General features: G+C 46.7%; 1 protein-coding gene across 1 annotated transcript; it reads left to right on the top strand.

Moving 5' to 3' along the window:
- Positions 1-68,948: 68,948 nt before the first annotated feature.
- On the top strand, positions 68,949-133,526 carry LOC308611284 (uncharacterized protein; the record flags this gene model as incomplete). The annotated part of the gene is made up of 6 exons (XM_081260127.1): positions 68,949-68,957; positions 119,472-120,065; positions 120,850-121,020; positions 124,159-124,752; positions 125,537-125,707; positions 133,509-133,526. 6 exons carry the CDS (start codon positions 68,949-68,951, stop codon positions 133,524-133,526), a joined length of 1,557 nt encoding a protein of 518 aa, XP_081116253.1.
- Positions 133,527-144,179: the final 10,653 nt, after the last annotated feature.

Below are 144,179 nucleotides of genomic sequence, written 5' to 3'. Positions count from 1 at the left end.
CACATCCTCTTCTTTACAGGTGGCAGCCTGGCAACTCCTGCCGAAAGTCCAGCAGAGCCCCACTCACACCGGGCCCCCCACAAAGCGGTGGACCCACACACCCTCCCACCAGCACAGCCCCGAGACTGCTGACGGGGCAGAGAATATGGAGTCAGGCACAGCTGCAGGGGCTATTGCTGCCTGGAGTGCTGTTTATATTGACCTCAACCCAGGCACACCTTGGGAGGGCTTGCCGGCAGGGTCAGGCTGCCCAGGTCAGCTAATCCTCAGCCCTCGGGGAATCACATTGCAGAAAATGGACCTCGCTAAGACAGAATATTCGCCAAGGAAAAAAAGGACACAATGCCATTTGCAGCACCGTAGATGAGTCTCGAGGTAATCACGTGACTTGGAGTAAGTCAGAAAGTGAAAGACGCATATCATATCATATCACTTATAGGTGTTACCTATAAATTGATACCAGGGCAGATATTTCCACGGAGAAGGGCAATCACAGATTCATTAAACAAACTTATGGTTCACCAAAGGAAAGGTGTGAGGATTGAATTCATTACGATATTGGGGTTAACAGACATATACAAACACAGTAGACGTATAGAATCACCAAAGACCTACGGAGTACCAAGAGAAGACTACTCAACATTCTGTCATAACGTACATGGGAAAAGGATCCCAGGAAGAACAGACATATGTATATGTGTAAAAGAACCACCTCTTGCACACCTACAACAAGCTAAACGTTGTACTCAAACTTGCTGTAATAAAAAATAAAAAATTAAATTAAAAACACGAACAAGAAGTAGTGAGACAAACTTGAGGGGCTTTCTCCTGGCACATTCCGTTCTACATTCCAATGTAGAACGCGACTTCCATTGAGGCTCTGCTGCCCTAGTAACCAGATTTGGTAAGGGAGAACTGCTGCCACCTTGTGGCCGTTTCACACAACAGCAGCTTTAATCCCAGCGCTAATGGTCAGTGGATATTCCAAATCATTACAGGCCTGTAAATGACACCTGCCCTGAAAACATATCCTGGGGTCATATATCGACCAAAAAATTCAAAAGACGTCCATATTTCAAAACGACAGTTTCAAGAGGCATATTTCACGCACATTAGTGTTCTGCTTCTTTTGCTTGCTTTCTTTCTTTGTTAAAATAACGGGAATGGAAAAAGGCAACCCTCAGAATGGGCGAAAACGTTCACAAACGAATCAATGGACAAAGGTTTAATCTCCAATATATATAAACAACACATGCAGCTTAATATTAATAAAACAAACAACCCAATACAAAAATGGGCAGAAGATCTAAATAGACGTTTCTTCAAAGAAGACACAGAGATGGCCAAGACGCACATGAAAAGCTGCTCAACATCACTAATAATTAGAAAAATGCAAATCAAAACTACAATGAGGTAAGACCTCACACCTGTGAGAATCGGCATCATCAGATAATCTACAAACAACAAATTCTGGGGAGGGTGTGGACAAAAGGAACCCTCTTCCACTATTGGTGGGAATGTAAATTGATACAGTCACTATGGAGAACAGTATGGAGGTTCCTTTCAAAAACTAAAAAGAGAATTACCATAGGATCCAGCAATCCCACTTCTGGGCATATACCCAGAGAAAACCATAAATCACAAAGACACATTCACCACAATGTTCATTGCAGCACTATTTACAATAGCCAGGTAATGGAAGCAACCTAAATGCCCACAGACAGACAAATGGATAAAGATGTGGTACATATATAAAATGGAATATTACTCAGCCAAAAAAAGGAATGAAACTGGGTCATTTGTAGAGAAGTTGATGGATCTAGAGACTGTCATACAGAGTGAAGTAAGTCAGAAAGAGAAAAACAAATATTGTATATTAATGCCTATATGTGGAACCTAGAAAAATGGTACAGATGAACTGGTTTGCAGGGCAGAAATAGAGACACAGAGGTAGAGAACAAACGTATGGACATGGACACAAAGTGGGGGAAGCCATGGGGTGGTGGTGGTGGGATGAGTTGGGAGATTAGGATTGACCTGTATACATGTATATGCATAAAATAGATAACTAATAATAACCTACTGTATAAAAAAATAAATAAAATTAAATTTCAAAATTTTTAAAAATAAAATGTAAAAATAAAACAGAAAAAAAGTTCTTCCATTCACACTGATGTATTTATAAAAATGAATTATTTCCTTGCTTGTATCTATAAATACATAAAAGGGGAATAAAATCTAACTTGAACCAAAAAAGAAAAAAAAACTGAACCTAACATTTATACAGAGGAAAACACTACCAAGGCACTTTCTCCGGTGGTAAACAATTCTGAAATTGGTCAGAGGTGGGGAATCATCAACCATACAGCCAGCAGCCCCATCCGCCCACGCAAAGAGCGTCCTTATTGCATAGCTGGTAGACTGTTCAGAGGCCTCTATGAGTAAACGTGAGCTGAGCACCAGGCCAGATGCTGCTGAACTGTTCCCAACCTTCCCAGGTGAAACACCGGAATATGTACAAGGACTTGAAAGCCTAGAGGAAGGGCCGTGGAGCCACACCAGCGACAGCACGCAGGCCAACTTGGTGCCTGCAGGTCAGCCAGGATGGTCCTGGCCACGGGCGCTCTTCTGGAAGCTTTCCATTGCCCTGCCTGAGATACCCCTCCTATCCCGGCCCCCACTCCTTTTTTTCCTTCCTCACCTCAGCCCGGAGAGATATTCCAGTGGAAGTTATGGGTGACACATCCTCTTCTTTACAGGTGGCAGCCTGGCAACTCCTGCAGAAAGTCCAGCAGAGCCCCACTCACACCGGGCCACCCACAAAGCCGTGGACGCTCACACCCTCCCACCAGCACAGCCCCGAGACTGCTGACGGGGCAGAGAATATGGAGTCAGGCACAGCTGCAGGGGCTATTGCTGCCTGGAGTGCTGTTTATATTGACCTCAACCCAGGCACACCTGGGGAGGGCTTGCCGGCAGGGTCAGGCTGCCCACGTCAGCTAATCCTCAGCCCTCGGTGAATCACATTGCAGAAAATGGACCTCGCTAAGACAGAATATTCGCCAAGGAAAAAAGGACACATTGCAATTTGCAGCACCGTAGATGAGTCTAGAGGTAATCACGTGACTTGGAGTAAGTCAGAAAGTGAAAGACACATATCATATCATATCACTTATAGGTGTTACCTATAAATTGATACCAGGGCAGATATTTCCACGGAGAAGGGCAATCACAGATTCATTAAACAAACTTATGGTTCACCAAAGGAAAGGTGTGAGGATTGAATTCATTACGATATTGGGGTTAACAGACATATACAAACACAGTAGACGTATATAATCACCAAAGACCTACGGAGTACCAAGAGAAGACTACTCAACATTCTGTCATAACGTACATGGGAAAAGGATCCCAGGAAGAACAGACATATGTATATGTGAAAAAGAACCACCTCTTGCACACCTACAACAAGCTAAACGTTGTACTCAAACTTGCTGTAATAAAAAATAAAAAATTAAATTAAAATCACGAACAAGAAGTAGTGAGACAAAGTTGAGGAGCTTTCTCCTGGCACATTCCTTTCTACATTCCAATCTAGAACGCGACTTCCATTGAGGCTCTGCTGCCCTAGTAACCAGATTTGGTAAGGGAGAACTGCTGCCACCTTGTGGCCGTTTCACACAACAGCAGCTTTAATCCCAGCGCTAATGGTCAGTGGATATTCCAAATCATTACAGGCCTGTAATTGACACCTGCCCTGAAAACAAATCCTGGGGTCATATATCGACCAAAAAATTCAAAAGACGTCCATATTTCAAAACGACACTTTCAAGAGGCATATTTAACGCACATTAGTGTTCTGCTACTTTTGCTTTCTTTCTTTCTTTGTTAATAAAAGGGAACGGAAAAAGGCAACCCTCAGAATGGGCGAAAACGTTCACAAACGAATCAATGAACAAAGGTTTAAGCTCCAATATATATAAACAGCTCATGCAGCTTAATAGTAATAAAACAAACAACCCAATACAAAAATGGGCAGAAGATCTAAAGAGACGTTTCTTCAAAGAAGACACAGAGATGGCCAAGACGCACATGAAAAGCTGCTCAACATCACTAATTATTAGAGAAATGCAAATCAAAACTACAATGAGGTAAGACCTCACACCTGTTAGAATCGGCATCATCAGATAATCTACAAACAACAAATTCTGGGGAGGGTGTGGACAAAAGGAACCCTCTTCCGCTATTGGTGGGAATGTAAATTGATACAGTCACTATGGAGAACAGTATGGAGGTTCCTTTAAAAAACTAAAAAGAGAATTACCATAGGATCCAGCAATTCCAATTCTGGGCATATACCCAGAGAAAACCATAAATCACAAAGACACATTCACCACAATGTTCATTGCAGCACTATTTACAATAGCCAGGTAATGGAAGCAACCTAAATGCCCACAGACAGACGAATGGATAAAGATGTGGTACATATATAAAATGGAATATTACTCAGCCATAAAAAGGAATGAAACTGAGTCATTTGTAGAGAAGTTGATGGATCTAGAGACTGTCATACAGAGTGAAGTAAGTCAGAAAGAGGAAAACAAATGTTTTATATTAATGCCTATATGTGGAACCTAGAAAAATGGTACAAATGAACTGGTTTGCAGGGCAGAAATAGAGACACAGAGGTAGAGAACAAACGTATCGACACAAAGTGGGGGAAGCCATGCAGTGGTGGTGGTGGAATGAGTTGGGAGATTGGGATTGACCTGTATACATGTCTATGCATAAAATAGATAACTAATAATAACCTAGTGTATAAAAAATAAATAAAATTAAATTTCAAAATTTTTAAAAATAAAATGTAAAAATAAAACAGAAAAAAAGTTCTTCCATTCACACTGATGTATTTATAAGAATGAATTATTTCCATGCTTATATCTATAAATACATAAAAGAGGAATAAAATCTAACTTGAACCAAAAAAGAAAAAAAAAAAAACTGAACCTAACAGTTATACAGAGGAAAACACTACCAAGGCACTTGCTCCAGTGGTAAACAATTCTGAAATTGGTCAGAGGTGGGGAATCATCTCCCATACAGCCAGCAGCCCCACCCGCCCACGCAAGGAGCGTCCTTATTGCAAAGCTGGGGGTCCGTGCCGAGGCCTCTGTGAGTAAACGTGAGCTGAGCCCCAGGCCAGCTGCTGCTGAACTGTTCCCACCCTTTCCAGGTGAAACACCTGAATATGTACAAGGACTTGAAAGCCTAGAGGAAGGGCCGTGGAGCCACAACAGCGACAGCACGCAGGCCAACTTGGTGCCTGCAGGTCAGCCAGGATGGTCCTGGCCACGGGCGCTCTTCTGGAAGCTTTCCATTGCCCTGCCCGAGATACCCCTCCTGTCCCGTCCCCCACTCCTTTTTTTCCTTCCTCACCTCAGCCCGGAGAGATATTCCAGTGGAAGTTACGCGTGACACATCCTCTTCTTTACAGGTGGCAGCCTGGCAACTCCTGCAGAAAGTCCAGCAGAGCCCCACTCACACCGGGCCACCCACAAAGCCGTGGACCCTCACACCCTCCCACCAGCACAGCCTCGAGACTGCTGACGGGGCAGAGAATATGGAGTCAGGCACAGCTGCAGGGGCTATTGCTGCCTGGAGTGCTGTTTATATTGACCTCAACCCAGGCACACCTGGGGAGGGCTTGCCGGCAGGGTCAGGCTGCCCAGGTCAGCTAATCCTCAGCCCTCAGGGAATCACATTGCAGAAAATGGACATCGCTAAGACAGAATATTCGCCAAGGAAAAAAAGCACACAATGCCATTTGCAGCACCGTAGATGAGTCTAGAGGTAATCACGTGACTTGGAGTAAGTCAGAAAGTGAAAGACACATATCATATCATATCACTTTTAGGTGTTACCTATAAATTGATACCAGGGCAGATATTTCCACGGAGAAGGGCAATCACAGATTCATTAAACAAACTTATGGTTCACCAAAGGAAAGGTGTGAGGATTGAATTCATTACGATATTGGGGTTAACAGACATATACAAACACAGTAGACGTATATAATCACCAAAGACCTACGGAGTACCAAGAGAAGACTACTCAACATTCTGTCATAACGAACATGGGAAAAGGATCCCAGGAAGAACAGACATATGTATATGTGTAAAAGAACCACCTCTTGCACACCTACAACAAGCTAAACGTTGTACTCAAACTTGCTGTAATAAAAAATAAAAAATTAAATTAAAAACACGAACAAGAAGTAGTGAGACAAACTTGAGGGGCTTTCTCCTGGCGCATTCCGTTCTACATTCCAATCTAGAACACGACTTCCATTGAGGCTCTGCTGCCCTAGTAACCAGATTTGGTAAGGGAGAACTGCTGCCACCTTGTGGCCGTTTCACACAACAGCAGCTTTAATCCCAGCGCTAATGGTCAGTGGACATTCGAAATCATTACAGGCCTGTAAATGACACCTGCCCTGAAAACAAATCCTGGGGTCATATATCGACCAAAAAATTCAAAAGACGTCCATATTTCAAAACGACAGTTTCAAGAGGCATATTTCACGCACATTAGTGTTCTGATTCTTTTGCTTTCTTTCTTTCTTTGTTAAAAAAACGGGAATGGAAAAAGGTAACCCTCAGAAGGGGCGAAAACGTTCACAAACGAATCAATGGACAAAGGTTTAATCTCCAATATATATATACAGCTCATGCAGCTTAATTGTAATACAACAAACAACCCAATACAAAAATGGGCAGAAGATCTAAATAGACGTTTCTTCAAAGAAGACACAGAGATGGCCAAGACGCACATGAAAAGCTGCTCAACATCACTAATTATTAGAGAAATGCAAATCAAAACTACAATGAGGTAAGACCTCACACCTGTTAGAATCGGCATCATCAGATAATCTACAAACAACAAATTCTGGGGAGGGTGTGGACAAAAGGAACCCTCTTCCGCTATTGGTGGGAATGTAAATTGATACAGTCACTATGGAGAACAGTATGGAGGTTCTTTTAAAAAACTAAAAAGAGAATTACCATAGGATCCAGCAATCCCACTTCTGGGCATATACCCAGAGAAAACCATAAATCACAGAGACACATTCACCACAATGTTCATTGCAGCACTATTTACAATAGCCAGGTAATGGAAGCAACCTAAATGCCCACAGACAGACGAATGGATAAAGATGTGGTACATATATAAAATGGAATATTACTCAGCCATAAAAAGGAATGAAACTGAGTCATTTGTAGAGAAGTTGATGGATCTAGAGACTGTCATACAGAGTGAAGTAAGTCAGGAAGAGAAAAACAAATATTGTATATTAATGCCTATATGTGGAACCTAGAAAAATGCTACAGATGAACTGGTTTTCAGGGCAGAAATAGAGACACAGAGGTAGAGAACAAACGTATCGACACAAAGTGGGGGAAGCCATGGGTTGGTGGTTGTGGGATGAGTTGGGAGATTGGGATTGACCTGTATACATGTCTATGCATAAAATAGATAACTAATAATAACCTAGTGTATAAAAAAATAAATAAAATTAAATTTCAAAATTTTTAAAAATAAAATGTAAAAATAAAACAGAAAAAAAGTTCTTCCATTCACACTGATGTATTTATAAGAATGAATTATTTCCATGCTTATATCTATAAATACATAAAAGAAGAATAAAATCAAACTTGAACCAAAAAAGAAAAAAAAAAAACGGAACCTAACAGTTATACAGAGGAAAACACTACCAAGGCACTTGCTCCAGTGGTAAACAATTCTGAAATTGGTCATAGGTGGGGAATCATCTCCCATACAGCCAGCAGCCCCACCCGCCCACGCAAGGAGCGTCCTTATTGCAAAGCTGGGGGACCGTGCCGAGGCCTCTGTGAGTAAACGTGAGCTGAGCCCCAGGCCAGCTGCTGCTGAACAGTTCCCACCCTTCCCAGGTGAAACACCTGAATATGTACAAGGGCTTGAAAGCCTAGAGGAAGGGCCGTGGAGCCACACCAGCGACAGCACGCAGGCCACCTTGGTGCCTGCAGGTCAGCCAGGATGGTCCTGGCCATGGGCGCTCTTCTGGAAGCTTTCCATTGCCCTGCCTGAGATACCCCTCCTGTCCCGGCCCCCACTCCTTTTTTTCCTTCCTCACCTCAGCCCGGAGAGATACTCCAGTGGAAGTTATGGGTGACACATCCTCTTCTTTACAGGTGGCATCCTGGCAACTCCTGCAGAAAGTCCAGCAGAACCCCACTCACACCGGGCCACCCACAAAGCCGTGGACCCTCACACCCTCCCACCAGCACAGCCCCGAGACTGCTGACGGGGCAGAGAATATGGAGTCAGGCACAGCTGCAGGGGCTATTACTGCCTGGAGTGCTGTTTATATTGACCTCAACCCAGGCACACCTGGGGAGGGCTTGCCGGCAGGGTCAGGCTGCCCAGGTCAGCTAATCCTCAGCCCTCAGGGAATCACATTGCAGAAAATGGACCTCGCTAAGACAGAATATTCGCCAAGGAAAAAAAGCACACAATGCCATTTGCAGCACCATAGTTGAGTCTAGAGGTAATCACGTGACTTGGAGTAAGTCAGAAAGTGAAAGACACATATCATATCATATCACTTATAGGTGTTACCTATAAATTGATACCAGGGCAGATATTTCCACGGAGAAGGGCAATCACAGATTCATTAAACAAACTTATGGTTCACCAAAGGAAAGGTGTGAGGATTGAATTCATTATGATATTGGGGTTAACAGACATATACAAACACAGTAGACGTATATAATCACCAAAGACCTACAGAGTACCAAGAGAAGACTACTCAACATTCTGTCATAACGAACATGGGAAAAGGATCCCAGGAAGAACAGACATATGTACATGTGTAAAAGAACCACCTCTTGCACACCTACAACCAGCTAAACGTTGTACTCAAACTTGCTGTAATAAAAAATAAAAAATTAAATTAAAAACACGAACAAGAATTAGTGAGAAAAACTTGAGGGGCTTTCTCCTGGTACATTCCGTTCTACATTCCAATCTAGAACGCGACTTCCATTGAGGCTCTGCTGCCCTAGTAACCAGATTTGGTAAGGGAGAACTGCTGCCACCTTGTGGCCGTTTCACACAACAGCAGCTTTAATCCCAGCGCTAATGGTCAGTGGATATTCCAAATCATTACAGGCCTGTAAATGACACCTGCCCTGAAAACAAATCCTGGGGTCATATATCGACCAAAAAATTCAAAAGACGTCCATATTTCAAAACGACAGTTTCAAGAGGCATATTTCACGCACATTAGTGTTCTGCTTCTTTTGCTTTCTTTCTTTCTTTGTTAAAAAAACGGGAATGGAAAAAGGCAACCCTCAGAATGGGCGAAAACGTTCACAAACGAATCAATGGACAAAGGTTTAATCTCCAATATATATAAACAGCTCATGCAGCTTAATATTAATAAAACAAACAACCCAATACAAAAATGGGCAGAAGATCTAAATAGACGTTTCTTCAAAGAAGACACAGGGATGGCCAAGACGCACATGAAAAGCTGCTCAACATCATTAATTATTAGAGAAATGCAAATCAAAACTACAATGAGGTAAGACCTCACACCTGTTAGAATCGGCATCATCAGATAATCTACAAACAACAAATTCTGGGGAGGGTGTGGACAAAAGGAACCCTCTTCCGCTATTGGTGGGAATGTAAATTGATACAGTCACTATGGAGAACAGTATGGAGGTTCCTTTAAAAAACTAAAAAGAGAATTACCATAGGATCCAGCAATCCCACTTCTGGGCATATACCCAGAGAAAACCATAAATCACAGAGACACATTCACCACAATGTTCATTGCAGCACTATTTACAATAGCCAGGTAATGGAAGCAACCTAAATGCCCACAGACAGACGAATGGATAAAGATGTGGTACATATATAAAATGGAATATTACTCAGCCATAAAAAGGAATGAAACGGAGTCATTTGTAGAGAAGTTGATGGATCTAGAGACTGTCATACAGAGTGAAGTAAGTCAGAAAGAGAAAAACAAATATTGTATATTAATGCCTATATGTGGAACCTAGAAAAATGCTACAGATGAACTGGTTTGCAGGGCAGAAATAGAGACACAGAGGTAGAGAACAAACGTATGGACACAAAGTGGGGGAAGCCATGGGGTGGTGGTGGTGGGATGAGTTGGGAGATTGGGATTGACTGTATACATGTCTATGCATAAAATAGATAACTAATAATAAACTACTGTATAAAAAAATCCATAAAATTAAATTTCAAAATTTTTAAAAATAAAATGTAAAAATAAAACAGAAAAAATGTTCTTCCATTCACACTGATGTATTTATAAGAATGAATTATTTCCATGCTTATATCTATAAATACATAAAAGAGGAATAAAATCTAACTTGAACCAAAAAAGAAAAAAAAAAAAACTGAACCTAACAGTTATACAGAGGAAAACACTACCAAGGCACTTGCTCCAGTGGTAAACAAATCTGAAATTGGTCAGAGGTGGGGAATCATCTCCCATACAGCCAGCAGCCCCACCCGCCCACGCAAGGAGCGTCCTTATTGCAAAGCTGGGGGACCGTGCCGAGGCATCTGTGAGTAAACGTGAGCTGAGCCCCAGGCCAGCTGCTGCTGAACTGTTCCCACCCATCCCAGGTGAAACACCTGAATATGTACAAGGGCTTGAAAGCCTAGAGGAAGGGCCGTGGAGCCACACCAGCGACAGCACGCAGGCCACCTTGGTGCCTGCAGGTCAGCCAGGATGGTCCTGGCCACGGGCGCTCTTCTGGAAGCTTTCCATTGCCCTGCCTGAGATACCCCTCCTGTCCCGGCCCCCACTCCTTTTTTTCTTTCCTCACCTCAGCCCGGAGAGATACTCCAGTGGAAGTTATGGGTGACACATCCTCTTCTTTACAGGTGGCAGCCTGGCAACTCCTGCAGAAAGTCCAGCAGAGCCCCACTCACACCGGGCCACCCACAAAGCCGTGGACCCTCACACCCTCCCACCAGCACAGCCCCGAGACTGCTGACGGGGCAGAGAATATGGAGTCAGGCAAAGCTGCAGGGGCTACTGCTGCCTGGAGTGCTGTTTATATTGCCCTCAACCCAGGCACACCTGGGGAGGGCTTGCCGGCAGGGTCAGGCTGCCCAGGTCAGCTAATCCTCAGCCCTCAGGGAATCACATTGCAGAAAATGGACCTCGCTAAGACAGAATATTCGCCAAGGGAAAAAAGCACACAATGCCATTTGCAGCACCGTAGATGTGTCTAGAGGTAATCACGTGACTTGGAGTAAGTCAGAAAGTGAAAGACACATATCATATCATATCACTTATAGGTGTTACCTATAAATTGATACCAGGGCAGATATTTCCACGGAGAAGGGCAATCACAGATTCATTAAACAAACTTATGGTTCACCAAAGGAAAGGTGTGAGGATTGAATTCATTATGATATTGGGGTTAACAGACATATACAAACACAGTAGACGTATATAATCACCAAAGACCTACGGAGTACCAAGAGAAGACTACTCAACATTCTGTCATAACGAACATGGGAAAAGGATCCCAGGAAGAACAGACATATGTATATGTGTAAAAGAACCACCTCTTGCACACCTACAACAAGCTAAACGTTGTACTCAAACTTGCTGTAATAAAAAATAAAAAATTAAATTAAAAACACGAACAAGAATTAGTGAGAAAAACATGAGGGGCTTTCTCCTGGCACATTCCGTTCTACATTCCAATCTAGAACGCGACTTCCATTGAGGCTCTGCTGCCCTAGTAACCAGATTTGGTAAGGGAGAACTGCTGCCACCTTGTGGCCGTTTCACACAACAGCAGCTTTAATCCAGCGCTAATGGTCAGTGGATATTCCAAATCATTACAGGCCTGTAAATGACACCTGCCCTGAAAACAAATCCTGGGGTCATATATCGACCAAAAAATTGAAAAGACGTCCATATTTCAAAACGACAGTTTCAAGAGGCATATTTCACGCACATTAGTGTTCTGCTTCTTTTGATTTCTTTCTTTCTTTGTTAAAAAAACGGGAATGGAAAAAGGCAACACTCAGAATGGGCGAAAACGTTCACAAACGAATCAATGGACAAAGGTTTAATCTCCAATATATATAAACAGCTCATGCAGCTTAATATTAATAAAACAAACAACCCAATACAAAAATGGGCAGAAGATCTAAATAGACGTTTCTTCAAAGAAGACACAGACATGGCCAAGACGCACATGAAAAGCTGCTCAACATCACTAATTATTAGAGAAATGCAAATCAAAACTACAATGAGGTAAGACCTCACACTTGTTAGAATCGGCATCATCAGATAATCTACAAACAACAAATTCTGGGGAGGGTGTGGAGAAAAAGAACCCTCTTCCGCTATTGGTGGGAATGTAAATTGATACAGTCACTATGGAGAACAGTATGGAGGTTCCTTTAAAAAACTAAAAAGAGAATTACCATAGGATCCAGCAATCCCACTTCTGGGCATATACCCAGAGAAAACCATAAATCACAGAGACACATTCACCACAATGTTCATTGCAGCACTATTTACAATAGCCAGGTAATGGAAGCAACCTAAATGCCCACAGACAGACGAATGGATAAAGATGTGGTACATATATAAAATGGAATATTACTCAGCCATAAAAAGGAATGAAACTGGGTCATTTGTAGAGAAGTTGAAGGATCTAGAGACTGTCATACAGAGTGAAGTCAGTCAGAAAGAGAAAAACGAATATTGTATATTAATGCCTATATGTGGAACCTAGAAAAATGGTACAGATGAACTGGTTTGCAGGGCAGAAATAGAGACACAGAGGTAGAGAACAAACGTATGGACACAAAGTGGGGGAAGCCATGGGGTGGTGGTGGTGGGATGTGTTGGGAGATTGGGATTGACCTGTATAAATGTCTATGCATAAAATAGATAACTAATAGTAACCTAGTGTATAAAAAAATAAATAAAATTAAATTTCAAAATTTTTAAAAATAAAATGTAAAAATAAAACAGAAAAAAAGTTCTTCCATTCACACTGATGTATTTATAAGAATGATTTATTTCCATGCTTATATCTATAAATACATAAAAGAGGAATAAAATCTAACTTGAACCAAAAAAGAAAAAAAAAAACTGAACCTAACAGTTATACAGAGGAAAACACTACCAAGGCACTTGCTCCAGTGGTAAACAATTCTGAAATTGGTCATAGGTGGAGAATCATCTCCCATACAGCCAGCAGCCCCACCCGCCCACGCAAGGAGCGTCCTTATTGCAAAGCTGGGGGACCGTGCCGAGGCCTCTGTGAGTAAACCTGAGCTGAGCCCCAGGCCAGCTGCTTCTGAACTGTTCCCACCCTTCCCAGGTGAAACACCTGAATATGTACAAGGGCTTGAAAGCGTAGAGGAAGGGCCCTGGAGCCACACCCGCGAAAGCACGCAGGCCAACTTGGTGCCTGCAGGTCAGACAGGATGGTCCTGGCCACGGGCGCTCTTCTGCAAGCTTTCCATTGCCCTGCCTGAGATACCCCTCCTGTCCCGGCCCCCACTCCTTTTTTTCCTTACTCACCTCAGCCCGGAGAGATACTCCAGTGGAAGTTACGGGTGACACATCCTCTTCTTTACATGTGGCAGCCTGGCAACTCCTGCAGAAAGTCCAGCAGAGCCCCACTCACACCGGGCCACCCACAAAGCCGTGGACCCTCACACCCTCCCACCAGCACAGCCCCGAGACTGCTGACGGGGCAGAGAATATGGAGTCAGGCACAGCTGCAGGGGCTACTGCTGCCTGGAGTGCTGTTTATATTGCCCTCAACCCAGGCACACCTGGGGAGGGCTTGCCGGCACGGTCAGGCTGCCCAGGTCAGCTAATCCTCAGCCCTCAGGGAATCACATTGCAGAAAATGGACCTCGCTAAGACAGAATATTCGCCAAGGGAAAAAAGCACACAATGCCATTTGCAGCACCGTAGATGAGTCTAGAGGTAATCACGTGACTTGGAGTAAGACAGAAAGTGAAAGACACATATCATATCATATCACTTATAGGTGTTACCTATAAATTGATACCAGGGCAGATATTTCCACGGAGAAGGGCAATCACAGATTCATTAAACAAACTTATGGTTCACCAAAGGAAAGGTGTGAGGATTGAATTCATTATGATATTGGGGTTAACAGACATATACAAACACAGTAGACGTATATAATCACCAAAGACCTACGGAGTACCAAGAGAAGACTACTCAACATTCTGTCATAACGAACATGGGAAAAGGATCCCAGGAAGAACAGACATATGTACATGTGTAAAAGAACCACCTCTTGCACACCTACAACAAGCTAAACGTTGTACTCAAACTTGCTGTAATAAAAAATAAAAAATTAAATTAAAAACACGAACAAGAATTAGTGAGAAAAACTTGAGGGGCTTTCTCCTGGTACATTCCGTTCTACATTCCAATCTAGAACGCGACTTCCATTGAGGCTCTGCTGCCCCAGTAACCAGATTTGGTAAGGGAGAACTGCTGCCACCTTGTGGCCGTTTCACACAACAGCAGCTTTAATCCCAGCGCTAATGGTCAGTGGATATTCCAAATCATTACAGGCCTGTAATTGACACCTGCCCTGAAAACAAATCCTGGGGTCATATATCGACCAAAAAATTCAAAAGACGTCCATATTTCAAAACGACAGTTTCAAGAGGCATATTTCACGCACATTAGTGTTCTGCTTCTTTTGATTTCTTTCTTTCTTTGTTAAAAAAAAGGGAATGGAAAAAGGCAACCCTCAGAATGGGCAAAAACGTTCACAAACGAATCAATGGACAAAGGTTTAATCTCCAATATATATATACAGCTCATGCAGCTTAATATTAATAAAACAAACAACCCAATACAAAAATGGGCAGAAGATCTAAATAGACGTTTCTTCAAAGAAGACACAGAGATGGCCAAGACGCACATGAAAAGCTGCTCAACATCACTAATTATTAGAGAAATGCAAATCAAAACTACAATGAGGTAAGACCTCACACCTGTTAGAATCGGCATCATCAGATAATCTACAAACAACAAATTCTGGGGAGGGTGTGGATAAAAGGAACCCTCTTCCGCTATTGGTGGGAATGTAAATTGATACAGTCACTATGGAGAACAGTATGGAGGTTCCTTTAAAAAACTAAAAAGAGAATTACCATAGGATCCAGCAATCCCACTTCTGGGCATATACCCAGAGAAAACCATAAATCACAGAGACACATTCACCACAATGTTCATTGCAGCACTATTTACAATAGCCAGGTAATGGAAGCAACCTAAATGCCCACAGACAGACGAATGGATAAAGATGTGGTACATATATAAAATGGAATATTACTCAGCCATAAAAAGGAATGAAACTGAGTCATTTGTAGAGAAGTTGATGGATCTAGAGACTGTCATACAGAGTGAAGTAAGTCAGAAAGAGAAAAACAAATATTGTATATTAATGCCTATATGTGGAACCTAGAAAAATGCTACAGATGAACTGGTTTGCAGGGCAGAAATAGAGACACAGAGGTAGAGAACAAACGTATGGACACAAAGTGGGGGAAGCCATGGGGTGGTGGTGGTGGGATGAGTTGGGAGATTGGGATTGACCTGTATACATGTCTATGCATAAAATAGATAACTAATAATAAACTACTGTATAAAAAAATAAATAAAATTAAATTTCAAAATTTTTAAAAATAAAATGTAAAAATAAAACAGAAAAAAAGTTCTTCCATTCACACTGATGTATTTATAAGAATGAATTATTTCCATGCTTATATCTATAAATACATAAAAGAGGAATAAAATCTAACTTGAACCAAAAAAGAAAAAAAAAAACTGAACCTAACAGTTATACAGAGGAAAACACTACCAAGGCACTTGCTCCAGTGGTAAACAAATCTGAAATTGGTCAGAGGTGGGGAATCATCTCCCATACAGCCAGCAGCCCCACCCGCCCACGCAAGGAGCGTCCTTATTGCAAAGCTGGGGGACCGTGCCGAGGCCTCTGTGAGTAAACGTGAGCTGAGCCCCAGGCCAGCTGCTGCTGAACTGTTCCCACCCATCACAGGTGAAACACCTGAATATGTACAAGGGCTTGAAAGCCTAGAGGAAGGGCCGTGGAGCCACACCAGCGACAGCACGCAGGCCACCTTGGTGCCTGCAGGTCAGCCAGGATGGTCCTGGCCACGGGCGCTCTTCTGCAAGCTTTCCATTGCCCTGCCTGAGATACCCCTCCTGTCCCGGCCCCCACTCCTTTTTTTCCTTACTCACCTCAGCCCGGAGAGATACTCCAGTGGAAGTTACGGGTGACACATCCTCTTCTTTACAGGTGGCAGCCTGGCAACTCCTGCAGAAAGTCCAGCAGAGCCCCACTCACACCGGGCCACCCACAAAGCCGTGGACCCTCACACCCTCCCACCAGCACAGCCCCGAGACTGCTGACGGGTCAGAGAATATGGAGTCAGGCACAGCTGCAGGGGCTATTGCTGCCTGGAGTGCTGTTTATATTGACCTCAACCCAGGCACACCTGGGGAGGGCTTGCCGGCAGGGTCAGGCTGCCCAGGTCAGCTAATCCTCAGCCCTCAGGGAATCACATTGCAGAAAATGGACCTCGCTAAGACAGAATATTCACCAAGGAATAAAAGCACACAATGCCATTTGCAGCACCGTAGATGAGTCTAGCGGTAATCACGTGACTTGGAGTAAGTCAGAAAGTGAAAGACTCATATATCATATCACTAATAGGTGTTACCTATAAATTGATACCAGGGCAGATATTTCCACGGAGATGGGCAATCACAGATTCATTAAACAAACTTATGGTTCACCAAAGGAAAGGTGTGAGGATTGAATTCATTATGATATTGGGGTTAACAGACATATACAAACACAGTAGACGTATATAATCACCAAAGACCTACGGAGTACCAAGAGAAGACTACTCAACATTCTGTCATAACGAACATGGGAAAAGGATCCCAGGAAGAACAGACATATGTACATGTGTAAAAGAACCACCTCTTGCACACCTACAACAAGCTAAACGTTGTACTCAAACTTGCTGTAATAAAAAATAAAAAATTAAATTAAAAACACGAACAAGAATTAGTGAGAAAAACTTGAGGGGCTTTCTCCTGGTACATTCCGTTCTACATTCCAATCTAGAATGCGACTTCCATTGAGGCTCTGCTGCCCTAGTAACCAGATTTGGTAAGGGAGAACTGCTGCCACCTTGTGGCCGTTTCACACAACAGCAGCTTTAATCCCAGCGCTAATGGTCAGTGGATATTCCAAATCATTACAGGCCTGTAAATGACACCTGCCCTGAAAACAAATCCTGGGGTCATATATCGACCAAAAAATTCAAAAGACGTCCATATTTCAAAACGACAGTTTCAAGAGTCATATTTCACGCACATTAGTGTTCTGCTTCTTTTGCTTTCTTTCTTTCTTTGTTAAAAAAACGGGAATGGAAAAAGGCAACCCTCAGAATGGGCGAAAACGTTCACAAACGAATCAATGGACAAAGGTTTAATCTCCAATATATATAAACAGCTCATGCAGCTTAATATTAATAAAACAAACAACCCAATACAAAAATGGGCAGAAGATCTAAATAGACGTTTCTTCAAAGAAGACACAGAGATGGCCAAGACGCACATGAAAAGCTGCTCAACATCACTAATTATTAGAGAAATGCAAATCAAAACTACAATGAGGTAAGACCTCACACCTGTTAGAATCGGCATCATCAGATAATCTACAAACAACAAATTCTGGGGAGGGTGTGGACAAAAGGAACCCTCTTCCGCTATTGGTGGGAATGTAAATTGATACAGTCACTATGGAGAACAGTATGGAGGTTCCTTTAAAAAACTAAAAAGAGAATTACCATAGGATCCAGCAATCCCACTTCTGGGCATATACCCAGAGAAAACCATAAATCACAGAGACACATTCACCACAATGTTCATTGCAGCACTATTTACAATAGCCAGGTAATGGAAGCAACCTAAATGCCCACAGACAGACGAATGGATAAAGATGTGGTACATATATAAAATGGAATATTACTCAGCCATAAAAAGGAATGAAACTGAGTCATTTGTAGAGAAGTTGATGGATCTAGAGACTGTCATACAGAGTGAAGTAAGTCAGAAAGAGGAAAACAAATATTGTATATTAATGCCTATATGTGGAACCTAGAAAAATGGTACAGATGAACTGGTTTGAAGGGCAGAAATAGAGACACAGAGGTAGAGAACAAACGTATGGACACAAAGTGGGGGAAGCCATGGGGTGGTGGTGGTGGAATGAGTTGGGAGATTGGGATTGACCTGTATACATGTCTATGCATAAAATAGATAACTAATAGTAACCTAGTGTATAAAAAAATAAATAAAATTAAATTTCAAAATTTTTAAAAATAAAATGTAAAAATAAAACAGAAAAAAAGTTCTTCCATTCACACTGATGTATTTATAAGAATGAATTATTTCCATGCTTATATCTATAAATACATAAAAGAGGCATAAAATCTAACTTGAACCAAAAAAGAAAAAAAAAAAACTGAACCTAACAGTTATACAGAGGAAAACACTACCAAGGCACTTGCTCCAGTGGTAAACAATCCTGAAATTGGTCAGAGGTGGGGAATCATCTCCCATACAGCCAGCAGCCCCACCCGCCCACGCAAGGAGCGTCCTTATTGCAAAGCTGGGGGACCGTGCCGAGGCCTCTGTGAGTAAACGTGAGCTGAGCCCCAGGCCAGCTGCTGCTGAACTGTTCCCACCCTTCCCAGGTGAAACACCTGAATATGTACAAGGGCTTGAAAGCGTAGAGGAAGGGCCCTGGAGCCACACCCGCGAAAGCACGCAGGCCAACTTGGTGCCTGCAGGTCAGCCAGGATGGTCCTGGCCACGGGCGCTCTTCTGCAAGCTTTCCATTGCCCTGCCTGAGATACCCCTCCTGTCCCGGCCCCCACTCCTTTTTTTCCTTACTCACCTCAGCCCGGAGAGATACTCCAGTGGAAGTTATGGGTGACACATCCTCTTCTTTGCAGGTGGCAGCCTGGCAACTCCTGCAGAAAGTCTAGCAGAGCCCGACTCACACCGGGCCACCCACAAAGCCGTGGACCCTCACACCCTCCCACCAGCACAGCCCCGAGACTGCTGACGGGGCAGAGAATATGGAGTCAGGCACAGCTGCAGGGGCTACTGCTGCCTGGAGTGCTGTTTATATTGCCCTCAACCCAGGCACACCTGGGGAGGGCTTGCCGGCACGGTCAGGCTGCCCAGGTCAGCTAATCCTCAGCCCTCAGGGAATCACATTGCAGAAAATGGACCTCGCTAAGACAGAATATTCGCCAAGGGAAAAAAGCACACAATGCCATTTGCAGCACCGTAGATGAGTCTAGAGGTAATCACGTGACTTGGAGTAAGTCAGAAAGTGAAAGACACATATCATATCATATCACTTATAGGTGTTACCTATAAATTGATACCAGGGCAGATATTTCCACGGAGAAGGGCAATCACAGATTCATTAAACAAACTTATGGTTCACCAAAGGAAAGGTGTGAGGATTGAATTCATTATGATATTGGGGTTAACAGACATATACAAACACAGTAGACGTATATAATCACCAAAGACCTACGGAGTACCAAGAGAAGACTACTCAACATTCTGTCTTAACGAACATGGGAAAAGGATCCCAGGAAGAACAGACATATGTACATGTGTAAAAGAACCACCTCTTGCACACCTACAACAAGCTAAACGTTGTACTCAAACTTGCTGTAATAAAAAATAAAAAATTAAATTAAAAACACGAACAAGAATTAGTGAGAAAAACTTGAGGGGCTTTCTCCTGGTACATTCCGTTCTACATTCCAATCTAGAACGCGACTTCCATTGAGGCTCTGCTGCCCTAGTAACCAGATTTGGTAAGGGAGAACTGCTGCCACCTTGTGGCCGTTTCACACAACAGCAGCTTTAATCCCAGCGCTAATGGTCAGTGGATATTCCAAATCATTACAGGCCTGTAATTGACACCTGCCCTGAAAACAAATCCTGGGGTCATATATCGACCAAAAAATTCAAAAGACGTCCATATTTCAAAACGACAGTTTCAAGAGGCATATTTCACGCACATTAGTGTTCTGCTTCTTTTGATTTCTTTCTTTCTTTGTTAAAAAAAAGGGAATGGAAAAAGGCAACCCTCAGAATGGGCAAAAACGTTCACAAACGAATCAATGGACAAAGGTTTAATCTCCAATATATATATACAGCTCATGCAGCTTAATATTAATAAAACAAACAACCCAATACAAAAATGGGCAGAAGATCTAAATAGACGTTTCTTCAAAGAAGACACAGAGATGGCCAAGACGCACATGAAAAGCTGCTCAACATCACTAATTATTAGAGAAATGCAAATCAAAACTACAATGAGGTAAGACCTCACACCTGTTAGAATCGGCATCATCAGATAATCTACAAACAACAAATTCTGGGGAGGGTGTGGATAAAAGGAACCCTCTTCCGCTATTGGTGGGAATGTAAATTGATACAGTCACTATGGAGAACAGTATGGAGGTTCCTTTAAAAAACTAAAAAGAGAATTACCATAGGATCCAGCAATCCCACTTCTGGGCATATACCCAGAGAAAACCATAAATCACAGAGACACATTCACCACAATGTTCATTGCAGCACTATTTACAATAGCCAGGTAATGGAAGCAACCTAAATGCCCACAGACAGACGAATGGATAAAGAAGTGGTACATATATAAAATGGAATATTACTCAGCCATAAAAAGGAATGAAACTGAGTCATTTGTAGAGAAGTTGATGGATCTAGAGACTGTCATACAGAGTGAAGTAAGTCAGAAAGAGAAAAACAAATATTGTATATTAATGCCTATATGTGGAACCTAGAAAAATGCTACAGATGAACTGGTTTGCAGGGCAGAAATAGAGACACAGAGGTAGAGAACAAACGTATGGACACAAAGTGGGGGAAGCCATGGGGTGGTGGTGGTGGGATGAGTTGGGAGATTGGGATTGACCTGTATACATGTCTATGCATAAAATAGATAACTAATAATAAACTACTGTATAAAAAAATAAATAAAATTAAATTTCAAAATTTTTAAAAATAAAATGTAAAAATAAAACAGAAAAAAAGTTCTTCCATTCACACTGATGTATTTATAAGAATGAATTATTTCCATGCTTATATCTATAAATACATAAAAGAGGAATAAAATCTAACTTGAACCAAAAAAGAAAAAAAAAAACTGAACCTAACAGTTATACAGAGGAAAACACTACCAAGGCACTTGCTCCAGTGGTAAACAAATCTGAAATTGGTCAGAGGTGGGGAATCATCTCCCATACAGCCAGCAGCCCCACCCGCCCACGCAAGGAGCGTCCTTATTGCAAAGCTGGGGGACCGTGCCGAGGCCTCTGTGAGTAAACGTGAGCTGAGCCCCAGGCCAGCTGCTGCTGAACTGTTCCCACCCATCCCAGGTGAAACACCTGAATATGTACAAGGGCTTGAAAGCCTAGAGGAAGGGCCGTGGAGCCACACCAGCGACAGCACGCAGGCCACCTTGGTGCCTGCAGGTCAGCCAGGATGGTCCTGGCCACGGGCGCTCTTCTGCAAGCTTTCCATTGCCCTGCCTGAGATACCCCTCCTGTCCCGGCCCCCACTCCTTTTTTTCCTTACTCACCTCAGCCCGGAGAGATACTCCAGTGGAAGTTACGGGTGACACATCCTCTTCTTTACAGGTGGCAGCCTGGCAACTCCTGCAGAAAGTCCAGCAGAGCCCCACTCACACCGGGCCACCCACAAAGCCGTGGACCCTCACACCCTCCCACCAGCACAGCCCCGAGACTGCTGACGGGTCAGAGAATATGGAGTCAGGCACAGCTGCAGGGGCTATTGCTGCCTGGAGTGCTGTTTATATTGACCTCAACCCAGGCACACCTGGGGAGGGCTTGCCGGCAGGGTCAGGCTGCCCAGGTCAGCTAATCCTCAGCCCTCAGGGAATCACATTGCAGAAAATGGACCTCGCTAGACAGAATATTCGCCAAGGAGAAAAAGGACACAATGCCATTTGCAGCACCGTAGATGAGTCTCGAGGTAATGACGTGACTTGGAGTAAGTCAGAAAGTGAAAGACACATATCATATCATATCACTTATAGGTGTTACGTATAAATTGATACCAGGGCAGATATTTCCACGGAGAAGGGCAATCACAGATTCATTAAACAAACTTATGGTTCACCAAAGGAAAGGTGTGAGGATTGAATTCATTACGATATTGGGGTTAACAGACATATACAAACACAGTAGACGTATAGAATCACCAAAGACCTACGGAGTACCAAGAGAAGACTACTCAACATTCTGTCATAACGTACATGGGAAAAGGATCCCAGGAAGAACAGACATATGTATATGTGTAAAAGAACCACCTCTTGCACACCTAAAACATGCTAAACGTTGTACTCAAACTTGCTGTAATAAAAAATAAAAAATTAAATTAAAAACACGAACAAGAAGTAGTGAGACAAACTTGAGGGGCTTTCTCCTTGCACATTCCGTTCTACATTCCAATCTAGAACACGACTTCCTTTGAGGCTCTGCTGCCCTAGTAACCAGATTTGGTAAGGGAGAACTGCTGCCACCTTGTGGCCGATTCACACAACTGCAGATTTAATGCCAGCGCTAATGGTCAGTGGATATTCCAAATCATTACAGGCCTGTAAATGACACCTGCCCTGAAAACAAATCCTGGGGTCATATATCGACCAAAAAATTCAAAAGACGTCCATATTTCAAAACGACAGTTTCAAGAGGCATATTTCACGCACATTAGTGTTCTGCTTCTATTGCTTTCTTTCTTTCTTTGTTAAAAGAACGGGAATGGAAAAAGGCAACCCTCAGAATGGGCAAAAACGTTCACAAACGAATCAATGGACAAAGGTTTAATCTCCAATATATATAAACAGCTCATGCAGCTTAATATTAATAAAACAAACAACCCAATACAAAAATGGGCAGAAGATCTAAAGAGACGTTTCTTCAAAGAAGACACAGAGATGGCCAAGACGCACATGAAAAGCTGCTCAACATCACTAATTATTAGAGAAATGCAAATCAAAACTACAATGAGGTAAGACCTCACACCTGTTAGAATCGGCATCATCAGATAATCTACAAACATCAAATTCTGGGGAGGGTGTGGACAAAAGGAACCCTCTTCCGCTATTGGTGGGAATGTAAATTGATACAGTCACTATGGAGAACAGTATGGAGGTTCCTTTAAAAAACTAAAAAGTGAATTACCATAGGATCCAGCAATCCCACTTCTGGGCATATACCCAGAGAAAATCATAAATCACAAAGACACATTTACCACAATGTTCATTGCAGCACTATTTACAATAGCCAGGTAATGGAAGCAACCTAAATGCCCACAGACAGACGAATGGATAAAGATGTGGTACATATATAAAATGGAATATTACTCAGCCATAAAAAGGAATGAAACTGGGTCATTTGTAGAGAAGTTGATGGATCTAGAGACTGTCATACAGAGTGAAGTAAGTCAGAAAGAGAAAAACAAATATTGTATATTAATGCCTATATGTGGAACCTAGAAAAATGGTAGAGATGAACTGGTTTGCAGGGCAGAAATAGAGACACAGAGGTAGAGAACAAACGTATGGACACAAAGTGGGGTAAGCCATGGGGTGGTGGTGGTGGGATGAGTTGGGAGATTAGGATTGACCTGTATACATGTCTATGCATAAAATAGATAACTAATAATAACCTACTGTATAAAAAAATAACTAAAATTAAATTTCAAAATTTTAAAAAATAAAATGTAAAAGTAAAACAGAAAAAAAGTTCTTCCATTCACACTGATGTATTTATACGAATGAATTATTTCCATGCTTATATCTATAAATACATAAATGAGGAATAAAATCTAACTTGAACCAAAAAAGAAAAAAAAAACTGAACCTAAGAATTATACAGAGGAAAACACTACCAAGGCACTTGCTCCAGTGGTAAACAATTCTGAAATTGGTCAGAGGTGGGGAATCATCTCCCATACAGCCAGCAGCCCCGCCCGCCCACGCAAGCAGCATCGTCATTGCAAACCTGGGAGACCGTGCCGAGGCCTCTGTGAGTAAACGTGAGCTGAGCCCCAGGCCAGATGCTGCTGAACTGTTCCCACCCTTCCCAGGTGAAACACCTGAATATGTACAAGGGCTTGAAAGCCTAGAGGAAGGGCCGTGGAGCCACACCAGCGACAGCACGCAGGCCAACTTGGTGCCTGCAGGTCAGCCAGGATGGTACTGGCCACGGGCGCTCTTCTGGAAGCTTTCTATTGCCCTGCCTGCTATACCCCTCCTGTCCCGGCCCCCACTCCTTTTTTTCCTTCCTCACCTCAGCCCGGAGAGATATTCCAGTGGAAGTTTCGGGTGACACATCCTCTTCTTTACAGGTGGCAGCCTGGCAACTCCTGCCGAAAGTCCAGCAGAGCCCCACTCACACCGGGCCACCCACAAAGCCGTGGACCCTCACACCCTCCCACCAGCACAGCCCCGAGACTGCTGACGGGGCAGAGGATATGGAGTCAGGCACAGCTGCAGGGGCTATTGCTGCCTGGAGTGCTGTTTATAGTGACCTCAACCCAGGCACACCTGGGGAGGGCTTGCCGGCAGGGTCAGGCTGCCCAGGTCAGCTTATCCTCAGCCCTCAGGGAATCACATTGCAGAATATGGACCTCGCTAAGACAGAATATTCGCCAAGGAAAAAAAGGACACAATGCCATTTGCAGCACCGTAGATGAGTCTCGAGGTAATCACGTGACTTGGAGTAAGTCAGAAAGTGAAAGACACATATCATATCATATCACTTATAGGTGTTACCTATAAATTGATACCAGGGCAGATATTTCCACGGAGAAGGGCAATCACAGATTCATTAAACAAACTTATGGTTCACCAAAGGAAAGGTGTGAGGATTGAATTCATTACGATATTGGGGTTAACAGACATATACAAACACAGTAGACGTATAGAATCACCAAAGACCTACGGAGTACCAAGAGAAGACTACTCAACATTCTGTCATAACGTACATGGGAAAAGGATCCCAGGAAGAACAGACATATGTATATGTGTAAAAGAACCACCTTTTGACCACCTACAACAAGCTAAACGTTGTACTCAAACTTGCTGTAATAAAAAATAAAAAATTAAATTAAAAACACGAACAAGAAGTAGTGAGACAAACTTGAGGGGCTTTCTCCTGGCACATTCCGTTCTACATTCCAATCTAGAACACGACTTCCATTGAGGCTCTGCTGCCCTAGTAACCAGATTTGGTAAGGGAGAACTGCTGCCACATTGTGGCCGTTTCACACAACTGCAGGTTTAATGCCAGCGCTAATGGTCAGTGGATATTCCAAATCATTACAGGCCTGTAAATGACACCTGCCCTGAAAACAAATCCTGGGGTCATATATCGACCAAAAAATTCAAAAGACGTCCATATTTCAAAACGACAGTTTCAAGAGGCATATTTCACGCACATTAGTGTTCTGCTTCTTTTGCTTTCTTTCTTTCTTTGTTAAAAAAAACGGGAATGGAGAAAGGCAACCCTCAGAAAGGGCGAAAACGTTCACAAACGAATCAATGGACAAAGGTTTAATCTCCAATATATATAAACAGCTCATGCAGCTTAATATTAATAAAACAAACAACCCAATACAAAAATGGGCAGAATATCTAAAGAGACGTTTCTTCAAAGAAGACACAGAGATGGCCAAGACGCACATGAAAAGCTGCTCAACATCACTAATTATTAGAGAAATGCAAATCAAAACTACAATGAGGTAAGACCTCACACCTGTTAGAATCGGCATCATCAGATAATCTACAATCAACAAATTCTGGGGACGGTGTGGACAAAAGGAACCCTCTTCCGCTATTGGTGGGAATGTAAATTGATACAGTCACTATGGAGAACAGTATGGAGGTTCCTTTAAAAAACTAAAAAGAGAATTACCATAGGATCCAGCAATCCCACTTCTGGGCATATACCCAGAGAAAACCATAAATCACAGAGACACATTCACCACAATGTTCATTGCAGCACTATTTACAATAGCCAGGTAATGGAAGCAACCTAAATGCCCACAGACAGACGAATGGATAAAGAAGTGGTACATATATAAAATGGAATATTACTCAGCCATAAAAAGGAATGAAACTGAGTCATTTGTAGAGAAGTTGATGGATCTAGAGACTGTCATACAGAGTGAAGTAAGTCAGAAAGAGAAAAACAAATATTGTATATTAATGCCTATATGTGGAACCTAGAAAAATGCTACAGATGAACTGGTTTGCAGGGCAGAAATAGAGACACAGAGGTAGAGAACAAACGTATGGACACAAAGTGGGGGAAGCCATGGGGTGGTGGTGGTGGGATGAGTTGGGAGATTGGGATTGACCTGTATACATGTCTATGCATAAAATAGATAACTAATAATAAACTACTGTATAAAAAAATAAATAAAATTAAATTTCAAAATTTTTAAAAATAAAATGTAAAAATAAAACAGAAAAAAAGTTCTTCCATTCACACTGATGTATTTATAAGAATGAATTATTTCCATGCTTATATTTATAAATACATAAAAGAGGAATAAAATCTAACTTGAACCAAAAAAGAAAAAAAAAAAACGGAACCTAACAGTTATACAGAGGAAAACACTACCAAGGCACTTGCTCCAGTGGTAAACAATTCTGAAATTGGTCATAGGTGTGGAATCATCTCCCATACAGCCAGCAGCCCCACCCGCCCACGCAAGGAGCGTCCTTATTGCAAAGCTGGGGGACCGTGCCGAGGCCTCTGTGAGTAAACCTGAGCTGAGCCCCAGGCCAGCTGCTGCTGAACTGTTCCCACCCTTCCCAGGTGAAACACCTGAATATGTACAAGGGCTTGAAAGCGTAGAGGAAGGGCCCTGGTGCCACACCCGCGAAAGCACGCAGGCCAACTTGGTGCCTGCAGGTCAGACAGGATGGTCCTGGCCACGGGCGCTCTTCTGCAAGCTTTCCATTGCCCTGCCTGAGATACCCCTCCTGTCCCGGCCCCCACTCCTTTTTTTCCTTACTCACCTCAGCCCGGAGAGATACTCCAGTGGAAGTTACGGGTGACACATCCTCTTCTTTACAGGTGGCAGCCTGGCAACTCCTGCAGAAAGTCCAGCAGAGCCCCACTCACACCGGGCCACCCACAAAGCCGTGGACCCTCACACCCTCCCACCAGCACAGCCCCGAGACTGCTGACGGGGCAGAGAATATGGAGTCAGGCACAGCTGCAGGGGCTACTGCTGCCTGGAGTGCTGTTTATATTGCCCTCAACCCAGGCACACCTGGGGAGGGCTTGCCGGCACGGTCAGGCTGCCCAGGTCAGCTAATCCTCAGCCCTCAGGGAATCACATTGCAGAAAATGGACCTCGCTAAGACAGAATATTCGCCAAGGGAAAAAAGCACACAATGCCATTTGCAGCACCGTAGATGAGTCTAGAGGTAATCACGTGACTTGGAGTAAGTCAGAAAGTGAAAGACACATATCATATCATATCACTTATAGGTGTTACCTATAAATTGATACCAGGGCAGATATTTCCACGGAGAAGGGCAATCACAGATTCATTAAACAAACTTATGGTTCACCAAAGGAAAGGTGTGAGGATTGAATTCATTATGATATTGGGGTTAACAGACATATACAAACACAGTAGACGTATATAATCACCAAAGACCTACGGAGTACCAAGAGAAGACTACTCAACATTCTGTCATAACGAACATGGGAAAAGGATCCCAGGAAGAACAGACATATGTACATGTGTAAAAGAACCACCTCTTGCACACCTACAACAAGCTAAACGTTGTACTCAAACTTGCTGTAATAAAAAATAAAAAATTAAATTAAAAACACGAACAAGAATTAGTGAGAAAAACTTGAGGGGCTTTCTCCTGGTACATTCCGTTCTACATTCCAATCTAGAACGCGACTTCCATTGAGGCTCTGCTGCCCTAGTAACCAGATTTGGTAAGGGAGAACTGCTGCCACCTTGTGGCCGTTTCACACAACAGCAGCTTTAATCCCAGCGCTAATGGTCAGTGGATATTCCAAATCATTACAGGCCTGTAATTGACACCTGCCCTGAAAACAAATCCTGGGGTCATATATCGACCAAAAAATTCAAAAGACGTCCATATTTCAAAACGACAGTTTCAAGAGGCATATTTCACGCACATTAGTGTTCTGCTTCTTTTGATTTCTTTCTTTCTTTGTTAAAAAAAAGGGAATGGAAAAAGGCAACCCTCAGAATGGGCAAAAACGTTCACAAACGAATCAATGGACAAAGGTTTAATCTCCAATATATATATACAGCTCATGCAGCTTAATATTAATAAAACAAACAACCCAATACAAAAATGGGCAGAAGATCTAAATAGACGTTTCTTCAAAGAAGACACAGAGATGGCCAAGACGCACATGAAAAGCTGCTCAACATCACTAATTATTAGAGAAATGCAAATCAAAACTACAATGAGGTAAGACCTCACACCTGTTAGAATCGGCATCATCAGATAATCTACAAACAACAAATTCTGGGGAGGGTGTGGATAAAAGGAACCCTCTTCCGCTATTGGTGGGAATGTAAATTGATACAGTCACTATGGAGAACAGTATGGAGGTTCCTTTAAAAAACTAAAAAGAGAATTACCATAGGATCCAGCAATCCCACTTCTGGGCATATACCCAGAGAAAACCATAAATCACAGAGACACATTCACCACAATGTTCATTGCAGCACTATTTACAATAGCCAGGTAATGGAAGCAACCTAAATGCCCACAGACAGACGAATGGATAAAGATGTGGTACATATATAAAATGGAATATTACTCAGCCATAAAAAGGAATGAAACTGAGTCATTTGTAGAGAAGTTGATGGATCTAGAGACTGTCATACAGAGTGAAGTAAGTCAGAAAGAGAAAAACAAATATTGTATATTAATGCCTATATGTGGAACCTAGAAAAATGCTACAGATGAACTGGTTTGCAGGGCAGAAATAGAGACACAGAGGTAGAGAACAAACGTATGGACACAAAGTGGGGGAAGCCATGGGGTGGTGGTGGTGGGATGAGTTGGGAGATTGGGATTGACCTGTGTACATGTCTATGCATAAAATAGATAACTAATAATAAACTACTGTATAAAAAAATAAATAAAATTAAATTTCAAAATTTTTAAAAATAAAATGTAAAAATAAAACAGAAAAAAAGTTCTTCCATTCACACTGATGTATTTATAAGAATGAATTATTTCCATGCTTATATCTATAAATACATAAAAGAGGAATAAAATCTAACTTGAACCAAAAAAGAAAAAAAAAAAAACTGAACCTAACAGTTATACAGAGGAAAACACTACCAAGGCACTTGCTCCAGTGGTAAACAAATCTGAAATTGGTCAGAGGTGGGGAATCGTCTCCCATACAGCCAGCAGCCCCACCCGCCCACGCAAGGAGCGTCCTTATTGCAAAGCTGGGGGACCGTGCCGAGGCCTCTGTGAGTAAACGTGAGCTGAGCCCCAGGCCAGCTGCTGCTGAACTGTTCCCACCCATCCCAGGTGAAACACCTGAATATGTACAAGGGCTTGAAAGCCTAGAGGAAGGGCCGTGGAGCCACACCAGCGACAGCACGCAGGCCACCTTGGTGCCAGCAGGTCAGCCAGGATGGTCCTGGCCACGGGCGCTCTTCTGCAAGCTTTCCATTGCCCTGCCTGAGATACCCCTCCTGTCCCGGCCCCCACTCCTTTTTTTCCTTACTCACCTCAGCCCGGAGAGATACTCCAGTGGAAGTTACGGGTGACACATCCTCTTCTTTACAGGTGGCAGCCTGGCAACTCCTGCAGAAAGTCCAGCAGAGCCCCACTCACACCGGGCCACCCACAAAGCCGTGGACCCTCACACCCTCCCACCAGCACAGCCCCGAGACTGCTGACGGGTCAGAGAATATGGAGTCAGGCACAGCTGCAGGGGCTATTGCTGCCTGGAGTGCTGTTTATATTGACCTCAACCCAGGCACACCTGGGGAGGGCTTGCCGGCAGGGTCAGGCTGCCCAGGTCAGCTAATCCTCAGCCCTCAGGGAATCACATTGCAGAAAATGGACCTCGCTAAGACAGAATATTCACCAAGGAATAAAAGCACACAATGCCATTTGCAGCACCGTAGATGAGTCTAGAGGTAATCACGTGACTTGGAGTAAGTCAGAAAGTGAAAGACTCATATATCATATCACTAATAGGTGTTACCTATAAATTGATACCAGGGCAGATATTTCAACGGAGATGGGCAATCACAGATTCATTAAACAAACTTATGGTTCACCAAAGGAAAGGTGTGAGGATTGAATTCATTATGATATTGGGGTTAACAGACATATACAAACACAGTAGACGTATATAATCACCAAAGACCTACGGAGTACCAAGAGAAGACTACTCAACATTCTGTCATAACGAACATGGGAAAAGGATCCCAGGAAGAACAGACATATGTACATGTGTAAAAGAACCACCTATTGCACACCTACAACAAGCTAAACGTTGTACTCAAACTTGCTGTAATAAAAAATAAAAAATTAAATTAAAAACACGAACAAGAATTAGTGAGAAAAACTTGAGGGGCTTTCTCCTGGTACATTCCGTTCTACATTCCAATCTAGAATGCGACTTCCATTGAGGCTCTGCTGCCCTAGTAACCAGATTTGGTAAGGGAGAACTGCTGCCACCTTGTGGCCGTTTCACACAACAGCAGCTTTAATCCCAGCGCTAATGGTCAGTGGATATTCCAAATCATTACAGGCCTGTAAATGACACCTGCCCTGAAAACAAATCCTGGGGTCATATATCGACCAAAAAATTCAAAAGACGTCCATATTTCAAAACGACAGTTTCAAGAGGCATATTTCACGCACATTAGTGTTCTGCTTCTTTTGATTTCTTTCTTTCTTTGTTAAAAAAACGGGAATGGAAAAAGGCAACCCTCAGAATGGGCGAAAACGTTCACAAACGAATCAATGGACAAAGGTTTAATCTCCAATATATATAAACAGCTCATGCAGCTTAATATTAATAAAACAAACAACCCAATACAAAAATGGGCAGAAGATCTAAATAGACGTTTCTTCAAAGAAGACACAGAGATGGCCAAGACGCACATGAAAAGCTGCTCAACATCACTAATTATTAGAGAAATGCAAATCAAAACTACAATGAGGTAAGACCTCACACCTGTTAGAATCGGCATCATCAGATAATCTACAAACAACAAATTCTGGGGAGGGTGTGGACAAAAGGAACCCTCTTCCGCTATTGGTGGGAATGTAAATTGATACAGTCACTATGGAGAACAGTATGGAGGTTCCTTTAAAAAACTAAAAAGAGAATTACCATAGGATCCAGCAATCCCACTTCTGGGCATATACCCAGAGAAAACCATAAATCACAGAGACACATTCACCACAATGTTCATTGCAGCACTATTTACAATAGCCAGGTAATGGAAGCAACCTAAATGCCCACAGACAGACGAATGGATAAAGATGTGGTACATATATAAAATGGAATATTACTCAGCCATAAAAAGGAATGAAACTGAGTCATTTGTAGAGAAGTTGATGGATCTAGAGACTGTCATACAGAGTGAAGTAAGTCAGAAAGAGGAAAACAAATATTGTATATTAATGCCTATATGTGGAACCTAGAAAAATGGTACAGATGAACTGGTTTGAAGGGCAGAAATAGAGACACAGAGGTAGAGAACAAACGTATGGACACAAAGTGGGGGAAGCCATGGGGTGGTGGTGGTGGAATGAGTTGGGAGATTGGGATTGACCTGTATACATGTCTATGCATAAAATAGATAACTAATAGTAACCTAGTGTATAAAAAAATAAATAAAATTAAATTTCAAAATTTTTAAAAATAAAATGTAAAAATAAAACAGAAAAAAAGTTCTTCCATTCACACTGATGTATTTATAAGAATGAATTATTTCCATGCTTATATCTATAAATACATAAAAGAGGCATAAAATCTAACTTGAACCAAAAAAGAAAAAAAAAAACTGAACCTAACAGTTATACAGAGGAAAACACTACCAAGGCACTTGCTCCAGTGGTAAACAATCCTGAAATTGGTCAGAGGTGGGGAATCATCTCCCATACAGCCAGCAGCCCCACCCGCCCATGCAAGGAGCGTCCTTATTGCAAAGCTGGGGGACCGTGCCGAGGCCTCTGTGAGTAAACGTGAGCTGAGCCCCAGGCCAGCGGCTGCTGAACTGTTCCCAACCTTCCCAGGTGAAACACCTGAATATGTTCAAGGGCTTGAAAGCGTAGAGGAAGGGCCCTGGAGCCACACCCGCGAAAGCACGCAGGCCAACTTGGTGCCTGCAGGTCAGCCAGGATGGTCCTGGCCACGGGCGCTCTTCTGCAAGCTTTCCATTGCCCTGCCTGAGATACCCCTCCTGTCCCGGCCCCCACTCCTTTTTTTCCTTACTCACCTCAGCCCGGAGAGTTACTCCAGTGGAAGTTATGGGTGACACATCCTCTTCTTTGCAGGTGGCAGCCTGGCAACTCCTGCAGAAAGTCTAGCAGAGCCCGACTCACACCGGGCCACCCACAAAGCCGTGGACCCTCACACCCTCCCACCAGCACAGCCCCGAGACTGCTGACGGGGCAGAGAATATGGAGTCAGGCACAGCTGCAGGGGCTACTGCTGCCTGGAGTGCTGTTTATATTGCCCTCAACCCAGGCACACCTGGGGAGGGCTAGCCGGCACGGTCAGGCTGCCCAGGTCAGCTAATCCTCAGCCCTCAGGGAATCACATTGCAGAAAATGGACCTCGCTAAGACAGAATATTCGCCAAGGGAAAAAAGCACACAATGCCATTTGCAGCACCGTAGATGAGTCTAGAGGTAATCACGTGACTTGGAGTAAGTCAGAAAGTGAAAGACACATATCATATCATATCACTTATAGGTGTTACCTATAAATTGATACCAGGGCAGATATTTCCACGGAGAAGGGCAATCACAGATTCATTAAACAAACTTATGGTTCACCAAAGGAAAGGTGTGAGGATTGAATTCATTATGATATTGGGGTTAACAGACATATACAAACACAGTAGACGTATATAATCACCAAAGACCTACGGAGTACCAAGAGAAGACTACTCAACATTCTGTCATAACGAACATGGGAAAAGGATCCCAGGAAGAACAGACATATGTACATGTGTAAAAGAACCACCTCTTGCACACCTACAGCAAGCTAAACGTTGTACTCAAACTTGCTGTAATAAAAAATAAAAAATTAAATTAAAAACACGAACAAGAATTAGTGAGAAAAACTTGAGGGGCTTTCTCCTGGTACATTCCGTTCTACATTCCAATCTAGAACGCGACTTCCATTGAGGCTCTGCTGCCCTAGTAACCAGATTTGGTAAGGGAGAACTGCTGCCACCTTGTGGCCGTTTCACACAACAGCAGCTTTAATCCCAGCGCTAATGGTCAGTGGATATTCCAAATCATTACAGGCCTGTAATTGACACCTGCCCTGAAAACAAATCCTGGGGTCATATATCGACCAAAAAATTCAAAAGACGTCCATATTTCAAAACGACAGTTTCAAGAGGCATATTTCACGCACATTAGTGTTCTGCTTCTTTTGATTTCTTTCTTTCTTTGTTAAAAAAACGGGAATGGAAAAAGGCAACCCTCAGAATGGGCAAAAACGTTCACAAACGAATCAATGGACAAAGGTTTAATCTCCAATATATATATACAGCTCATGCAGCTTAATATTAATAAAACAAACAACCCAATACAAAAATGGGCAGAAGATCTAAATAGACGTTTCTTCAAAGAAGACACAGAGATGGCCAAGACGCACATGAAAAGCTGCTCAACATCACTAATTATTAGAGAAATGCAAATCAAAACTACAATGAGGTAAGACCTCACACCTGTTAGAATCGGCATCATCAGATAATCTACAAACAACAAATTCTGGGGAGGGTGTGGATAAAAGGAACCCTCTTCCGCTATTGGTGGGAATGTAAATTGATACAGTCACTATGGAGAACAGTATGGAGGTTCCTTTAAAAAACTAAAAAGAGAATTACCATAGGATCCAGCAATCCCACTTCTGGGCATATACCCAGAGAAAACCATAAATCACAGAGACACATTCACCACAATGTTCATTGCAGCACTATTTACAATAGCCAGGTAATGGAAGCAACCTAAATGCCCACAGACAGACGAATGGATAAAGATGTGGTACATATATAAAATGGAATATTACTCAGCCATAAAAAGGAATGAAACTGAGTCATTTGTAGAGAAGTTGATGGATCTAGAGACTGTCATACAGAGTGAAGTAAGTCAGAAAGAGGAAAACAAATATTGTATATTAATGCCTATATGTGGAACCTAGAAAAATGGTACAGATGAACTGGTTTGAAGGGCAGAAATAGAGACACAGAAGTAGAGAACAAACGTATGGACACAAAGTGGGGGAAGCCATGGGGTGGTGGTGGTGGGATGAGTTGGGAAATTGGGATTGACCTGTATACATGTCTATGCATAAAATAGATAACTAATAATAAACTACTGTATAAAAAAATAAATAAAATTAAATTTCAAAATTTTTAAAAATAAAATGTAAAAATAAAACAGAAAAAAAGTTCTTCCATTCACACTGATGTATTTATAAGAATGAATTATTTCCATGCTTATATCTATAAATACATAAAAGAGGAATAAAATCTAACTTGAACCAAAAAAGAAAAAAAAAAAAAACTGAACCTAACAGTTATACAGAGGAAAACACTACCAAGGCACTTGCTCCAGTGGTAAACAAATCTGAAATTGGTCAGAGGTGGGGAATCATCTCCCATACAGCCAGCAGCCCCACCCGCCCACGCAAGGAGCGTCCTTATTGCAAAGCTGGGGGACCGTGCCGAGGCCTCTGTGAGTAAACGTGAGCTGAGCCCCAGGCCAGCTGCTGCTGAACTGTTCCCACCCATCCCAGGTGAAACACCTGAATATGTACAAGGGCTTGAAAGCCTAGAGGAAGGGCCGTGGAGCCACACCAGCGACAGCACGCAGGCCACCTTGGTGCCTGCAGGTCAGCCAGGATGGTCCTGGCCACGGGCGCTCTTCTGCAAGCTTTCCATTGCCCTGCCTGAGATACCCCTCCTGTCCCGGCCCCCACTCCTTTTTTTCCTTACTCACCTCAGCCCGGAGAGATACTCCAGTGGAAGTTACGGGTGACACATCCTCTTCTTTACAGGTGGCAGCCTGGCAACTCCTGCAGAAAGTCCAGCAGAGCCCCACTCACACCGGGCCACCCACAAAGCCGTGGACCCTCACACCCTCCCACCAGCACAGCCCCGAGACTGCTGACGGGTCAGAGAATATGGAGTCAGGCACAGCTGCAGGGGCTATTGCTGCCTGGAGTGCTGTTTATATTGACCTCAACCCAGGCACACCTGGGGAGGGCTTGCCGGCAGGGTCAGGCTGCCCAGGTCAGCTAATCCTCAGCCCTCAGGGAATCACATTGCAGAAAATGGACCTCGCTAGACAGAATATTCGCCAAGGAGAAAAAGGACACAATGCCATTTGCAGCACCGTAGATGAGTCTCGAGGTAATCACGTGACTTGGAGTAAGTCAGAAAGTGAAAGACACATATCATATCATATCACTTATAGGTGTTACCTATAAATTGATACCAGGGCAGATATTTCCACGGAGAAGGGCAATCACAGATTCATTAAACAAACTTATGGTTCACCAAAGGAAAGGTGTGAGGATTGAATTCATTACGATATTGGGGTTAACAGACATATACAAACACAGTAGACGTATAGAATCACCAAAGACCTACGGAGTACCAAGAGAAGACTACTCAACATTCTGTCATAACGTACATGGGAAAAGGATCCCAGGAAGAACAGACATATGTATATGTGTAAAAGAACCACCTCTTGCACACCTACAACATGCTAAACGTTGTACTCAAACTTGCTGTAATAAAAAATAAAAAATTAAATTAAAAACACGAACAAGAAGTAGTGAGACAAACTTGAGGGGCTTTCTCCTTGCACATTCCGTTCTACATTCCAATCTAGAACACGACTTCCTTTGAGGCTCTGCTGCCCTAGAAACCAGATTTGGTAAGGGAGAACTGCTGCCACCTTGTGGCCGTTTCACACAACTGCAGATTTAATGCCAGCGCTAATGGTCAGTGGATATTCCAAATCATTACAGGCCTGTAAATGACACCTGCCCTGAAAACAAATCCTGGGGTCATATATCGACCAAAAAATTCAAAAGACGTCCATATTTCAAAACGACAGTTTCAAGAGGCATATTTCACGCACATTAGTGTTCTGCTTCTATTGCTTTCTTTCTTTCTTTGTTAAAAGAACGGGAATGGAAAAAGGCAACCCTCAGAATGGGCAAAAACGTTCACAAACGAATCAATGGACAAAGGTTTAATCTCCAATATATATAAACAGCTCATGCAGCTTAATATTAATAAAACAAACAACCCAATACAAAAATGGGCAGAAGATCTAAAGAGACGTTTCTTCAAAGAAGACACAGAGATGGCCAAGACGCACATGAAAAGCTGCTCAACATCACTAATTATTAGAGAAATGCAAATCAAAACTACAATGAGGTAAGACCTCACACCTGTTAGAATCGGCATCATCAGATAATCTACAAACAACAAATTCTGGGGAGGGTGTGGACAAAAGGAACCCTCTTCCGCTATTGGTGGGAATGTAAATTGATACAGTCACTATGGAGAACAGTATGGAGGTTCCTTTAAAAAACTAAAAAGTGAATTACCATAGGATCCAGCAATCCCACTTCTGGGCATATACCCAGAGAAAATCATAAATCACAAAGACACATTTACCACAATGTTCATTGCAGCACTATTTACAATAGCCAGGTAATGGAAGCAACCTAAATGCCCACAGACAGACGAATGGATAAAGATGTGGTACATATATAAAATGGAATATTACTCAGCCATAAAAAGGAATGAAACTGGGTCATTTGTAGAGAAGTTGATGGATCTAGAGACTGTCATACAGAGTGAAGTAAGTCAGAAAGAGAAAAACAAATATTGTATATTAATGCCTATATGTGGAACCTAGAAAAATGGTAGAGATGAACTGGTTTGCAGGGCAGAAATAGAGACACAGAGGTAGAGAACAAACGTATGGACAAAAAGTGGGGTAAGCCATGGGGTGGTGGTGGTGGGATGAGTTGGGAGATTAGGATTGACCTGTATACATGTCTATGCATAAAATAGATAACTAATAATAACCTACTGTATAAAAAAATAACTAAAATTAAATTTCAAAATTTTAAAAAATAAAATGTAAAAGTAAAACAGAAAAAAAGTTCTTCCATTCACACTGATGTATTTATACGAATGAATTATTTCCATGCTTATATCTATAAATACATAAATGAGGAATAAAATCTAACTTGAACCAAAAAAGAAAAAAAAAACTGAACCTAAGAATTATACAGAGGAAAACACTACCAAGGCACTTGCTCCAGTGGTAAACAATTCTGAAATTGGTCAGAGGTGGGGAATCATCTCCCATACAGCCAGCAGCCCCGCCCGCCCACGCGAGGAGCATCCTCATTGCAAACCTGGGAGACCGTGCCGAGGCCTCTGTGAGTAAACGTGAGCTGAGCCCCAGGCCAGCTGCTGCTGAACTGTTCCCACCCTTCCCAGGTGAAACACCTGAATATGTACAAGGGCTTGAAAGCCTAGAGGAAGGGCCGTGGAGCCACACCAGCGACAGCACGCAGGCCAACTTGGTGCCTGCAGGTCAGCCAGGATGGTACTGGCCACGGGCGCTCTTCTGGAAGCTTTCTATTGCCCTGCCTGCGATACCCCTCCTGTCCCGGCCCCCACTCCTTTTTTTCCTTCCTCACCTCAGCCCGGAGAGATATTCCAGTGGAAGTTATGGGTGACACATCCTCTTCTTTACAGGTGGCAGCCTGGCAACTCCTGCCGAAAGTCCAGCAGAGCCCCACTCACACCGGGCCACCCACAAAGCCGTGGACCCTCACACCCTCCCACCAGCACAGCCCCGAGACTGCTGACGGGGCAGAGGATATGGAGTCAGGCACAGCTGCAGGGGCTATTGCTGCCTGGAGTGCTGTTTATATTGACCTCAACCCAGGCACACCTGGGGAGGGCTTGCCGGCAGGGTCAGGCTGCCCAGGTCAGCTAATCCTCAGCCCTCAGGGAATCACATTGCAGAATATGGACCTCACTAAGACAGAATATTCGCCAAGGAAAAAAAGGACACAATGCCATTTGCAGCACCGTAGATGAGTCTCGAGGTAATCACGTGACTTGGAGTAAGTCAGAAAGTGAAAGACACATATCATATCATATCACTTATAGGTGTTACCTATAAATTGATACCAGGGCAGATATTTCCACGGAGAAGGGCAATCACAGATTCATTAAACAAACTTATGGTTCACCAAAGGAAAGGTGTGAGGATTGAATTCATTACGATATTGGGGTTAACAGACATATACAAACACAGTAGACGTATATAATCACCAAAGACCTACGGAGTACCAAGAGAAGACTACTCAACATTCTGTCATAACGTACATGGGAAAAGGATCCCAGGAAGAACAGACATATGTATATGTGTAAAAGAACCACCTCTTGACCACCTACAACAAGCTAAACGTTGTACTCAAACTTGCTGTAATAAAAAATAAAAAATTAAATTAAAAACACGAACAAGAAGTAGTGAGACAAACTTGAGGGGCTTTCTCCTGGCACATTCCGTTCTACATTCCAATCTAGAACACGACTTCCATTGAGGCTCTGCTGCCCTAGTAACCAGATTTGGTAAGGGAGAACTGCTGCCACATTGTGGCCGTTTCACACAACTGCAGGTTTAATGCCAGCGCTAATGGTCAGTGGATATTCCAAATCATTACAGGCCTGTAAATGACACCTGCCCTGAAAACAAATCCTGGGGTCATATATCGACCAAAAAATTCAAAAGACGTCCATATTTCAAAACGACAGTTTCAAGAGGCATATTTCATGCACATTAGTGTTCTGCTTCTTTTGCTTTCTTTCTTTCTTTGTTAAAAAAAACGGGAATGGAGAAAGGCAACCCTCAGAATGGGCGAAAACGTTCACAAACGAATCAATGGACAAAGGTTTAATCTCCAATATATATAAACAGCTCATGCAGCTTAATATTAATAAAACAAACAACCCAATACAAAAATGGGCAGAAGATCTAAAGAGACGTTTCTTCAAAGAAGACACAGAGATGGCCAAGACGCACATGAAAAGCTGCTCAACATCACTAATTATTAGAGAAATGCAAATCAAAACTACAATGAGGTAAGACCTCACACCTGTTAGAATCGGCATCATCAGATAATCTACAATCAACAAATTCTGGGGACGGTGTGGACAAAAGGAACCCTCTTCCGCTATTGGTGGGAATGTAAATTGATACAGTCACTATGGAGAACAGTATGGAGGTTCCTTTAAAAAACTAAAAAGAGAATTACCATAGGATCCAGCAATCCCACTTCTGGGCATATACCCAGAGAAAACCATAAATCACAGAGACACATTCACCACAATGTTCATTGCAGCACTATTTACAATAGCCAGGTAATGGAAGCAACCTAAATGCCCACAGACAGACGAATGGATAAAGATGTGGTACATATATAAAATGGAATATTACTCAGCCATAAAAAGGAATGAAACTGAGTCATTTGTAGAGAAGTTGATGGATCTAGAGACTGTCATACAGAGTGAAGTAAGTCAGGAAGAGAAAAACAAATATTGTATATTAATGCCTATATGTGGAACCTAGAAAAATGCTACAGATGAACTGGTTTGCAGGGCAGAAATAGAGACACAGAGGTAGAGAACAAACGTATGGACACAAAGTGGGGGAAGCCATGGGGTGGTGGTGGTGGGATGAGTTGGGAGATTGGGATTGACCTGTATACATGTCTATGCATAAAATAGATAAATAATAATAAACTACTGTATAAAAAATAAATAAAATTAAATTTCAAAATTTTTAAAAATAAAATGTAAAAATAAAACAGAAAAAAAGTTCTTCCATTCACACTGATGTATTTATAAGAATGAATTATTTCCATGCTTATATCTATAAATACATAAAAGAGGAATAAAATCTAAATTGAACCAAAAAAGAAAAAAAAAAACGGAACCTAACAGTTATACAGAGGAAAACACTACCAAGGCACTTGCTCCAGTGGTAAACAATTCTGAAATTGGTCATAGGTGGGGAATCATCTCCCATACAGCCAGCAGCCCCACCCGCCCACGCAAGGAGCGTCCTTATTGCAAAGCTGGGGGACCGTGCCGAGGCCTCTGTGAGTAAACCTGAGCTGAGCCCCAGGCCAGCTGCTGCTGAACTGTTCCCACCCTTCCCAGGTGAAACACCTGAATATGTACAAGGGCTTGAAAGCGTAGAGGAAGGGCCCTGGAGCCACACCCGCGAAAGCACGCAGGCCAACTTGGTGCCTGCAGGTCAGACAGGATGGTCCTGGCCACGGGCGCTCTTCTGCAAGCTTTCCATTGCCCTGCCTGAGATACCCCTCCTGTCCCGGCCCCCACTCCTTTTTTTCCTTACTCACCTCAGCCCGGAGAGATACTCCAGTGGAAGTTACGGGTGACACATCCTCTTCTTTACAGGTGGCAGCCTGGCAACTCCTGCAGAAAGTCCAGCAGAGCCCCACTCACACCGGGCCACCCACAAAGCCGTGGACCCTCACACCCTCCCACCAGCACAGCCCCGAGACTGCTGACGGGGCAGAGAATATGGAGTCAGGCACAGCTGCAGGGGCTATTGCTGCCTGGAGTGCTGTTTATATTGATCTCAACCCAGGCACACCTGGGGAGGGCTTGCCGGCAGGGTCAGGCTGCCCAGGTCAGCTAATCCTCAGCCCTCAGGGAATCACATTGCAGAAAATGGACCTCGCTAAGACAGAATATTCACCAAGGAATAAAAGCACACAATGCCATTTGCAGCACCGTAGATGAGTCTAGAGGTAATCACGTGACTTGGAGTAAGTCAGAAAGTGAAAGACTCATATATCATATCACTTATAGGTGTTACCTATAAATTGATACCAGGGCAGATATTTCCACGGAGAAGGGCAATCACAGATTCATTAAACAAACTTATGGTTCACCAAAGGAAAGGTGTGAGGATTGAATTCATTATGATATTGGGGTTAACAGACATATACAAACACAGTAGACGTATATAATCACCAAAGACCTACGGAGTACCAAGAGAAGACTACTCAACATTCTGTCATAACGAACATGGGAAAAGGATCCCAGGAAGAACAGACATATGTATATGTGTAAAAGAACCACCTCTTGCACACCTACAACAAGCTAAACGTTGTACTCAAACTTGCTGTAATAAAAAATAAAAAATTAAATTAAAAACACGAACAAGAATTAGTGAGAAAAACTTGACGGGCTTTCTCCTGGTACATTCCGTTCTACATTCCAATCTAGAACGCGACTTCCATTGAGGCTCTGCTGCCCTAGTAACCAGATTTGGTAAGGGAGAACTGCAGCCACCTTGTGGCCGTTTCACACAACAGCAGCTTTAATCCCAGCGCTAATGGTCAGTGGATATTCCAAATCATTACAGGCCTGTAAATGACACCTGCCCTGAAAACAAATCCTGGGGTCATATATCGACCAAAAAATTCAAAAGACGTCCATATTTCAAAACGACAGTTTCAAGAGGCATATTTCACGCACATTAGTGTTCTGCTTCTTTTGATTTCTTTCTTTCTTTGTTAAAAAAACGGGAATGGAAAAAGGCAACCCTCAGAATGGGCAAAACTTTCACAAACGAATCAATGGACAAAGGTATAATCTCCAATATATATAAACAGCTCATGCAGCTTAATATTAATAAAACAAACAACCCAATACAAAAATGGGCAGAAGATCTAAATAGACGTTTCCTCAAAGAAGACACAGAGATGGCCAAGACGCACATGAAAAGCTGCTCAACATCACTAATAATTAGAGAAATGCAAATCAAAACTACAATGAGGTAAGACCTCACACCTGTTAGAATCGGCATCATCAGATAATCTACAAACAACAAATTCTGGGGAGGGTGTGGACAAAAGGAACCCTCTTCCGCTATTGGTGGGAATGTAAATTGATACAGTCACTATGGAGAACAGTATGGAGGTTCCTTTAAAAAACTAAAAACAGAATTACAATAGGATCCAGCAATCCCACTTCTGGGCATATACCCAGAGAAAACCATAAATCACAAAGACACATTCACCAGAATGTTCATTGCAGCACTATTTACAAAATCCAGGTAATGGAAGCAACCTAAATGCCCACAGACAGACGAATGGATAAAGATGTGGTACATATATAAAATGGAATATTACTCAGCCATAAAAAGGAATGAAACTGGGTCATTTGTAGAGAAGTTGATGGATCTAGAGACTGTCATAGAGAGTGAAGTCAGTCAGAAAGAGAAAAACAAATATTGTATATTAATGCCTATATGTGGAACCTAGAAAAATGCTACAGATGAACTGGTTTGCAGGGCAGAAATAGAGACACAGAGGTAGAGAACAAACGTATGGACACAAAGTGGGGGAAGCCATGGGGTGGTGGTGGTGGGATGAGTTGGGAGATTGGGATTGACCTGTATACATGTCTATGCATAAAATAGATAACTAATAATAACCTACTGTATAAAAAAAATAAATAAAATTAAATTTCAAATTTTTATAAATAAAATGTAAAAATAAAACAGAAAAAATGTTCTTCCATTCACACTGATGTATTTATAAGAATGAATTATTTCCATGCTTATATCCATAAATACATAAAAGAGGAATAAAATCTAACTTGAACCAAAAAAGAAAAAAAAATCTGAACCTAACAGTTATACAGAGGAAAACACTACCAAGGCACTTGCTCCAGTGGTAAACAATCCTGAAATTGGTCAGAGGTGGAGAATCATCTCCCATACAGCCAGCAGCCCCACCCGCCCACGCAAGGAGCGTCCTTATTGCAAAGCTGGGGGACCGTGCCGAGGCCTCTGTGAGTAAACGTGAGCTGAGCCCCAGGCCAGCTGCTGCTGAACTGATCCCAACCTTCCCAGGTGAAACACCTGAATATGTACAAGGGCTTGAAAGCCTAGAGGAAGGGCCGTGGAGCCACACCAGCGACAGCACGCAGGCCACCTTGGTGCCTGCAGGTCAGCCAGGATGCTCCTGGCCACGGGCACTCTTCTGGAAGCTTTCAATTGCCCTGCCTGAGATACCCCTCCTGTCCCGGCCCCCACTCCTTTTTTTGCTTCCTCACCTCAGCACGGAGAGATATTCCAGTGGAAGTTATGGGTGACACATCCTCTCTTTACAGGTGGCAGCCTGGCAACTCCTGCAGAAAGTCCAGCAGAGCCCCACTCAAACCGGGCCACCCACAAAGCCGTGGACCCTCACACGCTCCCACCAGCACAGCCCCGAGACTGCTGAAGGGGCAGAGAATATTGAGTCAGGCACAGCTGCAGGGGCTATTGCTGCCTGGAGTGCTGTTTATATGGACCTCAACCCAGGCACACCTGGGGAGGGCTTGCCGGCAGGGTCAGGCTGCCCAGGTCAGCTAATTCTCAGCCCTCAGGGAATCACATTGCAGAAAATGGACCTCGCTAAGACAGAATATTCGCCAAGGAAAAAAAGCACACAATGCCATTTGTAGCAGCGTAGATGAGTCTAGAGGTAATCACGTGACTTGGAGTAAGTCAGAAAGTGAAAGACACATATCATATCATATCACTTATAGTTGTTACCTATAAATTGATACCAGGGCAGATATTTCCACGGAGAAGGGCAATCAAAGATTCATTAAACAAACTTATGGTTCACCAAAGGAAACGTTTGAGGTTTGAATTCATTAGGATATTGGGGTTAACAGACATATACAAACACAGTAGACGTATATAATCACCAAAGACCTACGGAGTACCATGAGAAGACTACTCAACATTCTGTCATAACGAACATGGGAAAAGGATCCCAGGAAGAACAGACATATGTATATGTGTAAAAGAACCACCTCTTGCACACCTACAACAAGCTAAACGTTGTACTCAAACTTGCTGCAATAAAAAATAAAAAATTAAATTAAAAACACGAACAAGAATTAGTGAGAAAAACTTGAGGGGCTTTCTCCTGGTACATTCCGTTCTACATTCCAATCTAGAATGCGACTTCCATTGAGGCTCTGCTGCCCTAGTAACCAGATTTGGTAAGGGAGAACTGCTGCCACCTTGTGGCCGTTTCACACAACAGCAGCTTTAATCCCAGCGCTAATGGTCAGTGGATATTCCAAATCATTACAGGCCTGTAAATGACACCTGCCCTGAAAACAAATCCTGGGGTCATATATCGACCAAAAAATTCAAAAGACGTCCATATTTCAAAACGACAGTTTCAAGAGTCATATTTCACGCACATTAGTGTTCTGCTTCTTTTGCTTTCTTTCTTTCTTTGTTAAAAAAACGGGAATGGAAAAAGGCAACCCTCAGAATGGGCGAAAACTTTCAAAAACGAATCAATGGACCAAGGTTTAATCTCCAATATATATAAACAGCTCATGCAGCTTAATATTAATAAAACAAACAACCCAATACTAAAATGGGCAGAAGATCTAAATAGACGTTTCTTCCAAGAAGACACAGAGATGGCGAAGACGCACATGAAAAGCTGCTCAACATCACTATTAGAGAAATGCAAATCAAAACTACAATGAGGTAAGACCTCACACCTGTTAGAATCGGCATCATCAGATAATCTACAAACAACAAATTCTGGGGAGGGTGTGGACAAAAGGAACCCTCTTCCGCTATTGGTGGGAATGTAAATTGATACAGTCACTATGGAGAACAGTATGGAGGTTCCTTTAAAAAACTAAAAACAGAATTACAATAGGATCCAGCAATCCCACTTCTGGGCATATACCCAGAGAAAACCATAAATCACAAAGACACATTCACCACAATGTTCATTGCAGCACTATTTACAATAGCCAGGTAATGGAAGCAACCTAAATGCCCACAGACAGACGAATGGATAAAGATGTGGTACATATATAAAATGGAATATTACTCAGCCATAAAAAGGAATGAAACTGAGTCATTTGTAGAGAAGTTGATGGATCTAGAGACTGTCATACAGAGTGAAGTAAGTCAGAAAGAGGAAAACAAATATTGTATATTAATGCCTATATGTGGAACCTAGAAAAACGGTACAGATGAACTGGTTTGAAGGGCAGAAATAGAGACACAGAGGTAGAGAACAAACGTATGGACACAAAGTGGGGGAAGCCATGGGGTGGTGGTGGTGGAATGAGTTGGGAGATTGGGATTGACCTGTATACATGTCTATGCATAAAATAGATAACTAATAGTAACCTAGTGTATAAAAAAATAAATAAAATTAAATTTCAAAATTTTTAAAAATAAAATGTAAAAATAAAACAGAAAAAAAGTTCTTCCATTCACACTGATGTATTTATAAGAATGAATTATTTCCATGCTTATATCTATAAATACATAAAAGAGGCATAAAATCTAACCTGAACCAAAAAAGAAAAAAAAAAACTGAACCTAACAGTTATACAGAGGAAAACACTACCAAGGCACTTGCTCCAGTGGTAAACAATCCTGAAATTGGTCAGAGGTGGGGAATCATCTCCCATACAGCCAGCAGCCCCACCCGCCCACGCAAGGAGCGTCCTTATTGCAAAGCTGGGGGACCGTGCCGAGGCCTCTGTGAGTAAACGTGAGCTGAGCCCCAGGCCAGCTGCTGCTGAACTGTTCCCACCCTTCCCAGGTGAAACACCTGAATATGTACAAGGGCTTGAAAGCGTAGATGAAGGGCCCTGGAGCCACACCCGCGAAAGCACGCAGGCCAACTTGGTGCCTGCAGGTCAGCCAGGATGGTCCTGGCCACGGGCGCTCTTCTGCAAGCTTTCCATTGCCCTGCCTGAGATACCCCTCCTGTCCCGGACCCCACTCCTTTTTTTCCTTACTCACCTCAGCCCGGAGAGTTACTCCAGTGGAAGTTATGGGTGACACATCCTCTTCTTTGCAGGTGGCAGCCTGGCAACTCCTGCAGAAAGTCCAGCAGAGCCCCACTCACACCGGGCCACCCACAAAGCCGTGGACCCTCACACCCTCCCACCAGCACAGCCCCGAGACTGCTGACGGGGCAGAGAATATGGAGTCAGGCACACCTGCAGGGGCTATTGCTGCCTGGAGTGCTGTTTATATTGATCTCAACCCAGGCACACCTGGGGAGGGCTTGCCGGCAGGGTCAGGCTGCCCAGGTCAGCTAATCCTCAGCCCTCAGGGAATCACATTGCAGAAAATGGACCTCGCTAAGACAGAATATTCACCAAGGAATAAAAGCACACAATGCCATTTGCAGCACCGTAGATGAGTCTAGAGGTAATCACGTGACTTGGAGTAAGTCAGAAAGTGAAAGACTCATATATCATATCACTTATAGGTGTTACCTATAAATTGATACCAGGGCAGATATTTCCACGGAGAAGGGCAATCACAGATTCATTAAACAAACTTATGGTTCACCAAAGGAAAGGTGTGAGGATTGAATTCATTATGATATTGGGGTTAACAGACATATACAAACACAGTAGACGTATATAATCACCAAAGACCTACGGAGTACCAAGAGAAGACTACTCAACATTCTGTCATAACGAACATGGGAAAAGGATCCCAGGAAGAACAGACATATGTATATGTGTAAAAGAACCACCTCTTGCACACCTACAACAAGCTAAACGTTGTACTCAAACTTGCTGTAATAAAAAATAAAAAATTAAATTAAAAACACGAACAAGAATTAGTGAGAAAAACTTGACGGGCTTTCTCCTGGTACATTCCGTTCTACATTCCAATCTAGAACGCGACTTCCATTGAGGCTCTGCTGCCCTAGTAACCAGATTTGGTAAGGGAGAACTGCTGCCACCTTGTGGCCGTTTCACACAACAGCAGCTTTAATCCCAGCGCTAATGGTCAGTGGATATTCCAAATCATTACAGGCCTGTAAATGACACCTGCCCTGAAAACAAATCCTGGGGTCATATATCGACCAAAAAATTCAAAAGACGTCCATATTTCAAAACGACAGTTTCAAGAGGCATATTTCACGCACATTAGTGTACTGCTTCTTTTGATTTCTTTCTTTCTTTGTTAAAAAAACGGGAATGGAAAAAGGCAACCCTCAGAATGGGCGAAAACTTTCACAAACGAATCAATGGACAAAGGTATAATCTCCAATATATATAAACAGCTCATGCAGCTTAATATTAATAAAACAAACAACCCAATACAAAAATGGGCAGAAGATCTAAATAGACGTTTCTTCAAAGAAGACACAGAGATGGCCAAGACGCACATGAAAAGCTGCTCAACATCACTAATAATTAGAGAAATGCAAATCAAAACTACAATGAGGTAAGACCTCACACCTGTTAGAATCGGCATCATCAGATAATCTACAAACAACAAATTCTGGGGAGGGTGTGGACAAAAGGAACCCTCTTCCGCTATTGGTGGGAATGTAAATTGATACAGTCACTATGGAGAACAGTATGGAGGTTCCTTTAAAAAACTAAAAACAGAATTACAATAGGATCCAGCAATCCCACTTCTGGGCATATACCCAGAGAAAACCATAAATCACAAAGACACATTCACCACAATGTTCATTGCAGCACTATTTACAAAATCCAGGTAATGGAAGCAACCTAAATGCCCACAGACAGACGAATGGATAAAGATGTGGTACATATATAAAATGGAATATTACTCAGCCATAAAAAGGAATGAAACTGGGTCATTTGTAGAGAAGTTGATGGATCTAGAGACTGTCATAGAGAGTGAAGTCAGTCAGAAAGAGAAAAACAAATATTGTATATTAATGCCTATATGTGGAACCTAGAAAAATGCTACAGATGAACTGGTTTGCAGGGCAGAAATAGAGACACAGAGGTAGAGAACAAACGTATGGACACAAAGTGGGGGAAGCCATGTGTTGGTGGTGGTGGGATGAGTTGGGAGATTGGGATTGACCTGTATACATGTTTATGCATAAAATAGATAACTAATAATAACCTACTGTATAAAAAAATAAATAAAATTAAATTTCAAAATTTTTAAAAATAAAATGTAAAAATAAAACAGAAAAAATGTTCTTCCATTCACACTGATGTATTTATAAGAATGAATTATTTCCATGCTTATATCTATAAATACATAAAAGAGGAATAAAATCTAACTTGAACCAAAAAAGAAAAAAAAAAAAAACTGAACCTAACAGTTATACAGAGGAAAACACTACCAAGGCACTTGCTCCAGTGGTAAACAATTCTGAAATTGGTCAGAGGTGGGGAATCATCTCCCATACAGCCAGCACCCCCACCCGCCCACGCAAGGAGCGTCCTTATTGCAAAGCTGGGGGACCGTGCCGAGGCCTCTGTGAGTAAACGTGAGCTGAGCCCCAGGCCAGCTGCTGCTGAACTCTTCCCACCCTTCCCAGGTGAAACACCTGAATATGTACAAGGGCTTGAAAGCCTAGAGGAAGGGCCGTGGAGCCACACCAGCGACAGCACGCAGGCCACCTTGGTGCCTGCAGGTCAGCCAGGATGGTCCTGGCCACGGGCGCTCTTCTGGAAGCTTTCCATTGCCCTGCCTGTGATACCCCTCCTCTCCCGGCCCCCACTCCTTTTTTTCCTTCCTCACCTCAGCCCGGAGAGATACTCCAGTGGAAGTTATGGGTGACACATCCTCTTCTTTACAGGTGGCAGCCTGGCAACTCCTGCAGAAAGTCCAGCAGAGCCCCACTCACACCGGGCCACCCACACAGCCGTGGACCCTCACATCCTCCCACCAGCACAGCCCCGAGACTGCTGACGGGGCAGAGAATATGGAGTGAGGCACAGCTGCAGGGGCTATTGCTGCCTGGAGTGCTGTTTATATTGCCCTCAACCCAGGCACACCTGGGGAGGGCTTGCCGGCAGGGTCAGGCTGCCCAGGTCAGCTAATCCTCAGCCCTCAGGGAATCACATTGCAGAAAATGGACCACGCTAAGACAGAATATTCGCCAAGGAAAAAAAGCACACAATGCCATTTGCAGCACCGTAGATGAGTCTAGAGGTAATCACGTGACTTGGAGTAAGTCAGAAAGTGAAAGACACATATCATATCATATCACTTATAGGTGTTACCTATAAATTGATACCAGGGCAGATATTTCCACGGAGAAGGGCAATCAAAGATTCATTAAACAAACTTATGGTTCACCAAAGGAAAGGTGTGAGGATTGAATTCATTAGGATATTGGGGTTAACAGACATATACAAACATAGTAGACGTATATAATCACCAAAGACCTACGGAGTACCAAGAGAAGACTACTCAACATTTTGTCATAACGAACATGGGAAAAGGATCCCAGGAAGAACAGACATATGTATATGTGTAAAAGAACCACCTCTTGCACACCTACAACAAGCTAAACGTTGTACTCAAACTTGCTGTAATAAAAAATAAAAAATTAAATTAAAAACACGAACAAGAATTAGTGAGAAAAACTTGAGGGGCTTTCTCCTGGTACATTCCGTTCTACATTCCAATCTAGAACGCGACTTCCATTGAGGCTCTGCTGCCCTAGTAACCAGATTTGGTAAGGGAGAACTGCTGCCACCTTGTGGCCGTTTCACACAACAGCAGCTTTAATCCCAGCGCTAATGGTCAGTGGATATTCCAAATCATTACAGGCCTGTAAATGACACCTGCCCTGAAAACAAATCCTGGGGTCATATATCGACCAAAAAATTCAAAAGACGTCCATATTTCAAAACGACAGTTTCAAGAGGCATATTTCACGCATATTAGTGTTCTGATTCTTTTGCTTTCTTTCTTTCTTTGTTAAAAAAACGGGAATGGAAAAAGGTAACCCTCAGAAGGGGCGAAAACGTTCACAAACGAATCAATGGACAAAGGTTTAATCTCCAATATATATATACAGCTCATGCAGCTTAATATTAATACAACAAACAACCCAATACAAAAATGGGCAGAAGATCTAAATAGACGTTTCTTCAAAGAAGACACAGAGATGGCCAAGACGCACATGAAAAGCTGCTCAACATCACTAATTATTAGAGAAATGCAAATCAAAACTACAATGAGGTAAGACCTCACACCTGTTAGAATCGGCATCATCAGATAATCTACAAACAACAAATTCTGGGGAGGGTGTGGACAAAAGGAACCCTCTTCCGCTATTGGTGGGAATGTAAATTGATACAGTCACTATGGAGAACAGTATGGTGGTTCCTTTAAAAAACTAAAAAGAGAATTACCATAGGATCCAGCAATCCCACTTCTGGGCATATACCCAGAGAAAACCATAAATCACAGAGACACATTCACCACAATGTTCATTGCAGCTCTATTTACAATAGCCAGGTAATGGAAGCAACCTAAATGCCCACAGACAGACGAATGGATAAAGATGTGGTACATATATAAAATGGAATATTACTCAGCCATAAAAATGAATTAAATTGGGTCATTTGTAGAGAAGTTGATGGATCTAGAGACTGTCATACAGAGTGAAGTAAGTCAGAAAGAGAAAAACAAATATTGTATATTAATGTCTATATGTGGAACCTAGAAAAATGCTACAGATGAACTGGTTTGCAGGGCAGAAATAGAGACACAGAGGTAGAGAACAAACGTATGGACACAAAGTGGGGGAAGCCATGGGGTGGTGGTGGTGGGATGAGTTGGGAGATTGGGATTGACCTGTATACATGTCTATGCATAAAATAGATAACTAATAATAACCTACTGTATAAAAAAATAAATAAAATTAAATTTCAAAATTTTTAAAAATAAAATGTAAAAATAAAACAGAAAAAAAGTTCTTCCATTCACACTGATGTATTTATAAGAATGAATTATTTCCATGCTTATATCTACAAATACATAAAAGAGGAATAAAATCTAACTTGAACCAAAAAAGAAAAAAAAAAAACTGAACCTAACAGTTATACAGAGGAAAACACTACCAAGGCACTTGCTCCAGTGGTAAACAATTCTGAAATTGGTCAGAGGTGGGGAATCATCTCCCATACAGCCAGCAGCCCCACCCGCCCACGCAAGGAGCGTCCTTATTGCAAAGCTGGGGGTCCGTGCCGAGGCCTCTGTGAGTAAACGTGAGCTGAGCCCCAGGCCAGCTGCTGCTGAACTGTTCCCACCCTTCCCAGGTGAAACACCTGAATATGTACAAGGGCTTGAAAGCCTAGAGGAAGGGCCGTGGAGCCACACCAGCGACAGCACGCAGGCCAACTTGGTGCCTGCAGGTCAGCCAGGATGGTCCAGGCCACGGGCACTCTTCTGGAAGCTTTCCATTGCCCTGCCTGTGATACCCCTCCTGTCCCGGCCCCCACTCGTTTTTTTTCCTTCCGCACCTCAACCCGGAGAGATATTCCAGTGGAAGTTATGGGTGACACATACTCTTCCTTACAGGTGGCAGCCTGGCAACTCCTGCAGAAAGTCCAGCAGAGCCCCACTCACACCGGGCCACCCACAAAGCCGTGGACGCTCACACCCGCCCACCAGCACAGCCCCGAGACTGCTGACGGGGCAGAGAATATGGAGTCAGGCACAGCTGCAGGGGCTATTGCTACCTGGAGTGCTGTTTATATTGACCTCAACCCAGGCACACCTGGGGAGGGCTTGCCGGCAGGGTCAGGCTGCCCAGGTCAGCTAATCCTCAGCCCTCAGGGAATCACATTGCAGAAAATGGACCTCGCTAAGACAGAATATTCGCCAAGGAAAAAAAGGACACAATGCCATTTGCAGCACCGTAGATGAGTCTAGAGGTAATCACGTGACTTGGAGTAAGTCAGAAAGTGAAAGACACATATCATATCATATCACTTATAGGTGTTACCTATAAATTGATACCAGGGCAGATATTTCCACGGAGAAGGGCAATCACAGATTCATTAAACAAACTTATGGTTCACCAAAGGAAATGTGTGAGGATTGAATTCATTACGATATTGGGGTTAACAGACATATACAAACACAGTAGACGTATATAATCACCAAAGACCTACGGAGTACCAAGAGAAGACTACTCAACAGTCTTTCATAACGTACATGGGAAAAGGATCCCAGGAAGAACAGACATATGTATATGTGTAAAAGAACCACCTCTTGCACACCTACAACAAGCTAAACGTTGTACTCAAACTTGCTGTAATAAAAAATAAAAAATTAAATTAACACGAACAAGACGTAGTGAGACAAACTTGAGGGGCTTTCTCCTGGCACATTCAGTTCTACATTCCAATATAGAACGCGACTTCCATTGAGGCTCTGCTGCCCTAGAAACCAGATTTGGTAAGGGAGAACTGCTGCCACCTTGTGGCCGTTTCACACAACAGCAGCTTTAATCCCAGCGCTAATGGTCAGTGGATATTCCAAATCATTACAGGCCTGTAAATGACACCTGCCCTGAAAACAAATCCTGGGGTCATATATCGACCAAAAAATTCAAAAGACGTCCATATTTCAAAACGACAGTTTCAAGAGGCATATTTCACGCACATTAGTGTTCTGCTTCTTTTGCTTTCTTTCTTTCTTTGTTAAAAAAACGGGAATGGAAAAAGGCAACCCTCAGAATGGGCGAAAACGTTCACAAACGAATCAATGGACAAAGGTTTAATCTCCAATATATATAAACAGCTCATGTAGCTTAATATTAATAAAACAAACAACCCAATACAAAAATGGGCAGAAGATCTAAATGACGTTTCTTCAAAGAAGACACAGAGATGGCCAAGACGCACATGAAAAGCTGCTCAACATCACTAATTATTAGAGAAATGCAAATCAAAACTACAATGAGGTAGGACCTCACACCTGTTAGAATCGGCATCATCAGATAATCTACAAACAACAAATTCTGGGGAGGGTGTGGACAAAAGGAACCCTCTTCCGCTATTGGTGGGAATGTAAATTGATACAGTAACTATGGAGAACAGAATGGAGGTTCCTTTAAAAAACTGAAAGGAGAATTACCATAGGATCCAGCAATCCCACTTCTGGGCATATACCCAGAGAAAACCATAAATCACAGAGACACATTCACCACAGTGTTCTTTGCAGCACTATTTACAATAGCCAGGTAATAGAAGCAACATAAATGCCCACAGACAGACGAATGTATAAAGATGTGGTACATATATAAAATGGAAAAATACTCAGCCATAAAAAGGAATGAAACTGGGTCATTTGTAGAGAAGTTGATGGATCTAGAGACTGTCATACAGAGTGAAGTCAGTCAGAAGGAGAAAAACAAATATTGTATATTAATGCCTATATGTGGAACCTAGAAAAATGGTACAGATGAACTAGTTTGCAGGGCAGAAATAGAGACAAAGAGGTAGAGAACAAACGTATGGACACAAAGTGGGGGAAGCCATGGGGTGGTGGTGGTGGGATGAGTTGGGAGATTGGGATTGACCTTTATACATGTCTATGCATAAAATAGATAACTAAAAATAAACTACTGTATAAAAAAATAAATAAAATTAAATTTCAATATTTTCAAAAATAAAATGTAAAAATAAACAGAAAAAATGTTCTTCCATTCACACTGATGTATTTATAAGAATGAATTATTTCCATGCTTATATCCATAAATACATAAAAGAGGAATACAATCTAATTTGAACCAAAAAAGAAAAAAATACTGAACCTAACTGTTATACAGAGGATAATACTACCAAGGTACTTGCTCCAGTGGTAAACAATTCTGAAATTGGTCAGAGGTGGGGAATCATCCCCCATACAGCCAGCAGCCCCGCCCGCCCACGCAAGGAGCGTCCTTATTGCAAAGCTGTGGGACCGTGCCGAGGCCTCTGTGAGTAAACGTGAGCTGAGCCCCAGGCCAGCTGCTGCTGAACTGTTCCCACCCTTCCCAGGTGAAACACCTGAATATGTACAAGGGCTTGAAAGCCTAGAGGAAGGGCCGTGGAGCCACACCAGCGACAGCACGCAGGCCAACTTTGTGCCTGCAGGTCAGCCAGGATGGTCCTGTCCACGGGTGCTCTTCTGGAATCTTTCCATTACCCTGCCTGAGATACCCCTCCTGTCCCGGCCCCCACTCCTTTTTTTCCTTCCTCATCTCAGCCCGGAGAGATATTCCAGTGGAAGTTATGGGTAACACATCATCTTCTTTACAGGTGGTAGCCTGGCAACTCCTGCAGAAAGTCCAGCAGAGCCCCACTCACACCGGGCCACCCACAAAGCCGTGGACCCTCACACCCTCCCACCAGCACAGCCCCGAGACTGCTGACGGGGCAGAGAATATGGAGTCAGGCACAGCTGCAGGGGCTATTGCTGCCTGGAGTGCTGTTTATATTGACCTCAACCCAGGCACACCTGGGGAGGGCTTGCCGGCAGGGTCAGGCTGCCCAGGTCAGCTAATCCTCAGCCCTCAGGGAATCAAATTGCAGAAAATGGACCTCGCTAAGACACAATATTCGCCAAGGAAAAAAAGGACACAATGCCATTTGCAGCACCCTGGATGAGTCTAGAGGTAATCACGTGACTTGGAGTAAGTCAGAAAGTGAAAGACACATATCATATCATATCACTTATAGGTGTTACCTATAAATTGATACCAGGGCAGATATTTCCATGGAGAAGCGGAATCACAGATTCATTAAACAAACTTATGTTTCAACAAAGGAAAGGTGTGAGGATTGAATTCATTACGATATTGGGGTTAACAGACATATACAAACACAGTAGACATATATAATCACCAAAGACCTACGGAGTACCAAGAGAAGACTACTCAACATTCTGTCATAACGTTCATGGGAAAAGGATCCCAGGAAGAACAGACATATGTATATGTGTAAAAGAACCACCTCTTGCACACCTACAACAAGCTAAACGTTGTACTCAAACTTGCTGTAATAAAAAATAAAAAATTAAATTAAAAACACGAGCAAGAAGTAGTGAGACAAACTTGAGGGGCTTTCTCCTGGCACATTCCGTTCTACATTCCAATCTAGAACGCGACTTCCATTGAGGCTCTGCTGCCCTAGAAACCAGATTTGTTAAGGGAGAACTGCTGCCACCTTGTGGCCGTTTCACACAACAGCAGCTTTAATCCCAGCGCTAATGGTCAGTGGATATTGCAAATCATTACAGGCCTGTAAATGACACCTGCCCTGAAAACAAATCCTGGTGTCATATATCGACCAAAAAATTCAAAAGACGTCCATATTTCAAAACGACAGTTTCAAGAGGCATATTTCACGCACATTAGTGTTCTGCTTCTTTTGCTTTCTTTCTTTCTTTGTTAAAAGAACGGGAATGGAAAAAGGCAACCCTCAGAATGGGCGAAAATTTTCACAAACGAATCAATGGACAAAGGTTTAATCTCCAATATATATAAACAGCTCATGCAGCTTAATATTAATAAAACAAACAACCCAATACAAAAATGGGCAGAAGATCTAAATAGACGTTTCTTCAAAGAAGACACAGAGATGGCCAAGACGCACATGAAAAGCTGCTCAACATCACTAATTATTAGAGAAATGCAAATCAAAACTACAATGAGGTAAGACCTCACACCTGTTAGAATCGGCATCATCAGATAATCTACAAACAACAAATTCTGGGGAGGGTGTGGACAAAAGGAACACTCTTCCGCTATTGGTGGGAATGTAAATTGATACAGTCAATAAGGAGAACAGTATGGAGGTTCCTTTAAAAAACTAAAAAGAGAATTACCATAGGATCCAGCAATCCCATTTCTGGGCATTTACCCAGGGAAAACCATAAATCACAGAGACACATTCACCACAATGTTCATTGCAGCACTATTTACAAAAGCCAGGTAATGGAAGCAACCTAAATGGCCACAGACGGACGAATGGATAAAGATGTGGTGCATATATAAAATGGAATATTACTCAGCCATAAAAAGGAATGAAACTGGGTCATTTGTAGAGAAGTTGATGGATCTAGAGACTGTCATACAGAGTGAAGTAAGTCAGAAAGAGAAAAACAAATATTGTATATTAATGCCTATATGTGGAACCTAGAAAAATGGTACAGATGAACTGGTTTGCAGGGCAGAAATAGAGACACAGAGGCAGAGAACAAACGTATGGACACAAAGTGGGGGAAGCCATGGGGTGGTGGTGGTGGGATGAGTTGGGAGATTGGGATTGACCTGTATACATGTCTATGCATAAAATAGATAACTAATAATAACCTACTGTATAAAAAAATAAATAAAATTAAATTTCAAAATTTTTAAAAATAAAATGTAAAAATAAAACAGAAAAAAAGTTCTTCCATTCACACTGATGTATTTATAAGAATGAATTATTTCCATGCTTATATATATAAATACAAAAAAGAGGAATAATATCTAACTTGAACCAAAAAAGAAAAAAAAAACTAAACCTAACATATATACAGAGGAAAACACTACCAAGGCACTTGCTCCAGTGTTAAACAATTCTGAAATTGGTCAGAGGTGGGGAATCATCTCCCATACAGCCAGCAGCCCCGCCCGCCCACACAAGGAGCGTCCTTATTGCAAAGCTGGGAGAACGTGCCGAGGCCTCTGTGAGTAAACGTAAGCTGAGCCCCAGGCCAGATGCTGCTGAACTGTTCCCACCCTTCCCAGGTAAAACACCTGAATATGTACAAGGGCTTGAAAGCCTAGAGGAAGGGCCGTGGAGCCACATCAGCGACAGCACGCAGGCCAACTTGGTGCCTGAAGGTCAGCCAGGATGGTACTGGCCATGGGCGCTCCTCTGGAAGCTTTCCATTGCCCTGCCTGTGATACCCCTCCTGTCTCGGCCCCCACTCCTTTTTTTCCTTACTCACCTCAGCCCGCAGAGATATCCTGTGGAAGTTATGGGTGACACATCCTCTTCTTTACATGCGGCAGCCTGGCAACTCCTGCCGAAAGTCCAGCAGAGCCCCACTCACACCGGGCCACCCACAAAGCCGTGGACCCTCACAAACTCCCACCAGCACAGCCCCGAGACTGCTGACGGGGCAGATAATATGGAGTCAGGCACAGCTGCAGGGGCTATTGCTGCCTGGAGTGCTGTTTATATTGACCTCGACCCAGGCACACCTGGGGAGGGCTTGCCGGCAGGGTCAGGCTGCCCAGGTCAGCTAATCCTCAGCCCTCAGGGAATCACATTGCAGAAAATGGACCTCGCTAAGACAGAATATTCGCCAAGGAAAAAAAGGACACAATGCCATTTGCAGCACCGTAGATGATTCAAGAGGTAATCACGTGACATGTTGTAAGTCAGAATGTGAAAGACACATATCCTATCATATCACTTATAGGTGTTACCTATAAATTGATACCAGGGCAGATATTTCCACGGAGAAGGGCAATCACAGATTCATTAAACAAACTTATGGTTCACCAAAGGAAAGGTGTGAGGATTGAATTCATTACGATATTGGGGTTAACAGACATATACAAACACAGTAGAAGTATATAATCACCAAAGACCTACGGAGTACCAAGAGAAGACTACTCAACATTCTGTCATAACGTACATGGGAAAAGGATCCCAGGAAGAACAGACATATGTATATGTGTAAAAGAACCACCTCTTGCACACCTACAACATGCTAAACGTTGTACTCAAACTTGCTGTAATAAAAAATAAAAAATTAAATTAAAAACACGAACAAGAAGTAGTGAGACAAACTTGAGGGGCTTTCTCCTGGCACATTCCGTTCTACATTCCAATCTAGATCACGACTTCCATTGAGGCTCTGCTGCCCTAGTAAACAGATTTGGTAAGGGAGAACTGCTGCCACCTTGTGGCCGTTTCACACCACTGCAGCTTTAATCCCAGCGCTAATGGTCAGTGGATATTCAAAATCAATACAGGCGTGTAAATGACACCTGCCCTGAAAACAAATCCTGGGGTCATATATCGACCAAAAAATTCAAAAGACGTCCATATTTCAAAACGACAGTTTCAAGAGGCATATTTCACGCACATTAGTGTTCTGCTGCTTTTGCTTGCTTTCTTTCTTTGTTAAAAAAACGGGAATGGAAAAAGGCAACCCTCAGAATGGGCGAAAACGTTCACAAACGATTCAATGGACAAAGGTTTAATCTCCAATATATATAAACAGCTCATGCAGCTTAATATTAATAAAACAAAGAGCCCAATACAAAAATGGGCAGAAGATCTAAAGAGACGTTTCTTCAAAGAAGACACAGAGATGGCCAAGACGCACATGAAAAGCTGCTCAACATCACTAATTATTAGAGAAATGCAAATCAAAACTACAATGAGGTAAGACCTCACACCTGTTAGAATCGGCATCATCAGATAATCTACAAACAACAAATTCTGGGGAGGGTGTGGACAAAAGGAACCCTCTTCCGCTATTGGTGGGAATGTAAATTGATACAGTCACTATGGAGAACAGTATGGAGGTTCCTTTAAAAAACTAAAAAGAGAATTACCATAGGATCAGGCAATCCCACTTCTGGGCATATACCCAGAGAAAACCATAAATCACAAAGACACATTCACGCCAATGTTCATTGCAGCACTATTTACAATAGCCAGGTAATGGAAGCAACATAAATGCCCACAGACAGACGAATGGATAAAGATGTGGTACATATATAAAATGGAATATTACTCAGCCATAAAAAGGAATGAAATGGGTTATTGGTAGAGAAGTTGATGGATCTAGAGACTGTCATACAGAGTGAAGTAAGTCAGAAAGAGAAAAACAAATATTGTATATTAATGCCTATATGTGGAACCTAGAAAAATGGTACAGATGAACTGGTTTGCAGGGCAGAAATAGAGACACAGAGGTAGACAACAAACGTATGGACACAAAGTGGGGGAAGCCATGTGGTGGTGGTGGTGGGATGAGTTGGGAGATTGGGATTGACCTGTATACATGTCTATGCATAAAATAGATAACTAATAATAACCTACTGTATAAAAAATTAACCAAAATTAAATTTCAAATTTTTTAAAAATAAAATGTAAAAATAAAACAGAAAAAAAGTTCTTCCATTCACACTGATGTATTTATAATAATGAATTATTTCCATGCTTATATCTATAAATACATAAAAGAGGAATAAAATCTAACTTGAACCAAACTTGTATCAGTGCTCTCCCTGACCCTGGGACTGTTCAAGTAAAGTGGAGTGGCCGTTTGACAGGGGTGCAGTAGATGGGGTCTTGCATCCAATGGGAGCTTAGACTTGGTGATTTCAAAGGTTATTCTAACTATAAGGCCTTGAGTTGCTCAGCTCCAGGATGAGAGAGGAGCGGACAGTTCTGAGCTCACTTTCTGTCATCTGTATCTTACCTGTCTCTCCTCCCCTTGGCTCAGACCACAGAGCTCCACAGAGAAAGGGATCAGGATGAGGTTGGGCTTCACAAGCTTCGTGACGTGACTGGAGCCACGTCTTGTGCTTATGCGGGGGGAGAGGGAATCCATCATGCCCCCCGTTGGTCACCTGCAGCCCTGAAAGGCGCCGAAGGATCGGCGGCAGGGATGACCGTGGGCCTGGCGGGAGCCACCATCGAGGATCCAGGAGAAAGCGGATCTGTCCAGGCCACTGCAGGTGCTGCCAGCCTATCCCTGCAGGACACGAACCTGGTCTCGGCGGGTGTTGCAAGCATATCCTCGACGGGGGCAGATGGTCCAGAGAGCAGCATGAGCATGGTGTTGCCAGCTGCAGTCACAACCAGCAAGCCTGCTGCTGGAAGAGCTGAAGGGAAGGTCGCAGCCCCCATGGTCTCCACCTTGCAGAGCGCAGGCTACATGTCTGAACGGGATGGAAGCCAGAAGGTCTCCCACCCCAGGGATGAAGCCTGGAAGGAAAAAAAGGAAAGAAGGACACGTCTTCATCGAGGAAAAGTTCCCATCACCGCAGGGCAGGTGAAGGTCACCACAGGACACGAGGGGCAAGACCCAGAAAGCATCCTCCCACTGGTCCTCATGCGGCCATGAAAACTCCAAAGTTGACCAAGGAGGGGAGGACAGCACGCAGACGGAGGAAGAGCCAGCCCGCCACCAGTTCGGGGACTCTAAGTAAGACCGCCAGTGAGATCCGCTCCGTCTTTAGGCGCTTCAGTCATTCCCCATTCAGCACCAAGGCTCACACATGACCACTGGGAGGTAGACAAAGTCCCGGTTGGCTTGGATCCTTCCCTAGAGGCAATTCCTACTTTCTCTAATAAAGGAAACCATACAACTCCAAAAGAAATGCGATCTTGTGTTTTCTATGTCCCCTCGCCTGGTAGTGACTTGACAGTGACTTCTGTGGTGCGAATTGTGCTTTGGCCTGAGACCCCAGAATCAAAATTTTGTTGTACAAGATAGGTATTAAGTATCATTAAGCCATTCACTAGGGCTGGAAATAGATGCACTCTACAGAAATTTTCATTGCGAGGTTGCGAATCTTTTGAAATAAGATTTAATATGTAAATAGTTTGGGGAGAAGACAAGCTGGGGGAAGTGACTGTGTGATGTGTATACTTGCGTTGCTGAATTAATTACTTAACTCATCAAGTATTTATTGGGTGTCCGTGCTGTGCCTAGCACGACGCTATGTTATTGAAAAACTATCCTTTTCTCAGCAAAGCACTTTGGTTTCGTTATGGGCACTCTGTAGAAGGCAAGGAAATAAGCACAGAAAAAGGTTTTCGTCGCTTGCTCGAAGGTCACACGTGCATAGCCACTGCCAGAAAGAGAAGCCTGTTTTCCCAGCAAGGCTTCTCCAGGGCACTTAGGGTGGAGGGAGGACAAGCCTGCAGCCGGGGCTGAGCTTCACGCCATAGCTGGGGTCAGAGGTTCACATTATGAAAACAGAAACTCTCTCTGGCTTGTAAGGAAATCAAACCATTGGGAGTTATTTTACTTTGTGTAGGATAAAACAGAACACGGGGGGATCAGGGTTGTCATTGGCTCAACAAAGGGACACAATCTTTATGGTAGAAGCAGCACCAACGAGGAGTCAGGAAATCTGAGTTCCTATCCTGTCTGGGACACTGACTCTCTTGGGTCACTCTGCCTCTCTGTAATGGTACCTCGGTGGGCAGCCACGGGGTCCCCAACAGTAAAACCAATGGATTGGACCGCTGCAGTGATTCTTACCCTTGGTTGTATGTTGGGAGTTCCCTGGGGAGCTTCAAAACAAACAAACAAACAAAAAAACATTGATAGCCTGACCCCAATCCCAGAGATTCTGATGACATTTAAGTGGGGTAAGCCCTCCAGCACTGGGAGTTTTAAAAATCTCACCCAATAATTCTACTGTGCAGCAGCCAAGTTGGAAAACCACTGGGCTAGGAGGTCTGGGGGGCCTCTTTCAGCCCCAGTATGCCATAACTTTACAGTGGAAGACAGTAGTTCTCAAACATTCACATGCATAAGGATGACCTGGGAAGCCTATTTAAAAACTAACATTTCTCACCATATGATAGCCCTTATACATGGACTCTAAAGTACGATGCAAATGAACATATCTGCAAAACAGAAACAGACTCCCAGACATAGAAGAGAGACTTGGGGTTTTCAGTGGGGTTGGGGGCAGGGAAGGATTGGGAGTTTGGGATTAGCAGATACAAACTACAGGGTGGATAAACAGCAGGGTCCTACTGTCGAGCACAGAGAGCTATAGTCAGTATCCTGTGATCAACCATAATGGAAAAGAATAGGAAAAAGACTATACATGAAATATACAAAGAATACACATGAAACTGAATCAGAAATTAACAGAAGAATTTAACAGAAGAGAAAGGAACACAACATTGTAAATCAACTATACGTCTATCAAAAAGAAGGGGGGAAAGGGAAAAAATAGAAGCCAAGGTTGGGTTCCCTTTGTGGGGAGGGAGCACGCAGAAGAGGGGCTGGCAGGGTTCTATTCCTTGCTCTGGGTGGCAGCTACAAGGCTGCTCACTTTCTTGTTACTCATTAAGCTATATATTTATGGTTTGTGCACTTTCATGAATGTGTGTTATATTACACAAGAAAAACAGTTTCTAAAACTGTAAAAAAATATAAATATAAAACGTTAGCCTCCTTGAAAAGAGAAAATGGGTGAGAAAATTCTCCATATCCTGGAAATGACAGTACCAATGGGACTCGGACAGGTAGCACTCTTTCTAAGTTCCTGCCAGCACTGTGCTATATACGCTGGGGGCACAGAGAACAGCAATCCCCATAGGATGCCTGCCCTTAGCAAGTACACGGTCCACTTCCAGGATTTTATCCCCAGGACATCATTCAGCAGAAGCGCCAAGATGATGGAGATTTGTAACAACAACAAGACTGGAAACCACCCAGATATTTACAAAAGCAGGAGGGTTTTCTCAAACTTTTGAGTAGAAAGACTATCCAGCCTACCAACACCTATACCCTAGCTGGGTCAGCCTGTTCCCTGTGGACGTGGTGGTTGGTTTAGGGGGAGGCTGGTGAGCCTTCCCCAAGGGGTTGGGGGCTTGGAGGCTCAACAAATGGGTGTGTGACGGGATGGTGACGGGTAACAAAGGGCTTGCGGTATAAATAGGGTCGGGTCAAGAGACTCTGGCAGAGTACTGCAGGGAGGTGACGAGGTGCTTTTGTTCCCTCTCTCTCTCTCTCTCCGAGACTCAATTTGTGGCTGGTGGCTCTGTCTTGAACGAAGAGAGCCATGAGCAGTGAGAGTTTACCTCATTACACGGCCAATAGCTACTGTTCAGTGGGGGTGTCGAGGACCTCCATTGGGGTCCTGCAACGACAACTGTACGAGGGAGGAGAGTATGACATTTTCAAGTACGCTCCCATGTTTGAGAGCGGCTTTATCCAGATCAGCAAGGAAGGAGAACTGATTGACCTAGACAACCGCGCCCGAACGGTGACTGTGGGCGTCGCATCCACCAGCCCCCTCTTCCCACTACCTGACGTCATGCTGCTGGCCCGACCAAGGAAAGTCTGTGCCGGGATCACCAAGGGGAGAGGTTGCAAGCCCGTGAAGACCCTAGAGCTCACCAAGCTGTTCCCTTTGAAGTTTGTCAAGATCTCCATCCACAACCGGGAGAAACAGCAGCTGTGCCTGAATCTTGCTACCGGCCGGACTTTCTATCTGCAGCTGTGCCCCTCTGCCGACGCACAAGAAGACCTCTTTTCCTACTGGGAAAAGCTTGTCTATATCCTGAGATCACCGGTAGACAGTTACAGCAGTACCCCGATGTTCCAAACTGGAGAGGCAGCGACTACAGAGGATGCCAAAATCCTAGTGGTAAGCACCAACAGGGACTCAAGAACACGGGGCAGGGGGCTTCGGGAGAGCAGGGCAAAGCTGGTCCTTCATAGCCTTTGGTGCTCTCTGAGACTCGCCTGGGAAATACCTTCTACCGTTGAAAAGGGTCAGGGACAAACGAGCTATCACTACGGGAGTCACCACACTGGAGAGGTTCTGAGTGCTTCTCCACCTTGTCCCACTAGGTCGAATTTCAGAGAGACCTTAGTTATCATCTCGGCTGCACTGGTCTCATCACCAGGGCTGTAATCCCTTCTACAGCATCCTGACTCTCTGGTCTCTTCCTGAACACTTACCCCAGCCCAGGTAGTCTCAGCAGGTGGGGAACATCATTCACAGTTAGGAAGTCCTTCCTTCATTGTGTCTCCCCGGGAGTCCGACACGCTGACTCAAATCAGCCCAAATCGTGGAGTCACTAAAATGTACAAGGTGTGCATCCCTTGACCCAGGAACCCCACTTCTAGGAATCTGTCCTGCAGAGAGAGAAGCACAAGGGTATAAAGTTAAAGTGTATATCATCATGGAGAATTGTATCAGTGCTCTCCCTGACCCTGGGACTGTTCAAGTAAAGTGGAGTGGCCGTTTGACAGGGGTGCAGTAGATGGGGTCTTGCATCCAATGGGAGCTTAGACTGGGTGATTTCAAAGGTTATTCTAAGTATAAGGCCTTGAGTTGCTCAGCTCCAGGATGAGAGAGGAGCGGACAGTTCTGAGCTCACTTTCTGTCATCAGTATCTTACCTGTCTCTCCTCCCCTTGGCTCAGACCACAGAGCTCCACAGAGAAAGGGATCAGGATGAGGTTGGGCTTCACAAGCTTCGTGACGTGACTGGAGCCACGTCTTGTGCTTATGTAGGGGGAGAGGGAATCCATCATGTCCCCCGTGGGTCACCTGCAGCCCTGAAAGGCGCCGAAGGATCGGCGGCAGGGATGAACGTGGGCCTGGCGGGAGCCACAATCGAGGATCCAGGAGAAAGCGGATCCGGCCAGGCAACTGCAGGTGCTGCCAGCCTATCCCTGCAGGAAAGGAACCTGGTCTCAGCGGGTGTTGCCAGCATATCCTCGACGGGGGCAGATGGTCCAGAGAGCAGCATGAGCATGGTGTTGCCAGCTGCAGTCACAACCAGCAAGCCTGCTGCTGGAAGAGCTGAAGGGAAGGTCGCAGCCCCCATGGTCTCCACCTTGCAGAGCGAAGGCTACACGTCTGAACGGGATGGAAGCCAGAAGGTCTCCCACCCCAGGGATGAAGCCTGGAAGGTAAAAAAGGAAAGAAGGACACGTCTTCATCGAGGAAAAGTTCCCATCACCGCAGGGCAGGTGAAGGTCACCACAGGACACGAGGGGACAAGACCCAGAAAGCATCCTCCCACTGGTCCTCATGCGGCCATGAAAACCCCAAAGTTGACAAAGGAGGGGAGGACAGCACGCAGACGGAGGAAGAGCCAGCCCGCCACCAGTTCGGGGACTCTAGATAAGACCGCCAGTGAGATCCGCTCCGTCTTTAGGTGCTTCAGTCATTCCCCATTCAGCAACAAGGTTCACACATGACCACTGGGAGGTAGACAAAGCCCCGGTTGGCTTGGATCCTTCCCTAGAGAGGCAATTCCTACTTTCTCTAATAAAGGAAACCATACAACTCCAAAAGAAATGCGATCTTGTGTTTTCTATGTCCCCTCGCCTGGTAGTGACTTGACAGTGACTTCTGTGGTGCGAATTGTGCTTTGGCCTGAGACCCCAGAATCAAAATTTTGTTGTACAAGATAGGTATTAAGTATCATTAAGCCATTCACTAGGGCTGGAAATAGATGCACTCTACAGAAATTTTCATTGCGAGGTTGCGAATCTTTTGAAATAAGATTTAATATGTAAATAGTTTGGGGAGAAGACAAGCTGGGGGAAGTGACTGTGTGATGTGTATACTTGCGTTGCTGAATTAATTACTTAACTCATCAAGTATTTATTGGCTGTCCGTGCTGTGCCTAGCACGAGGCTATGTTATTGAACAACCATCCTTTTCTCAGCAAAGCACTTTGCTTTGGTTATGGGCACTCTGTAGAAGGCAAGGAAATAAGCACAGAAAAAGGTTTTCGTCGCTTGCTCGAAGGTCACACGTGCATAGCCACTGCCAGAAAGAGAAGCCTGTTTTCCCAGCAAGGCTTCTCCAGGGCACTTAGGGTGGAGGGAGGACAAGTCTGCAGCCGGGGCTGAGCTTCAGGCCATAGCTGGGGTCAGAGGTTCACCTTATGAAAACAGAAACTCTCTCTGGCTTGTAAGGAAATCAAACCATTGGGAGTTATTTTACTTTGTGAAGGATAAAACAGAACACGGGGGGATCAGGGTTGTCATTGGCTCAACAAAGGGACACAATCTTTATGGTAGAAGCAGCACCAACGAGGAGTCAGGAAATCTGAGTTCCTATCCTGTCTGGGCCACTGACTCTCTTGGGTCACTCTGCCTCTCTGTAATGGTACCTCGGTGGGCAGCCACGGGTTCCCCAACAGTAAAACCAATGGGTTGGACCGCTGCAGTGATTCTTACCCTTGGTTGTATGTTCGGAGTTCCCTGGGGAGCTTCAAAACAAACAAACAAACAAAAAAACATTGATAGCCTGACCCCAATCCCAGAGATTCTGATGACATTTAAGTGGGGTAAGCCCTCCAGCACTGGGAGTTTTAAAAATCTCACCCAATAATTCTACTGTGCAGCAGCCAAGTTGGAAAACCACTGGGCTAGGAGGTCTGGGGGGCCTCTTTCAGCCCCAGTAGGCCATAACTTTACAGTGGAAGACAGTAGTTCTCAAACATTCACATGCATAAGGATGACCTGGGAAGCCTATTTAAAAACTAACATTTCTCACCATATGATAGCCCTTATACATGGACTCTAAAGTACGATGCAAATGAACATATCTGCAAAACAGAAACAGACTCCCAGACATAAAAGAGAGGCTTGGGGTTTTCAGTGGGGTTGGGGGCAGGGAAGGATTGGGAGTTTGGGATTAGCAGATACAAACTACAGGGTGGATAAACAGCAGGGTCCTACTGTAGAGCACAGAGAGCTATAGTCAGTATCCTGTGATCAACCATAATGGAAAAGAATAGGAAAAAGACTATACATGAAATATACAAAGAATACACATGAAACTGAATCAGAAATTAACAGAAGAATTTAACAGAAGAGAAAGGAACACAACATTGTAAATCAACTATACGTCAATCAAAAAGAAGGGGGGAAAGGAAAAAAAATAGAAGCCAAGGTTGTGTTCCCTTTGTGGGGAGGGAGCACGCAGAAGAGGGGCTGGCAGGGTTCTATTCCTTGCTCTGGGTGGCAGCTACAAGGCTGCTCACTTTCTTGTTACTCATTAAGCTATATATTTATGGTTTGTGCACTTTCATGAATGTGTGTTATATTTCACAAGAAAAACAGTTTCTAAAACTGTAAAAAAATATAAATATAAAACGTTAGCCTCCTTGAAAAGAGAAAATGGGTGAGAAAATTCTCCATATCCTGGAAATGACAGTACCAATGGGACTCTGACAGGTAGCACTCTTTCTAAGTTCCTGCCAGCACTGTGCTATATACGCTGGGGGCACAGAGAACAGCAATCCCCATAGGATGCCTGCCCTTAGCAAGTACACGGTCCACTTCCAGGATTTTATCCCCAGGACATCATTCAGCAGAAGCGCCAAGATGATGGAGATTTGTAACAACAACAAGACTGGAAACCACCCAGATATTTACAAAGGCAGGAGGGTTTTCTCAACCTTTTGAGTAGAAAGACTATCCAGCCTAACCACACGTATACACTGGCAGGGTCAGCCTGTTCCCTATGGACGTGGTGGTTGGTTTAGGGGGAGGCTGGTGAGCCTGCCCCAAGGGGGTGGGGGCTTGGAGGCTCAACAAAGGGGTGTGTGATGCGATGGTGACGGGTCACAAAGGGCTTGCGGTATAAATAGGGTCGGGTCAAGAGACTCTGGCAGAATCCTGCAGGGAGGTGACGAGGTGCTTTCGTTCCCTCTCTTTCTCTCTCTCCGAGACTCAATTTGTGGCTGGTGGCTCTGTCTTGAACGAAGAGAGCCATGAGCAGTGAGAGTTTACCTCATTACACGGCCAATAGCTACAGTTCAGTGGGGGTGTCGAGGACCTCCATGGGGGTCCTGCAACGACAACTGTACGAGGGAGGAGAGTATGACATATTCAAGTACGCTCCCATGTTTGAGAGCGTCTTTATCCAGGTCAGCAAGGAAGGAGAACTGATTGACCTAGACAACCGCGTCCGAACGGTGACTGTGGGCGTCGCATCCACCAGCCCCCTCTTCCCACTACCTGACGTCATGCTGCTGGCCCGACCAAGGAAAGTCTGTGCCGGGATCACCAAGGGGAGAGGTTGCAAGCCCGTGAAGACCCTAGAGCTCACCAAGCTGCTCCCCTTGAAGTTTGTCAAGATCTCCATCCACAACCGGGAGAAACAGCAGCTGTGCCTGAATCTTGCTACCGGCCGGACTTTCTATCTGCAGCTGTGCCCCTCTTCCGACGCACAAGAAGACCTCTTTTCCTACTGGGAAAAGCTTGTCTATATCCTGAGACCACCGGTAGACAGTTACAGCAGTACCCCGATGTTCCAAACTGGAGATGCAGCGACTACAGAGGATGCCAAAATCCTAGTGGTAAGCACCGACAGGGACTCAAGAACACGGGGCAGGGCGCTTCGGGAGAGCAGGGCAAAGCTGGTCCTTCATAGCCTTTGGTGCTCTCTGAGACTCGCCTGGGAAATACCTTCTACCGTTGAAAAGGGTCAGGGACAAACGAGCTATCACTACGGGAGTCACCACACTGGAGAGGTTCTGAGTGCTTCTCCACCTTGTCCCACGAGGTCGAATTTCAGAGAGACCTTAGGTATCATCTCGGCTGCACTGGTCTCATCACCAGGGCTGTAATCCCTTCTACAGCATCCTGACGGTCTGGTCTCTTCCTGAACACTTACCCCAGCCCAGGTAGTCTCAGCAGGTGGGGAACATCATTCACAGTTAGGAAGTCCTTCCTTCATTGTGTCTCCCCGGGAGTCCGACACGCTGACTCAAATCAGCCCAAACCGTGGAGTCACTAAAATGTACAAGGTGTGCATCCCTTGACCCAGGAACCCCACTTCTAGGAATCTGTCCTGCAGAGAGAGAAGCACAAGGGTATAAAGTTAAAGTGTATATCATCATGGAGAATTGTATCAGTGCTCTCCCTGACCCTGGGACTGTTCAAGTAAAGTGGAGTGGCCGTTTGACAGGGGTGCAGTAGATGGGGTCTTGCATCCAATGGGAGCTTAGACTGGGTGATTTCAAAGGTTATTCTAAGTATAAGGCCTTGAGTTGCTCAGCTCCAGGATGAGCGAGGAGCGGACAGTTCTGAGCTCACTTTCTGTCATGTCTATCTTACCTGTCTCTCCTCCCCTTGGCTCAGACCACAGAGCTCCACAGAGAAAGGGATCAGGATGAGGTTGGGCTTCACAAGTTTCGTGACGTGACTGGAGCCACGTCTTGTGCTTATGTAGGGGGAGAGGGAATCCATCATGTCCCCCGTGGGTCACCTGCAGCCCTGAAAGGCACCGAAGGATCGGCGGCAGGGATGACCGTGGGCCTGGCGGGAGCTACCATCGAGGATCCAGGAGAAAGCGGATCCGTCCAGGCAACTGCAGGTGCTGCCAGCCTATCCCTGCAGGACACGAACCTGGTCTCGGCGGATGTTGCCACCACATCCTCGACGGGGGCAGATGGTCCAGAGAGCAGCATGAGCATGGTGTTGCCAGCTGCAGTCACAACCAGCAAGCCTGCTGCTGGAAGAGCTGAAGGGAAGGTCGCAGCCCCCATGGTCTCCACCTTGCAGAGCGAAGGCTACACGTCTGAACGGGATGGAAGCCAGAATGTCTCCCACCCCAGGGATGAAGCCTGGAAGGAAAAAAAGGAAAGAAGGACACGTCTTCATCGAGGAAAAGTTCCCATCACCGCAGGGCAGATGAAGGTCACCACAGGACACGAGGGGACAAGACCCAGAAAGCATCCTCCCACTGGTCCTCATGCGGCCATGAAAACCCCAAAGTTGACAAAGGAGGGGAGGACAGCACGCAGACGGAGGAAGAGCCAGCCCGCCACCAGTTCGGGGACTCTAGATAAGACCGCCAGTGAGATCCGCTCCGTCTTTAGGTGCTTCAGTCATTCCCCATTCAGCCACAAGGTTCACACATGACCACTGGGAGGTAGACAAAGCCCCGGTTGGCTTGGATCCTTCCCTAGAGAGGCAATTCCTACTTTCTCTAATAAAGGAAACCATACAACTCCAAAAGAAATGCGATCTTGTGTTTTCTATGTCCCCTCGCCTGGTAGTGACTTGACAGTGACTTCTGTGGTGCGAATTGTGCTTTGGCCTGAGACCCCAGAATCAAAATTTTGTTGTACAAGATAGGTATTAAGTATCATTAAGCCATTCACTAGGGCTGGAAATAGATGCACTCTACAGAAATTTTCATTGCGAGGTTGCGAATCTTTTGAAATAAGATTTAATATGTAAATAGTTTGGGGAGAAGACAAGCTGGGGGAAGTGACTGTGTGATGTGTATACTTGCGTTGCTGAATTAATTACTTAACTCATCAAGTATTTATTGGCTGTCCGTGCTGTGCCTAGCACGAGGCTATGTTATTGAACAACCATCCTTTTCTCAGCAAAGCACTTTGCTTTGGTTATGGGCACTCTGTAGAAGGCAAGGAAATAAGCACAGAAAAAGGTTTTCGTCGCTTGCTCGAAGGTCACACGTGCATAGCCACTGCCAGAAAGAGAAGCCTGTTTTCCCAGCAAGGCTTCTCCAGGGCACTTAGGGTGGAGGGAGGACAAGTCTGCAGCCGGGGCTGAGCTTCAGGCCATAGCTGGGGTCAGAGGTTCACCTTATGAAAACAGAAACTCTCTCTGGCTTGTAAGGAAATCAAACCATTGGGAGTTATTTTACTTTGTGAAGGATAAAACAGAACACGGGGGGATCAGGGTTGTCATTGGCTCAACAAAGGGACACAATCTTTATGGTAGAAGCAGCACCAACGAGGAGTCAGGAAATCTGAGTTCCTATCCTGTCTGGGCCACTGACTCTCTTGGGTCACTCTGCCTCTCTGTAATGGTACCTCGGTGGGCAGCCACGGGTTCCCCAACAGTAAAACCAATGGATTGGACCGCTGCAGTGATTCTTACCCTTGGTTGTATGTTCGGAGTTCCCTGGGGAGCTTCAAAACAAACAAACAAACAAAAAAACATTGATAGCCTGACCCCAATCCCGGAGATTCTGATGACATTTAAGTGGGGTAAGCCCTCCAGCACTGGGAGTTTTAAAAATCTCACCCAACAATTCTACTGTGCAGCAGCCAAGTTGGAAATCCACTGGGCTAGGAGGTCTGTGGGGCCTCTTTCAGCCCCAGTATGCCATAACTTTACAGTGGAAGACAGTAGTTCTCAAACATTCACATGCATAAGGATGACCTGGGAAGCCTATTTAAAAAATAACATTTCTCACCATATGATAGCCCTTATACATGGACTCTAAAGTACGATGCAAATGAACATATCTGCAAAACAGAAACAGACTCCCAGACATAGAAGAGAGACTTGGGGTTTTCAGTGGGGTTGGGGGCAGGGAAGGATTGGGAGTTTGGGATTAGCAGATACAAACTACAGGGTGGATAAACAGCAGGGTCCTACTGTAGAGCACAGAGAGCTATAGTCAGTATCCTGTGATCAACCATAATGGAAAAGAATAGGAAAAAGACTATACATGAAATATACAAAGAATACACATGAAACTGAATCAGAAATTAACAGAAGAAATTAACAGAAGAGAAAGGAACACAACATTGTAAATCAACTATACGTCAATAAAAAAGAAGGGGGGAAAGGAAAAAAATAGAAGCCAAGGTTGGGTTCCCTTTGTGGGGAGGGAGCACGCAGAAGAGGGGCTGGCAGGGTTCTATTCCTTGTTCTGGGTGGCAGCTACAAGGCTGCTCACTTTCTTGTTACTCATTAAGCTATATATTTATGGTTTGTGCACTTTCATGAATGTGTGTTATATTTCACAAGAAAAACAGTTTCTAAAACTGTAAAAAAATATAAATATAAAACGTTAGCCTCCTTGAAAAGAGAAAATGGGTGAGAAAATTCTCCATATCCTGGAAATGACAGTACCAATGGGACTCTGACAGGTAGCACTCTTTCTAAGTTCCAGCCAGCACTGTGCTATATACGCTGGGGGCACAGAGAAGAGCAAACCCCATAGGATGCCTGCCCTTAGCAAGTACATGGTCCACTTCCAGGATTTTATCCCCAGGACATCATTCAGCAGAAGCGCCAAGATGATGGAGATTTGTAACAACAACAAGACTGGAAACCACCCAGATATTTACAAAGGCAGGAGGGTTTTCTCAACCTTTTGAGTAGAAAGACTATCCAGCCTACCAACACCTATACCCTGGCAGGGTCAGCCTGTTCCCTATGGACGTGGTGGTTGGTTTAGGGGGAGGCTGGTGAGCCTGCCCCAAGGGGGTGGGGGCTTGGAGGATCACCAAAGGGGTGTGTAATGCGATGGTGATGGGTCACAAAGGGCTTGCGGTATAAATAGGGTCGGGTCAAGTGACTCTGGCAGAGTCCTGCAGGGAGGTGATGAGGTGCTTTCGTTCCCTCTCTCTCTCTCTCTCCGAGACTCAATTTGTGGCTGGTGGCTCTGTCGTGAACGAAGAGAGCCATGAGCAGTGAGAGTTTACCTCATTACACGGCCAATAGCTACTGTTCAGTGGGGGTGTCGAGGACCTCCATGGGGGTCCTGCAACGACAACTGTACGAGGGAGGAGAGTATGACATTTTCAAGTACGCTCCCATGTTTGAGAGCGACTTTATCCAGGTCAGCAAGGAAGGAGAACTGATTGACCTAGACAATCGTGTCCGAACGGTGACTGTGGGCGTCGCATCCACCAGCCCCCTCTTCCCACTACCTGACGTCATGCTGCTGGCCCGACCAAGGAAAGTCTGTGCCGGGATCACCAAGCCGAGAGGTTGCAAGCCCATGAAGACCCTAGAGCTCACCAAGCTGCTCCCCTTGAAGTTTGTCAAGATCTCCATCCACAACCGGGAGAAACAGCAGCTGTGCCTGAATCTTGCTACCGGCCGGACTTTCTATCTGCAGCTGTGCCCCTCTTCCGACGCACAAGAAGACCTCTTTTCCTACTGGGAAAAGATTGTCTATATCCTGAGACCACCGGTAGACAGTTACAGCAGTACCCTGATGCTCCAAACTGGAGATGCAGCGACTACAGAGGATGCCAAAATCCTAGTGGTAAGTACCGACAGGGACTCAAGAACACTTGGCAGGGCGCTTCGGGAGAGCAAGGCAAAGCTGGTCCTTCATAGCCTTTGGTGCTCTCTGAGACTCGCCTGGGAAATACCTTCTACCGTTGAAAAGGGTCAGGGACAAACGAGCTATCACTACGGGAGTCACCACACGGGAGAGGTTCCGAGTGCTTCTCCACCTTGTCCCACGAGGCCGAGTTTCAGAGAGACCTTAGGTATCATCTCGGCTGCACTGGTCTAATCACCAGGGCTGTAATCCCTTCTACAGCATCCTGACTGTCTGGTCTCTTCCTGAACACTTACCCCAGCCCAGGTAGTCTCAGCAGGTGGGGAACATCATTCACAGTTAGGAAGTCCTTCCTTCATTGTGTCTCCCCGGGACTCCGACACGCTGACTCAAATCAGCCCAACCCGTGGAGTCACCAAAATGTACAAGGTGTGCATCCCTTGACCCAGGAACCCCACTTCTAGGAATCTGTCCTGCAGAGAGAGAAGCACAAGGGTATAAAGTTAAAGTGTATATCATCATGGAGAATTGTATCAGTGCTCTCCCTGACCCTGGGACTGTTCAAGTAAAGTGGAGTGGCCGTTTGACAGGGGTGCAGTAGATGGGGTCTTGCATCCAATGGGAGCTTAGACTGGGTGATTTCCAAGGTTATTCTAAGTATAAGGCCTTGAGTTGCTCAGCTCCAGGATGAGAGAGGAGCGGACAGTTCTGAGCTCACTTTCTGTCATCTCTATCTTACCTGTCTCTCCTCCCCTTGGCTCAGACCACAGAGCTCCACAGAGAAAGGGATCAGGATGAGTTTGGGCTTCACAAGCTTCGTGACGTGACTGGAGCCACGTCTTATGCTTATGTAGGGGGAGAGGGAATCCATCATGCCCCCCGTGGGTCACCTGCAGCCCTGAAAGGTGCCGAAGGATCGGCGGCAGGGATGACCGTGGGCCTGGCGGGAGCCACCATCGAGGATCCAGGAGAAAGCGGATCCGTCCAGGCCACTGCAGGTGCTGCCAGCCTATCCCTGCAGGACACGAACCTGGTCTCGGCGGGTGTTGCCAGCATATCCTCGACGGGGGCAGATGGTCCAGAGAGCAGCATGAGCATGGTGTTGCCAGCTGCAGTCACAACCAGCAAGCCTGCTGCTGGAAGAGCTGAAGGGAAGGTCGCAGCCCCCATGGTCTCCACCTTGCAGAGCGAAGGCTACACGTCTGAACGGGATGGAAGCCAGAAGGTCTCCCACCCCAGGGATGAAGCCTGGAAGGAAAAAAAGGAAAGAAGGACACGTCTTCATCGAGGAAAAGTTCCCATCACCACAGGACAGGTGAAGGTCACCACAGGACACGAGGGGCAAGACCCAGAAAGCATCCTCCCACTGGTCCTCATGCGGCCATGAAAACCCCAAAGTTGACAAAGGAGGGGAGGACAGCTCGCAGACGGAGGAAGAGCCAGCCCGCCACCAGTTCGGGGACTCTAAGTAAGACCGCCAGTGAGATCCTCTCCGTCTTTAGGCGCTTCAGTCATTCCCCATTCAGCACCAAGGCTCACACATGACCACTGGGAGGTAGACAAAGCCCCGGTTGGCTTGGATCCTTCCCTAGAGTGGCAATTCCTAAGTTCTCTAATAAAGGAAACCATACAACTCCAAAAGAAATGCTATCTTGTGTTTTCTATGTCCCCTCGCCTGGTAGTGACTTGACAGTGACTTCTTTGGTGCAAATTGTGCTTTGGCCTGAGACCCCAGAATCAAAATTTTGTTGTACAAGATAGGTATTAAGTATCATTAAGCCATTCACTAGGGCTGGAAATAGATGCACTCTACAGAAATTTTCATTGCGAGGTTGCGAATCTTTTGAAATAAGATTTAATATGTAAATAGTTTGGGGAGAAGACAAGCTGGGGGAAGTGACTGTGTGATGTGTATACTTGCGTTGCTGAATTAATTACTTAACTCATCAAGTATTTATTGGCTGTCCGTTCTGTGCCTAGCACGAGGCTATGTTATTGAACAACCATCCTTTTCTCAGCAAAGCACTTTGCTTTGGTTATGGGCACTCTGTAGAAGGCAAGGAAATAAGCACAGAAAAAGGTTTTCGTCCCTTGCTAGAAGGTCACACGTGCATAGCCACTGCCAGAAAGAGAAGCCTGTTTTCCCAGCAAGGCTTCTCCAGGGCACTTAGGGTGGAGGGAGGACAAGTCTGCAGCCGGGGCTGAGCTTCAGGCCATAGCTGGGGTCAGAGGTTCACCTTATGAAAACAGAAACTCTCTCTGGCTTGTAAGGAAATCAAACCATTGGGAGTTATTTTACTTTGTGTAGGATAAAACAGAACACGGGGGGATCAGGGTTGTCATTGGCTCAACAAAGGGACACAATCTTTATGGTAGAAGCAGCACCAACGAGGAGTCAGGAAATCAGAGTTCCTATCCTGTCTGGGCCACTGACTCTCTTGGGTCACTCTGCCTCTCTGTAATGGTACGTCGGTGGGCAGCCACGGGGACCCCAACTGTAAAACCAATGGATTGGACAGCTGCAGTGATTCTTACACTTGGTTGTATGTTGGGAGTTCCCTGGGGAGCTTCAAAACAAACAAACAAACAAACAAAAAAACATTCATAGCCTGACCCCAATCCCAGAGATTCTGATGACATTTAAGTGGGGTAAGCCCTCCAGCACTGGGAGTTTTAAAAATCTCACCCAATAATTCTACTGTGCAGCAGCCAAGTTGGAAAACCACTGGGCTAGGTGGTCTGGGGGGCCTCTTTCAGCCCCAGTATGCCATAACTTTACAGTGGAAGACAGTAGTTCTCAAACATTCACATGCATAAGGATGACCTGGGAAGCCTATTTAAAAAATAACATTTCTCACCATATGATAGCCCTTATACATGGACTCTAAAGTACGATGCAAATGAACATATCTGCAAAACAGAAACAGACTCCCAGACATAGAAGAGAGACTTGGGGTTTTCAGTGGGGTTGGGGGCAGGGAAGGATTGGGAGTTTGGGATTAGCAGATACAAACTACAGGGTGCATAAACAGCAGGGTCCTACTGTAGAGCACAGAGAGCTATAGTCAGTATCCTGTGATCAACCATAATGGAAAAGAATAGGAAAAAGACTATACATGAAATATACAAAGAATACACATGAAACTGAATCAGAAATTAACAGAAGAAATTAACAGAAGAGAAAGGAACACAACATTGTAAATCAACTATACGTCAATAAAAAAGAAGGGGGGAAAGGAAAAAAATAGAAGCCAAGGTTGGGTTCCCTTTGTGGGGAGGGAGCACGCAGAAGAGGGGCTGGCAGGGTTCTATTCCTTGTTCTGGGTGGCAGCTACAAGGCTGCTCACTTTCTTGTTACTCATTAAGGTATATATTTATGGTTTGTGCACTTTCATGAATGTGTGTTATATTTCACAAGAAAAACAGTTTCTAAAACTGTAAAAAAATATAAATATAAAACGTTAGCCTCCTTGAAAAGAGAAAATGGGTGAGAAAATTCTCCATATCCTGGAAATGACAGTACCAATGGGACTCTGACAGGTAGCACTCTTTCTAAGTTCCAGCCAGCACTGTGCTATATACGCTGGGGGCACAGAGAAGAGCAAACCCCATAGGATGCCTGCCCTTAGCAAGTACATGGTCCACTTCCAGGATTTTATCCCCAGGACATCATTCAGCAGAAGCGCCAAGATGATGGAGATTTGTAACAACAACAAGACTGGAAACCACCCAGATATTTACAAAGGCAGGAGGGTTTTCTCAACCTTTTGAGTAGAAAGACTATCCAGCCTACCCACACCTATACCCTGGCAGGTTCAGCCTGTTCCCTATGGACGTGGTGGTTGGTTTAGGGGGAGGCTGGTGAGCCTGCCCCAAGGGGGTGGGGGCTTGGAGGCTCACCAAAGGGGTGTGTAATGCGATGGTGATGGGTCACAAAGGGCTTGCGGTATAAATAGGGTCGGGTCAAGTGACTCTGGCAGAGTCCTGCAGGGAGGTAATGAGGTGCTTTCGTTCCCTCTCTCTCTCTCTCTCCGAGACTCAATTTGTGGCTGGTGGCTCTGTCGTGAACGAAGAGAGCCATGAGCAGTGAGAGTTTACCTCATTACACGGCCAATAGCTACTGTTCAGTGGGGGTGTCGAGGACCTCCATGGGGGTCCTGCAACGACAACTGTACGAGGGAGGAGAGTATGACATTTTCAAGTACGCTCCCATGTTTGAGAGCGACTTTATCCAGGTCAGCAAGGAAGGAGAACTGATTGACCTAGACAATCGTGTCCGAACGGTGACTGTGGGCGTCGCATCCACCAGCCCCCTCTTCCCACTACCTGACGTCATGCTGCTGGCCCGACCAAGGAAAGTCTGTGCCGGGATCACCAAGCCGAGAGGTTGCAAGCCCATGAAGACCCTAGAGCTCACCAAGCTGCTCCCCTTGAAGTTTGTCAAGATCTCCATCCACAACCGGGAGAAACAGCAGCTGTGCCTGAATCTTGCTACCGGCCGGACTTTCTATCTGCAGCTGTGCCCCTCTTCCGACGCACAAGAAGACCTCTTTTCCTACTGGGAAAAGATTGTCTATATCCTGAGACCACCGGTAGACAGTTACAGCAGTACCCTGATGCTCCAAACTGGAGATGCAGCGACTACAGAGGATGCCAAAATCCTAGTGGTAAGTACCGACAGGGACTCAAGAACACTTGGCAGGGCGCTTCGGGAGAGCAAGGCAAAGCTGGTCCTTCATAGCCTTTGGTGCTCTCTGAGACTCGCCTGGGAAATACCTTCTACCGTTGAAAAGGGTCAGGGACAAACGAGCTATCACTACGGGAGTCACCACACGGGAGAGGTTCCGAGTGCTTCTCCACCTTGTCCCACGAGGCCGAGTTTCAGAGAGACCTTAGGTATCATCTCGGCTGCACTGGTCTAATCACCAGGGCTGTAATCCCTTCTACAGCATCCTGACTGTCTGGTCTCTTCCTGAACACTTACCCCAGCCCAGGTAGTCTCAGCAGGTGGGGAACATCATTCACAGTTAGGAAGTCCTTCCTTCATTGTGTCTCCCCGGGACTCCGACACGCTGACTCAAATCAGCCCAACCCGTGGAGTCACCAAAATGTACAAGGTGTGCATCCCTTGACCCAGGAACCCCACTTCTAGGAATCTGTCCTGCAGAGAGAGAAGCACAAGGGTATAAAGTTAAAGTGTATATCATCATGGAGAATTGTATCAGTGCTCTCCCTGACCCTGGGACTGTTCAAGTAAAGTGGAGTGGCCGTTTGACAGGGGTGCAGTAGATGGGGTCTTGCATCCAATGGGAGCTTAGACTGGGTGATTTCCAAGGTTATTCTAAGTATAAGGCCTTGAGTTGCTCAGCTCCAGGATGAGAGAGGAGCGGACAGTTCTGAGCTCACTTTCTGTCATCTCTATCTTACCTGTCTCTCCTCCCCTTGGCTCAGACCACAGAGCTCCACAGAGAAAGGGATCAGGATGAGTTTGGGCTTCACAAGCTTCGTGACGTGACTGGAGCCACGTCTTATGCTTATGTAGGGGGAGAGGGAATCCATCATGCCCCCCGTGGGTCACCTGCAGCCCTGAAAGGTGCCGAAGGATCGGCGGCAGGGATGACCGTGGGCCTGGCGGGAGCCACCATCGAGGATCCAGGAGAAAGCGGATCCGTCCAGGCCACTGCAGGTGCTGCCAGCCTATCCCTGCAGGACACGAACCTGGTCTCGGCGGGTGTTGCCAGCATATCCTCGACGGGGGCAGATGGTCCAGAGAGCAGCATGAGCATGGTGTTGCCAGCTGCAGTCACAACCAGCAAGCCTGCTGCTGGAAGAGCTGAAGGGAAGGTCGCAGCCCCCATGGTCTCCACCTTGCAGAGCGAAGGCTACACGTCTGAACGGGATGGAAGCCAGAAGGTCTCCCACCCCAGGGATGAAGCCTGGAAGGAAAAAAAGGAAAGAAGGACACGTCTTCATCGAGGAAAAGTTCCCATCACCACAGGACAGGTGAAGGTCACCACAGGACACGAGGGGCAAGACCCAGAAAGCATCCTCCCACTGGTCCTCATGCGGCCATGAAAACCCCAAAGTTGACAAAGGAGGGGAGGACAGCTCGCAGACGGAGGAAGAGCCAGCCCGCCACCAGTTCGGGGACTCTAAGTAAGACCGCCAGTGAGATCCTCTCCGTCTTTAGGCGCTTCAGTCATTCCCCATTCAGCACCAAGGCTCACACATGACCACTGGGAGGTAGACAAAGCCCCGGTTGGCTTGGATCCTTCCCTAGAGTGGCAATTCCTACTTTCTCTAATAAAGGAAACCATACAACTCCAAAAGAAATGCTATCTTGTGTTTTCTATGTCCCCTCGCCTGGTAGTGACTTGACAGTGACTTCTTTGGTGCGAATTGTGCTTTGGCCTGAGACCCGAGAATCAAAATTTTGTTGTACAAGATAGGTATTAAGTATCATTAAGCCATTCACTAGGGCTGGAAATAGATGCACTCTACAGAAATTTTCATTGCGAGGTTGCGAATCTTTTGAAATAAGATTTAATATGTAAATAGTTTGGGGAGAAGACAAGCTGGGGGAAGTGACTGTGTGATGTGTATACTTGCGTTGCTGAATTAATTACTTAACTCATCAAGTATTTATTGGCTGTCCGTTCTATGCCTAGCACGAGGCTATGTTATTGAACAACCATCCTTTTCTCAGCAAAGCACTTTGCTTTGGTTATGGGCACTCTGTAGAAGGCAAGGAAATAAGCACAGAAAAAGGTTTTCGTCCCTTGCTAGAAGGTCACACGTGCATAGCCACTGCCAGAAAGAGAAGCCTGTTTTCCCAGCAAGGCTTCTCCAGGGCACTTAGGGTGGAGGGAGGACAAGTCTGCAGCCGGGGCTGAGCTTCAGGCCATAGCTGGGGTCAGAGGTTCACCTTATGAAAACAGAAACTCTCTCTGGCTTGTAAGGAAATCAAACCATTGGGAGTTATTTTACTTTGTGTAGGATAAAACAGAACACGGGGGGATCAGGGTTGTCATTGGCTCAACAAAGGGACACAATCTTTATGGTAGAAGCAGCACCAACGAGGAGTCAGGAAATCAGAGTTCCTATCCTGTCTGGGCCACTGACTCTCTTGGGTCACTCTGCCTCTCTGTAATGGTACGTCGGTGGGCAGCCACGGGGACCCCAACTGTAAAACCAATGGATTGGACAGCTGCAGTGATTCTTACACTTGGTTGTATGTTGGGAGTTCCCTGGGGAGCTTCAAAACAAACAAACAAACAAACAAAAAAACATTGATAGCCTGACCCCAATCCCAGAGATTCTGATGACATTTAAGTGGGGTAAGCCCTCCAGCACTGGGAGTTTTAAAAATCTCACCCAATAATTCTACTGTGCAGCAGCCAAGTTGGAAAACCACTGGGCTAGGTGGTCTGGGGGGCCTCTTTCAGCCCCAGTATGCCATAACTTTACAGTGGAAGACAGTAGTTCTCAAACATTCACATGCATAAGGATGACCTGGGAAGCCTATTTAAAAAATAACATTTCTCACCATATGATAGCCCTTATACATGGACTCTAAAGTACGATGCAAATGAACATATCTGCAAAACAGAAACAGACTCCCAGACATAGAAGAGAGACTTGGGGTTTTCAGTGGGGTTGGGGGCAGGGAAGGATTGGGAGTTTGGGATTAGCAGATACAAACTACAGGGTGGATAAACAGCAGGGTCCTACTGTAGAGCAGAGAGAGCTATAGTCAGTATCCTGTGATCAACCATAATGGAAAAGAATAGGAAAAAGACTATACATGAAATATACAAAGAATACACATGAAACTGAATGAGAAATTAATAGAAGAAATGAACACAACAGAAATGAACACAACATTGTAAATCAACTATACGTCAATAAAAAAGAAGGGGGGAAAGGAAAACAATAGAATCCAAGGTTGGGTTCCCTTTGTGGGGAGGGAGCACGCAGAAGAGGGGCTGGCAGGGTTCTATTCCTTGCTCTGGGTGGCAGCTACAAGGCTGCTCACTTTCTTGTTACTCATTAGCTATATATTTATGGTTTGTGCACTTTCATGAATGTGTGTTATATTTCACAAGAAAAACAGTTTCTAAAACTGTAAAAAAATATAAATATAAAACGTTAGCCTCCTTGAAAAGAGAAAATGGGTGAGAAAATTCTCCATATCCTGGAAATGACAGTACCAATGGGACTCTGACAGGTAGCACTCTTTCTAAGTTCCTGCCAGCACTGGGCTGTATACGCTGGGGGCACAGAGAACAGCAATCCCCATAGGATGCCTGCCCTTAGCAAGTACATGGTCCACTTCCAGGATTTTATCCCCAGGACATCATTCAGCAGAAGCGCCAAGACGATGGAGATTTGTAACAACAACAAGACTGGAAACCACCCAGATATTTACAAAAGCAGGAGGGTTTTCTCAACCTTTTGAGTAGAAAGACTATCCAGCCTACCCACACCTATACCCTGGCAGGGTCAGCCTGTTCCCTATGGACGTGGTGGTTGGTTTAGGGGGAGGCTGGTGAGCCTGCCCCAAGGGGGTGGGGGCTTGGAGGCTCAACAAAGGGGTGTGTGATGCGATGGTGACGGGTCACAAAGGGCTTGCGGTATAAATAGGGTCGGGTCAAGAGACTCTGGCAGAGTCCTGCAGGGAGGTGACGAGGTGCTTTCGTTCCCTCTCTCTCTCTCCGAGACTCAATTTGTGGCTGGTGGCTCTGTCTTGAACGAAGAGAGCCATGAGCAGTGAGAGTTTACCTCATTACACGGCCAATAGCTACAGTTCAGTGGGGGTGTCAAGGACCTTCATGGGGGTCCTGCAACGACAACTGTACGAGGGAGGAGAGTATGACATTTTCAAGTACGCTCCCATGTTTGAGAGCGACTTTATCCAGGTCAGCAAGGAAGGAGAACTGATTGACCTAGACAACCGCGTCCGAACGGTGACTGTGGGCGTCGCATCCACCAGCCCCCTCTTCCCACTACCTGACGTCATGCTGCTGGCCCGACCAAGGAAAGTCTGTGCCGGGATCACCAAGGGGAGAGGTTGCAAGCCCGTGAAGACCCTAGAGCTCACCAAGCTGCTCCCCTTGAAGTTTGTCAAGATCTCCATCCACAACCGGGAGAAACAGCAGCTGTGCCTGAATCTTGCTACCGGCCGGACTTTCTATCTGCAGCTGTGCCCCTCTTCCGACGCACAAGAAGACCTCTTTTCCTACTGGGAAAAGCTTGTCTATATCCTGAGACCACCGGTAGACAGTTACAGCAGTACCCCGATGTTCCAAACTGGAGATGCAGCGACTACAGAGGATGCCAAAATCCTAGTGGTAAGCACCGACAGGGACTCAAGAACACGGGGCAGGGCGCTTCGGGAGAGCAGGGCAAAGCTGGTCCTTCATAGCCTTTGGTGCTCTCTGAGACTCGCCTGGGAAATACCTTCTACCTTTGAAAAGGGTCAGGGACAAACGAGCTATCACTACGGGAGTCACCACACTGGAGAGGTTCTGAGTGCTTCTCCACCTTGTCCCACGAGGCCGAATTTCAGACAGACCTTAGGTATCATCTCGGCTGCACTGGTCTCATCACCAGGGCTGTAATCCCTTCTACAGCATCCTGACTCTCTGGTCTCTTCCTGAACACTTACCCCAGCCCAGGTAGTCTCAGCAGGTGGGGAACATCATTCACAGTTAGGAAGTCCTTCCTTCATTGTGTCTCCCCGGGACTCCGACACGCTGACTCAAATCAGCCCAACCCGTGGAGTCACCAAAATGTACAAGGTGTGCATCCCTTGACCCAGGAACCCCACTTCTAGGAATCTGTCCTGCAGAGAGAGAAGCACAAGGGTATAAAGTTAAAGTGTATATCATCATGGAGAATTGTATCAGTGCTCTCCCTGACCCTGGGACTGTTCAAGTAAAGTGGAGTGGCCGTTTGACAGGGGTGCAGTAGATGGGGTCTTGCATCCAATGGGAGCTTAGACTGGGTGATTTCCAAGGTTATTCTAAGTATAAGGCCTTGAGTTGCTCAACTCCAGGATGAGAGAGGAGCGGACAGTTCTGAGCTCACTTTCTGTCATCTCTATCTTACCTGTCTCTCCTCCCCTTGGCTCAGACCACAGAGCTCCACAGAGAAAGGGATCAGGATGAGTTTGGGCTTCACAAGCTTCGTGACGTGACTGGAGCCACGTCTTGTGCTTATGTAGGGGGAGAGGGAATCCATCATGCCCCCCGTGGGTCACCTGCAGCCCTGAAAGGTGCCGAAGGATCGGCGGCAGGGATGACCTTGGGCCTGGCGGGAGCCACCATCGAGGATCCAGGAGAAAGCGGATCCGTCCAGGCCACTGCAGGTGCTGCCAGCCTATCCCTGCAGGACACGAACCTGGTCTCGGCGGGTGTTGCCAGCATATCCTCGACGGGGGCAGATGGTCCAGAGAGCAGCATGAGCATGGTGTTGCCAGCTGCAGTCACAACCAGCAAGCCTGCTGCTGGAAGAGCTGAAGGGAAGGTCGCAGCCCCCATTGTCTCCAACTTGCAGAGCGAAGGCTACACGTCTGAACGGGATGGAAGCCAGAAGGTCTCCCACCCCAGGGATGAAGCCTGGAAGGAAGAAAAGGAAAGAAGGACACGTCTTCATCGAGGAAAAGTTCCCATCACCGCAGGACAGGTGAAGGTCACCACAGGACACGAGGGGCAAGACCCAGAAAGCATCCTCCCACTGGTCCTCATACGGCCATGAAAACCCCAAAGTTGACAAAGCAGGGGAGGACAGCTCGCAGACGGAGGAAGAGCCAGCCCGCCACCAGTTCGGGGACTCTAAGTAAGACCGCCAGTGAGATCCTCTCCGTCTTTAGGCACTTCAGTCATTCCCCATTCAGCACCAAGGCTCACACATGACCACTGGGAGGTAGACAAAGCCCCGGTTGGCTTGGATCCTTCCCTAGAGTGGCAATTCCTACTTTCTCTAATAAAGGAAACCATACAACTCCAAAAGAAATGCTATCTTGTGTTTTCTATGTCCCCTCGCCTGGTAGTGACTTGACAGTGACTTCTGTGGTGCGAATTGTGCTTTGGCCTGAGACCCCAGAATCAAAATTTTGTTGTACAAGATAGGTATTAAGTATCATTAAGCCATTCACTAGGGCTGGAAATAGATGCACTCTACAGAAATTTTCATTGCGAGGTTGCGAAACTTTTGAAATAAGATTTAATATGTAAATAGTTTGGGGAGAAGACAAGCTGGGGGAAGTGACTGTGTGATGTGTATACTTGCGTTGCTGAATTAATTACTTAACTCATCAAGTATTTATTGGCTGTCCGTTCTGTGCCTAGCACGAGGCTATGTTATTGAACAACCATCCTTTTCTCAGCAAAGCACTTTGGTTTGGTTATGGGCACTCTGTAGAAGGCAAGGAAATAAGCACAAAAAAAGGTTTTCGTCGCTTGCTCGAAGGTCACACGTGCATAGCCACTGCCAGAAAGAGAAGCCTGTTTTCCCAGCAAGGCTTCTCCAGGGCACTTAGGGTGGAGGGAGGACAAGTCTGCAGACGGGGCTGAGCTTCAGGCCATAGCTGGGGTCAGAGGTTCACCTTATGAAAACAGAAACTCTCTCTGGCTTGTAAGGAAATCAAACCATTGGGAGTTATTTTACTTTGTGTAGGATAAAACAGAACACGGGGGGATCAGGGTTGTCATTGGCTCAACAAAGGGACACAATCTTTATGGTAGAAGCAGCACCAACGAGGAGTCAGGAAATCTGAGTTCCTATCCTGTCTGGGCCACTGACTCTCTTGGGTCACTCTGCCTCTCTGTAATGGTACCTCGGTGGGCAGCCACGGGGTCCCCAACTGTAAAACCAATGGGTTGGACCGCTGCAGTGATTCTTACCATTGGTTGTATGTTGGGAGTTCCCTGGGGAGCTTCAAAACAAACAAACAAACAAACAAAGATCATTGATAGCCTGACCCCAATCCCAGAGATTCTGATGACATTTAAGTGGGGTAAGCCCTCCAGCACTGGGAGTTTTAAAAATCTCACCCAATAATTCTACTGTGCAGCAGCCAAGTTGGAAAACCACTGGGCTAGGAGGTCTGGGGGGCCTCTTTCAGCCCCAGTATGCCATAACTTTACAGTGGAAGACAGTAGTTCTCAAACATTCACATGCATGAGGATGACCTGGGAAGCCTATTTAAAAAATAACATTTCTCACCATATGATAGCCCTTATACATGGACTCTAAAGTACGATGCAAATGAACATATCTGCAAAACAGAAACAGACTCCCAGACATAGAAGAGAGACTTGGGGTTTTCAGTGGGTTTGGGGGCAGTGAAGGATTGGGAGTTTGGGATTAGCAGATACAAACTACAGGGTGGATAAACAGCAGGGTCCTACTGTAGAGCACAGAGAGCTATAGTCAGTATCCTGTGATCAACCATAATGGAAAAGAATAGGAAAAAGACTATACATGAAATATACAAAGAATACACATGAAACTGAATCAGAAATTAACAGAAGAAATTAACAGAAGAGAAAGGAACACAACATTGTAAATCAACTATACGTCAATAAAAAAGAAGGGGGGAAAGGAAGAAAATAGAAGCCAAGGTTGGGTTCCCTTTGTGGGGAGGGAGCACGCAGAAGAGGGCCTGGCAGGGTTCTATTCCTTGCTCTGGGTGGCAGCTACAAGGCTGCTCACTTTCTTGTTACTCATTAAGCTATATATTTATGGTTTGTGCACTTTCATGAATGTGTGTTATATTTCACAAGAAAAACAGTTTCTAAAACTGTAAAAAAATATAAATATAAAACGTTAGCCTCCTTGAAAAGAGAAAATGGGTGAGAAAATTCTCCATATCCTAGAAATGACAGTACCAATGGGACTCTGACAGGTAGCACTCTTTCTAAGTTCCTGCCAGCACTGTGCTATATACGCTGGGGGCACAGAGAACAGCAATCCCTATAGGATGCCTGCCCTTAGCAAGTACACGGTCCACTTCCAGGATTTTATCCCCAGGACATCATTCAGCAGAAGCGCCAAGATGATGGAGATTTGTAACAACAACAAGACTGGAAACCACCCAGATATTTACCAAAGCAAGAGGGTTTCCTCAGCCTTTTGAGTAGAAAGACTATCCAGCCTACCCACACCTATACCCTGGCAGGTTCAGCCTGTTCCCTATGGACGTGGTGGTTGGTTTAGGGGGAGGCTGGTGAGCCTGCCCCAAGGGGGTGGGGGCTTGGAGGCTCAACAAAGGGGTGTGTGATGCGATGGTGACGGGTCACAAAGGGCTTGCGGTATAAATAGGGTCGGGTCAAGAGACTCTGGCAGAGTCCTGCAGGGAGGTGACGAGGTGCTTTCGTTCCCTCTCTCTCTCTCTCTCCGAGACTCAATTTGTGGCTGGTGGCTCTGTCATGAACGAAGAGAGCCATGAGCAGTGAGAGTTTACCTCATTACATGGCCAATAGGTACTGTTCAGTGGGGGTGTTGAGGACCTCCATGGGGGTCCTGCAACGACAACTGTACGAGGGAGGAGAGTATGACATTTTCAAGTACGCTCCCATGTTTGAGAGCGACTTTATCCAGGTCAGCAAGGAAGGAGAACTGATTGACCTAGACAACCGCGTCCGAACGGTGACTGTGGGCGTCGCATCCACCAGCCCCCTCTTCCCACTACCTGACGTCATGCTGCTGGCCCGACCAAGGAAAGTCTGTGCCGGGATCACCAAGGGGAGAGGTTGCAAGCCCGTGAAGACCCTAGAGCTCACCAAGCTGCTCCCCTTGAAGTTTGTCAAGATCTCCATCCACAACCGGGAGAAACAGCAGCTGTGCCTGAATCTTGCTACCGGCCGGACTTTCTATCTGCAGCTGTGCCCTCTTCCGACACACAAGAAGACCTCTTTTCCTACTGGGAAAAGCTTGTCTACATCCTGAGACCACCGGTAGACAGTTACAGCAGTACCCCGATGTTCCAAACTGGAGATGCAGCGACTACAGAGGATGCCAAAATCCTAGTGGTAAGCACCGACAGGGACTCAAGAACACGGGGCAGGGCGCATCGGGAGAGCAGGGCAAAGCTGGTCCTTCATAGCCTTTGGTGCTCTCTGAGACTCGCCTGGGAAATACCTTCTACCGTTGAAAAGGGTCAGGGACAAACGAGCTATCACTACGGGAGTCACCACACTGGAGAGGTTCTGAGTGCTTCTCCACCTTGTCCCACGAGGCCGAATTTCAGACAGACCTTAGGTATCATCTCGGCTGCACTGGTCTCATCACCAGGGCTGTAATCCCTTCTACAGCATCCTGACTCTCTGGTCTCTTCCTGAACACTTACCCCAGCCCAGGTAGTCTCAGCAGGTGGGGAACATCATTCACAGTTAGGAAGTCCTTCCTTCATTGTGTCTCCCCGGGAGTCCGACACGCTGACTCAAATCAGCCCAACCCGTGGAGTCACCAAAATGTACAAGGTGTGCATCCCTTGACTCAGGAACCCCACTTCTAGGTATCTGTCCTGCAGAGAGAGAAGCACAAGGGTATAAAGTTAAAGTGTATATCATCATGGAGAATTGTATCAGTGCTCTCCCTGACCCTGGGACTGTTCAAGTAAAGTGGAGTGGCCGTTTGACAGGGGTGCAGTAGATGGGGTCTTGCATCCAATGGGAGCTTAGACTGGGTGATTTCAAAGGTTATTCTAAGTATAAGGCCTTGAGTTGCTCAGCTCCAGGATGAGAGAATTGTGGACAGTTCTGAGCTCACTTTCTGTCATCTCTATCTTACCCGTCTCTCCTCCCCTTGGCTCAGACCACAGAGCTCCACAGAGAAAGGGATCAGGATGAGGTTGGACTTCACAAGCTTCGTGACGTGACTGGAGCCACGTCTTGTGCTTATGTGGGGGGAGAGGGAATCCATCATGCCCCCCGTGGGTCACCTGCAGCCCTGAAAGGCGCCGAAGGATCGGCGGCAGGGATGACCGTGGGCCTGGCGGGAGCCACCATCGAGGATCCAGGAGAAAGTGGATCCGTCCAGGCCACTGCAGGTGCTGCCAGCCTATCCCTGCAGGACACAAACCTGGTCTCGGCGGGTGTTGCCAGCATATCCTCGACGGGGGCAGATGGTCCAGAGAGCAGCATGAGCATGGTGTTGCCAGCTGCAGTCACAACCAGCAAGCCTGCTGCTGGAAGAGCTGAAGGGAAGGTCGCAGCCCCCATGGTCTCCACCTTGCAGAGCGCAGGCTACACGTCTGAACGGGATGGAAGCCAGAATGTCTCCCACCCCAGGGATGAAGCCTGGAAGGAAAAAATGGAAAGAAGGACACGTCTTCATCGAGGAAAAGTTCCCATCACCTCAGGACAGGTGAAGGTCACCACAGGACACGAGGGGACAAGACCCAGAAAGCATCCTCCCACTGGTCCTCATGCGGCCATGAAAACCCCAAAGTTGACAAAGGAGGGGAAGACAGCTCGCAGACGGAGGAAGAGCGAGCCCGCCACCAGTTCGGGGACTCTAAGTAAGACCGCCAGTGAGATCCTCTCCGTCTTTAGGCGCTTCAGTCATTCCCCATTCAGCAACAAGGCTCACACATGACCACTGGGAAGTAGACAAAGCCCCGGTTGGCTTGGATCCTTCCCTAGTGAGGCAATTCCTACTTTCTCTAATAAAGGAAACCATACAACTCCAAAAGAAATGCTATCTTGTGTTTTCTATGTCCCCTCGCCTGGTAGTGACTTGACAGTGACTTCTGTGGTGCGAATTGTGCTTTGGCCTGAGACCCCAGAATCAAAATTTTGTTGTACAAGATAGGTATTAAGTATCATTAAGCCATTCACTAGGGCTGGAAGTAGATGCACTCTACAGAAATTTTCATTGCGAGGTTGCGAATCTTTTGAAATAAGATTTAATATGTAAATAGCTTGTGGAGAAGACAAGCTGGGGGAAGTGACTGTGTGATGTGTATACTTGCGTTGCTGAATTAATTACTTAACTCATCAAGTATTTATTGGCTGTCCGTTCTGTGCCTAGCACGAGGCTATGTTATTGAACAACCATCCTTTTCTCAGCAAAGCACTTTGGTTTGGTTATGGGCACTCTGTAGAAGGCAAGGATATAAGCACAGAAAAAGGTTTTCGTCGCTTGCTCGAAGGTCACACGTGCATAGCCACTGCCAGAAAGAGAAGCCTGTTTTCCCAGCAAGGCTTCTCCAGGGCACTTAGGGTGGAGGGAGGACAAGTCTGCGGCCGGGGCTGAGCTTCAGGCCATAGCTGGGGTCAGAGGTTCACCTTATGAAAACAGAAACTCTCTCTGGCTTGTAAGGAAATCAAACCATTGGGAGTTATTTTACTTTGTGTAGGATAAAACAGAACACGGGGGGATCAGGGTTGTCATTGGCTCAACAAAGGGACACAATCTTTATGGTAGATGCAGCACCAACGAGGAGTCAGGAAATCTGAGTTCCTATCCTGTCTGGGCCACTGACTCTCTTGGGTCACTCTGCCTCTCTGTAATGGTACCTCGGTGGGCAGCCACGGGGTCCCCAACTGTAAAACCAATGGATTGGACCGCTGCAGTGATTCTTACCCTTGGTTGTATGTTGGGAGTTCCCTGGGGAGCTTCAAAACAAACAAACAAACAAACAAAAAACATTGATAGCCTGACCCCAATCCCAGAGATTCTGATGACATTTAAGTGGGGTAAGCCCTCCAGCACAGGGAGTTTTAAAAATCTCACCCAATAATTCTACTGTGCAGCAGCCAAGTTGGAAAACCACTGGGCTAGGTGGTCTGGGTGGCCTCTTTCAGCCCCAGTATGCCATAACTTTACAGTGGAAGACAGTAGTTCTCAAACATTCACATGCATGAGGATGACCTGGGAAGCCTATTTAAAAAATAACATTTCTCACCATATGATAGCCCTTATACATGGACTCTAAAGTACGATGCAAATGAACATATCTGCAAAACAGAAACAGACTCCCAGACATAGAAGAGAGACTTGGGGTTTTCAGTGGGTTTGGGGGCAGTGAAGGATTGGGAGTTTGGGATTAGCAGATACAAACTACAGGGTGGATAAACAGCAGGGTCCTACTGTAGAGCAGAGAGAGCTATAGTCAGTATCCTGTGATCAACCATAATGGAAAAGAATAGGAAAAAGACTATACATGAAATATACAAAGAATACACATGAAACTGAATCAGAAATTAACAGAAGAAATTAACAGAAGAGAAAGGAACACAACATTGTAAATCAACTATACGTCAATAAAAAAGAAGGGGGGAAAGGAAGAAAATAGAAGCCAAGGTTGGGTTCCCTTTGTGGGGAGGGAGCACGCAGAAGAGGGCCTGGCAGGGTTCTATTCCTTGCTCTGGGTGGCAGCTACAAGGCTGCTCACTTTCTTGTTACTCATTAAGCTATATATTTATGGTTTGTGCACTTTCATGAATGTGTGTTATATTTCACAAGAAAAACAGTTTCTAAAACTGTAAAAAAATATAAATATAAAACGTTAGCCTCCTTGAAAAGAGAAAATGGGTGAGAAAATTCTCCATATCCTAGAAATGACAGTACCAATGGGACTCTGACAGGTAGCACTCTTTCTAAGTTCCTGCCAGCACTGTGCTATATACGCTGGGGGCACAGAGAACAGCAATCCCTATAGGATGCCTGCCCTTAGCAAGTACACGGTCCACTTCCAGGATTTTATCCCCAGGACATCATTCAGCAGAAGCGCCAAGATGATGGAGATTTGTAACAACAACAAGACTGGAAACCACCCAGATATTTACCAAAGCAAGAGGGTTTCCTCAGCCTTTTGAGTAGAAAGACTATCCAGCCTACCCACACCTATACCCTGGCAGGTTCAGCCTGTTCCCTATGGACGTGGTGGTTGGTTTAGGGGGAGGCTGGTGAGCCTGCCCCAAGGGGGTGGGGGCTTGGAGGCTCAACAAAGGGGTGTGTGATGCGATGGTGACGGGTCACAAAGGGCTTGCGGTATAAATAGGGTCGGGTCAAGAGACTCTGGCAGAGTCCTGCAGGGAGGTGACGAGGTGCTTTCGTTCCCTCTCTCTCTCTCTCTCCGAGACTCAATTTGTGGCTGGTGGCTCTGTCATGAACGAAGAGAGCCATGAGCAGTGAGAGTTTACCTCATTACATGGCCAATAGGTACTGTTCAGTGGGGGTGTTGAGGACCTCCATGGGGGTCCTGCAACGACAACTGTACGAGGGAGGAGAGTATGACATTTTCAAGTACGCTCCCATGTTTGAGAGCGACTTTATCCAGGTCAGCAAGGAAGGAGAACTGATTGACCTAGACAACCGCGTCCGAACGGTGACTGTGGGCGTCGCATCCACCAGCCCCCTCTTCCCACTACCTGACGTCATGCTGCTGGCCCGACCAAGGAAAGTCTGTGCCGGGATCACCAAGGGGAGAGGTTGCAAGCCCGTGAAGACCCTAGAGCTCACCAAGCTGCTCCCCTTGAAGTTTGTCAAGATCTCCATCCACAACCGGGAGAAACAGCAGCTGTGCCTGAATCTTGCTACCGGCCGGACTTTCTATCTGCAGCTGTGCCCCTCTTCCGACACACAAGAAGACCTCTTTTCCTACTGGGAAAAGCTTGTCTACATCCTGAGACCACCGGTAGACAGTTACAGCAGTACCCCGATGTTCCAAACTGGAGATGCAGCGACTACAGAGGATGCCAAAATCCTAGTGGTAAGCACCGACAGGGACTCAAGAACACGGGGCAGGGCGCATCGGGAGAGCAGGGCAAAGCTGGTCCTTCATAGCCTTTGGTGCTCTCTGAGACTCGCCTGGGAAATACCTTCTACCGTTGAAAAGGGTCAGGGACAAACGAGCTATCACTACGGGAGTCACCACACTGGAGAGGTTCTGAGTGCTTCTCCACCTTGTCCCACGAGGCCGAATTTCAGACAGACCTTAGGTATCATCTCGGCTGCACTGGTCTCATCACCAGGGCTGTAATCCCTTCTACAGCATCCTGACTCTCTGGTCTCTTCCTGAACACTTACCCCAGCCCAGGTAGTCTCAGCAGGTGGGGAACATCATTCACAGTTAGGAAGTCCTTCCTTCATTGTGTCTCCCCGGGAGTCCGACACGCTGACTCAAATCAGCCCAACCCGTGGAGTCACCAAAATGTACAAGGTGTGCATCCCTTGACTCAGGAACCCCACTTCTAGGTATCTGTCCTGCAGAGAGAGAAGCACAAGGGTATAAAGTTAAAGTGTATATCATCATGGAGAATTGTATCAGTGCTCTCCCTGACCCTGGGACTGTTCAAGTAAAGTGGAGTGGCCGTTTGACAGGGGTGCAGTAGATGGGGTCTTGCATCCAATGGGAGCTTAGACTGGGTGATTTCAAAGGTTATTCTAAGTATAAGGCCTTGAGTTGCTCAGCTCCAGGATGAGAGAATTGTGGACAGTTCTGAGCTCACTTTCTGTCATCTCTATCTTACCCGTCTCTCCTCCCCTTGGCTCAGACCACAGAGCTCCACAGAGAAAGGGATCAGGATGAGGTTGGACTTCACAAGCTTCGTGACGTGACTGGAGCCACGTCTTGTGCTTATGTGGGGGGAGAGGGAATCCATCATGCCCCCCGTGGGTCACCTGCAGCCCTGAAAGGCGCCGAAGGATCGGCGGCAGGGATGACCGTGGGCCTGGCGGGAGCCACCATCGAGGATCCAGGAGAAAGTGGATCCGTCCAGGCCACTGCAGGTGCTGCCAGCCTATCCCTGCAGGACACAAACCTGGTCTCGGCGGGTGTTGCCAGCATATCCTCGACGGGGGCAGATGGTCCAGAGAGCAGCATGAGCATGGTGTTGCCAGCTGCAGTCACAACCAGCAAGCCTGCTGCTGGAAGAGCTGAAGGGAAGGTCGCAGCCCCCATGGTCTCCACCTTGCAGAGCGCAGGCTACACGTCTGAACGGGATGGAAGCCAGAATGTCTCCCACCCCAGGGATGAAGCCTGGAAGGAAAAAATGGAAAGAAGGACACGTCTTCATCGAGGAAAAGTTCCCATCACCTCAGGACAGGTGAAGGTCACCACAGGACACGAGGGGACAAGACCCAGAAAGCATCCTCCCACTGGTCCTCATGCGGCCATGAAAACCCCAAAGTTGACAAAGGAGGGGAAGACAGCTCGCAGACGGAGGAAGAGCGAGCCCGCCACCAGTTCGGGGACTCTAAGTAAGACCGCCAGTGAGATCCTCTCCGTCTTTAGGCGCTTCAGTCATTCCCCATTCAGCAACAAGGCTCACACATGACCACTGGGAAGTAGACAAAGCCCCGGTTGGCTTGGATCCTTCCCTAGTGAGGCAATTCCTACTTTCTCTAATAAAGGAAACCATACAACTCCAAAAGAAATGCTATCTTGTGTTTTCTATGTCCCCTCGCCTGGTAGTGACTTGACAGTGACTTCTGTGGTGCGAATTGTGCTTTGGCCTGAGACCCCAGAATCAAAATTTTGTTGTACAAGATAGGTATTAAGTATCATTAAGCCATTCACTAGGGCTGGAAGTAGATGCACTCTACAGAAATTTTCATTGCGAGGTTGCGAATCTTTTGAAATAAGATTTAATATGTAAATAGCTTGTGGAGAAGACAAGCTGGGGGAAGTGACTGTGTGATGTGTATACTTGCGTTGCTGAATTAATTACTTAACTCATCAAGTATTTATTGGCTGTCCGTTCTGTGCCTAGCACGAGGCTATGTTATTGAACAACCATCCTTTTCTCAGCAAAGCACTTTGGTTTGGTTATGGGCACTCTGTAGAAGGCAAGGATATAAGCACAGAAAAAGGTTTTCGTCGCTTGCTCGAAGGTCACACGTGCATAGCCACTGCCAGAAAGAGAAGCCTGTTTTCCCAGCAAGGCTTCTCCAGGGCACTTAGGGTGGAGGGAGGACAAGTCTGCGGCCGGGGCTGAGCTTCAGGCCATAGCTGGGGTCAGAGGTTCACCTTATGAAAACAGAAACTCTCTCTGGCTTGTAAGGAAATCAAACCATTGGGAGTTATTTTACTTTGTGTAGGATAAAACAGAACACGGGGGGATCAGGGTTGTCATTGGCTCAACAAAGGGACACAATCTTTATGGTAGATGCAGCACCAACGAGGAGTCAGGAAATCTGAGTTCCTATCCTGTCTGGGCCACTGACTCTCTTGGGTCACTCTGCCTCTCTGTAATGGTACCTCGGTGGGCAGCCACGGGGTCCCCAACTGTAAAACCAATGGATTGGACCGCTGCAGTGATTCTTACCCTTGGTTGTATGTTGGGAGTTCCCTGGGGAGCTTCAAAACAAACAAACAAACAAACAAAAAACATTGATAGCCTGACCCCAATCCCAGAGATTCTGATGACATTTAAGTGGGGTAAGCCCTCCAGCACAGGGAGTTTTAAAAATCTCACCCAATAATTCTACTGTGCAGCAGCCAAGTTGGAAAACCACTGGGCTAGGTGGTCTGGGTGGCCTCTTTCAGCCCCAGTATGCCATAACTTTACAGTGGAAGACAGTAGTTCTCAAACATTCACATGCATGAGGATGACCTGGGAAGCCTATTTAAAAAATAACATTTCTCACCATATGATAGCCCTTATACATGGACTCTAAAGTACGATGCAAATGAACATACCTGCAAAACAGAAACAGACTCCCAGACATAGAAGAGAGACTTGGGGTTTTCAGTGGGGTTGGGGGCAGGGAAGGATTGGGAGTTTGGGATTAGCAGATACAAACTACAGGGTGGATAAACAGCAGGGTCCTACTGTAGAGCACAGAGAGCTATAGTCAGTATCCTGTGATCAACCATAATGGAAAAGAATAGGAAAAAGACTATACATGAAATATACAAAGAATACACATGAAACTGAATCAGAAATTAACAGAAGAAATTAACAGAAGAGAAAGGAACACAGCATTGTAAATCAACTATACGTCAATAAAAAAGAAGGGGGGAAAGGAAGAAAATAGAAGCCAAGGTTGGGTTCCCTTTGTGGGGAGGGAGCACGCAGAAGAGGGCCTGGCAGGGTTCTATTCCTTGCTCTGGGTGGCAGCTACAAGGCTGCTCACTTTCTTGTTACTCATTAAGCTATATATTTATGGTTTGTGCACTTTCATGAATGTGTGTTATATTTCACAAGAAAAACAGTTTCTAAAACTGTAAAAAAATATAAATATAAAACGTTAGCCTCCTTGAAAAGAGAAAATGGGTGAGAAAATTCTCCATATCCTAGAAATGACAGTACCAATGGGACTCTGACAGGTAGCACTCTTTCTAAGTTCCTGCCAGCACTGTGCTATATACGCTGGGGGCACAGAGAACAGCAATCCCTATAGGATGCCTGCCCTTAGCAAGTACACGGTCCACTTCCAGGATTTTATCCCCAGGACATCATTCAGCAGAAGCGCCAAGATGATGGAGATTTGTAACAACAACAAGACTGGAAACCACCCAGATATTTACCAAAGCAAGAGGGTTTCCTCAGCCTTTTGAGTAGAAAGACTATCCAGCCTACCCACACCTATACCCTGGCAGGTTCAGCCTGTTCCCTATGGACGTGGTGGTTGGTTTAGGGGGAGGCTGGTGAGCCTGCCCCAAGGGGGTGGGGGCTTGGAGGCTCAACAAAGGGGTGTGTGATGCGATGGTGACGGGTCACAAAGGGCTTGCGGTATAAATAGGGTCGGGTCAAGAGACTCTGGCAGAGTCCTGCAGGGAGGTGACGAGGTGCTTTCGTTCCCTCTCTCTCTCTCTCTCCGAGACTCAATTTGTGGCTGGTGGCTCTGTCTTGAACGAAGAGAGCCATGAGCAGTGAGAGTTTACCTCATTACATGGCCAATAGGTACTGTTCAGTGGGGGTGTTGAGGACCTCCATGGGGGTCCTGCAACGACAACTGTACGAGGGAGGAGAGTATGACATTTTCAAGTACGCTCCCATGTTTGAGAGCGACTTTATCCAGGTCAGCAAGGAAGGAGAACTGATTGACCTAGACAACCGCGTCCGAACGGTGACTGTGGGCGTCGCATCCACCAGCCCCCTCTTCCCACTACCTGACGTCATGCTGCTGGCCCGACCAAGGAAAGTCTGTGCCGGGATCACCAAGGGGAGAGGTTGCAAGCCCGTGAAGACCCTAGAGCTCACCAAGCTGCTCCCCTTGAAGTTTGTCATGATCTCCATCCACAACCGGGAGAAACAGCAGCTGTGCCTGAATCTTGCTACCGGCCGGACTTTCTATCTGCAGCTGTGCCCCTCTTCCGACGCACAAGAAGACCTCTTTTCCTACTGGGAAAAGCTTGTCTACATCCTGAGACCACCGGTAGACAGTTACAGCAGTACCCCGATGTTCCAAACTGGAGATGCAGCGACTACAGAGGATGCCAAAATCCTAGTGGTAAGCACCGACAGGGACTCAAGAACACGGGGCAGGGCGCATCGGGAGAGCAGGGCAAAGCTGGTCCTTCATAGCCTTTGGTGCTCTTTGAGACTCGCCTGGGAAATACCTTCTACCGTTGAAAAGGGTCAGGGACAAACGAGCTATCACTACGGGAGTCACCACACTGGAGAGGTTCTGAGTGCTTCTCCACCTTGTCCCACGAGGCCGAATTTCAGACAGACCTTAGGTATCATCTCGGCTGCACTGGTCTCATCACCAGGGCTGTAATCCCTTCTACAGCATCCTGACTCTCTGGTCTCTTCCTGAACACTTACCCCAGCCCAGGTAGTCTCAGCAGGTGGGGAACATCATTCACAGTTAGGAAGTCCTTCCTTCATTGTGTCTCCCCGGGAGTCCGACACGCTGACTCAAATCAGCCCAACCCGTGGAGTCACCAAAATGTACAAGGTGTGCATCCCTTGACTCAGGAACCCCACTTCTAGGTATCTGTCCTGCAGAGAGAGAAGCACAAGGGTATAAAGTTAAAGTGTATATCATCATGGAGAATTGTATCAGTGCTCTCCCTGACCCTGGGACTGTTCAAGTAAAGTGGAGTGGCCGTTTGACAGGGGTGCAGTAGATGGGGTCTTGCATCCAATGGGAGCTTAGACTGGGTGATTTCAAAGGTTATTCTAAGTATAAGGCCTTGAGTTGCTCAGCTCCAGGATGAGAGAGTTGTGGACAGTTCTGAGCTCACTTTCTGTCATCTCTATCTTACCCGTCTCTCCTCCCCTTGGCTCAGACCACAGAGCTCCACAGAGAAAGGGATCAGGATGAGGTTGGACTTCACAAGCTTCGTGACGTGACTGGAGCCACGTCTTGTGCTTATGTGGGGGGAGAGGGAATCCATCATGCCCCCCGTGGGTCACCTGCAGCCCTGAAAGGCGCCGAAGGATCGGCGGCAGGGATGACCGTGGGCCTGGCGGGAGCCACCATCGAGGATCCAGGAGAAAGTGGATCCGTCCAGGCCACTGCAGGTGCTGCCAGCCTATCCCTGCAGGACACAAACCTGGTCTCGGCGGGTGTTGCCAGCATATCCTCGACGGGGGCAGATGGTCCAGAGAGCAGCATGAGCATGGTGTTGCCAGCTGCAGTCACAACCAGCAAGCCTGCTGCTGGAAGAGCTGAAGGGAAGGTCGCAGCCCCCATGGTCTCCACCTTGCAGAGCGCAGGCTACAAGTCTGAACGGGATGGAAGCCAGAATGTCTCCCACCCCAGGGATGAAGCCTGGAAGGAAAAAATGGAAAGAAGGACACGTCTTCATCGAGGAAAAGTTCCCATCACCGCAGGACAGGTGAAGGTCACCACAGAACACGAGGGGACAAGACCCAGAAAGCATCCTCCCACTGGTCCTCATGCGGCCATGAAAACCCCAAAGTTGACAAAGGAGGGGAGGACAGCTCGCAGACGGAGGAAGAGCGAGCCCGCCACCAGTTCGGGGACTCTAAGTAAGACCGCCAGTGAGATCCTCTCCGTCTTTAGGCGCTTCAGTCATTCCCCATTCAGCAACAAGGCTCACACATGACCACTGGGAAGTAGACAAAGCCCCGGTTGGCTTGGATCCTTCCCTAGTGAGGCAATTCCTACTTTCTCTAATAAAGGAAACCATACAACTCCAAAAGAAATGCTATCTTGTGTTTTCTATGTCCCCTCGCCTGGTAGTGACTTGACAGTGACTTCTGTGGTGCGAATTGTGCTTTGGCCTGAGACCCCAGAATCAAAATTTTGTTGTACAAGATAGGTATTAAGTATCATTAAGCCATTCACTAGGGCTGGAAGTAGATGCACTCTACAGAAATTTTCATTGCGAGGTTGCGAAACTTTTGAAATAAGATTTAATATGTAAATAGCTTGTGGAGAAGACAAGCTGGGGGAAGTGACTGTGTGATGTGTATACTTGTGTTGCTGAATTAATTACTTAACTCATCAAGTATTTATTGGCTGTCCGTTCTGTGCCTAGCACGAGGCTATGTTATTGAACAACCATCCTTTTCTCAGCAAAGCACTTTGGTTTGGTTATGGGCACTCTGTAGAAGGCAAGGATATAAGCACAGAAAAAGGTTTTCGTCGCTTGCTCGAAGGTCACACGTGCATAGCCACTGCCAGAAAGAGAAGCCTGTTTTCCCAGCAAGGCTTCTCCAGGGCACTTAGGGTGGAGGGAGGACAAGTCTGCGGCCGGGGCTGAGCTTCAGGCCATAGCTGGGGTCAGAGGTTCACCTTATGAAAACAGAAACTCTCTCTGGCTTGTAAGGAAATCAAACCATTGGGAGTTATTTTACTTTGTGTAGGATAAAACAGAACACGGGGGGATCAGGGTTGTCATTGGCTCAACAAAGGGACACAATCTTTATGGTAGATGCAGCACCAACGAGGAGTCAGGAAATCTGAGTTCCTATCCTGTCTGGGCCACTGACTCTCTTGGGTCACTCTGCCTCTCTGTAATGGTACCTCGGTGGGCAGCCACGGGGTCCCCAACTGTAAAACCAATGGATTGGACCGCTGCAGTGATTCTTACCCTTGGTTGTATGTTGGGAGTTCCCTGGGAAGCTTCAAAACAAACAAACAAACAAAAAAAAACATTGATAGCCTGACCCCAATCCCAGAGATTCTGATGACATTTAAGTGGGGTAAGCCCTCCAGCACAGGGAGTTTTAAAAATCTCACCCAATAATTCTACTGTGCAGCAGCCAAGTTGGAAAACCACTGGGCTAGGTGGTCTGGGTGGCCTCTTTCAGCCCCAGTATGCCATAACTTTACAGTGGAAGACAGTAGTTCTCAAACATTCACATGCATGAGGATGACCTGGGAAGCCTATTTAAAAAATAACATTTCTCACCATATGATAGCCCTTATACATGGACTCTAAAGTACGATGCAAATGAACATACCTGCAAAACAGAAACAGACTCCCAGACATAGAAGAGAGACTTGGGGTTTTCAGTGGGGTTGGGGGCAGGGAAGGATTGGGAGTTTGGGATTAGCAGATACAAACTACAGGGTGGATAAACAGCAGGGTCCTACTGTAGAGCACAGAGAGCTATAGTCAGTATCCTGTGATCAACCATAATGGAAAAGAATAGGAAAAAGACTATACATGAAATATACAAAGAATACACATGAAACTGAATCAGAAATTAACAGAAGAAATTAACAGAAGAGAAAGGAACACAGCATTGTAAATCAACTATACGTCAATAAAAAATAAGGGGGGAAAGGAAGAAAATAGAAGCCAAGGTTGGGTTCCCTTTGTGGGGAGGGAGCACGCAGAAGAGGGCCTGGCAGGGTTCTATTCCTTGCTCTGGGTGGCAGCTACAAGGCTGCTCACTTTCTTGTTACTCATTAAGCTATATATTTATGGTTTGTGCACTTTCATGAATGTGTGTTATATTTCACAAGAAAAACAGTTTCTAAAACTGTAAAAAAATATAAATATAAAACGTTAGCCTCCTTGAAAAGAGAAAATGGGTGAGAATATTCTCCATATCCTAGAAATGACAGTACCAATGGGACTCTGACAGGTAGCACTCTTTCTAAGTTCCTGCCAGCACTGTGCTATATACGCTGGGGGCACAGAGAACAGCAATCCCTATAGGATGCCTGCCCTTAGCAAGTACACGGTCCACTTCCAGGATTTTATCCCCAGGACATCATTCAGCAGAAGCGCCAAGATGATGGAGATTTGTAACAACAACAAGACTGGAAACCACCCAGATATTTACCAAAGCAAGAGGGTTTCCTCAGCCTTTTGAGTAGAAAGACTATCCAGCCTACCCACACCTATACCCTGGCAGGTTCAGCCTGTTCCCTATGGACGTGGTGGTTGGTTTAGGGGGAGGCTGGTGAGCCTGCCCCAAGGGGGTGGGGGCTTGGAGGCTCAACAAAGGGGTGTGTGATGCGATGGTGACGGGTCACAAAGGGCTTGCGGTATAAATAGGGTCGGGTCAAGAGACTCTGGCAGAGTCCTGCAGGGAGGTGACGAGGTGCTTTCGTTCCCTCTCTCTCTCTCTCTCCGAGACTCAATTTGTGGCTGGTGGCTCTGTCTTGAACGAAGAGAGCCATGAGCAGTGAGAGTTTACCTCATTACATGGCCAATAGGTACTGTTCAGTGGGGGTGTTGAGGACCTCCATGGGGGTCCTGCAACGACAACTGTACGAGGGAGGAGAGTATGACATTTTCAAGTACGCTCCCATGTTTGAGAGCGACTTTATCCAGGTCAGCAAGGAAGGAGAACTGATTGACCTAGACAACCGCGTCCGAACGGTGACTGTGGGCGTCGCATCCACCAGCCCCCTCTTCCCACTACCTGACGTCATGCTGCTGGCCCGACCAAGGAAAGTCTGTGCCGGGATCACCAAGGGGAGAGGTTGCAAGCCCGTGAAGACCCTAGAGCTCACCCAGCTGCTCCCCTTGAAGTTTGTCAAGATCTCCATCCACAACCGGGAGAAACAGCAGCTGTGCCTGAATCTTGCTACCGGCCGGACTTTCTATCTGCAGCTGTGCCCCTCTTCCGACGCACAAGAAGACCTCTTTTCCTACTGGGAAAAGCTTGTCTACATCCTGAGACCACCGGTAGACAGTTACAGCAGTACCCCGATGTTCCAAACTGGAGATGCAGCGACTACAGAGGATGCCAAAATCCTAGTGGTAAGCACCGACAGGGACTCAAGAACACGGGGCAGGGCGCATCGGGAGAGCAGGGCAAAGCTGGTCCTTCATAGCCTTTGGTGCTCTCTGAGACTCGCCTGGGAAATACCTTCTACCGTTGAAAAGGGTCAGGGACAAACGAGCTATCACTACGGGAGTCACCACACTGGAGAGGTTCTGAGTGCTTCTCCACCTTGTCCCACGAGGCCGAATTTCAGACAGACCTTAGGTATCATCTCGGCTGCACTGGTCTCATCACCAGGGCTGTAATCCCTTCTACAGCATCCTGACTCTCTGGTCTCTTCCTGAACACTTACCCCAGCCCAGGTAGTCTCAGCAGGTGGGGAACATCATTCACAGTTAGGAAGTCCTTCCTTCATTGTGTCTCCCCGGGAGTCCGACACGCTGACTCAAATCAGCCCAACCCGTGGAGTCACCAAAATGTACAAGGTGTGCATCCCTTGACTCAGGAACCCCACTTCTAGGTATCTGTCCTGCAGAGAGAGAAGCACAAGGGTATAAAGTTAAAGTGTATATCATCATGGAGAATTGTATCAGTGCTCTCCCTGACCCTGGGACTGTTCAAGTAAAGTGGAGTGGCCGTTTGACAGGGGTGCAGTAGATGGGGTCTTGCATCCAATGGGAGCTTAGACTGGGTGATTTCAAAGGTTATTCTAAGTATAAGGCCTTGAGTTGCTCAGCTCCAGGATGAGAGAGTTGTGGACAGTTCTGAGCTCACTTTCTGTCATCTCTATCTTACCCGTCTCTCCTCCCCTTGGCTCAGACCACAGAGCTCCACAGAGAAAGGGATCAGGATGAGGTTGGGCTTCACAAGCTTCGTGACGTGACTGGAGCCACGTCTTGTGCTTATGTGGGGGGAGAGGGAATCCATCATGCCCCCCGTGGGTCACCTGCAGCCCTGAAAGGCGCCGAAGGATCGGCGGCAGGGATGACCGTGGGCCTGGCGGGAGCCACCATCGAGGATCCAGGAGAAAGTGGATCCGTCCAGGCCACTGCAGGTGCTGCCAGCCTATCCCTGCAGGACACAAACCTGGTCTCGGCGGGTGTTGCCAGCATATCCTCGACGGGGGCAGATGGTCCAGAGAGCAGCATGAGCATGGTGTTGCCAGCTGCAGTCACAACCAGCAAGCCTGCTGCTGGAAGAGCTGAAGGGAAGGTCGCAGCCCCCATGGTCTCCACCTTGCAGAGCGCAGGCTACACGTCTGAACGGGATGGAAGCCAGAAGGTCTCCCACCCCAGGGATGAAGCCTGGAAGGAAAAAAAGGAAAGAAGGACACGTCTTCATCGAGGAAAAGTTCCCATCACCGCAGGACAGGTGAAGGTCACCACAGGACACGAGGGGACAAGACCCAGAAAGCATCCTCCCACTGGTCCTCATGCGGCCATGAAAACCCCAAAGTTGACAAAGGAGGGGAGGACAGCTCGCAGACGGAGGAAGAGCCAGCCCGCCACCAGTTCGGGGACTCTAAGTAAGACCGCCAGTGAGATCCTCTCCGTCTTTAGGCGCTTCAGTCATTCCCCATTCAGCAACAAGTCTCACACAAGACCACTGGGAGGTAGACAAATCCCCGGTTGGCTTGGATCCTTCCCTAGAGAGGCAATTCCTACTTTCTCTAATAAAGGAAACCATACAACTCCAAAAGAAATGCTATCTTGTGTTTTCTATGTCCCCGCGCCTGGTAGTGACTTGACAGTGACTTCTGTGGTTTGAATTGTGCTTTGGCCTGAGACCCCAGAATCAAAATTTTGTTGTACAAGATAGGTATTAAGTATCATTAAGCCATTCACTAGGGCTGGAAGTAGATGCACTCTACAGAAATTTTCATTGCGAGGTTGCGAATCTTTTGAAATAAGATTTAATATGTAAATAGCTTGTGGAGAAGACAAGCTGGGGGAAGTGACTGTGTGATGTGTATACTTGCGTTGCTGAATTAATTACTTAACTCATCAAGTATTTATTGGCTGTCCGTTCTGTGCCTAGCACGAGGCTATGTTATTGAACAACCATCCTTTTCTCAGCAAAGCACTTTGGTTTGGTTATGGGCACTCTGTAGAAGGCAAGGATATAAGCACAGAAAAAGGTTTTCGTCGCTTGCTCGAAGGTCACACGTGCATAGCCACTGCCAGAAAGAGAAGCCTGTTTTCCCAGCAAGGCTTCTCCAGGGCACTTAGGGTGGAGGGAGGACAAGTCTGCGGCCGGGGCTGAGCTTCAGGCCATAGCTGGGGTCAGAGGTTCACCTTATGAAAACAGAAACTCTCTCTGGCTTGTAAGGAAATCAAACCATTGGGAGTTATTTTACTTTGTGTAGGATAAAACAGAACACGGGGGGATCAGTGTTGTCATTGGCTCAACAAAGGGACACAATCTTTATGGTAGAAGCAGCACCAACGAGGAGTCAGGAAATCTGAGTTCCTATCCTGTCTGGGCCACTGACTCTCTTGGGTCACTCTGCCTCTCTGTAATGGTACCTCGGTGGGCAGCCACGGGGTCCCCAACTGTAAAACCAATGGATTGGACCGCTGCAGTGATTCTTACCCTTGGTTGTATGTTGGGAGTTCCCTGGGGAGCTTCAAAACAAACAAACAAGCAGAAAAAAAAACATTGATAGCCTGACCCCAATCCCAGATATTCTGATGACATTTAAGTGGTGTAAGCCCTCCAGCACTGGGAGTTTTAAAAATCTCACCCAATAATTCTACTGTGCAGCAGCCAAGTTGGAAAACCACTGGGCTAGGAGGTCTGGGGGGCCTCTTTCAGCCCCAGTATGCCATAACTTTACAGTGGAAGACAGTAGTTCTCAAACATTCACATGCATAAGGATGACCTGGGAAGCCTATTTAAAAAATAACATTTCTCACCATATGATAGCCCTTATACATGGACTCTAAAGTACGATGCAAATGAACATATCTGCAAAACAGAAACAGACTCCCAGACATAGAAGAGAGACTTGGGGTTTTCAGTGGGGTTGGGGGCAGGGAAGGATTGGGAGTTTGGGATTAGCAGATACAAACTACAGGGTGGATAAACAGCAGGGTCCTACTGTAGAGCAGAGAGAGCTATAGTCAGTATCCTGTGATCAACCATAATGGAAAAGAATAGGAAAAAGACTATACATGAAATATACAAAGAATACACATGAAACTGAATCAGAAATTAACAGAAGAAATTAACACAACAGAAAGGAACACAACATTGCAAATCAACTATACGTCAATAAAAAAGAAGGGGGTAAAGGAAAAAAATAGAAGCCAAGTTTGGGTTCCCTTTGTGGGGAGGGAGCACGCAGAAGAGGGCCTGGCAGGGTTCTATTCCTTGCTCTGGGTGGCAGCTACAAGGCTGCTCACTTTCTTGTTACTCATTAAGCTATATATTTATGGTTTGTGCACTTTCATGAATGTGTGTTATATTTCACAAGAAAAACAGTTTCTAAAACTGTAAAAAAATATAAATATAAAACGTTAGCCTCCTTGAAAAGAGAAAATGGGTGAGAAAATTCTCCATATCCTGGAAATGACAGTACCAATGGGACTCTGACAGGTAGCACTCTTTCTAAGTTCCTGCCAGCACTGTGCTATATACGCTGGGGGCACAGAGAACAGCAATCCCCATAGGATGCCTGCCCTTAGCAAGTACACGGTCCACTTCCAGGATTTTATCCCCAGGACATCATTCAGCAGAAGCGCCAAGATGATGGAGATTTGTAACAACAACAAGACTGGAAACCACCCAGATATTTACCAAAGCAAGAGGGTTTCCTCAGCCTTTTGAGTAGAAAGACTATCCAGCCTACCCACACCTATACCCTGGCAGGGTCAGCCTGTTCCCTATGGACGTGGTGGTTGGTTTAGGGGGAGGCTGGTGAGCCTGCCCCAAGGGGGTGGGGGCTTGGAGGCTCAAAAAAGGGGTGTGTGATGCGATGGTGACGGGTCACAAAGGGCTTGCGGTATAAATAGGGTCGGGTCAAGAGACTCTGGCAGAGTCCTGCAGGGAGGTGACGAGGTGCTTTCGTTCCCTCTCACTCTCTCTCTCCGAGACTCAATTTGTGGCTGGTGGCTCTGTCTTGAACGAAGAGAGCCATGAGCAGTGAGAGTTTACCTCATTACACGGCCAATAGCTACTGTTCAGTGGGGGTGTCGAGGACCTCCATGGGGATCCTGCAACGACAACTGTACGAGGGAGGAGAGTATGACATTTTCAAGTACGCTCCCATGTTTGAGAGCGACCTTATCCAGGTCAGCAAGGAAGGAGAACTGATTGACCTAGACAACCGCGTCCGAACGGTGACTGTGGGCGTCGCATCCACCAGCCCCCTCTTCCCACTACCTGACGTCATGCTGCTGGCCCGACCAAGGAAAGTCTGTGCCGGGATCACCAAGGGGAGGGGTTGCAAGCCCGTGAAGACCCTAGCGCTCACCCAGCTGCTCCCCTTGAAGTTTGTCAAGATCTCCCTCCACAACCGTGAGAAACAGCAGCTGTGCCTGAATCTTGCTACCGGCCGGACTTTCTATCTGCAGCTGTGCCCCTATTCTGACGCACAAGAAGACCTCTTTTCCTATTGGGAAAAGCTTGTCTATATCCTGAGACCACTGGTAGACAGTTACAGCAGTACCCCGATGTTCCAAACTGGAGATGCAGCGACTACAGAGGATGCCAAATCCTAGTTTTAAGCACCGACAGGGACTCAAGAACACGGGGCAGGGCGCTTCGGGAGAGCAGGGCAAAGCTGGTCCTTCATAGCCTTTGGTGCTCTCTGAGACTCGCCTGGGAAATACCTTCTACCGTTGAAAAGGGTCAGGGACAAACGAGCTATCACTACGGGAGTCACCACACTGGAGAGGTTCTGAGTGCTTCTCCACCTTGTCCCACGAGGCCGAATTTCAGACAGACCTTAGGTATCATCTCGGCTGCACTGGTCTCATCACCAGGGCTGTAATCCCTTCTACAGCATCCTGACTCTCTGGTCTCTTCCTGAACACTTACCCCAGCCCAGGTAGTCTCAGCAGGTGGGGAACATCATTCACAGTTAGGAAGTCCTTCCTTCATTGTGTCTCCCCGGGAGTCCGACACGCTGACTCAAATCAGCCCAACCCGTGGAGTCACCAAAATGTACAAGGTGTGCATCCCTTGACTCAGGAACCCCACTTCTAGGAATCTGTCCTGCAGAGAGAGAAGCACAAGGGTATAAAGTTAAAGTGTATATCATCATGGAGAATTGTATCAGTGCTCTCCCTGACCCTGGGACTGTTCAAGTAAAGTGGAGTGGCCGTTTGACAGGGGTGCAGTAGATGGGGTCTTGCATCCAATGGGAGCTTAGACTGGGTGATTTCAAAGGTTATTCTAAGTATAAGGCCTTGAGTTGCTCAGCTCCAGGATGAGAGAGTTGTGGACAGTTCTGAGCTCACTTTCTGTCATCTCTATCTTACCCGTCTCTCCTCCCCTTGGCTCAGACCACAGAGCTCCACAGAGAAAGGGATCAGGATGAGGTTGGGCTTCACAAGCTTCGTGACGTGACTGGAGCCACGTCTTGTGCTTATGTGGGGGGAGAGGGAATCCATCATGCCCCCCGTGGGTCACCTGCAGCCCTGAAAGGCGCCGAAGGATCGGCGGCAGGGATGACCGTGGGCCTGGCGGGAGCCACCATCGAGGATCCAGGAGAAAGCGGATCCGTCCAGGCCACTGCAGGTGCTGCCAGCCTATCCCTGCAGGACACAAACCTGGTCTCGGCGGGTGTTGCCAGCATATCCTCGATGGGGGCAGATGGTCCAGAGAGCAGCATGAGCATGGTGTTGCCAGCTGCAGTCACAACCAGCAAGCCTGCTGCTGGAAGAGCTGAAGGGAAGGTCGCAGCCCCCATGGTCTCCACCTTGCAGAGCGCAGGCTACACGTCTGAACGGGATGGAAGCCAGAAGGTCTCCCACCCCAGGGATGAAGCCTGGAAGGAAAAAATGGAAAGAAGGACACGTCTTCATCGAGGAAAAGTTCCCATCACCGCAGGACAGGTGAAGGTCACCACAGGACACGAGGGGACAAGACCCAGAAAGCATCCTCCCACTGGTCCTCATGCGGCCATGAAAACCCCAAAGTTGACAAAGGAGGGGAGGACAGCTCGCAGACGGAGGAAGAGCCAGCCCGCCACCAGTTCAGGGACTCTAAGTAAGACCGCCAGTGAGATCCTCTCCGTCTTTAGGCGCTTCAGTCATTCCCCATTCAGCAACAAGGCTCACACATGACCACTGGGAGGTAGACAAAGCCCCGGTTGGCTTGGATCCTTCCCTAGAGAGGCAATTCCTACTTTCTCTAATAAAGGAAACCATACAACTCCAAACGAAATGCGATCTTGTGTTTTCTATGTCCCCTCGCCTGGTAGTGACTTGACAGTGACTTCTGTGGTGCGAATTGTGCTTTGGCCTGAGACCCCAGAATCAAAATTTTGTTGTACAAGATAGGTATTAAGTATCATTAAGCCATTCACTAGGGCTGGAAATAGATGCACTCTACAGAAATTTTCATTGCGAGGTTGCGAATCTTTTGAAATAAGATTTAATATGTAAATAGCTTGTGGAGAAGACAAGCTGGGGGAAGTGACTGTGTGATGTGTATACTTGCGTTGCTGAATTAATTACTTAACTCATCAAGTATTTATTGGCTGTCCGTTCTGTGCCTAGCACGAGGCTATGTTATTGAACAACCATCCTTTTCTCAGCAAAGCACTTTGGTTTGGTTATGGGCACTCTGTAGAAGGCAAGGATATAAGCACAGAAAAAGGTTTTCGTCGCTTGCTCGAAGGTCACACGTGCATAGCCACTGCCAGAAAGAGAAGCCTGTTTTCCCAGCAAGGCTTCTCCAGGGCACTTAGGGTGGAGGGAGGACAAGTCTGCGGCCGGGGCTGAGCTTCAGGCCATAGCTGGGGTCAGAGGTTCACCTTATGAAAACAGAAACTCTCTCTGGCTTGTAAGGAAATCAAACCATTGGGAGTTATTTTACTTTGTGTAGGATAAAACAGAACACGGGGGGATCAGGGTTGTCATTGGCTCAACAAAGGGACACAATCTTTATGGTAGAAGCAGCACCAACGAGGAGTCAGGAAATCTGAGTTCCTATCCTGTCTGGGCCACTGACTCTCTTGGGTCACTCTGCCTCTCTGTAATGGTACCTCGGTGGGCAGCCACGGGGTCCCCAACTGTAAAACCAATGGATTGGACCGCTGCAGTGATTCTTACTCTTGGTTGTATGTTGGGAGTTCCCTGGGGAGCTTCAAAACAAACAAACAAGCAGAAAAAAAAACATTGATAGCCTGACCCCAATCCCAGAGATTCTGATGACATTTAAGTGGGGTAAGCCCTCCAGCATAGGGAGTTTTAAAAATCTCACCCAATAATTCTACTGTGCAGCAGCCAAGTTGGAAAACCACTGGGCTAGGAGGTCTGGGGGGCCTCTTTCAGCCCCAGTATGCCATAACTTTACAGTGGAAGACAGTAGTTCTCAAACATTCACATGCATAAGGATGACCTGGGAAGCCTATTTAAAAACTAACATTTCTCACCATATGATAGCCCTTATACATGGACTCTAAAGTACGATGCAAATGAACATATCTGCAAAACAGAAACAGACTCCCAGACATAGAAGAGAGACTTGGGGTTTTCAGTGGGGTTGGGGGCATGGAAGGATTGGGAGTTTGGGATTAGCAGATACAAACTACAGGGTGGATAAACAGCAGGGTCCTACTGTAGAGCACAGAGAGCTATAGTCAGTATCCTGTGATCAACCATAATGGAAAAGAATAGGAAAAAGACTATACATGAAATATACAAAGAATACACATGAAACTGAATCAGAAATTAACAGAAGAAATTAACACAACAGAAAGGAACACAACATTGCAAATCAACTATACGTCAATAAAATAGAAGGGGGGAAAGGAAAAAAATAGAAGCCAAGTTTGGGTTCCCTTTTTGGGGAGGGAGCACGCAGAAGAGGGGCTGGCAGGGTTCTATTCCTTGCTCTGGGTGGCAGCTACAAGGCTGCTCACTTTCTTGTTACTCATTAAGCTATATATTTATGGTTTGTGCACTTTCATGAATGTGTGTTATATTTCACAAGAAAAACAGTTTCTAAAACTGTAAAAAAATATAAATATAAAACGTTAGCCTCCTTGAAAAGAGAAAATGGGTGAGAAAATTCTCCATATCCTGGAAATGACTGTACCAGTGGGACTCTGACAGGTAGCACTCTTTCTAAGTTCCTGCCAGCACTGTGCTATATACGCTCTGGGCACAGAGAACAGCAATCCCTATAGGATGCCTGCCCTTAGCAAGTACACGGTCCACTTCCAGGATTTTATCCCCAGGACATCATTCAGCAGAAGCGCCAAGATGATGGAGATTTGTAACAACAACAAGACTGGAAACCACCCAGATATTTACAAAAGCAGGAGGGTTTTCTCAACCTTTTGAGTAGAAAGACTATCCAGCCTACCCACACGTATACCCTGGCAGGGTCAGCCTGTTCCCTATGGACGTGGTGGTTGGTTTAGGGGGAGGCTGGTGAGCCTGCCCCAAGGTGGTGGGGGCTTGGAGGCTCAACAAAGGGGTGTGTGATGCGATGGTGACGGGTCACAAAGGGCTTGCTGTATAAATAGGGTCGGGTCAAGAGACTCTGGCAGAGTCCTGCAGGGAGGTGACGAGGTGCTTTCGTTCCCTCTCTCTCTCTCTCTCCGAGACTCAATTTGTGGCTGGTGGCTCTGTCTTGAACGAAGAGAGCCATGAGCAGTGAGAGTTTACCTCATTACACGGCCAATAGCTACTGTTCAGTGGGGGTGTCGAGGACCTCCATGGGGATCCTGCAACGACAACTGTACGAGGGAGGAGAGTATGACATTTTCAAGTACGCTCCCATGTTTGAGAGCGACTTTATCCAGGTCAGCAAGGAAGGAGAACTGATTGACCTAGACAACCGCGTCCGAACGGTGACTGTGGGCGTCGCATCCACCAGCCCCCTCTTCCCACTACCTGACGTCATGCTGCTGGCCCGACCAAGGAAAGTCTGTGCCGGGATCACCAAGGGGAGAGGTTGCAAGCCCGTGAAGACCCTAGAGCTCACCAAGCTGCTCCCCTTGAAGTTTGTCAAGATCTCCATCCACAACCGGGAGAAACAGCAGCTGTGCCTGAATCTTGCTACCGGCCGGACTTTCTATCTGCAGCTGTGCCCCTCTTCCGACGCACAAGAAGACCTCTTTTCCTACTGGGAAAAGCTTGTCTATATCCTGAGACCACCGGTAGACAGTTACAGCAGTACCCCGATGTTCCAAACTGGAGATGCAGCGACTACAGAGGATGCCAAAATCCTAGTGGTAAGCACCGACAGGGACTCAAGAACACGGGGCAGGGCGCTTCGGGAGAGCAGGGCAAAGCTGGTCCTTCATAGCCTTTGGTGCTCTCTGAGACTCGCCTGGGAAATACATTCTACCGTTGAAAAGGGTCAGGGACAAACGAGCTATCACTACGGGAGTCACCACACTGGAGAGGTTCTGAGTGCTTCTCCACCTTGTCCCACGAGCCCGAATTTCAGACAGACCTTAGGTATCATCTCGGCTGCACTGGTCTCATCACCAGGGCTGTAATCCCTTCTACAGCATCCTGACTCTCTGGTCTCTTCCTGAACACTTACCCCAGCCCAGGTAGTCTCAGCAGGTGGGGAACATCATTCACAGTTAGGAAGTCCTTCCTTCATTGTGTCTCCCCGGGAGTCCGACACGCTGACTCAAATCAGCCCAATCCGTGGAGTCACCAAAATGTACAAGGTGTGCATCCCTTGACTCAGGAACCCCACTTCTAGGAATCTGTCCTGCAGAGAGAGAAGCACAAGGGTATAAAGTTAAAGTGTATATCATCATGGAGAATTGTATCAGTGCTCTCCCTGACCCTGGGACTGTTCAAGTAAAGTGGAGTGGCCGTTTGACAGGGGTGCAGTAGATGGGGTCTTGCATCCAATGGGAGCTTAGACTGGGTGATTTCAAAGGTTATTCTAAGTATAAGGCCTTGAGTTGCTCAGCTCCAGGATGAGAGAGTTGTGGACAGTTCTGAGCTCACTTTCTGTCATCTCTATCTTACCCGTCTCTCCTCCCCTTGGCTCAGACCACAGAGCTCCACAGAGAAAGGGATCAGGATGAGGTTGGGCTTCACAAGCTTCGTGACGTGACTGGAGCCACGTCTTGTGCTTATGTGGGGGGAGAGGGAATCCATCATGCCCCCCGTGGGTCACCTGCAGCCCTGAAAGGCGCCGAAGGATCGGCGGCAGGGATGACCGTGGGCCTGGCGGGAGCCACCATCGAGGATCCAGGAGAAAGTGGATCCATCCAGGCCACTGCAGGTGCTGCCAGCCTATCCCTGCAGGACACAAACCTGGTCTCGGCGGGTGTTGCCAGCATATCCTCGACGGGGGCAGATGGTCCAGAGAGCAGCATGAGCATGGTGTTGCCAGCTGCAGTCACAACCAGCAAGCCTGCTGCTGGAAGAGCTGAAGGGAAGGTCGCAGCCCCCATGGTCTCCACCTTGCAGAGCGCAGGCTACACGTCTGAACGGGATGGAAGCCAGAAGGTCTCCCACCCCAGGGATGAAGCCTGGAAGGAAAAAAAGGAAAGAAGGACACGTCTTCATCGAGGAAAAGTTCCCATCACCGCAGGACAGGTGAAGGTCACCACAGGACACGAGGGGACAAGACCCAGAAAGCATCCTCCCACTGGTCCTCATGCGGCCATGAAAACCCCAAAGTTGACAAAGGAGGGGAGGACAGCTCGCAGACGGAGGAAGAGCCAGCCCGCCACCAGTTCGGGGACTCTAAGTAAGACCGCCAGTGAGATCCTCTCGGTCTTTAGGCGCTTCAGTCATTCCCCATTCAGCAACAAGGCTCACACAAGACCACTGGGAGGTAGACAAATCCCCGGTTGGCTTGGATCCTTCCCTAGTGAGGCAATTCCTACTTTCTCTAATAAAGGAAACCATACAACTCCAAAAGAAATGCTATCTTGTGTTTTCTATGTCCCCTCGCCTGGTAGTGACTTGACAGTGACTTCTCTGGTGCGAATTGTGCTTTGGCCTGAGACCCCAGAATCAAAATTTTGTTGTACAAGATAGGTATTAAGTATCATTAAGCCATTCACTAGGGCTGGAAGTAGATGCACTCTACAGAAATTTTCATTGCGAGGTTGCGAATCTTTTGAAATAAGATTTAATATGTAAATAGCTTGTGGAGAAGACAAGCTGGAGGAAGTGACTGTGTGATGTGTATACTTGCGTTGCTGAATTAATTACTTAACTCATCAAGTATTTATTGGCTGTCCGTTCTGTGCCTAGCACGAGGCTATGTTATTGAACAACCATCCTTTTCTCAGCAAAGCACTTTGGTTTGGTTATGGGCACTCTGTAGAAGGCAAGGATATAAGCACAGAAAAAGGTTTTCGTCGCTTGCTCGAAGGTCACACGTGCATAGCCACTGCCAGAAAGAGAAGCCTGTTTTCCCAGCAAGGCTTCTCCAGGGCACTTAGGGTGGAGGGAGGACAAGTCTGCGGCCGGGGCTGAGCTTCAGGCCATAGCTGGGGTCAGAGGTTCACCTTATGAAAACAGAAACTCTCTCTGGCTTGTAAGGAAATCAAACCATTGGGAGTTATTTTACTTTGTGTAGGATAAAACAGAACACGGGGGGATCAGGGTTGTCATTGGCTCAACAAAGGGACACAATCTTTATGGTAGAAGCAGCACCAACGAGGAGTCAGGAAATCTGAGTTCCTATCCTGTCTGGGCCACTGACTCTCTTGGGTCACTCTGCCTCTCTGTAATGGTACCTCGGTGGGCAGCCACGGGGTCCCCAACTGTAAAACCAATGGATTGGACCGCTGCAGTGATTCTTACCCTTGGTTGTATGTTGGGAGTTCCCTGGGGAGCTTCAAAACAAACAAACAAGCAGAAAAAAAAACATTGATAGCCTGACCCCAATCCCAGAGATTCTGATGACATTTAAGTGGGGTAAGCCCTCCAGCACTGGGAGTTTTAAAAATCTCACCCAATAATTCTACTGTGCAGCAGCCAAGTTGGAAAACCACTGGGCTAGGAGGTCTGGGGGGCCTCTTTCAGCCCCAGTATGCCATAACTTTACAGTGGAAGACAGTAGTTCTCAAACATTCACATGCATAAGGATGACCTGGGAAGCCTATTTAAAAAATAACATTTCTCACCATATGATAGCCCTTATACATGGACTCTAAAGTACGATGCAAATGAACATATCTGCAAAACAGAAACAGACTCCCAGACATAGAAGAGAGACTTGGGGTTTTCAGTGGGGTTGGGGGCAGGGAAGGATTGGGAGTTTGGGATTAGCAGATACAAACTACAGGGTGGATAAACAGCAGGGTCCTACTGTAGAGCAGAGAGAGCTATAGTCAGTATCCTGTGATCAACCATAATGGAAAAGAATAGGAAAAAGACTATACATGAAATATACAAAGAATACACATGAAACTGAATCAGAAATTAACAGAAGAAATTAACACAACAGAAAGGAACACAACATTGCAAATCAACTATACGTCAATAAAAAAGAAGGGGGTAAAGGAAAAAAATAGAAGCCAAGTTTGGGTTCCCTTTGTGGGGAGGGAGCACGCAGAAGAGGGGCTGGCAGGGTTCTATTCCTTGCTCTGGGTGGCAGCTACAAGGCTGCTCACTTTCTTGTTACTCATTAAGCTATATATTTATGGTTTGTGCACTTTCATGAATGTGTGTTATATTTCACAAGAAAAACAGTTTCTAAAACTGTAAAAAAATATAAATATAAAACGTTAGCCTCCTTGAAAAGAGAAAATGGGTGAGAAAATTCTCCATATCCTGGAAATGACAGTACCAATGGGACTCTGACAGGTAGCACTCTTTCTAAGTTCCTGCCAGCACTGTGCTCTATACGCTGGGGGCACAGAGAACAGCAATCCCCATAGGAAGCCTGCCCTTAGCAAGTACACGGTCCACTTCCAGGATTTTATCCCCAGGACATCATTCAGCAGAAGCGCCAAGATGATGGAGATTTGTAACAACAACAAGACTGGAAACCACCCAGATATTTACCAAAGCAAGAGGGTTTCCTCAGCCTTTTGAGTAGAAAGACTATCCAGCCTACCCACACCTATACCCTGGCAGGGTCAGCCAGTTCCCTATGGACGTGGTGGTTGGTTTAGGGGGAGGCTGGTGAGCCTGCCCCAAGGGGGTGGGGGCTTGGAGGCTCAAAAAAGGGGTGTGTGATGCGATGGTGACGGGTCACAAAGGGCTTGCGGTATAAATAGGGTCGGGTCAAGAGACTCTGGCAGAGTCCTGCAGGGAGGTGACGAGGTGCTTTCGTTCCCTCTCACTCTCTCTCTCCGAGACTCAATTTGTGGCTGGTGGCTCTGTCTTGAACGAAGAGAGCCATGAGCAGTGAGAGTTTACCTCATTACACGGCCAATAGCTACTGTTCAGTGGGGGTGTCGAGGACCTCCATGGGGATCCTGCAACGACAACTGTACGAGGGAGGAGAGTATGACATTTTCAAGTACGCTCCCATGTTTGAGAGCGACTTTATCCAGGTCAGCAAGGAAGGAGAACTGATTGACCTAGACAACCGCGTCCGAACGGTGACTGTGGGCGTCGCATCCACCAGCCCCCTCTTCCCACTACCTGACGTCATGCTGCTGGCCCGACCAAGGAAAGTCTGTGCCGGGATCACCAAGGGGAGGGGTTGCAAGCCCGTGAAGACCCTAGAGCTCACCAAGCTGCTCCCCTTGAAGTTTGTCAAGATCTCCATCCACAACCGGGAGAAACAGCAGCTGTGCCTGAATCTTGCTACCGGCCGGACTTTCTATCTGCAGCTGTGCCCCTCTTCTGACGCACAAGAAGACCTCTTTTCCTATTGGGAAAAGCTTGTCTATATCCTGAGACCACTGGTAGACAGTTACAGCAGTACCCCGATGTTCCAAACTGGAGATGCAGCGACTACAGAGGATGCCAAAATCCTAGTTTTAAGCACCGACAGGGACTCAAGAACACGGGGCAGGGCGCTTCGGGAGAGCAGGGCAAAGCTGGTCCTTCATAGCCTTTGGTGCTCTCTGAGACTCGCCTGGGAAATACCTTCTACCGTTGAAAAGGGTCAGGGACAAACGAGCTATCACTACGGGAGTCACCACACTGGAGAGGTTCTGAGTGCTTCTCCACCTTGTCCCACGAGGCCGAATTTCAGACAGACCTTAGGTATCATCTCGGCTGCACTGGTCTCATCACCAGGGCTGTAATCCCTTCTACAGCATCCTGACTCTCTGGTCTCTTCCTGAACACTTACCCCAGCCCAGGTAGTCTCAGCAGGTGGGGAACATCATTCACAGTTAGGAAGTCCTTCCTTCATTGTGTCTCCCCGGGAGTCCGACACGCTGACTCAAATCAGCCCAACCCGTGGAGTCACCAAAATGTACAAGGTGTGCATCCCTTGACTCAGGAACCCCACTTCTAGGAATCTGTCCTGCAGAGAGAGAAGCACAAGGGTATAAAGTTAAAGTGTATATCATCATGGAGAATTGTATCAGTGCTCTCCCTGACCCTGGGACTGTTCAAGTAAAGTGGAGTGGCCGTTTGACAGGGGTGCAGTAGATGGGGTCTTGCATCCAATGGGAGCTTAGACTGGGTGATTTCAAAGGTTATTCTAAGTATAAGGCCTTGAGTTGCTCAGCTCCAGGATGAGAGAGTTGTGGACAGTTCTGAGCTCACTTTCTGTCATCTCTATCTTACCCGTCTCTCCTCCCCTTGGCTCAGACCACAGAGCTCCACAGAGAAAGGGATCAGGATGAGGTTGGGCTTCACAAGCTTCGTGACGTGACTGGAGCCACGTCTTGTGCTTATGTGGGGGGAGAGGGAATCCATCATGCCCCCCGTGGGTCACCTGCAGCCCTGAAAGGCGCCGAAGGATCGGCGGCAGGGATGACCGTGGGCCTGGCGGGAGCCACCATCGAGGATCCAGGAGAAAGCGGATCCGTCCAGGCCACTGCAGGTGCTGCCAGCCTATCCCTGCAGGACACAAACCTGGTCTCGGCGGGTGTTGCCAGCATATCCTCGATGGGGGCAGATGGTCCAGAGAGCAGCATGAGCATGGTGTTGCCAGCTGCAGTCACAACCAGCAAGCCTGCTGCTGGAAGAGCTGAAGGGAAGGTCGCAGCCCCCATGGTCTCCACCTTGCAGAGCGCAGGCTACACGTCTGAACGGGATGGAAGCCAGAAGGTCTCCCACCCCAGGGATGAAGCCTGGAAGGAAAAAAAGGAAAGAAGGACACGTCTTCATCGAGGAAAAGTTCCCATCACCGCAGGACAGGTGAAGGTCACCACAGGACACGAGGGGACAAGACCCAGAAAGCATCCTCCCACTGGTCCTCATGCGGCCATGAAAACCCCAAAGTTGACAAAGGAGGGGAGGACAGCTCGCAGACGGAGGAAGAGCCAGCCCGCCACCAGTTCAGGGACTCTAAGTAAGACCGCCAGTGAGATCCTCTCCGTCTTTAGGCGCTTCAGTCATTCCCCATTCAGCAACAAGGCTCACACATGACCACTGGGAGGTAGACAAAGCCCCGTTTGGCTTGGATCCTTCCCTAGAGAGGCAATTCCTACTTTCTCTAATAAAGGAAACCATACAACTCCAAACGAAATGCGATCTTGTGTTTTCTATGTCCGCTCGCCTGGTAGTGACTTGACAGTGACTTCTGTGGTGCGAATTGTGCTTTGGCCTGAGACCCCAGAATCAAAATTTTGTTGTACAAGATAGGTATTAAGTATCATTAAGCCATTCACTAGGGCTGGAAATAGATGCACTCTACAGAAATTTTCATTGCGAGGTTGCGAATCTTTTGAAATAAGATTTAATATGTAAATAGCTTGTGGAGAAGACAAGCTGGGGGAAGTGACTGTGTGATGTGTATACTTGCGTTGCTGAATTAATTACTTAACTCATCAAGTATTTATTGGCTGTCCGTTCTGTGCCTAGCACGAGGCTATGTTATTGAACAACCATCCTTTTCTCAGCAAAGCACTTTGGTTTGGTTATGGGCACTCTGTAGAAGGCAAGGATATAAGCACAAAAAAAGGTTTTCGTCGCTTGCTCGAAGGTCACACGTGCATAGCCACTGCCAGAAAGAGAAGCCTGTTTTCCCAGCAAGGCTTCTCCAGGGCACTTAGGGTGGAGGGAGGACAAGTCTGCGGCCGGGGCTGAGCTTCAGGCCATAGCTGGGGTCAGAGGTTCACCTTATGAAAACAGAAACTCTCTCTGGCTTGTAAGGAAATCAAACCATTGGGAGTTATTTTACTTTGTGTAGGATAAAACAGAACACGGGGGGATCAGGGTTGTCATTGGCTCAACAAAGGGACACAATCTTTATGGTAGAAGCAGCACCAACGAGGAGTCAGGAAATCTGAGTTCCTATCCTGTCTGGGCCACTGACTCTCTTGGGTCACTCTGCCTCTCTGTAATGGTACCTCGGTGGGCAGCCACGGGGTCCCCAACTGTAAAACCAATGGATTGGACCGCTGCAGTGATTCTTACCCTTGGTTGTATGTTGGGAGTTCCCTGGGGAGCTTCAAAACAAACAAACAAAAAAAAAAAAACATTGATAGCCTGACCCCAATCCCAGAGATTCTGATGACATTTAAGTGGGGTAAGCCCTCCAGCACAGGGAGTTTTAAAAATCTCACCCAATAATTCTACTGTGCAGCAGCCAAGTTGGAAAACCACTGGGCTAGGAGGTCGGGGGGGCCTCTTTCAGCCCCAGTATGCCATAACTTTACAGTGGAAGACAGTAGTTCTCAAACATTCACATGCATAAGGATCACCTGGGAAGCCTATTTAAAAAATAACATTTCTCACCATATGATAGCCCTTATACATGGACTCTAAAGTACGATGCAAATGAACATATCTGCAAAACAGAAACAGACTCCCAGACATAGAAGAGAGACTTGGGGTTTTCAGTGGGGTTGGGGGCATGGAAGGATTGGGAGTTTGGGATTAGCAGATACAAACTACAGGGTGGATAAACAGCAGGGTCCTACTGTAGAGCACAGAGAGCTATAGTCAGTATCCTGTGATCAACCATAATGGAAAAGAATAGGAAAAAGACTATACATGAAATATACAAAGAATACACATGAAACTGAATCAGAAATTAACAGAAGAAATTAACACAACAGAAAGGAACACAACATTGCAAATCAACTATACGTCAATAAAAAAGAAGGGGGGAAAGGAAAAAAATAGAAGCCAAGTTTGGGTTCCCTTTGTGGGGAGGGAGCACGCAGAAGAGGGGCTGGCAGGGTTCTATTCCTTGCTCTGGGTGGCAGCTACAAGGCTGCTCACTTTCTTGTTACTCATTAAGCTATATATTTATGGTTTGTGCACTTTCATGAATGTGTGTTATATTTCACAAGAAAAACAGTTTCTAAAACTGTAAAAAAATATAAATATAAATCGTTAGCCTCCTTGAAAAGAGAAAATGGGTGAGAAAATTCTCCATATCCTGGAAATGACTGTACCAATGGGACTCTGACAGGTAGCACTCTTTCTAAGTTCCTGCCAGCACTGTGCTATATACGCTGGGGGCACAGAGAACAGCAATCCCTATAGGATGCCTGCCCTTAGCAAGTACACGGTCCACTTCCAGGATTTTATCCCCAGGACATCATTCAGCAGAAGCGCCAAGATGATGGAGATTTGTAACAACAACAAGACTGGAAACCACCCAGATATTTACAAAAGCAGGAGGGTTTTCTCAACCTTTTGAGAAGAAAGACTATCCAGCCTACCCACACGTATACCCTGGCAGGGTCAGCCTGTTCCCTATGGACGTGGTGGTTGGTTTAGGGGGAGGCTGGTGAGCCTGCCCCAAGGTGGTGGGGGCTTGGAGGCTCAACAAAGGGGTGTGTGATGCGATTTTGACGGGTCACAAAGGGCTTGAGGTATAAATAGGGTCGGGTCAAGAGACTCTGGCAGAGTCCTGCAGGGAGGTGACGAGGTGCTTTCGTTCCCTCTCTCTCTCTCTCTCCGAGACTCAATTTGTGGCTGGTGGCTCTGTCTTGAACGAAGAGAGCCATGAGCAGTGAGAGTTTACCTCATTACACGGCCAATAGCTACTGTTCAGTGGGGGTGTCGAGGACCTCCATGGGGATCCTGCAACGACAACTGTACGAGGGAGGAGAGTATGACATTTTCAAGTACGCTCCCATGTTTGAGAGTGACTTTATCCAGGTCAGCAAGGAAGGAGAACTGATTTACCTAGACAACCGCGTCCGAACGGTGACTGTGGGCGTCGCATCCACCAGCCCCCTCTTCCCACTACCTGACGTCATGCTGCTGGCCCGACCAAGGAATGTCTGTGCCGGGATCACCAAGGGGAGAGGTTCCAAGCCCGTGAAGACCCTAGAGCTCACCAAGCTGCTCCCCTTGAAGTTTGTCAAGATCTCCATCCACAACCGGGAGAAACAGCAGCTGTGCCTGAATCTTGCTACCGGCCGGACTTTCTATCTGCAGCTGTGCCCCTCTTCCGACGCACAAGAAGACCTCTTTTCCTATTGGGAAAAGCTTGTCTATATCCTGAGACCACCGGTAGACAGTTACAGCAGTACCCCGATGTTCCAAACTGGAGATGCAGCGACTACAGAGGATGCCAAAATCCTAGTGGTAAGCACCGACAGGGACTCAAGAACACGGGGCAGGGCGCTTCGGGAGAGCAGGGCAAAGCTGGTCCTTCATAGCCTTTGGTGCTCTCTGAGACTCGCCTGGGAAATACATTCTACCGTTGAAAAGGGTCAGGGACAAACGAGCTATCACTACGGGAGTCACCACACTGGAGAGGTTCTGAGTGCTTCTCCACCTTGTCCCACGAGCCCGAATTTCAGACAGACCTTAGGTATCATCTCGGCTGCACTGGTCTCATCACCAGGGCTGTAATCCCTTCTACAGCATCCTGACTCTCTGGTCTCTTCCTGAACACTTACCCCAGCCCAGGTAGTCTCAGCAGGTGGGGAACATCATTCACAGTTAGGAAGTCCTTCCTTCATTGTGTCTCCCCGGGAGTCCGACACGCTGACTCAAATCAGCCCAACCCGTGGAGTCACCAAAATGTACAAGGTGTGCATCCCTTGACCCAGGAACCCCACTTCTAGGAATCTGTCCTGCAGAGAGAGAAGCACAAGGGTATAAAGTTAAAGTGTATATCATCATGGAGAATTGTATCAGTGCTCTCCCTGGCCCTGGGACTGTTCAAGTACAGTGGAGTGGCCGTTTGACAGGGGTGCAGTAGATGGGGTGTTGCATCCAATGGGAGCTTAGACTGGGTGATTTCAAAGGTTATTCTAAGTATAAGGCCTTGAGTTGCTCAGCTCCAGGATGAGAGAGGAGTGGACAGTTCTGAGCTCACTTTCTGTAATCTCTATCTTACCCGTCTCTCCTCCCCTTGGCTCAGACCACAGAGCTCCACAGAGAAAGGGATCAGGATGAGGTTGGGCTTCACAAGCTTCGTGACGTGACTGGAGCCACGTCTTGTGCTTATGTGGGGGGAGAGGGAATCCATCATGCCCCCCGTGGGTCACCTGCAGCCCTGAAAGGCGCCGAAGGATCGGCGGCAGGGATGACCGTGGGCCTGGCGGGAGCCACCATCGAGGATCCAGGAGAAAGCGGATCCGTCCAGGCCACTGCAGGTGCTGCCAGCCTATCCCTGCAGGACACAATCCTGGTCTCGGCGGGTGTTGCCAGCATATCCTCGACGGGGGCAGATGGTCCAGAGAGCAGCATGAGCATGGTGTTGCCAGCTGCAGTCACAACCAGCAAGCCTGCTGCTGGAAGAGCTGAAGGGAAAGTCGCAGCCCCCATGGTCTCCACCTTGCAGAGCGAAGGCTACACGTCTGAACGGGATGGAAGCCAGAAGGTCTCCCACCCCAGGGATGAAGCCTGGAAGGAAAAAAAGGAAAGAAGGACACGTCTTCATCGAGGAAAAGTTCCCATCACCACAGGACAGGTGAAGGTCACCACAGGACACGAGGGGACAAGACCCAGAAAGCATCCTCCCACTGGTCCTCATGCGGCCATGAAAACCCCAAAGTTGACAAAGGAGGGGAGGACAGCTCGCAGACGGAGGAAGAGCCAGCCCGCCACCAGTTCGGGGACTCTAAGTAAGACCGCCAGTGAGATCCTCTCAGTCTTTAGGCGCTTCAGTCATTCCCCATTCAGCAACAAGGCTCACACATGACCACTGGGAAGTAGACAAAGCCCCGGTTGGCTTGGATCCTTCCCTAGAGAGGCAATTCCTACTTTCTCTAATAAAGGAAACCATAAAACTCCAAACGAAATGCGATCTTGTGTTTTCTATGTCCCCTCGCCTGGTAGTGACTTGACAGTGACTTCTCTGGTGCGAATTGTGCTTTGGCCTGAGACCCCAGAATCAAAATTTTGTTGTACAAGATAGGTATTAAGTATCATTAAGCCATTCACTAGGGCTGGAAATAGATGCACTCTACAGAAATTTTCATTGCGAGGTTGCGAATCTTTTGAAATAAGATTTAATATGTAAATAGCTTGTGGAGAAGACAAGCTGGGGGAAGTGACTGTGTGATGTGTATACTTGCGTTGCTGAATTAATTACTTAACTCATCAAGTATTTATTGGCTGTCCGTTCTGTGCCTAGCACGAGGCTATGTTATTGAACAACCATCCTTTTCTCAGCAAAGCACTTTGGTTTGGTTATGGGCACTCTGTAGAAGGCAAGGATATAAGCACAGAAAAAGGTTTTCGTCGCTTGCTCGAAGGTCACACGTGCATAGCCACTGCCAGAAAGAGAAGCCTGTTTTCCCAGCAAGGCTTCTCCAGGGCACTTAGGGTGGAGGGAGGACAAGTCTGCGGCCGGGGCTGAGCTTCAGGCCATAGCTGGGGTCAGAGGTTCACCTTATGAAAACAGAAACTCTCTCTGGCTTGTAAGGAAATCAAACCATTGGGAGTTATTTTACTTTGTGTAGGATAAAACAGAACACGGGGGGATCAGGGTTGTCATTGGCTCAACAAAGGGACACAATCTTTATGGTAGAAGCAGCACCAACGAGGAGTCAGGAAATCTGAGTTCCTATCCTGTCTGGGCCACTGACTCTCTTGGGTCACTCTGCCTCTCTGTAATGGTACCTCGGTGGGCAGCCACGGGGTCCCCAACTGTAAAACCAATGGATTGGACCGCTGCAGTGATTCTTACCCTTGGTTGTATGTTGGGAGTTCCCTGGGGAGCTTCAAAACAAACAAACAAACAAAAAAAAACATTGATAGCCTGACCCCAATCCCAGAGATTCTGATGATATTTAAGTGGGGTAAGCCCTCCAGCACAGGGAGTTTTAAAAATCTCACACAATAATTCTACTGTGCAGCAGCCAAGTTGGAAAACCACTGGGCTAGGAGGTCTGGGGGGCCTCTTTCAGCCCCAGTATGCCATAACTTTACAGTGGAAGACAGTAGTTCTCAAACATTCACATGCATAAGGATCACCTGGGAAGCCTATTTAAAAAATAACATTTCTCACCATGTGATAGGCCTTATACATTGACTCTAAAGTACGATGCAAATGAACATATCTGCAAAACAGAAACAGACTCCCAGACATAGAAGAGAGACTTGGGGTTTTCAGTGGGGTTGGGGGCAGGGAAGGATTGGGAGTTTGGGATTAGCAGATACAAACTACAGGGTGGATAAACAGCAGGGTCCTACTGTAGAGCACAGAGAGCTATAGTCAGTATCCTGTGATCAACCATAATGGAAAAGAATAGGAAAAAGACTATACATGAAATATACAAAGAATACACATGAAACTGAATCAGAAATTAACAGAAGAAATTAACACAACAGAAAGGAACACAACATTGCAAATCAACTATACGTCAATAAAAAAGAAGGGGGGAAAGGAAAAAAATAGAAGCCTAGTTTGGGTTCCCTTTGTGGGGAGGGAGCACGCAGAAGAGGGGCTGGCAGGGTTCTATTCCTTGCTCTGGGTGGCAGCTACAAGGCTGCTCACTTTCTTGTTACTCATTAAGCTATATATTTATGGTTTGTGCACTTTCATGAATGTGTGTTATATTTCACAAGAAAAACAGTTTCTAAAACTGTAAAAAAATATAAATATAAAACGTTAGCCTCCTTGAAAAGAAAAAATGGGTGAGAAAATTCTCCATATCCTGGAAATGACTGTACCAATGGGACTCTGACAGGTAGCACTCTTTCTAAGTTCCTGCCAGCACTGTGCTATATACGCTGGGGGCACAGAGAACAGCAATCCCCATAGGATGCCTGCCCTTAGCAAGTACACGGTCCACTTCCAGGATTTTATCCCCAGGACATCATTCAGCAGAAGCGCCAAGATGATGGAGATTTGTAACAACAACAAGACAGGAAACCACCCAGATATTTACAAAAGCAGGAGGGTTTTCTCAACCTTTTGAGTAGAAAGACTATCCAGCCTACCAACACATATACCCTGGCAGGGTCAGCCTGTTCCCTATGGACGTGGTGGTTGGTTTAGGGGGAGGCTGGTGAGCCTGCCCCAAGGGGGTGGGGGCTTGGAGGCTCAACAAAGGGGTGTGTGATGCGATGGTGACGGGTCACAAAGGGCTTGCGGTATAAATAGGGTCGGGTCAAGAGACTCTGGCAGAGTCCTGCAGGGAGGTGACGAGGTGCTTTCGTTCCCTCTCTCTCTCTCTCTCCGAGACTCAATTTGTGGCTGGTGGCTCTGTCTTGAACGAAGAGAGCCATGAGCAGTGAAAGTTTACCTCATTACACGGCCAATAGCTACTGTTCAGTGGGGGTGTCGAGGACCTCCATGGGGATCCTGCAACGACAACTGTACGAGGGAGGAGAGTATGACATTTTCAAGTACGCTCCCATGTTTGAGAGTGACTTTATCCAGGTCAGCAAGGAAGGAGAACTGATTTACCTAGACAACCGCGTCCGAACGGTGACTGTGGGCGTCGCATCCACCAGCCCCCTCTTCCCACTACCTGACGTCATGCTGCTGGCCCGACCAAGGAATGTCTGTGCCGGGATCACCAAGGGGAGAGGTTCCAAGCCCGTGAAGACCCTAGAGCTCACCAAGCTGCTCCCCTTGAAGTTTGTCAAGATCTCCATCCACAACCGGGAGAAACAGCAGCTGTGCCTGAATCTTGCTACCGGCCGGACTTTCTATCTGCAGCTGTGCCCCTCTTCCGACGCACAAGAAGACCTCTTTTCCTATTGGGAAAAGCTTGTCTATATCCTGAGACCACCGGTAGACAGTTACAGCAGTACCCCGATGTTCCAAACTGGAGATGCAGCGACTACAGAGGATGCCAAAATCCTAGTGGTAAGCACCGACAGGGACTCAAGAACACGGGGCAGGGCGCTTCGGGAGAGCAGGGCAAAGCTGGTCCTTCATAGCCTTTGGTGCTCTCTGAGACTCGCCTGGGAAATACATTCTACCGTTGAAAAGGGTCAGGGACAAACGAGCTATCACTACGGGAGTCACCACACTGGAGAGGTTCTGAGTGCTTCTCCACCTTGTCCCACGAGCCCGAATTTCAGACAGACCTTAGGTATCATCTCGGCTGCACTGGTCTCATCACCAGGGCTGTAATCCCTTCTACAGCATCCTGACTCTCTGGTCTCTTCCTGAACACTTACCCCAGCCCAGGTAGTCTCAGCAGGTGGGGAACATCATTCACAGTTAGGAAGTCCTTCCTTCATTGTGTCTCCCCGGGAGTCCGACACGCTGACTCAAATCAGCCCAACCCGTGGAGTCACCAAAATGTACAAGGTGTGCATCCCTTGAACCAGGAACCCCACTTCTAGGAATCTGTCCTGCAGAGAGAGAAGCACAAGGGTATAAAGTTAAAGTGTATATCATCATGGAGAATTGTATCAGTGCTCTCCCTGACCCTGGGACTGTTCAAGTAAAGTGGAGTGGCCGTTTGACAGGGGTGCAGTAGATGGGGTGTTGCATCCAATGGGAGCTTAGACTGGGTGATTTCAAAGGTTATTCTAAGTATAAGGCCTTGAGTTGCTCAGCTCCAGGATGAGAGAGGAGTGGACAGTTCTGAGCTCACTTTCTGTAATCTCTATCTTACCCGTCTCTCCTCCCCTTGGCTCAGACCACAGAGCTCCACAGAGAAAGGGATCAGGATGAGGTTGGGCTTCACAAGCTTCGTGACGTGACTGGAGCCACGTCTTGTGCTTATGTGGGGGGAGAGGGAATCCATCATGCCCCCCGTGGGTCACCTGCAGCCCTGAAAGGCGCCGAAGGATCGGCGGCAGGGATGACCGTGGGCCTGGCGGGAGCCACCATCGAGGATCCAGGAGAAAGCGGATCCGTCCAGGCCACTGCAGGTGCTGCCAGCCTATCCCTGCAGGACACAATCCTGGTCTCGGCGGGTGTTGCCAGCATATCCTCGACGGGGGCAGATGGTCCAGAGAGCAGCATGAGCATGGTGTTGCCAGCTGCAGTCACAACCAGCAAGCCTGCTGCTGGAAGAGCTGAAGGGAAAGTCGCAGCCCCCATGGTCTCCACCTTGCAGAGCGAAGGCTACACGTCTGAACGGGATGGAAGCCAGAAGGTCTCCCACCCCAGGGATGAAGCCTGGAAGGAAAAAAAGGAAAGAAGGACACGTCTTCATCGAGGAAAAGTTCCCATCACCACAGGACAGGTGAAGGTCACCACAGGACACGAGGGGACAAGACCCAGAAAGCATCCTCCCACTGGTCCTCATGCGGCCATGAAAACCCCAAAGTTGACAAAGGAGGGGAGGACAGCTCGCAGACGGAGGAAGAGCCAGCCCGCCACCAGTTCGGGGACTCTAAGTAAGACCGCCAGTGAGATCCTCTCCGTCTTTAGGCGCTTCAGTCATTCCCCATTCAGCAACAAGGCTCACACATGACCACTGGGAAGTAGACAAAGCCCCGGTTGGCTTGGATCCTTCCCTAGAGAGGCAATTCCTACTTTCTCTAATAAAGGAAACCATAAAACTCCAAACGAAATGCGATCTTGTGTTTTCTATGTCCCCTCGCCTGGTAGTGACTTGACAGTGACTTCTGTGGTGCGAATTGTGCTTTGGCCTGAGACCCCAGAATCAAAATTTTGTTGTACAAGATAGGTATTAAGTATCATTAAGCCATTCACTAGGGCTGGAAATAGATGCACTCTACAGAAATTTTCATTGCGAGGTTGCGAATCTTTTGAAATAAGATTTAATATGTAAATAGCTTGTGGAGAAGACAAGCTGGGGGAAGTGACTGTGTGATGTGTATACTTGCGTTGCTGAATTAATTACTTAACTCATCAAGTATTTATTGGCTGTCCATTCTGTGCCTAGCACGAGGCTATGTTATTGAACAACCATCCTTTTCTCAGCAAAGCACTTTGGTTTGGTTATGGGCACTCTGTAGAAGGCAAGGATATAAGCACAGAAAAAGGTTTTCGTCGCTTGCTCGAAGGTCACACGTGCATAGCCACTGCCAGAAAGAGAAGCCTGTTTTCCCAGCAAGGCTTCTCCAGGGCACTTAGGGTGGAGGGAGGACAAGTCTGCGGCCGGGGCTGAGCTTCAGGCCATAGCTGGGGTCAGAGGTTCACCTTATGAAAACAGAAACTCTCTCTGGCTTGTAAGGAAATCAAACCATTGGGAGTTATTTTACTTTGTGTAGGATAAAACAGAACACGGGGGGATCAGTGTTGTCATTGGCTCAACAAAGGGACACAATCTTTATGGTAGAAGCAGCACCAACGAGGAGTCAGGAAATCTGAGTTCCTATCCTGTCTGGGCCACTGAGTCTCTTGGGTCACTCTGCCTCTCTGTAATGGTACCTCGGTGGGCAGCCACGGGGTCCCCAACTGTAAAACCAATGGATTGGACCGCTGCAGTGATTCTTACCCTTGGTTGTATGTTGGGAGTTCCCTGGGGAGCTTCAAAACAAACAAACAAACAAAAAAAAACATTGATAGCCTGACCCCAATCCCAGAGATTCTGATGATATTTAAGTGGGGTAAGCCCTCCAGCACAGGGAGTTTTAAAAATCTCACACAATAATTCTACTGAGCAGCAGCCAAGTTGGAAAACCACTGGGCTAGGAGGTCTGGGGGGCCTCTTTCAGCCCCAGTATGCCATAACTTTACAGTGGAAGACAGTAGTTCTCAAACATTCACATGCATAAGGATCACCTGGGAAGCCTATTTAAAAAATAACATTTCTCACCATGTGATAGGCCTTATACATGGACTCTAAAGTACGATGCAAATGAACATATCTGCAAAACAGAAACAGACTCCCAGACATAGAAGAGAGACTTGGGGTTTTCAGTGGGGTTGGGGGCAGGGAAGGATTGGGAGTTTGGGATTAGCAGATACAAACTACAGGGTGGATAAACAGCAGGGTCCTACTGTAGAGCACAGAGAGCTATAGTCAGTATCCTGTGATCAACCATAATGGAAAAGAATAGGAAAAAGACTATACATGAAATATACAAAGAATACACATGAAACTGAATCAGAAATTAACAGAAGAAATTAACACAACAGAAAGGAACACAACATTGCAAATCAACTATACGTCAATAAAAAAGAAGGGGGGAAAGGAAAAAAATAGAAGCCTAGTTTGGGTTCCCTTTGTGGGGAGGGAGCACGCAGAAGAGGGGCTGGCAGGGTTCTATTCCTTGCTCTGGGTGGCAGCTACAAGGCTGCTCACTTTCTTGTTACTCATTAAGCTATATATTTATGGTTTGTGCACTTTCATGAATGTGTGTTATATTTCACAAGAAAAACAGTTTCTAAAACTGTAAAAAAATATAAATATAAAACGTTAGCCTCCTTGAAAAGAGAAAATGGGTGAGAAAATTCTCCATATCCTGGAAATGACTGTACCAATGGGACTCTGACAGGTAGCACTCTTTCTAAGTTCCTGCCAGCACTGTGCTATATACGCTGGGGGCACAGAGAACAGCAATCCCCATAGGATGCCTGCCCTTAGCAAGTACACGGTCCACTTCCAGGATTTTATCCCCAGGACATCATTCAGCAGAAGCGCCAAGATGATGGAGATTTGTAACAACAACAAGACAGGAAACCACCCAGATATTTACAAAAGCAGGAGGGTTTTCTCAACCTTTTGAGTAGAAAGACTATCCAGCCTACCAACACATATACCCTGGCAGGGTCAGCCTGTTCCCTATGGACGTGGTGGTTGGTTTAGGGGGAGGCTGGTGAGCCTGCCCCAAGGGGGTGGGGGCTTGGAGGCTCAACAAAGGGGTGTGTGATGCGATGGTGACGGGTCACAAAGGGCTTGCGGTATAAATAGGGTCGGGTCAAGAGACTCTGGCAGAGTCCTGCAGGGAGGTGACGAGGTGCTTTCGTTCCCTCTCTCTCTCTCTCTCCGAGACTCAATTTGTGGCTGGTGGCTCTGTCTTGAACGAAGAGAGCCATGAGCAGTGAAAGTTTACCTCATTACACGGCCAATAGCTACTGTTCAGTGGGGGTGTCGAGGACCTCCATGGGGATCCTGCAACGACAACTGTACGAGGGAGGAGAGTATGACATTTTCAAGTACGCTCCCATGTTTGAGAGTGACTTTATCCAGGTCAGCAAGGAAGGAGAACTGATTTACCTAGACAACCGCGTCCGAACGGTGACTGTGGGCGTCGCATCCACCAGCCCCCTCTTCCCACTACCTGACGTCATGCTGCTGGCCCGACCAAGGAATGTCTGTGCCGGGATCACCAAGGGGAGAGGTTGCAAGCCCGTGAAGACCCTAGAGCTCACCAAGCTGCTCCCCTTGAAGTTTGTCAAGATCTCCATCCACAACCGGGAGAAACAGCAGCTGTGCCTGAATCTTGCTACCGGCCGGACTTTCTATCTGCAGCTGTGCCCCTCTTCCGACGCACAAGAAGACCTCTTTTCCTACTGGGAAAAGCTTGTCTATATCCTGAGACCACCGGTAGACAGTTACAGCAGTACCCCGATGTTCCAAACTGGAGATGCAGCGACTACAGAGGATGCCAAAATCCTAGTGGTAAGCACCGACAGGGACTCAAGAACACGGGGCAGGGCGCTTCGGGAGAGCAGGGCAAAGCTGGTCCTTCATAGCCTTTGGTGCTCTCTGAGACTCGCCTGGGAAATACCTTCTACCGTTGAAAAGGGTCAGGGACAAACGAGCTATCACTACGGGAGTCACCACACTGGAGAGGTTCTGAGTGCTTCTCCACCTTGTCCCACGAGGCCGAATTTCAGACAGACCTTAGGTATCATCTCGGCTGCACTGGTCTCATCACCAGGGCTGTAATCCCTTCTACAGCATCCTGACTGTCTAGTCTCTTCCTGAACACTTACCCCAGCCCAGGTAGTCTCAGCAGGTGGGGAACATCATTCACAGTTAGGAAGTCCTTCCTTCATTGTGTCTCCCCGGGACTCCGACACGCTGACTCAAATCAGCCCAACCCGTGGAGTCACAAAAATGTACAAGGTGTGCATCCCTTGACCCAGGAACCCCACTTCTAGGAATCTGTCCTGCAGAGAGAGAAGCACAAGGGTATAAAGTTAAAGTGTATATCATCATGGAGAATTGTATCAGTGCTCTCCCGGACCCTGAGACTGTTCAAGTAAAGTGGAGAGGCCGTTTGACAGGGGTGCAGTAGATGGGGTCTTGCATCCAATGGGAGCTTAGACGGGGTGATTTCAAAGGTTATTCTAAGTATAAGGCCTTGAGTTGCTCAGCTCCAGGATGAGAGAGGAGCGGACAGTTCTGAGCTCACTTTCTGTCATCTCTATCTTACCTGTCTCTCCTCCCCTTGGCTCAGACCACAGAGCTCCACAGAGAAAGGGATCAGGATGTGTTTGGGCTTCACAAGCTTCGTGACGTGACTGGAGCCACGTCTTGTGCTTATGTGGGGGGAGAGGGAATCGATCATGCCCCCATGGATCAACTGCAGCCCTGAAAGGCGCTAAAGGATCGGTGGCATGGATGACCGTGGGCCTGGCGGGAGCCACCATCGAGGATCCAGGAGAAAGCGGATCCGGCCAGGCCACCGCAGGTGCTGCCAGCCTATCCCTGCAGGACACGAACCTGCTCTCGGCGGGTGTTGCCAGCACATCCTCGACGGGGGCAGATGGTCCAGAGAGCAGCATGATCATGGTGTTGCCAGCTGCAGTCACAACCAGCAAGCCTGCTGCTGGAAGAGCTGAAGGGAAGGTCGCAGCCACCGTGGTCTCCACCTTTCAGAGCAAAGGCTACACGTCTGAACGGGATGGAAGCCAGAAGGTCTCCCACCCCAGGGATGAAGCCTGGAAGGAAAAAATGGAAAGAAGGACCCGTCTTCATCGAGGAAAAGTTCCCATCACCGCAGGACAGGTGAAGGTCACCACAGGACACGAGGGGCAAGACCCAGAATGCATCCTCCCACTGGTCCTCATGCGGCCATGAAAACCCCAAAGTTGACAAAGGAGGGGAGGACAGCTCGCAGACGGAGGAAGAGCCAGCCCGCCACTAGTTCGGGGACTCTAAGTAAGACCGCCAGTGAGATCCGCTCCATCTTTAGGCGCTTCAGTCATTCCCCATTCAGCACCAAGGCTCACACTTGACCACTGGGAGGTAGACAAAGCCCCGGTTGGCTTGGATCCTTCCCTAGAGAGGCAATTCCTACTTTCTCTAATAAAGGAAACCATACAACTCCAAAAGAAATGCGATCTTGTGTTTTCTATGTCCCCTCGCCTGGTAGTGACTTGACAGTGACTTCTGTGGTGCGAATTGTGCTTTGGCCTGAGACCCCAGAATCAAAATTTTGTTGTACAAGATAGGTATTAAGTATCATTAAGCCATTCACTAGGGCTGGAAATAGATGCACTCTACAGAAATTTTCATTGCGAGGTTGCGAATCTTTTGAAATAAGATTTAATATGTAAATAGTTTGGGGAGAAGACAAGCTGGGGGAAGTGACTGTGTGATGTGTATACTTGCGTTGCTGAATTAATTACTTAACTCATCAAGTATTTATTGGCTGTCCGTGCTGTGCCTAGCACGAGGCTATGTTATTGAACAACCATCCTTTTCTCAGCAAAGCACTTTGCTTTGGTTATGGGCACTCTGTAGAAGGCAAGGAAATAAGCACAGAAAAAGGTTTTCGTCGCTTGCTCGAAGGTCACACGTGCATAGCCACTGCCAGAAAGAGAAGCCTGTTTTCCCAGCAAGGCTTCTCCAGGGCACTTAGGGTGGAGGGAGGACAAGTCTGCGGCCGGGGCAGAGCTTCAGGCCATAGCTGGGGTCAGAGGTTCACCTTATGAAAACAGAAACTCTCTCTGGCTTGTAAGGAAATCAAACCATTGGGAGTTATTTTACTTTGTGTAGGATAAAACAGAACACGGGGGGATCAGGGTTGTCATTGGCTCAACAAAGGGACACAATCTTTATGGTAGAAGCAGCACCAACGAGGAGTCAGGAAATCTGAGTTCCTATCCTGTCTGGGCCACTGACTCTCTTGGGTCACTCTGCCACTCTGTAATGGTACCTCGGTGGGCAGCCACGGGGTCCCCAACTGTAAAACCAATGGATTGGACCGCTGCAGTGATTCTTACCCTTGGTTGTATGTTGGGAGTTCCCTGGGGAGCTTCAAAACAAACAAACAAACAAACAAAAAAACATTGATAGCCTGACCCCAATCCCAGAGATTCTGAAGACATTTAAGTGGGGTAAGCCCTCCAGCACTTGGTGTTTTAAAAATCTCACCCAATAATTCTACTGTGCAGCAGCCAAGTTGGAAAACCACTGGGCTAGGAGGTCTGGGGGGCCTCTTTCAGCCCCAGTATGCCATAACTTTACAGTGGAAGACAGTAGTTCTCAAACATTCACATGCATAAGGATGACCTGGGAAGCCTGTTTAAAAAATAACATTTCTCACCATATGATAGCCCTTATACATGGACTCTAAAGTACGATGCAAATGAACATATCTGCAAAACAGAAACAGACTCCCAGACATAGAAGAGAGACTTGGGGTTTTCAGTGAGGTTGGGGGCAGGGAAGGATTGGGAGTTTGGGATTAGCAGATACAAACTACAGGGTGGATAAACAGCAGGGTCCTACTGTAGAGCAGAGAGAGCTATAGTCAGTATCCTGTGATCAACCATAATGGAAAAGAATAGGAAAAAGACTATACATGAAATATACAAAGAATACACATGAAACTGAATCAGAAATTAACAGAAGAAATTAACACAATTGAAAGGAACACAACATTGCAAATCAACTATACGTCAATAAAAAAGAAGGGGGGAAAGGAAAAAAATAGAAGCCAAGGTTCGGTTCCCTTTGTGGGGAGGGAGCACGCAGAAGAGGGGCTGGCAGGGTTCTATTCCTTGTTCTGGGTGGCAGCTACAAGGCTGCTCACTTTCTTGTTACTCATTAAGCTATATATTTATGGTTTGTGCACTTTCATGAATGTGTGTTATATTTCACAAGAAAAACAGTTTCTAAAACTGTAAAAAAATATAAATATAAAACGTTAGCCTCCTTGAAAAGAGAAAATGGGTGAGAAAATTCTCCATATCCTGGAAATGACAGTACCAATGGGACTCTGACACGTAGCACTCTTTCTAAGTTCCTGCCACCACTGTGCTATATACGCTGGGGGCACAGAGAACAGCAATCCCCATAGGATGCCTGCCCTTAGCAAGTACACGGTCCACTTCCAGGATTTTATCCCCAGGACATCATTCAGCAGAAGCGCCAAGATGATGGAGATTTGTAACAACAACAAGACTGGAAACCACCCAGATATTTACAAAAGCAGGAGGGTTTTCTCAACCTTTTGAGTAGAAAGACTATCCAGCCTACCCACACGTATACCATGGCAGGGTCAGCCTGTTCCCTATGGACGTGGTGGTTGGTTTAGGGGGAGGCTGGTGAGCCTGCCCCAAAGGGGTGGGGGCTTGGAGGCTCAACAAAGGGGTGTGTGATGCGATATTGACGGGTCACAAAGGGCTTGCGGTATAAATAGGGTCGGGTCAAGAGACTCTGGCAGAGTCCTGCAGGGAGGTGACGAGGTGCTTTCGTTCCCTCTCTCTCTCTCTCTCCGAGACTCAATTTGTAGCTGGTGGCTCTCTCTTGAACGAAGAGAGCCATGAGCAGTGAGAGTTTACCTCATTACACGGCCAATAGCTACAGTTCAGTGGGAGTGTCGAGGACCTCCATGGGGGTCCTGCAACGACAACTGTACGAGGGAGGAGAGTATGACATTTTCAAGTACGCTCCCATGTTTGAGAGCGACTTTATCCAGGTCAGCAAGGAAGGAGAACTGATTGACCTAGACAACCGCGTCCGAACGGTGACTGTGGGCGTCGCATCCACCAGCCCCCTCTTCCCACTACCTGACGTCATGCTGCTGGCCCGACCAAGGAAAGTCTGTGCCGGGATCACCAAGGGGAGACGTTGCAAGCCCGTGAAGACCCTAGAGCTCACCAAGCTGCTCCCCTTGAAGTTTGTCAAGATCTCCATCCACAACCGGGAGAAACAGCAGCTGTGCCTGAATCTTGCTACCGGCCGGACTTTCTATCTGCAGCTGTGCCCCTCTTCCGACGCACAAGAAGACCTCTTTTCCTACTGGGAAAAGCTTGTCTATATCCTGAGACCACCGGTAGACAGTTACAGCAGTACCCCGATGTTCCAAACTGGAGATGCAGCGACTACAGAGGATGCCAAAATCCTAGTGGTAAGCACCGACAGGGACTCAAGAACACGGAGCAGGGCGCTTCGGGAGAGCAGGGCAAAACTGGTCCTTCATAGCCTTTGGTGCTCTCTGAGACTCGCCTGGGAAATAACTTCTACCGTTGAAAAGGGTCAGGGAGAAACGAGCTATCACTACGGGAGTCACCGCACGGGAGAGGTTCCGAGTGCTTCTCCACCTTGTCCCACGAGGCCGAGTTTCAGAGAGACCTTAGGTATCATCTCGGCTGCACTGGTCTCATCACCAGGGCTGTAATCCCTTCTACAGCATCCTGACTGTCTGGTCTCTTCCTGAACACTTACCCCAGCCCAGGTAGTCTCAGCAGGTGGGGAACATCATTCACAGTTAGGAAGTCCTTCCTTCATTGTGTCTCCAAGGGACTCCGACACGCTGACTCAAATCAGCCCAACCCGTGGAGTCACCAAAATGTACAAGGTGTGCATCCCTTGACCCAGGAACCCCACTTCTAGGAATATGTCCTGCAGAGAGAGAAGCACAAGGGTATAAAGTTAAAGTGTATATCATCATGGAGAATTGTATCAGTGCTCTCCCTGACCCTGGAAATGTTCAAGTAAAGTGGAGTGGCCGTTTGACAGGGGTGCAGTAGATGGGGTCTTGCATCCAATGGGAGCTTAGACTGGGTGATTTCAAAGGTTATTCTAAGTATAAGGCCTTGAGTTGCTCAGCTCCAGGATGAGAGAGGAGCGGACAGTTCTGAGCTCACTTTCTGTCATCTCTATCTTACCTGTCTCTCCTCCCCTTGGCTCAGACCACAGAGCTCCACAGAGAAAGGGATCAGGATGAGGTTGGGCTTCACATGCTTCGTGACGTGACTGGAGCCACGTCTTGTGCTTATGTGGTGGGAGAGGGAATCCATCATGCCCCCCATGGATCAACTGCAGCCCTGAAAGGCACCGAAGGATCGGCGGCAGGGATGACCGAAGGCCTGGCGGGAGCCATCATCGAGGATCCAGGAGAAAGCGGATCCGGCCAGCCCACTGCAGGTGCTGCCAGCCTATCACTGCAGGACACGAACCTGGTCTCGGCGGGTGCTGCCAGCATATCCTCGACGGGGGCAGATGGTCCAGAGAGCAGCATGAGCATGGTGTTGCCAGCTGCAGTCACAACCAGCAAGCCTGCTGCTGGAAGAGCTGAAGGGAAGGTCGCAGCCCCCATGGTCTCCACCTTGCAGAGCGAAGGCTACACGTCTGAACGGGATGGAAGCCAGAAGGTCTCCCACCCCAGGGATGAAGCCTGGAAGGAAAAAAAGGAAAGAAGGACACGTCTTCATCGAGGAAAAGTTCCCATCACCGCAGGACAGGTGAAGGTCACGACAGGACACGAGGGGACAAGACCCAGAAAGCATCCTCCCACTGGTCCTCATGCGGCCATGAAAACCCCAAAGTTGACAAAGGAGGGGAGGACAGCTCGCAGACGGAGGAAGAGCCAGCCCACCACCAGTTCGGGGACTCTAAGTAAGACCGCCAGTGAGATCCTCTCCATCTTTAGGCGCTTCAGTCATTCCCCATTCAGCACCAAGGCTCACACATGACCACTGGGAGGTAGACAAAGCCCCGGTTGACTTGAGTCCTTCCCTAGAGTGGCAATTCCTACTTTCTCTAATAAAGGAAACCATACAACTCCAAAAGAAATGCTATCTTGTGTTTTCTATGTCCCCTCGCCTGGTAGTGACTTGACAGTGACTTCTGTGGTGCGAATTGTGCTTTGGCCTGAGACCCCAGAATCAAAATTTTGTTGTACAAGATAGGTATTAAGTATCATTAAGCCATTCACTAGGGCTGGAAATAGATGCACTCTACAGAAATTTTCATTGCGAGGTTGTGAATCTTTTGAAATAAGATTTAATATGTAAATAGTTTGGGGAGAAGACAAGCTGGGGGAAGTGACTGTGTGATGTGTATACTTGCGTTGCTGAATTAATTACTTAACTCATCCAGTATTTATTGGCTGTCCATTCTGTGCCTAGCACGAGGCTATGTTATTGAACAACCATCCTTTTCTCAGCAAAGCACTTTGGTTTGGTTATGGGCACTCTGTAGAAGGCAAGGAAATAAGCAGAGAAAAAGGTTTTCGTCGCTTGCTCGAAGGTCACACGTGCATAGCCACTGCCAGAAAGAGAAGCCTGTTTTCCCAGCAAGGCTTCTCCAGGGCACTTAGGGTGGAGGGAGGACAAGTCTGCAGCCGGGGCTGAGCTTCAGGCCATAGCTGGGGTCAGAGGTTCACCTTATGAAAACAGAAACTCTCTCTGGCTTGTAAGGAAATCAAACCATTGGGAGTTATTTTACTTTGTGTAGGATAAAACAGAACACGTGGGGATCAGGGTTGTCATTGGCTCAACAAAGGGACACAATCTTTATGGTAGAAGCAGCACCAACGAGGAGTCAGGAAATCTGAGTTCCTATCCTGTCTGGGCCACTGACTCTCTTGGGTCACTCTGCCTCACCGTAATGGTACCTCGGTGGGCAGCCACGGGGTCCCCAACTGTAAAACCAATGGATTGGACCGCTGCAGTGATTCTTATCCTTGGTTGTATGTTGGCAGTTCCCTGGGGAGCTTCAAAACAAACAAACAAACAAAAAAAAAAACATTGATAGCCTGACCCCAATCCCAGAGATTCTGATGACATTTAAGTGGGGTAAGCCCTCCAGCACTGGGAGTTTTAAAAATCTCACCCAATAATTCTACTCTGCAGCAGCCAAGTTGGAAAACCACTGGGCTAGGAGGTCTGGGGGGCCTCTTTCAGCCACAGTAGGCCATAACTTTACAGTGGAAGACAGTAGTTCTCCAACATTCACATGCATAAGGATCACCTGGGAAGCCTATTTAAAAAATAACATTTCTCACCATATGATAGCCCTTATACAGGGACTCTAAAGTACGATGCAAATGAACATATCTGCAAAACAGAAACAGACTCCCAGACATAGAAGAGAGACTTGGGGTTTTCAGTGGGGTTGGGGGCAGGGAAGGATTGGGAGTTTGGGATTAGCAGATACAAACTACAGGGTGGATAAACAGCAGGGTCCTACTGTAGAGCACAGAGAACTATACTCAGTATCCTGTGATCAACCATAATGGAAAAGAATAGGAAAAAGACTATACATGAAACTGAATCAGAAATTAACAGAAGAAATTAACACAACAGAAATGAATACAACATTGTAAATCAAATATACATCAATAAAAAAGAAGGGGGAAAAGAAAAAAAAATAGAAGCCAAGGTTGGGTGACCTTGGTGGGGAGGGAGCATGCAGAAGAGGGGCTGGCGTGGTTCTATTCCTTGCTCTGGGTGGCAGCTACAAGGGTGCTCACTTTCTTGATACTCATTAAGCTATATATTTATGGTTTGTGCACTTTCATGAATGCATGTTATATCTCACAATAAATACAGTTTGTAAAGCTGTAAAAAAATATAAATATAAAAAGTTAGCCTCCTTGAAAAGAGAAAATGGGTGAGAAAATTCTCCATATCCTGGAAATGACTGTACCAATGGGACTCTGACAGGTAGCACTCTTTCTAAGTTCCTGCCAGCCCTGTGCTATATACGCTGGGGGCACAGAGAACAGCAATCCCCATAGGATGCCTGCCCTTAGCAAGTACACGGTCCACTTCCAGGATTTTATCCCCCGGACATCATTCAGCAGAAGCGCCAAGATGATGGAGATCTGTAACAACAACAAGACTGGAAACCACCCAGATATTTACAAAAGCAGGAGGGTTTTCTCAACCTTTTGAGTAGAAAGACTATCCAGCCTACCCACACCTATACCCTGGCAGGGTCAGCCTGTTCCCTATGGACGTGGTGGTTGGTTTAGGGGGAGGCTGGTGAGCCTGCCCTAAGGGAGTGGGGGCTTGGGGGCTCAACAAAGGGGTGTGTTATGCGATGGTGACGGGTCACAAAGGGCTTGCGGTATAAAAAGGGTCGGGTCAAGAGACTCTGGCAGAGTCCTGCAGGGAGGTGACGAGGTGCTTTCGTTCCCTCTCTCTCTCTCTCTCCGAGACTCAATTTGTGGCTGGTGGCTCTGTCTTGAACGAAGAGAGCCATGAGCAGTGAGAGTTTACCTCATTACACGGCCAATAGCTACTGTTCAGTGGGGGTGTCGAGGACCTCCATGGGGGTCCTGCAACGACAACTGTACGAGGGAGGAGAGTATGACATTTTCAAGCACGCGCCCATGTTGGAGAGCGACTTTATCCAGGTCAGCAAGGAAGGAGAACTGATTGACCTAGACAACCGCGTCCGAACGGTGACTGTGGGCGTCACATCCACCAGCCCCCTCTTCCCGCTACCTGACGTCATGCTGCTGGCCCGACCAAGGAGAGTCTGTGCCGGGGTCACCAAGGGGAAAGGTTGCAAGCCCGTGAAGACCCTAGAGCTCACCAGGCTGATCCCCTTGAAGTTTGTCAATATCTCCATCCACAACCGGGAGAAACAGCAGCTGTGCCTGAATCTTGCTACCGGCCGGACTTTCTACATGCAGCTGTGCCCCTCTTCCGACGCACAAAAAGACCTCTTTTCCTATTGGGAAAAGCTTGTCTATATCCTGAGACCACCGGTAGACAGTTACAGCACTACCCCGATGCTCCAATCTGGAGATGCAGCGACTACAGAGGATGCCAACATCCTAGTGGTAAGTACCGACAGGGACTCAAGAACACGGGGCAGGGTGCTTTGGGAGAGCAGGGCAAAGCTGGTCCTTCATAGCCTTTGGTGCTCTCTGAGACTCGCCTGGGAAATACCTTCTACCGTTGAAAAGGGTCAGGGACAAACGAGCTATCACTACGGGAGTCACCACACGGGAGAGGTTCCGAGTGCTTCTCCACCTTGTCCCACGAGGCCGAATTTCAGAGAGACCTTAGGTATCATCTCGGCTGCACAGGTCTCATCACCAGGGCTGTAATCCCTCCTACAGCATCCTGACTGTCTGGTCTCTTCCTGAACACTTACCCCAGCCCAGGTAGTCTCAGCAGGTGGGGAACATCATTCACATTTAGGAAGTCCTTACTTCATTGTGTCTCCCCGGGACTCCGACATGCTGACTCAAATCAGCCCAACCCGTGGAGTCACCAAAATGTAGAAGGTGTGCATCCCTTGACCCAGGAACCCCACTTCTAGGAATCTGTCCTGCAGGGAGAGAAGCACAAAGGTATAAAGTTAAAGTGCATAGCATCATGGAGAATTGTATCAGTGCTCTCCCTGTCCTTGGGACTGTTCAAGTACAGTGGAGTGGCCGTTTGACAGGGGTGCAGTAGATGGGGTCTTGCATCCAATGGGAGCTTAGACTGGGTGATTTCAAAGGTTATTCTAAGTATAAGGCCTTGAGTTGCTCAGCTCCAGGATGAGAGAGGAGCGGACAGTGCTGAGCTCACTTTCTGTCATCTCTATCTTACCTGTCTCTCCTCCCCTTGGCTCAGACCACAGAGCTCCACAGAGAAAGGGATCAGGATGAGTTTGGGCTTCACAAGCTTCGTGACGTGACTGGAGCCACGTCTTGTGCTTATGTGGTGGGAGAGGGAATCCATAATGCCCCCCGTGGGTCACCTGCAGCCCTGAAAGGCGCCGAAGGATCGGCGGCAGGGATGACCGTGGGCCTGGCGGGAGCCACCATCGAGGACCCAGGAGAAAGCGGATCCGGCCAGGCCACTGCAGGTGCTGCCAGCCTATCCCTGCAGGACACGAGCCTGGTCTCGGCGGATGTTGCCAGCACATCCTCGACGGGGGCAGATGGTCCAGAGAGCAGCATGAGCATGGTGTTGCCAGGTGCAGTCACAACCAGCAAGCCTGCTGCTGGAAGAGCTGAAGGGAAGGTCGCAGCCCCCGTGGTCTCCACCTAGCAGAGCGAGGGCTACACGTCTGAAGGGGGTGGAAGCCAGAAGGTCTCCCACCCCAGGGATGAAGCCTGGAAGGAAAAAAAGGAAAGAAGGACACGTCTTCATCGAGGAAAAGTTCCCATCACCGCAGGACAGGTGAAGGTCACCACAGGACACGAGGGGACAAGACCCAGAAAGCATCCTCCCACTGGTCCTCATGCGGCCATGAAAACCCCAAAGTTGACCAAGGAGGGGAGGACAGCTCGCAGACGGAGGAAGAGCCAGCCTGCCACCAGTTCGGGGACTCTATGTAAGGCATCCAGAGAGATCCTCTCCTTCTTTAGGCGCTTCAGTCACTCCTGATTCAGCACCAAGGCTCACACATGACCACTGGGAGGTAGACAAAGCCCCGCTTGGCTTGGGTCCTTCCCTAGAGAGGCAGTTCCTACTTTCTTTAATAAAGGAAACCGTACAACTCCAAAAGAAATGCTATCTTGTGTTTTCTATGTCCCCTCGCCTGGTAGTGACTTGACAGTGACTTCTTTGGTGCGAATTGTGCTTTGGCCTGAGACCCCAGAATCAAAATTTTGTTGTACAAAATAGGTATTAAGTATCATTAAGCCATTCACTAGGGCTGGAAATAGATGCACTCTACAGAAATTTTCATTGCGAGGTTGCGAATCTTTTGAAATAAGATTTAATATGTAAATAGTTTGGGGAGAAGACAAGCTGGGGGAAGTGACTGTGTGATGTGTATACTTGCGTTGCTGAATTAATAACTTAACTCATTAAGTATTTATTGGCTGTCCGTGCTGTGCCTAGCACGAGGCTATGTTATTGAACAACAATCCTTTTCTCAGCAAAGCACTTTGGTTTCGTTATGGGCACTCTGTAGAAGGCAAGGAAATAAGCACACAAAAAGGTTTTCGTCGCTTGCTCGAAGGTCACATGTGCATAGCCACTGCCAGAAAGAGAAGCCTGTTTTCCCAGCAAGGCTTCTCCAGGGCACTTTGGGTGGAGGGAGGACAAGTCTGCAGCCGGGGCTGAGCTTCAGGCCATAGCTGGGGTCAGAGGTTCACCTTATGAAAACAGAAACTCTCTCTGGCTTGTAAGGAAATCAAACCATTGGGAGTTATTTTACTTTGTGTAGGATAAAACAGAACACGGGGGGATCAGGGTTGTCATTGGCTCATCAAAGGGACACAATCTTTATGGTAGAGGCAGCACCAACGAGGAGTCAGTAAATCTGAGTTCCTATCCTGTCTGGGCCACTGACTCTCTTGGGTCACTCTGCCTCTCTGTAATGGTACCTCGGTGGGCAGCCACGGGGTCCCCAACTGTAAAACCAATGGATTGGACCGCTGCAGTGATTCTTACCCTTGGTTGTATGTTTGGAGTTCCCTGGGGAGCTTAAAAACAAACAGACAAACAAACAAACATTGATAGCCTGACCCCAATCCCAGAGATTCTGATGACATTTAAGTGGGGTAAGCCCTCCAGCACCGGGAGTTTTAAAAATCTCACCCAATAATTCTACTGTGCAGGAGCCAAGTTGGAAAACCACTGGGCTAGGAGGTCTGGGGGGCCTCTTTCAGCCCCAGTATGCCATAACTTTACAGTGGAAGACAGTAGTTCTCCAACATTCACATGCATAAGGATGACCTGGGAAGCCTATTTAAAAAATAACATTTCTCACCATATGATAGCCCTTATACATGGACTCTAAAGTACGATGCAAATGAACATATCTGCATAACAGAAACAGACTCCCAGACATAGAAGAGAGACTTGGGGTTTTCAGTGGTGTTGGGGGCAGGGAAGGATTCGGAGTTTGGGATTAGCAGATACAAACTACAGGGTGGATAAACAGCAGTGTCCTACTGTAGAGCACAGAGAACTATACTCAGTATCCTGTGATCAACCATAATGGAAAAGAATAGGAAAAAGACTATACATGAAATATACAAAGAATACACATGAAACTGAATCAGAAATTAATAGAAGAAATTAACACAACAGAAATGATCACAACATTGTAAATCAACTATACGTCAATAAAAAAGAAGGGGGGAAAGGAAAACAATAGAATCCAAGGTTGGGTTCCCTTTTTGGGGAGGGAGCACGCAGAAGAGGGGCTGGCAGGGTTCTATTCCTTGCTCTGCGTGGCAGCTACAAGGCTGCTCACTTTCTTCTTACTCATTAAGCTATATATTTATGGTTTGTGCACTTTCATGAATGTGTGTTATATTTCACAAGAAAAACAGTTTTTAAAACTGTAAAAAAATATAAATATAAATCGTTAGCCTCCTTGAAAAGAGAAAATGGGTGAGAAAATTCTCCATATCCTGGAAATGACAGTACCAATGGGACTCTGACAGGTAGCACTCTTTCTAAGTTCCTGCCAGCACTGGGCTGTATACACTGGGGGCACAGAGAACAGCAATCCCCATAGGATGCCTGCCCTTAGCAAGTACACGGTCCACTTCCAGGATTTTATCCCCAGGACATCATTCAGCAGAAGCGCCAAGATGATGGAGATTTGTAACAACAACAAGACTGGAAACCACCCAGATATTTACAAAAGCAGGAGGGTTTTCTCAACCTTTTGAGTAGAAAGACTATCCAGCCTACCCACACGTATACCCTGGCAGGGTCAGCCTGTTCCCTATGGACGTGGTGGTTGGTTTAGGGGGAGGCTGGTGAGCCTGCCCCAAGGGGGTGGGGGCTTGGAGGCTCAACAAAGGGGTGTGTGATGCAATGGTGACGGATCACAAAGGGCTTGCGGTATAAATAGGGTCGGGTCAAGAGACTCTGGCAGAGTCCTGCAGGGAGGTGACGAGGTGTTTTCGTTCCCTCTCTCTCTCTCTCTCCGAGACTCAATTTGTGGCTGGTGGCTCTGTCTTGAACGAAGAGAGCCATGAGCAGTGAGAGTTTACCTCATTACACGGCCAATAGCTACTGTTCAGTGGGGGTGTCGAGGACCTCCATGGGGGTCCTGCAACGACAACTGTACGAGGGAGGAGAGTATGACATTTTCAAGTACGCTCCCATGTTTGAGAGCGACTTTATCCAGTTCAGCAAGGAAGGAGAACTGATTGACCTAGACAACCGCGTCTGAACGGTGACTGTGGGCGTCGCATCCACCAGCCCCCTCTTCCCACTACCTGACGTCATGCTGCTGGCCCGACCAAGGAATGTCTGTGCCGGGATCACCAAGGGGAGAGGTTGCAAGCCCGTGAAGACCCTAGAGCTCACCAAGCTGCTCCCCTTGAAGTTTGTCAAGATCTCCATCCACAACCGGGTGAAACAGCAGCTGTGCCTGAATCTTGCTACCGGCCGGACTTTCTATCTGCAGCTGTGCCCCTCTTCCGACGCACAAGAAGACCTCTTTTCCTACTGGGAAAAGCTTGTCTATATCCTGAGACCACCGGTAGACAGTTACAGCAGTACCCCGATGTTCCAAACTGGAGATGCAGCGACTACAGAGGATGCCAAAATCCTAGTGGTAAGTACCGACAGGGACTCAAGAACACGTGGCAGGGTGCTTCGGGAGAGCAAGGCAAAGCTGGTCCTTCATAGCCTTTGGTGCTCTCTGAGACTCGCCTGGGAAATACCTTCTACCGTTGAAAAGGGTCAGGGACAAACGAGCTATCACTACGGGGGTCACCACACTGGAGAGGTTCCGAGTGCTTCTCCACCTTGTCCCACGAGGCCGAATTTCAGAGAGACCTTAGGTATCATCTCGGCTGCACTGGTCTCATCACCAGGGCTGTAATCCCTTCTACAGCATCCTGACTGTCTGGTCTCTTCCTGAACACTTACCCCAGCCCAGGTAGTCTCAGCAGGTGGGGAACATCATTCACAGTTAGGAAGTCCTTCCTTCACTGTGTCTCCCCGGGACTCCGACACGCTGACTCAAATCAGCCCAACCCGTGGAGTCACCAAAATATACAAGGTGTGCCTGCCTTGACCCAGGAACCCCACTTCTAGGAATCTGTCCTGCAGAGAGAGAAGCACAAGGGTATAAAGTTAAAGTGTATATCATCATGGAGAATTGTATCAGTGCTCTCCCTGACCTTGGGACTGTCCAAGTAAAGTGGAGTGGCCGTTTGACAGGGGTGCAGTAGATGGGGTCTTGCATCCAATGGGAGCTTAGACTGGGTGATTTCCAAGGTTATTCTAAATATACGGCCTTGAGTTGCTCA

Source organism: Mesoplodon bidens (assembly GCF_964165515.1).
Source record: "Mesoplodon bidens genome assembly, contig: HAP1_SCAFFOLD_172, whole genome shotgun sequence".
NCBI classification, from domain to species: Eukaryota; Metazoa; Chordata; class Mammalia; order Artiodactyla; family Ziphiidae; genus Mesoplodon; species Mesoplodon bidens.
The sequence above is the reverse complement of the archived record's forward strand: the minus strand, read 5'-3'. Positions and strand labels throughout refer to the sequence as shown.